At 50.6% G+C, this 114,988-nt stretch overlaps 2 protein-coding genes and 1 long non-coding RNA gene across 10 annotated transcripts; 1 reads left to right on the forward strand and 2 right to left on the reverse strand.

Annotated features, from left to right (window-relative positions):
* Positions 1-30,391: 30,391 nt before the first annotated feature.
* On the reverse strand, positions 30,392-34,869 carry LOC147354276 (uncharacterized). Its single transcript, XM_086349400.1, has 4 exons — positions 34,854-34,869; positions 33,202-33,606; positions 31,483-31,561; positions 30,392-31,086 (listed from the first exon to the last, which is right to left on the reverse strand). Exons 1-4 carry the CDS (start codon positions 34,867-34,869, stop codon positions 30,747-30,749), a joined length of 840 nt encoding a protein of 279 aa, XP_086205526.1. The 3' UTR covers positions 30,392-30,746.
* On the forward strand, positions 33,406-112,178 carry MYH14 (myosin heavy chain 14). 8 transcript variants are annotated; one of them, XM_086353739.1, is made up of 42 exons: positions 33,406-33,499; positions 38,659-39,069; positions 44,334-44,490; positions 45,999-46,026; positions 46,155-46,257; positions 46,950-46,973; positions 48,816-48,908; positions 49,297-49,360; positions 52,829-52,927; positions 53,862-54,002; positions 64,836-64,931; positions 67,089-67,207; positions 68,406-68,558; positions 68,856-69,029; positions 69,377-69,550; positions 71,166-71,280; positions 75,078-75,265; positions 77,791-77,912; positions 80,014-80,083; positions 80,224-80,384; positions 81,580-81,688; positions 82,753-82,884; positions 83,722-83,928; positions 85,342-85,479; positions 87,582-87,705; positions 88,329-88,500; positions 90,329-90,541; positions 91,110-91,254; positions 92,593-92,799; positions 94,636-94,740; positions 94,836-94,988; positions 96,145-96,393; positions 100,177-100,389; positions 100,958-101,170; positions 102,299-102,460; positions 103,408-103,536; positions 104,120-104,208; positions 104,302-104,425; positions 107,230-107,438; positions 109,247-109,355; positions 111,036-111,208; positions 111,383-112,178. In XM_086353739.1, exons 2-42 carry the CDS (start codon positions 38,662-38,664, stop codon positions 111,540-111,542), a joined length of 6,024 nt encoding a protein of 2,007 aa, XP_086209865.1. In that variant the 5' UTR covers positions 33,406-33,499; positions 38,659-38,661; the 3' UTR covers positions 111,543-112,178. The 8 variants fall into 8 exon arrangements, with proteins under 8 accessions (XP_086209865.1, XP_086209867.1, XP_086209866.1 ...); XM_086353740.1 differs by lacking the exon at positions 46,950-46,973 and adding an exon at positions 34,898-35,103 and having other exon boundaries at positions 33,473-33,499; XM_086353738.1 differs by lacking the exon at positions 33,406-33,499 and adding an exon at positions 34,970-35,103.
* On the reverse strand, positions 70,399-77,809 carry LOC147354278 (uncharacterized). The gene is made up of 2 exons (XR_015146393.1): positions 77,674-77,809; positions 70,399-70,878 (listed from the first exon to the last, which is right to left on the reverse strand). It is a non-coding gene; the product is annotated as an uncharacterized LOC147354278 (long non-coding RNA).
* Positions 112,179-114,988: the final 2,810 nt, after the last annotated feature.

The following is a 114,988-nucleotide window of genomic DNA, read 5'->3' on the forward strand; positions in this document are numbered from 1 at the left end:
TAACAACCCAGTGCTGTTTATATAAATGTAAAATGCATGTGTCCTAAGCAAAAATACACAATGCGTAAGAACACCTGCAAAGAAAAGAACCGCAATAAACATGATGAAATAGTGACTCTGGCTGGGAAGGAAAAGAGAGCAGGTGGTGAGGACAAACTGGAGTAAATGAATAAGAAATAAATAAAACACTGGCTTTTGTGTGAACCAGGCAGTTAAGGGTCCTTCTGGGGTCAGACTGCCCGTTTTAATTAATTAGTTAAAATTAAGCTCTGCCACTTAATCATTGGGAGCCCTCCATGAAATTAGGTAATTCTCTCTGTGCCTCAACTGCCTCATCCATAAAATGGGATAACAAGAGTCCTGAAGTTATAGGGTTCTCCCAAGAATGAAAAACATAAAATATGAGAAAGCTGAATGTCGAAGAATTGATGCCTTTGAATTGTGCTGGAGAAGACTCTTCAGAGTCCCTTGGACTGCAAGGAGATCAAACCAGTCCATCCTAAAGGAAATCAACCCTGAATATTCATTGGAAGGACTGATGAGGAAACTGAAGCTCCAATACTCTGACCACCTGATGTGAAGAGCAGACTCATTGAAAAAGACCCTGATGTTGGGAAAGATTGAAGGCAAAAGGAGAAGGAGGTGACAGAGGACGAGATGGTTAGAGAGCTTCACTGACTCAATGGACATGAATTTGAGCAAACTCGGGGAGATAGTGGAGGACAGAGGAGCCTGGCAGGCTACAGTTCATGGGGTCCAAAGAATCGGACACAACTTAGCAACTGAGCTACAACAATATAGAGAGTTTACAATAGTACATCGCAAGTGCTATCTAACAGCTAGTAGTTTTTATACGTTTTAGGAACTGAAGATTATTTACTTAATCTTATACACCTGAAGTTATTAGAAATGGAAAGGAAAGGGAGGCCTTTTGAGCTGGGGCAGGGGAGAGAGTTGTGAGAGAGAGAAAACAAGATTTGCATGTGAGCATGGAGACTTCTGAGTATGGCAGGGGTGAAGGGGCATGTAAGATGCTTGTATTAGTTAGAGTGGGCTGGATTATGCTTCCGTAACAAATAGGCTGAATATCTCAGTGGCTTAAAACCACAAACTTATTTTTTTGTGATGCCATTTTGGTTGGCTGGTCAGAACTCTGGCAGAGGGGAAAAAAGAAGAGAACCCACAGTTCTTAAATGCTTTCACTGTCAAATGACACCTGCTTGTTGGCCAAATGAGTCACAAGGCCACATCACACTTTACCAGAGTGAGGAAGAATGATCTTTCAGGGGTCCAGAAGGATTGAGGGTTGGGATATGTGTGAGCAGCTTGAATGATCGGCTTGAAACCTTCTTTAAACTTAGGGACCTGAGAGCTGAGAAAACTTACCCTGAAAGTCGAGGGCTGGCTTAGAGAGAAGACAAGCCTGTCAGAAAAGTTCTCTCATGCCATTATGGTGGGGTAGTGTAATAGTCACCTACCGCTGTGTAACAAAGTACCCCCCAGAAGGAGAGGATGGGACGAACTGAGAGAGTAGCACGGAAATGCGGGGAGCTGCCCGTGAGAACGGGGTCCTTTGTCCGAAGGACACAGCTCTGGGAGCTGCCTCAGTCCTTGAGGGTTTGCTTGCAAACATAGCTCTCTGTCCCGCCACCCCAGAGATTAGGCGCTTATTTACTGCAGGCACCTGGAGTTCTGTGCAAACTTCTCACGCACAGAGAAATGTTATCTGGTGTAAGAAATAATAACAGGGAGCCATTCCCATGTTCTCAAGATTTCTTGTGACTGTTTGTAAGATGTATAGGCTAACCAAGAAAAAATGTCAACTGTTTTGTCTCTCTCACGCTTTTCTGTATAAATATGAGATGTTGAATAAAGTTGGTGTCAGACTGCGTCCCTTCGTGGTGACGTGTCTGAACCTCTCGACCCCATCTTTGTAGTCTCTTGCTTTAGTTTCTTTCTTAGCCCCGCCGTGCACATTCTCGGGACCTGATCGACTTTGCCGGCTGGCTCCGGCACGGAAACATACGTTACCATGTACAAAATAGCCAATGGGAAGTTGCTACATGTCACCGGGAGCTCAGCCTAGTGCTCTGTGACAACCTGGAGGGCTGGGATGGGGTGAGGGGTGGAAGGGAGGTTCAAGAGGAAAGGGACACTTGTGTGCTTATAGAACCAACACGACATTGTAAAACAATTATCTTCCAATTTAAAAAAAGTACCCCCCAAACACACTGCCTGAAAACAACAATAAATGCTTGTTATCTCACAGTTTCTATGGGTCAGGTGTTAGGAGGTGGATAGTTCTGTCACTGGGTCTTGTGACGTTCAGCCTGGGCTGCAGTCATCCGAAGGCCCGACTGGGGCTGGAGAGTCTGCTTCCAGAATGGCTCACTGGCAAGCTGGCACTGGCTCTTGGCAGAAAGTGTTGTGTCCTTGCTGTGTGGGTCTCTCCACAGGCTTGTCAAGGGTCCACAATGTATAGCAGCTGGCTTTCCCCAGAGTGAACATTCCAAAAAAAAGCCAGGAGGAAGCAGCCATGTCTTTCGTGACCTCGTCTCTGAAGGCACACACCATGGCTTCTAGCATATTCTATCTGTTAGAAGCAAGCCAGTGAGTCTGGCTCACATTCAAAGGAAGGGGAATTAGTCTCCACCTTTTGAAGGGAGGAGGGTCAAAGAATGTGTGAGTATGTTCTAAAACCACCTCTGGCAGCCATATGGTGAAATGGGTGTGTGTCTGGACATCAGAAGTTGCCGTAAACTTCTATAGGCTCAGGGGCACAAGGGAAATGGGGGTCGAAACTGCTGGTTGTTTAGTCGCTAAGTCGTGTCCGACTCTTTTGCAACCCCATGGACTGTAGCCCTCCAGGCTCCTCTGTCTGTGGGATTTTCCAGGCAAGAATACTGGAGTGGGTTGCCACGTCCTTCTCCAGGGGATTTTCCTGAACTAGGGATCAAACCAGTGTCTCCTGCATTGGCAGGTGGATTCTTTACTACTGAGCCACTAGGGAAGCCTGCTAGTTGCCACCAAAATCTGATTTCCCCTTGAGCATGTGTTTAATTCAAGTCATCCTCATGACAATCACTCGGTCACAGAACAACACCTTACGGTTACTGAGTCCTTGCTAAGCATCAGGCACAGTCCTAAGTGCTTTACATTTAATCTCAACACCGACTGGATCAGGCAGGTACAGTTTGACCTCCATTGACAAGCAGGGAAACTTCGGAGTGGAGAGGCTAAGTAAACTCTTCTAAGGAGGCACAGCTAATAATAAAAAGAGTGGGAGGGCTGGGATTTGAACCCAGGCAGTCGGGTTCCAGCATCCAGGCTCTGGAACACTGTATGATAAAGAAAAGACGTTATGCTCCACGCACCCATTGTGATCGTAAAAAGCGGTGCCCGCTGCTCCATTATTTTCAGAGGATTTACTGTGCTCTCTGAACCTTGTAAAGTAATTGACATGAAACGGTGTATTGCCTGAATGAAGGCATGATTTAGTACGTTTAACGGTCGTGCCACTTTTAAAAAAAATCTCCATGGGATAGTGGTGGAAACTCAGGATTAGCAGGGTCAAGCCACTTGCGCTGGGTCGAGTAAATAGAGACAGAAGCAGGTTGGGGACCGGCAGCCAAGGACGCGGTCCCGGCCATGAGCCGCTCCCCTGGGCAACACCAGTGGCCCGGTTTGGCGTTGGCGCGAGGCAGGCGGGAAAGAATGCCAGGGAAAGGATCTGGCTTTGAGCCGGGGAGGCCGGGGGTGGGGAGGGGAGGAGGAATGAGAGATGGCCGTGCCAGCGCCCGGGGTGGGGGTGGGGCAGGGAGCTGTTTTCCCACCGTCTGTAGCCCGTGCCCCGCCCCCACGCCCCAGTCCACACCGTGCGGTGGCAGAAAACAGTGGCCTGTTCCCACTGCCGTGGGAGGAGAAATTGGGACAAGCCCTTTGGAAGACAGTTTGGCAGGATCCGGGAGGGCTGGCAGTCTGCACGTCCCCTCCTCGGCGTGTGCCGGTGAGAAATGGGTGCACGCGGCCGCCAAGGAGGCAGGGATGCCCCCAGCCCCCATTCTCTGTAAGGATCCCCAAACCAGCCCAATGTCTATCAACAAGAGACTCACTGGATAAACCCGCTGTGTTCTTTTGTGGATTAGTAAAAATGCATTCCTTTTCCCATTTTAAACCAATCAGGGCTTTCCTTCCCTTTTCAGTAACTGGGTGTTAAAAGGGGTTTCCCAGGTGGCCTCCTGGTAAAGAACCCGCCTGCCAATGCAGGAGAAGCAGGTTCGATCCCTTGGTGGGGAAGATCCCCTGAAGGCAGGCATAGCAACAAGCTCCAGTATTCCTGTCTGGAGAATCCCATGGACAGAGGAGCCTGGCCAGCTACAGTCTACATGGGTGGCAAAGAGTCTGACGCGACTGAAGCGACTTAGCAGGTACCCAGGTATAATAAACAAGTGTTGCAGCTTTATGGTTTTTGAAAATATTTTTTTGGTTTTTAATGAAAATTTTTAATTTTTATAATTTTTTCACTGACATTGTCTTTTAAATATTTAAAATATTTTTAAACTATGAACCTTGCTAACATCTCTGTGTTGCCCCATTGCCAACTCTGTATTTGGACTGTTACTGACCCTCCTCCTCACAAGCCCCACGTGGACCTACACTTTGCCTAATGATGTTCATTTGGGCCTCTGGTGTCAACCCCCTGCTGCTGCTGCCAGCAAAGCTCCCTACCACTTCTTCATTAGCAAGAATACAAGGTTGGACCTTTCAACCGTTAGAACACAATTTTTTTAATTGGCAGGTGCAGAAATGTGGGGTCTTTTTACATTGAGTTTTTGCTAATGCTCCGATGGTAAAGAATCGCCTGCAATGAAGGAGACCTGGGTTCGATCCATGGGTGGGGAAGATTCCCTGGAGGAGGGCATGGCAACCCACTCTAGTATTCTTGTTGGGAGAATTCCTTGGAGGAGGAGCCATCGAGTCAGTGATGCCATCCAGCTATCTCATCCTCTGTTGTCCCTTCTCCTCCTGCCCCCAAACCCTCCCAGCATCAGAGTCTTTTCCAATGAGTCAACTCTTCGCATGAGGTAGCCAAAGTACTGGAGTTTCAGCTTTAGCATCATTCCTTCCAAAGAACACCCAGGACTGATCTCCTTCAGAATGGACTGGTTGAATCTCCTAGCAGTCCAAGGGACTCTCAAGAGTCTTCTCCAACACCACAGTTCAAAAGCATCAATTCTTCGGTGCTCAGCCTTCTTCACAGTCCAACTCTCACATCCATACATGACCACAGGAAAAACCATAGCCTTGACTAGACGGACCCTTCTTGGCAAAGTAACGTCTCTGCTTTTGAATATGCTATCTAGGTTGGTCATAACTTTCCTTCCAAGGAGTAAGCGTCTTTTAATTTCATGGCTGCAGTCACCATCTGCAGTGATTTTGGAGCACACAGTAGACTGGTCCAAATAGGAAAAGGAGTACATCAAGGCTGTATATTGTCACCCTGCTTATTTAACTTGTATACAGAGTACATCATGAGAAACGTTGTGCAATGCGGGAGACCTGGGTTCAATTCCTGGGTTGGGAAGATCCCCTGGAGAAGGGAATGGCTACCCACTCTAGTACTCTGGCCTGGAGAATTCCATGGACTGTATAGTCCAAAACTGAATTACTTTGCAGTACAGTAGACAGTGGGCTTACCTGGTGGCTCATATGGTAAAGAATCCACCTGCAATGCAGGAAAGCTAGGTTTGACTCCTGGGTCAGGAAGATTCCCTGGAGAAGGGAATGGTTACCCACTCTAGTATTCATGCCTGGAGAATTCCATGGACAGAGGAGCTTTATTTATTATTTGTAAATCAACTATGCTTCAGTTAAAAAATAAAAATAAATAATGCACAATGCCGTTTGCTGAATTAATAGTACACACACACACACACACACGCACACCCTGACCTGTGCCTGGGTGTTACCCCGAGGCAGAGCTAGCGCCTGTCACCTGGGGCATCTCCTGGGGCACTTCTCCCCCGGTTCAGTGACTCTCACACCCATGGGGTGGGGCACCCTCACACCCACAAACTCCAGGCTCCAAATACTGTCACACCCTCCAGCCAGCTTCCTCTCAGCTCTGTCACCCATCCTGGGCTGCGGGGCGGCTACCCTGTTTCTGTTCAGACTTTGGCTCCGAGGCTGCTCCTGGGGCCAGGGCAGCCCACACCCTCCCCAGGTCCCTCCTCTTCTTCAAGCTTGGCCCCTCACTCTGTTTTTCTCTCTTTTTTGTCTTTCCCTCTCTCTGGGTCTCTGTCCTTCATCTCTGGATCTCCATCTTCCCATGGCTCTCCTTTCTCTCGGTTTACTTTTTCTTTTCCTTCCTTCCTTCCTGCCCCATCCTTTCCTCTCTGTTCGGGGAGCCGCATAATCGGTGTTCGACCTTGGGCAGGAGCCTTTGCCTCTCTCCGCCTTAATTTCCCATCTGTACTGTGGCACTCACAGGGCTGCTTTGAAGCTGAAAGGAGTTGCCACATATCCTCAGGGCACCTGGTATACAGCTGGGGCTCAATCAAGACCACAACCAACATTGGTGACTCTACCCCTGGCCCTGGGCTAAGATTACAGACATGATGACTCATTTACCCCTCACAGCATCCCGGTGAAGGAGGTAAGGCATTGCCCCCAGTTTTCAGATAAAGAGACTTGGGTTTACAGGTTAGACTTGCCCAAGAATCAAACAAGTAAGTAATGGGATCAGAAATTGAACTCAGATCACCTGGCCCTGGCCCCACCTCTCACCCTGAGCTATGAGGCTTCTATAGTGTTAACTTATGTTTATTAATAAATATCAGAATTTCTGAGGTCCTGCTGACTTTTGAGTCTGGATGATTCTTCTGTGGGAGCCGTCCCATGCACCGTAAGATATTTAGCCTCATCTCTGGCTTCTGCCCTTGAGATGCAATTTGTTGTTTTTCAGTTACTAAGTTGTGTCTGATTCTCTGCAATCCCATGAATGGCAGCATGTCAGGCTTCCCTAGCCTTCACTATCTCCCAGAGTTTGCTCAAACTCATGACAATTGATTCTGTGATGTCACTCAACCATCTCCTCCTCTGTCGTCCCCTTCTCCTCCTGCCCTCAATCTTTCCCAGCATCAGAGTCTTTTCCAATGTGTCAGCTCTTTGAATTAGGTGGCCAAAGTATTGGAGCTTCAGCTTCAGCACCAGTCCTTCCAATGAATGTACAGGGTTGATTTCCTTTAGGATTGATTGGTTTGATCTCCCTGATGCTCAAGGGACTCTCAAAAGTCTCCTCCAGCACCACAGTTTGAAAGCATCATTTCTTCGGCACTCAGCCTTCTTTATGGTCCAACTCTCACAGCTGTACGTGACTCCTGGATGCAAGTGCCACCCCCATAAACATGAGCTGGAAGCAGCAGGAGAGGTGTCCCATTGATCCATTCAGAAATTCTGATTGGCAAGACTCAGCCTCTGTCCTCTCCCCTAGCCCCCTCCCTGGCCTCCCTGCCCCAGTCTCACCATCTAGCCCGTTCCAGGGCCGCAGAGTTAATCCAGTCCCGCCTTTGCTCTCTGCCCTCCCATGGCTCCCCAGTGCCCCCAGGATGGAGCCCAGCCCTTCATTGGAGACACCCGGCATCTCCTGCCCTCTACTGTGTAGATTCAAGCGCTCAAGAATAGCTAGACTCACACTTCCAGACCCTTGTCTGGGCAGGTCCCTCTGCGCAGAATGTCTGCCCCATTCTTTCCTTCCCCACTTTGCCCAGTGGACTCAACTCCACGCCCAAGACACAACCTGGCATGTGTCCTTTGACCAGGGACTCCAATCTTTGAATTCAGCCTTCAGATAACACTCACGCATGAGCTTGAAGAACTAAGCATGTGAATATTCACCATAGCCCTATGCATCCTAGCAGATTAGAGGGGAAATGCCCTAAACGTTCATCAGGAGGGGACTGCCAGGAAAACCTCAGGAGGAGACTGTAAAATAAACAAAGTTTATAGATGCCCACAATTGCAGATGGAAACTTCTTCAAGATATGTTATTAAGGGGAAAACCAAGGTGCAAAATCAAGTGGACTCTGTGCTCTGCCCTTTCCTCATCTGCTGTGTGAGCTTGGGAAAATCACCTCACCTGTCTGAACCCCCATTTCCTTGTCTATAAAATGGGATATCCATCATAAAGACTGAGGTGAAGATTACTAACAAATCGTGAGAAGGGAACCACGCATATACATATTAAATGTGAGTTTTTAAGGCAGAAGTTGGCAAATTTTTTCTGTAAAGGGTCAGTTAGTAAACATTTTTTGCTTTGCTGGCTATATGGTCTTTGTTGCAATGACTCAATACTGTTGTTATTGGGCAGAAGCACAGATAATGCATCAAAGAATAGACGAGACTGTGTTCCAGTAAAACTTTATTTAACATAACAGACAGCTGGCCCATGGGTCATAGTTGAAATCTGTTTTAGCATTGAAGAAGAGGTAACTTTATTTTAAAAGGTTTTCTATGCCCCTCCAACCGCCAAACTCATTTCCCTCAGGTTTTATCAGACTGCATTATGATATCAGTTTCTCTTTCCCTTTAGGGGTCCAGCCCTCCCCACGCCCAGACCTTGAACTCTCTAATCACGAGCCTTATCTGAGCTCTGTGGGTCTCCAGAACCCAGCCTACACCCCTGTCCTAGGAGCACAGCAGAAATATTGGTTGAATTCATTCTTTCATACATTGATTCACAGAGACAACACACGCAGGCACTGTTCTAGACACTGAGGCTATAACAGTGACCAACACAGACTCAAACCCCTGGAGCTTATGTTCCGAAGGGAGAGACAGACCATAAAGCAAATGAACACTTTAAATGTGTAACTTTAAGAATCTGCCTTCCAGATTCAGGAATAAAGAGAGAAATTTTGAACAACTGCTGCTGCTGCTGCTAAGTCGCTTCAGTCGTGTCCGACTCTGTGCGACCCCATAGACCGCAGCCCACCAGGCTCCCCTGTCCCTGAGATTCTCCAGGCAAGAACACTGGAGTGGGTTGCCATTTCCTTCTCCAATGCATGAAAGTGAAAAGTGAAAGTGAAGTCGATCGGTCGTGTCCGACTCTTAGCGACCCCATGGACTGCAGCCTACCAGGCTCCTCCATCCATGGGATTTTCCAGGCAAGAGTACTGGAGTGGGGTGCCATTGCCTTCTCCGTTTGAACAACTAGAATATTCTGAATTTTGTGATAGTTTGAACACTGGAAATGAGAAAACATTAGGACTTGGGATTGTCAGGTTTCTGACTTGAATGACAGAGAACATGATGATGTCATCAAGAGAATTAGAAGGGAAGTGGACTTGGCAGTGGGGAGGAGAGGACTTTGAGGTATATTTGGGACATGTAGATTGAAATGTCTACCAGCTAGTTGGACCTAAGTGCGGTGGTTAGGGGAGGGCTGAGGACTAGCAACACTGATTTGGGAGTTACAGGCAATAATTAAAAATCTTTTTTAAAGTATAAATTTGGTATCATATTTAAGCCTTCACTATCATTTATCTGTACGCTTAAAGCACAATTCACTATATTCTCAATTTCCATTTTATTTTTGCCATTACCTGTCATTTCATTTGTATCTATTCTTGTTGGTCTTATTTTCTTGGCATAATACACTGGGATTTTACCTCTTGAAAAGAAAAAAAAAAAATCTGCCTTCCAGTGCAAGGGATGCAATTTCTTTCCCTGGTTGGGGAATTAAGATCCCAGATACATACTGTGGGGCACCTGAGCCGATGCACTACAGCTAGAGAAGCCCGTGTCCTGCAATGAACACCCAGTGCAGTCAAAATAAAACCAACCAGCCAAACAAAAACATGTAAACTGTTAGATGGTCTTATGCACCAAGGAGAAGTAAATAAAGTGGAAAAGAGAATGAGACCAAAGGGGGCTGCTGATAATTTCCATCATTTTGCCAGAGGAGGCCTCAGTGATGAAGGAGACATCTAGATGGAAATGAGGAAGTGAGGCAGGAGGGTATTCCAGGGGACGGCTTTCTGGGCAGCGGGCACAGCATGTGCAAAGGCCCTGGGGTGGGAACATGCTTGGGGTTTTCAATGAACAGCTAAGAAATCAGTGTGACAACAGCTGAGTGTGTGCAGGAAAGAGTGGAAGATCCGAAACAGGGTGAGAGGGGAGATGGGGTGGGTCACGCATGCCTTATAGACCTTATGGTGAGCACTTTGCCTTTCCTCTGAGTGAGGTAGGAGCCAGGGGCGGTGTTTTGGCTGGCTCAGGCTGCCATAAAAAAATACCACAGGCTGGGTGGCTCACACAACAGGAATTTATTTCTCACAGTCTGGAGGCTGCAAAGTCCAAGATCAAGGTGTCAGCAGATACTTTCCCCAGTAGGAGCTGTTTTCCCGGCATGCAGATGACAGTTTCTCCCTCTCTCCTACAGCAGAGAGAACTTGAGCTCTGGTTTCTCTTCCTGTTCTTATGGGGATAACAATCCCATCCTGGGGGCTTCAGCCTCATGACCTTAGCTAAACCCAATTACCTCCAAAGACCCCACCTCCTAATATTGTCACACTGTGGGTTAAGGCTTCAACAGAAGCTTTAAAAATATCTTTATTTATTTATTTAACTGTGGCAGGTCTGAGTTGTAGCAGCTTGGACCTCGTTCCCTGATCAGGGATTGAACCTGGGCCCCCTGCCTTGGGAGCAGGGAGTCTAAGTCACTGGACCACCAGGGAAGTCCCAACAGATGCATTTGGGAGGGACACAAGCATTCAGTCCATTCTGGGAGAATTTTGAGCAGGGTGTTTGAAGTTTTAACGGGATCCTTCTGGCTTCCAGGGAGGGAATAGGCTGTGGATGGAAGCAGGGAGCCCATTGAGGAGGCGATAGATGAGTCTGGAGGGATATATAGGATGAGTGATGAATGAATGTGTAAAAGATTGAGTAAATACAGGAATGGAGTAAGCAGGAAGTGTGCTTGTCTTTTGAAGATAAGAATAGAGGGTTAGAATCCTGCCTGTATGGTCTTAATCAAGGAACATCAGCCTCTTGGGTACTGGCAGGCAAGGGGAAGAGAATTGGGTAAATGTAAAACCTGTTTATAATGACCTGAGCCTGGAACATAACTCTGTTTTGCCTATAAACTTGAATTACCTCTTTTTCAGTTTGGGTTTATACCAACTGTTCCAGGGGTGTGGCTGGTACGTGTACTGAGAGATTTTGCACCGTCCTGGGAACATTAGCAAGAGTTGACTGCCCTTTGGGGGAAAAAAAAATCCCACATCTAATAGTAAAGCATCTCCTGGTTTTTGACTTCATACTTGTCCCCTCGTCAGGCTGGGTTGGTAACTGTTGCTTTCATGTTGACTGTTATGCATACAAGCCCTGGCAGCTTCTTTATGTAGCCTGGCAATGTGTTAACTCCTCTGGGGGTGGAGGTGTTCAAGTGCAGATTCTAAATTACTTTTTTTTCCCCTGAATGCAGATTTTGATCAAGGTTTGGGGTGGAGCCTGAAGTTCTACATTTCTAAAAGGCTCCTTAAAAAAAAAAAAAACTTTACTTTCTAAATTTAAAATTTGTTTTTGGTTGTGCTGGGTCTTAGTGGCACCCAGGAACTTCCATCTTTTTTTGTAGAATGTGGGATCTAGTTCTGGGACCTGGGATTGAATCTGAGCCCCTTGGATTGGGAACGCAGAGTCCTAGCCACTGGACTCCCAGGGAAGTCCCTGATTCTACATTTCTAACAAGCTTCTCAGATTAGCTATGCTGCTGACCTGCTGCTCCGTGAATTGCCCAGGGGTTTCTCAACCCCGACACTCCTGACATTTGGGGCTGACTTCCTATGTACTGTAGGATGTTGAGTTCCATCCCTGGGCTCCACCTACCCCTCCTCCCCAGTCATGACCACTGTCTTAGTCTGTCTTTAACAAAATGCCATAGACAGGTAGCTTATAAGCAATAGACGCTTATTCTCACAATTCTGGAGGCTGAAAGTTGAGGACCAGGGTACCAGCCTGGTTGAGTGAGGGTCACAGGCTTCTCATTGTATCTAAACGTGCTTGTAGGGGTGGGCCCCCCTTTTCTTAAGTTTTACTTTTAAAAATATTTCTTTTTATTTATTTGGCTGCACCAGGTCTTCGTTGCGGCAGGCGAGATGGTCAGTCTTTGTTGTGGCATGCCCCCTGCATTTGGAGTTCAACTTCTTAGCCACTGGACCACCAGAGAAGTCCCTTGAGGCCCCTTTTATAAGGAGACTAATCCCAGTAGTGAGGGCTCCATCTTCATGACTTAATCACCGCTCTAAGGTCCCACCTCCTGATACCATCACCTTGGTATGAGGATTCCAACAGATGAATCTCTAAGGGACATAAACATTCAGACCTTAGCAACAATCAAATGCTCTCCAGACATTGTCATGCTTCCCCTGAGTGACACAATTGCTCCCCGCGGAGAATCACTGATCTAATTAGAAAAAGATTAGAAAAAGTTTGACAACCCCTGCTAGAATGTTTCTTAGGAGCCCGATTGTAATACCCCCCCCCCCACTGGAAACTACACAAATATCCATTCACAGTTGGATGAATAAACAGTGTTGTCTTCCTACAATGGAATGTCATCCAGTGGGGGCTGACAAGCTTTTTCTGTTAAGGACCAGATAGTAAATATTTTCAGCTTTCCATCTCTGCCTCAGCCACTGTGCCATGTGAGTGGCTATGGACAATAGTAGATGAATGGGTGTGGCTGTGTTCCAATAAAACTTTATTTAAACAAACAGGCAACAGACTGGGTCTGGCCTCCAAGCTGTAGTTAGTTTGCCAACACCCACCATACAACAATGAGAATGAGCAATCCGCAACAGTGACTTCCCTGGTGGTCCAGTGGTTAAGATAAGCCCGGAATGCAGGGGACACGAATTTGATCTCTGGTCAGCAAACTAGGATCCCACATGCCACAGAGCAACTAAATGGGAGAGATGGCTATCCCTGAGCCCCCATTCCACAGCTAGAGATCCGTGCACCACAGTGAAAGATCCCACCTGATGTGAGGAAGATCGCCAGTGCCAATGCTGCCAAATAAATAAATACAGACATACAAAAAAATCCACAATATAGAACCTGGATTATTGTCATTGTTGTTCCGTCACTCAGCCGTGTCTTACTCTTTTCAACCCCATGGAGTACAGCACGAAGGCTTCCCTGTCCTTCACTATCTCCCAGAGCTTGCTCAGACTCATGTCCGTTGAGTCGATGATGCCATCCAGCCATCTCATCCTCTATCGTCCCCATCTCTTCCTGCCTTCAATCTTTTCCAGAATCAGAATCTTTTCCAATGAATTGGCTCTTTGCAGCAGGTGGACAAAGTACTGGAGCTTCAGATTCAGCATCAGTCCTTCCAATGAATATTCAGGGTTGATTTCCTTTAGGATGTACTAGATTGATCCCTTTGCTGTCCAGAGTCTTCTCCAGCACCACAATTTGAAAGCCTCAATTCTTTGGCACTCAACCTGCTTTATGGTCCAACCCTTAGAACTTGGATACATTAAGTTAAATGAAAGAACAGGCTGTCCTATTGCATTTATATGAAATTCAAGAACAAGAACTGAAAGAAAAGAGAGCAAAAGAATAAAAAGAAGAACAGGAAGAACTAGTCTATGGCTTTAGAAGGGAGGACAAAGGTGAGCCTTGGGGGAAGGAAGACAAGGAGGGCTTTGGGAGGGGGTGTCCTGCTTTTTTAATCTGGCTTCCTGGATACACTGGTTCAGTTCAGTTCAGTTCAGTTCAGTCGCTCAGTCGTGTCCGACTCTTTGCGACCCCATGAATCGCAGCACGCCAGGCCTCCCTGTCCAAGGATGCACTGGCTTTGTGATAATTCATTGAGCTGTTCACCTATGGTGTGAGCCCTTCTTTTGTGTGCCTGTTAGTCTAAATAAAGCTGGTAGGGGCGTTGGCTGGACTATAGCAGCTGGCCCCCTGACCTCTCGCTGGAATCAGGATCTGAGGATTTTGCAGCCTCACAGCTGTTGGGGCTTCTCACAACTGATGGGAGTGAATTCGACATGGTGGAAACATTCTCAGATTCTTACAGGAACCACACCCCCAATGAGTCTACTGCCTCTTAATCTCACTGGTTTCAAACCAGGAAATGAGCAGGGGAAAAAAAAAAAACCCAACAAATTAAACACATTCAAGATACCAAGGGGAATGTCATAAACACCAGGCGATGAAATTTATATGTTTCTCATAGGAGAACGCTGTCAACTCCTCTCCTTCAGGCTGTGACTTGAGTGGCCGAGAGACCTTCCCAGGCCGCTCTATCTGAGGGAGCAGCCCCTCACCCCACCACTTCCTGTCCCCCTTCTCTGTTTGTGATTTATCTTAGTGTGTGTGAGGGGCTAACATCAACATATTCCAAAAGGATATGTTGAAATCTTAGCCTCCAATAGCTCAGAACATGACCTTATTTGGAAATAGAGTCATTGCCCATATAATTAGTTAAAATGAGCCCATACCGGAGCAGGGTGGACCCCTAATCCAATGTGATTGGTGCCCTTATAAAAAGAACACCTTGTGAAGATACAGCACAGGGAGAATGCCATGTAACAACAGAAGTGGAGATTGGAGGGGGCGGCTGCAAGTTGAGGAAAGCTAAAGATTGCTGACAGCCACCAGCGGCTAGGAAGAGGCAAGGAAGAATTCTTTCCTACAGGTTTTAGAGGGAACACGTCCTTGCAGACACTTTGATCTCAGGCTTCTAGCCTTTAGAACCTTGAGACAGAAAATTTCTTTTGTTCTTAGCCATCCAGCTGCCCCACTCAGCGTGGGGCATCTTAGTTCCCTGGCCAGGGATCGAACCCATATCCCCTGCACTGGGAGTGCAGAGGCTTAACCACTGGACCGTCAGGGAAGTCCCCTGTGGTACTTTTTTAATGGCCACTCTAGGAAACAGATATAGTGTGTATCACCTTCTGGCTTATTTACCTTGTTTATTCTCATCCCACTGGGATGCAAAACCCATGAAATTAAGGATAGTGTGTCTTTCTTGTCCACTGCTGCAGCACCAGGGACTAACGCAGAGCTTGTCATTAATAGGTCCTCAATATATGTGTGTTGAATTAATTTATTATTCCTGAAAATGTACAAGCACTTTCTTTGTATTAATACGTCAGTGCCCTGTGTGGACAGAGAGTCTGGTCTTGGCATTGAAACTGCCCTCGGTGATCTCCCATCCTAAGGGGACAGTTACAGAATACAGACAAAAACAACTGGACAAATCTATACAAAATGGGTCGGAGGACTTCCCTGTAGGTCCAGGGGCTAAGACTCTGGGCTCCCGATGCAGGGCACCCAGGTTCCATCCCCGGTCAGGGAACTAGATCCCACATGCTGCAGCTAAGACCTTACTTACCAAAACTAAGACCCAGAAGAGCCAAACAGATAAATATTTAAACAGAAAAAAGGAAGTGGTTTTGGAGGACAAGGCTCTGAAGTCTTAGGAAATAGATTAGTGTGGGTTGGGCAATGAGGGAACATTTAAGGAGGAATCTGGGTTTGAGCTGAGCTTTGACAAGTTGAATTATGTCCCCAACCCTCCAAAGATGTTGGAGTCCTGATCTCCAAGGATCCTGGGAAGATTCTCACAGCCCTCACGAGGAACCAACCGAAGCTACACCTTGATTCTGAACTTCTACATTCCAAAACTGTGGGATGATACATCTGTTGTTTAAGGCACCCATTTTTGCAGAACTTGGTTATGACAGTCCTAGTAAACTACCAAGATGGGCAAAATCCAGATAAGTGGAAGAGAGAGGTTGGGCATTCAAGTTGAGGGAACAGACTCGGTAAAGGTAAGGAGGCAGGAACCCCCTGGGCGTACACAGAGGAGAAAGAGCAGGTTAGTTTGATGAGACTGTTCCAGGCTGTATTATAGGCTGCTTTATCTCTAGGACACTTAACCCAGGCATCTTAACCCTGCATCCCTAGGACACTTAACCTCCTTCTCAGTCCCAGGCAGACAGGATATTTGAGTTGGGTGTTGAAGGATGAATAGGAGTTCACCGAAGAGAGAGGGGGAGGGAATTCTGGGAAAGGGGGCAGTGCTTGTGCAGAGATGAAAACTGAAGGGCTGATGTATTGTTCTAGAAGCACTGGGAGCCCTGGGAGGACTGAGCAAGGGATGAATTCTGGGCGTAGAAAGACCTGGAACCATATGGGGGACAGGCCACAGGGGAAACCTGGAGGCCTGGAAGGAGGATAAGGTAAGGGTCTGAACTGAGGCTGTGGCCCTGGGGATGGAGAGATGGGCTTGGGCACAGACAGGGACAAGATGGTCCAGTTGTGGGGGGTAGGCAATGAGAGGCAGTGATGATGGTGTCCCTGTTAGCCAACCTAGATGACTGGATGTATGGAGAGGCCATTTACCAGGAGAGAAAGTAGAGGTATTAGAGGAGGTTTGGCAGGGAAGATAATGAGCCCTGTTTTAGGGTAAGTGCAAGGCACACCCATGAGAGAATTTCTTCCAGGATGACTGGCCCCAAGTAATGTGGAATTTAAAGAGTTAATTCCTCTGCTATTTGGAAAAGAAAGGGCTTGTTTAAAGGCTGGTATAGTCAAAGCCACGGTTTTTCCACATGGAAGCTATGGTTTTTCCATGTGAAGCTATGGTTTACCTAGTAGCTGTGGGCTTCCCTAGTAGCTCAGCTGGTAAAGAATCTGCCTGTGATGCAGGAGACCTGGGTTTGATTCCTGGGATGGGAAGATCCCCTGGAGAAGGAATAGGCTACCCACTCTAGTATTCTTGGGCTTCCCTGGTGGCTCAGCTAGTAAAGAATCCACCTGCAATGTGGGAGACCTGGGTCCGCTGCAATGTGGGAGACCTGGGTTTGATCCCTGGGTTGGGAAGATCCCCTGGAGAAGGGAATGGCTACCCATTCCAGGATTCTGGCCTGGAGAATTCATGGGGTCGAGCTATACAGTCCATGGGACCGCAAATAGTTGGATAAGACTGAGCAACTTTCACTTTTCACTTTCATGGTTTTTCCAGTAGTCATGTACAGATGTGAGAGCTGGATCATAAAGAGGGCTGAGCATTGAAGAACTGATGCTTCTCGAAGAGAAGACTCTTGAGACTCCCTTGGACAGCAAGGAGATGAAACCAGTCAATCCTAAAGGAAATCAACCCTGAATATTCATTGGAAAGACTGTTGCTGAAGCTGAAGTTCCAATACTTTGGCCACCCAATGGCAAGAGCAGACTCATTGGAAAAGAACCTGAGGCTGGGCAAGATTGAAGGCAGAAGGAGAGAGGGCGTAGCAGAGGAGGAGATGGTTGGATAACATCACCGGCTCAGTGGACATGAGTTTGAGCAGACTTAGGAAGCTAGTGAAGGACAGGGAAGCCTCGCAGTGCTGCAGCCCATGGGGTTGCAAAGAGTAGGACACGACTCAGTGACTGAACAACAACAAAAGTGTCTTTCTCTCTTTTCCTTTATGTCTCTGGGAATAAACACACATCAGATAACTTAGTCAAGAAAGTACCTGGCACTCAGTAAATACTCATTAGATGGTAATTGAGTGTGTATTTTTTTTAATGTAATGAATGCTTATAAAGTGCCAGACAATTATTATTATGGTTGGATTTTTTTCTCATTCTCACCTCTTCTTTATTTCTTCCTCTTCTCACCCTAGTGGGAAGGCAGTTGTCTGGCATAATAACACATTTGTGTAATCTTAAGAAAGGCAGTCAGTTCTGCAAGAGACAGGTTGATTTCCCTGGTAGATACTTCTAGAACTTTCTGGAAAGGGAACTGTTGCACGTCTGTGCTGCCAACACAGTAGCTATTGAGCATTTGAAATATGGCTAGCAGGACTATGGAACCAGATATCCAATCTTATTTAACTTTAATTCATTTCAACTTAGAATTATGTGACTAGTGGCAACCATGATGGTTAATATTAACATGACTGACAGTGATAAATGTGGATGAAGAGGTGGAGCGGCATGAACACCCATTTATTGCTGGAAGGAAGGTAAATGGTAGGCAGAGTAATATCCCCTAAAGATGTCCATGTCCTAATCCCCAGAACCTGTGACTATTACCTTGTGTGACAAAAGAGACTCGGCAGATATGGTTAGATTCAGGATCTTGAGTTGGGCGGATTCTTCTGGATTTGACATGGAGCAGAACCCCTACGATCCCTGCCCACTGCCCCTCACTCACCTCCCCAGCCCCATGTCTTGTGCCTGCCTTTTGTCTCTGGAAAGCTTTAGTCAAAGAATAAGTTTAATGAGAGAAATAAGAAATGCAGAAGCAAAGGAAAACAGTCAAAGGAGACTAAATAGTAATAATGTAGTCATTAAGCATAGTCAAGGGTCTTTAGTTCTTCCTCAAGGGCTATGGGCTTCCTTGGTACCTCAGTGGTAAAGAAACTGCCTGCAATGCGGGTTTTTTTATAGGCAATTTTTTTTATAGGAGCAATAGGAAGCTAGTACAGTCACCTCCGGAAAAGGTGTGGCATTTTCTTAGACATTAAATTCACATCTACTCTGTGACCAAGAAATTCCACTCTAGAGAAATAAAAACTTGTATCCATGGAAAAGACCAGTAGAAGAATATTGACAGCAGCTTTATTCATAATAACCCAAAACTGTAAATATGTGTCCATCCATAAGGGAAGGGATGAGCAAATGGGTATATGCATACAGTTCAGTTCAGTTCAGTTCAATGCAGTCGCTCAGTCATGTCCAACTCTGCAACCCCACGAATCACAGCACGCCAGGCCTCCCTGTCCATCACCATCTCCTGGAGTTCACTCAAACTCACGTCCATCGAGTCGGTGATGCCATCCAGCCATCTCATCCTCTGTCATCCCCTTTTCCTCCTGCCCCTAATCCCTCCCAGCATCAGAGTCTTTTCCAATGAGTCAACTCTTCGCATGAGGTGGCCAAAGTACTGGAGTTTCAGCTTTAGCATCATTCCTTCCAAAGAACACCCAGGACTGATCTCCTTTAGGATGGACTGGTTGGATCTCCTTGCAGTCCAAGGGACTCTCAAGAGTCTTCTCCAACACCACAGTTCAAAAGTGTCAGTTCTTTGGTGCTCAGCTTTCTTCACAGTCCAACTCTCACATCCATACATGACCACTGGAAAAACCATAGCCTTGACTAGATGGACTTTTGTTGGCCAAGTAATGTCTCTGCTTTTCAATATGCTGTCTAGGTTGGTCATAACTTTCCTTCCAAGGAGCAAGCGTCTTTTAATTTCATGGCTGCAGCCACCATCTGCAGTGATTTTGGAGCCCCCCCAAAATAAAAATCTGACACTGTTTCCACTGTTTCCCCATCTATTTGCCATGAAGTGATGGGACCAGATGCCATGATCTTAGTTTTCTGAATGTTGAGCTTTAACCCAACCTTTTCACTCTCCTCTTTCACTTTCATCAAGAGGCTTTTTAGTTCCTCTTCACTTTCGGCCATAAGGGTGGTGTCATCTGCATATCTGAGGTTATTGATATTTCTCCCGGCAATCTTGATTCCAGCTTATGCTTTACCAAACAGTGGTAAAAAGGAAGCAACTACAGGGACCTCCCTGGTGGCCCAGTGGTTAGGGATCTGCCTTGCAATACAGGGGACCTGAGTCCGATTCCTGGTCAGGGAACTGAGATCCCACACGCTGCATTGCAACTAAGCTCTGATGCCACACAGAAAGTTCCCACATGATGCAATGATGCCAAATAAATAATAAAAATAATTTTTTAAAAAAAGGAAGAGACTACCCATTCATACAACATCATGGATGAATATCAAAAGCTTGATGTGGAGTGAAGGCAAGCAGATACAAAATAACACCTACTGTAGGTTTCTGTTTATAAAAAGGTCTAGAACAGATAAAACTTAATCTAAGGTGATAAAAATCAGAACAGTAGTTGCCTGGGGTGGGGTGGAGACAGGGATTGACTGGGAGGGAACATGAGGTGACTTTCTGGGGCATGCCATCGTTCTCTGTATTTTTATAGTTGGGTGTGTATTTGTCAAAACGCATTGAATGGTGTTCTTAGGACTTGGGCATTTTGCTGTATATAAAGAAATTTGCTCATAGAAAGATCCACTGAAGAAACAGCAAACTCCTGCTGATCATGTGTGTGATGAAGTGTGTAGGATGAACTGGACTGATTATTTAAGTGAGTGGACAGACGACAATGTTTCTCAACTTCAGCGCCATTAGCATTTGGGGCCAGACGATGAGGGGCCAGTCCTGTGGGTTTCAGTATACTAATGAGAGTCTCTCCCACACACACAGGTTGTGACAATCAAAAAATGCTTCCAGAGGTGGCCAAATGTCTTCCCTGGGGGCAAATTTGTTCCTGGTTCAGAACCACTGAGAAAGAAGGAAGGAAGTGTAATAAAGCAAATACAGTAAAAGGGTAACATCTATAGGATCTAATTAGTGTTACTGTGTGTTCATCGCATACTTTTCCCCCAATGTTTCCATATGCTTGATATGTTTCACAAGCATAGAGAACAATGCATGTGCCCTACCATCCGGCAGTACCATTTATTAGAATCCACCCCAAAATAGTCGGACACCACTTAGCGATTAAACAACAACAGAGAGAAACAACTGGTCCTTGTTCACAGAAAGGCACCTATTAGGACCTCCGCGTTCTCCCCACTTCCTTGTTTATAATAGTGAAACACTGGAAACAGTCTCAGGCGGTCTATTAATCTAAATGACCATCCACCCCTATCAACTGGGGATTGTCTAAAATAAACTGTGGTGCGTTTATGCTATGGAATTCTGTGCTGCCTTTTTTTTTTTTTTAATGAGAAAGACATGAATGTACTAACACAAAGAAATCTTGAGGCTATATAGTCGACTGAGTGCGGCACTGCTTGTAGATCCGGACAAGGGGACTGCGGGAGTGATGGATCTGCCCTGTATCCTGATCTTGGTGGTGGCTGCACAGCTGTCAGCCTTTGTCCAAACCCACAGGACTGCACACTAGAAAGAATGAATTCTACCTCAGAAACTTGTGCACATACTGATGCTGTGTGTGTGCTGTGTGCTCAGTCATGTCCAGCTCTTTGCGACCATGAACTGTAGCCCACCAAGCTCCCCTGTCCATGAGATTCTCCAGGCAAGAATACCAGAGTGGGTTGCCATTTCCTTCTCCGGGGGATCTTCCCCACCCAGGAATCGAACCTGGGGCCTCTGGCATTGTGAAAAGTGGAAGTGAAAGTCGTTCAGTCGTGTCTGACTCTTTGCAGCCCCATGGACTATAGGAGTGGGTAACCTTTCCCTCCTCCAGGGGATCTTCCCAACCCAGGGATCCAACCCAGGTCTCCCATATTGCAGGCGGATTCTTTACAAGCTGAGTCACAAGGGAAGCCCAAGAATACTGGAATGGGTAGCCTATCCCTTCTCCAGGGGATCTTCCCAACCGGGAATCAAACTGGGGTCTCCTGCATCACAGGTGGATTCTTTACCGACTGAGAGCTATGAGGGAAGCCTGCACTGTAGGCAGATTCTTTACTGTCTAAGCCACCAGGAAAGCTCATATTGATGATGTGATTATCTGTTCGTCTACAAATTATACCTCCATGAACCCAACGTGACTATTCTGAGAAAGAGTCTGTAGGCTTTATCAGATGCTGAAGGGATTCATGACAAAGGCAAGGATCATCCGGAGTGGAAAGGTGAGTTCACATGGGTGAATTGTGGGCATTGTCTGAATCACCTGTCACAGTGAGAATGAAAGAAGGGAAAGGAAGGGCGTTCCAAGGAGAGGTCCTTGCATGGGCTCAGGCTGGGGCTCAGAGCTGGGTCTCAGGCCAGGTGCGCCCAGGAGGATGGAACGCAGGGATGATCCAGGGGAGTGGGGAGGAGAGGAGGCAGGTAGAAACCAGATAGGGACTCTTGCCATATATGGTTTCTACCTTGTCACCAGGCTATTATCATGTACAGCCTGCTGTATATTCGTTAATGATACACCTGCCTTATCTGCCCTCCCAGCCTGCACTTCATTCAGGTGGGAAGACAGTCCTGGAGGCCGGAGGGACACCGGCCACTATGTCGGGCTCTGAGGAACCCAAGGGGAGCCAACCCTGGTCCCCGCCCTTGAGGAGTTCTCTGCCCAGTGGGGGAGAGCGACAGGTGAGTGCCCCTACCTGGGGAAGAGGCTATACTGAAAGGACCCCAGGCACTGGCAGAGCTCCCTGCTAGAAATCATGGAAGACTTCCTTAAGGGAGAGGCCTTTCCCAATGTCCTGAGGCCAATCTCAATCCAAATATTGATACTAATAATATGATAACAGCCCCCAACCTTGATGTTTGAAATGTGCCAAATTCACTGTGCCAAGCACAGGACAGGAATCAGTTAATTTAACCTCCCAACAACTCTATAAGATAGTGACCATTACCATTATCCCCCTTCTACAGATGAGGAAAACTGAGGCACAAAATTGGTTCCCCACTTCCAAATGCCCCTACTTTGGCTGGGGAGACATGGACAGAGTCTCAGTCTAGTGAACCTGGGTTCTAATGGGGGTAAGAGGTGGGAACCAAGGGGCAGAGGAGTGGAGGGTTTGGGGAGACCCCAACCCCGAGAAGAGATGACCTCCTGAGATGGAGGATGGAGTTAAATGCAGAGAATTGCATCATAATTTCAGTCCTGGTCTCTCTCTCATTTCTCTAGACCCTATTTTGCTTTCATTTTTTCTTTTTCTCTCTAATTCTTTGGCTCACTCCTGTCTCCTCCTCAGTATCCTTTTAACAAAGCCAACAGATTTAACATCCATGCATCCTTTAGGTATAAGCGCTTGCACACTGGGCAGCCTGACTTGGTATAACTCTATCTTCTAAATTGATATGGAAGAGAAATTATATCTTTTAAATGGTGCTATAGACCCGGTTTTGGGTCTCACTCTTTTCACTCGATATGTTCTTAGGATCTCTCCCTCTTTCCATATGTAACTCTGATTTATTGCTTCTTGAACACCGTGAGGCAATCCACTCCCTTTTACCTGCCCATTCCCAAAGGAACAGACGCCGTGGCTATCTGTTCTGACAGCCACCCACTGTCCTGTCTGTCCTGACTCCCACCCACCTCGCTGCCTTGGGCATCTTTGGATATATCCTCTTATGTCACTGTGCATGCTTTCCTGTGGGTACCTACTTAGAAACAGGGTTGCTACACAGAGGATAAGCACCTAGCTGATGTCACAAAATTCTGTCCAGTCATCTAAGGTGGATCTGGAGGTCCTAGAAGCATTTCAAGCTGGGCAGAGAAGGGTGGGCAAGGGAGCAGCCAGTGCACAGGACTGGGAAAGTCCACAGCGTGTCCAGGGGTCAGGAAACTATAGGGGAACACCTCCCCTACAGGGAGATACTCCCACAGAACAGCCGGGGAATAAATACTTGACCGGATTGGTTTCTTTTTCATTTTCTTTCCTAAAAAGGAAACTAGTATTTTTGTGGATGTCAGTTTGACAACTTCTATGAAAATCTTAACTGCATTATACTCTTTGACCCAGCAGTATCTCTACATGTTCATAAGGAAGGAGGAAGAATGGCGTTCGCTGGGTTTTCTTTTGTAAGGATGAAACCTGGAAAGTCACTGAAAGCTCCACCAGTTGGAGAGAAGTCAAAGGAATTAGACTGTGACTGTGGAATACTGCTGCTGCTGCTAAATTGCTTCAGTCGTGTCCGACTCTGTGTGACCCCATAGACGGCAGCCCACCAGGCTCCCCCGTCCCTGGGATTCTCCAGGCAAGAACACTGGAGTGGGGTTGCCATTGCCTTCTCCAATGTAGGAAAGTGAAAAGTGAAAGTGAAGTCGCTGAGTCTTGTCTGACTCTTAGCGACCCCATGGACTGTGGCCCACCAGGCTCCTCCATCCATGGGATTTTCCAGGCAAGAGTACTGGAGTGGGGTGCCATTGCCTTCTCTGTGTGGAATACTATGCAGGTGCAAAAAAGATTAAGGTGAAATGTAGGAGCATCAGGTCTCCCAAGACATATTATAAGCTAGAAAAATAAGTCACAGTTCAATATATCAAGTATAATTCAATTGCCTGAACATAAGAAATTAGTGGGAATATTTCCTTAAATACTTGTTTCTATGTATTCATTAGAGGTTGGCAAAATTTTTCTGTAAAGTCTCAAAGAGTAAATATTTTCGGCTTTGAACATCACACCATCTCTATCATAATTCAGCTCTGCCCTTGTAGTGTGAAAGTAGTCATAGATGATACATAAACCAATGTGTGCCAATAAAACTTTATTTACAGACACAGGCTGTAGACCCCCGATGTAAATAAATAGCACATGTTTTTAGAAGATTCCTCACCAAGATATTATCATGGGTATGTACAAAAGGGGAAGTGAGAAGGAAGGTGTTGGTCAAAGGAAATATTACCCTCTTATTTGAATTTTTTCCACCTTGTGTAATGAAAAATTTGAATTTGAAAGGGAAGAAATGCTTTAAAAGTAGCTTGGTGACCTTTCCTCCCCCCGGATTATAAGGTAATGGTCGTCGTTTTGCAAAATAGCAGCAGCCTGTAAAAATAACCAGGAACTAAAAGTTCCCCATCATCCACCAGCTTGAACAGAATTTCTTTTTTATTTATTTATTTTGGTTTTGGTTGCCAGGGTCTTGGTTGCTGGGCACTGGTTATCTCTAGTTGTGGTGGGCAGGGGCTATTCTTTGTCACAGTGCTCAGGCTTCTCTTGTTGAGGGGCACAGGCTCTAGGGCATGCAGGCTTCGGGAGCTGCAGCACCTCAGCTCAGTAGTTGCAGTCTCGGGCTCTAGAGCGCTGGCTCAGTTATTGCAGTGCATGGGCTTAGCTGCCTGGAGACATACAGAATCTTCCTGGACCAGGGATTGAACCTGTGTCTCCCGCACTTGCAGATGGATTCTTATCCACTGTACTGCCAGGGAAGGCCAAGCAGAATTTCTTAAAGGATTTATTTCATTCATGCCATAGATATTTATGGAGCACTGAGTAGGTACAAGGAACTGTTCTATTTGCTGGGAGAGAGTTTTGAATAAAGCACAGCCCCCATCCTCTATATGGCTGAATATTCTGTGATCAAGGAGAGACAGACAGGAAATACCAAGCACGGTAAATAAGTAAATGACATAATATGCTGGACAGTTCAAAGCGCTACAGGAAAACAGACAGGAGAACAAGCGACTGGGGTCGGGGTGCCTGGGGGCCGGTTGCGATGGTAGAGATTGGTCAGAGAAGGCCTCATTGCCGAGGTGACGTTTGAGCAAAGACCTGAGTGAACAAAGGGAGAGAGTCATGGTGCTATCTGGGAGAGAGCTTTCCAGGCAGAGGGAGCAACCCATGCAAAGGCCCTGAGGTGGGAGCACGAGTGTGTTCAAGGAATGGTGGGCAGGGTGGTACGGATGGAGTGGGTGATGGGGAAAGGGTGGGGGGTGAGACAGCAGGTCAGATCCAGAAGGGCTTGGGGCCCCAGTGAGGACTTTGCTTTTATTCTGAGTGAGATGGGAACCATAGGAAGACTTTGAGCAGAGGGATGTGAGCTGACTGAGGGTAATGGGCTGAGAGAGGCAACGAGCAGAAGCAGGGGGACCAGAGAGAAGGTGACTGCCATGGTCCAAGCAGGAGATCATGGTGGATGTGACCTGAGTGGTCACAGTGGGGTTGGGGCAACATGGGATCAGATCCTGGAGACTTTTTGAAAGTCAAGTTGACAATATGTGGGTTGGATGTTGGAGGTAAGGAGCAAATAGGAATCAAGGATGATGCCAGGCTCTTTGACCCAGGTATGACCAAGAACCACGTGCCACGAGATCACCTGGGAACTTATAGAAATGCAGGTGCCTGGGGCCCACTCAGGTCTACTTAACCAGCACCTCTAGGGTAGGGTGCAGGAACCCACTTTTTGAGTTAGTTCCTCGAGTGAAGGCTGGGGACTGCAGACCCCAAGGTAACCATGATGGCCCCTCTGGGGGTTCACTCAGGGACAGGACATCGGCTGGCTGAGCGGGTTCCCAGATTGGAGTCCTGCCCTGTCACTTCCTAGCTGTGCAGGCTGGGGTGACATCTCCCAGCCACAGATTTCTTCATCTGTGAGAGGGGACTGTGACAGCACCTGCCTCCTAGAGCTGATGTATGATTTGAGTGAGTTCCTGTGTATAAAATATTTAAACTGGTGTTGGCACACACGAGCTCCCAATAAAGGGCAGCTATAATTAGCACCCTCTTCCAAAGATGATAAAGACCAGGCGAAGAGCCAAACTGATCACCAAGAAGTCATGGTTTCCTGCAGACTCCAGTGAACCTGGCCCTGTGTCAACGAATACAGGGACAAGGTGCTAAGTTAGACCCTCTTCTCATCTTTCAGAGACCTCCGTCTGGTGGGCAAGGAAATGCCGGGCTCAAACAGGCAGGACCCAGGGAGGTCAGAGTATGTTAGAGGAGGGGCAGGGCTATGGGAGCCCAGAGTAGGAGCACGAACTGACAGTGATCTGACAGTGATGGGAAAAGAAGTATTCTAGGCAGATACAGTGCCCAGCAGGACAATGCTGTGGACATTTGTAAAGGTGGAGGTGCCAAGAATGTTCCAGCAAGTTCAAGGCTTAAAAGGAGCATGGCAGAATGGCTAAATGCGTAGACTCTGGAGTCAGACTGCCTGGGTTCAATTTCCAGCTCTGTCACTTTCTGGCTGTGTAATCTGGGACAAGTTGCTTTACCTCTCTGAGCCTACTACCCAAGCCTGTTGCTGCATAATGGAAAAAAAAAATTAGTGACTCAAAACAACACATATTTATTATTTTACAGTTTCAATGGGTCAGGAACCTCATAATATTACATAGTAAACTTTTTGTGGAGAATACACATCAGATATTACTGGGGGGTACATCTGGTTAGGGAAATGAGGTGGAGGATGCCTGTCTGTAAGCTATTCACAGACAGATTATTCCAGTCCAGTGTGATCAGAGCATCAACAGGAGAGCGAGCAAACTCCTGTGGGGCATAGAGTGGAGTGAGACCAGGAAGCCCTCAACACACTCTGAGCACAGAGCGGGCCTTGAGAAGTTGATCTGGAGTTTCCTGGGTGAAGAGATAGAGGGGCGTAACGAGTAGGAGGCACAGCATGTGCAAAGGTATGGAGGCATGAAAGATCATTTATCCATCCGTCCATCCATCCTTGCCTCCATTTGTCCAGCTTTTCCTCCATTTATGCAGTAAGTGATTATTCCAACCATCTATCCACTTATTCATTGTGTATACTCTTCATCCATCCATCCATCCATCCATCTGTTCAGTCATCTATGCCCGCATTCATCCACTTATTCCAGCAGTTACACATCCACTCATTCATGTATTTATTCATCAGTATCCAAAGTCAACGCAGCAGACCCTGGTTTGATTTCTGGGTCAGGAAGATCTGCTGGAGAAGGGATAGGCTACCCAGTCCTGTATTCTTGGGCTTCCCTGGTGGCTCAGCTGGTAAAGAATCCGCCTGCAATGTGGGAGATCTGGGTTCAATCCCTGGGTTGGGAAGATCCCCTGGAGAAGGGAAAGGCTACCCATTCCAGTATTCTGGCCTGGAGAATTCTACGGACTGTATAGCCCATGGGATCACAAAGAGTCGGACTTGACTGAATGACTCACTCATCTCAGAGATCCAAAGTCATATGATCTTTTCACTCCAAATGTCACCTCCTCAGGGAGCCTTCCCTGACTCTCTTTCTGAAGAACCCCCCAAGACCTTCCCTCTTTGACCCTCCACTTTGTACTTTTTCTTTGTAGCACTTACCCCAACTTGTCACTGTGCTCTCTAATTATATGTCTGTTTGTTTGGTGTCTGTGTCCACCACCAGAACACATTCATTCATTCGGCAAGTATTTGTTGAGGATTGACTGAGTGCCAGGCTCTGTTGTAGGCACTGGGAAGACAGACAAAAATCCTCACCTGTGCAGAGCTGATGTTATAATGGGAGGCATTGGACAATAGGTAATAAGTGTACTAAGTAAATTACTGGCAAGTTGGAGAATGCTGAGTGCTGTGGACTTCCCAGGCGGCACTAGTGGTAAAGAACCTGCCTGCTAATGCAGGAGATGTAAGAGACAAGGGTTTGATCCCTGGATCGGGAAGATCCCCTGGAAGAGGGCATGGCAACCCACTCCACTATTCTTGCCTGGAGAATCCCATGGACAAAGAAGCCTGATGGGGTGACAAAGAGTCGGACATGACTGAAGCGACTTAGCCTGCACCCATGAGTGCTGTGGTCAAAGAAAACACAGAACCAGTGAGAGGTATTAGTGATTCAGAGGAGAGGTTGCTCAGATAAGTCGTCGTGGAGGAAGTGGGTCTCTGAGCAAAGACTGAAAGGAGATGAGGGAGCCAAGTGGTTTTCTAAGGGAATTGCATTCCAGGACAGAGAGAATGATGTGTACAGAAGTCCTAAGGCAGGGCTGAGCTTGGTGTGTTGGCGATTCATTGAGGAGGCCAGCGTGGCTGGAGCAAAGTAATCAAGGGGAAGAGGGAGGAAGCTGTGAGTAGAGAGGGGACAAGGGGGGCCAGATGGGGTAGGACCTTGCTTTAACTTTGAGACTGGAGCCAGGGGTGGACGCTGAGCAGAGGAGGGACAAGATCTAACTTAGGTGTGAACTGGTTCCCTCTGCCTGCCATGTAGGAGTAGATCGATGTGAGCTCTCTAAGGGCTGGAACTACATCTTTGTCCCTTCTGTCTCCTTGGCTTCTGGTACAAGGGTCTGCAAACTATGGCCCACAGGCTAAATCCTCGGATTTTCTGTTTGTATAAATAAAGTTTTATTGAAACAAACCCACACCCATTTGTTTACATATTATCTATGGCTGCTTTCCTGCTAAATAGAATAGTTACAGCAGAGACCATCTGGCTCTCAAACCTGAAAATATTTACTGTTTTGCCTTTTACAGAAAAACTGTGCTGACCCCTGGTCAGGAACAAGGCCTGGCACATAGTAGGCACTCAGTAAATATTTGTTGTCACATAACTGAGCCGGTCTCTCATCTGTGACCCACACGAGGCTGCCAGCTTGCTCTTGTCTCAGAGCCAGTTCCAGTCACATGTGGGAAAACAACAGCCCAGGGACCAAAAATAAAATACTGGAACCATTCACATCTCTGCCACGGAGGAACTGCTCAGGCAGGAATATAGTCAGGACCCACAGAGAAACTCAGCATACTCTTCGTCCTTTTATTTTTCTTCGTTAAGACTCGGGGCTCCTTTACCCCTGCCAGGTGTGGAAACTGCTCCCCCCATTTTTTTCTCACTTAAAAAAATCCCCCAAACCCTCTTCCATAGAGAAGCCCCCCCTCCCTGACTTTCCTGTCTCCTCTCCTGTCAACTCCAACATTTTGTTTTTGTACATGACTTAGGTCCCAGCTGTTTTTTTTTTTTTTTTCCCATGCTTCCGATGCCCATTACTCAGATTCTGCATAATGAGGCAGTTATGAGTTAAGAATAATGGGACTGTGCCAGCTGGCAGAATATCTCTGGGAACTGAGAAAGCTCCCACACTCCAATTTCCTTTTCTTCTTACACACATCGATCACAGTATTCTATCTGTCCTCACTTTCCAAGTTTCTCCTTTACTGCAGTTTGTCCTGTACCCTCAGGATCCACAGAGCAATCAGAGCCAGTCCCTGAGAGCTGGGAACTCACAGTTTAATGGAGACAATCCCAGTGCTGGGGGTGAAGAGATGGATGCACGCTGGGATGCATCCACCCACCATCCATGGTGGGGATGACTTGACTGTCAAGGGAATGAGTTTGAAGTTTTATGCTGAGGACCCTCTCTGGCAGACTTGGATGGAGGCCAGTTGGAGGGCTCTGAGGGAGCAGGGTGCCTCCTTCTGACCTGGTGTACATTCTGGTGATTTCACATAGGTATCTACACCCTAGACACTGGGGCCAGATTGCTTGGGTTCAAATCCAGAGGCTCTCATGCTTTCTAACTATGTAGTCTTGGGTAGGTTTCCCTCAGTGTCCTTACTGTAAAATGGGTATGACTAATACCTACCACTTAGAGTTATTGGGAGGATCATGGGATTAATACATACAAAGAACCTGGAACTGTGCCTGGCACACAATTGTTGTTGTTTAGTCGCTAAGTCGTGTCCCATACTTTCATGAACCCATGAACTATATATAGCCCACCAGGCTCCTCTCTCCATGGGCTCCTCTGTCCATGGGATTTCCCAGGCAAGAATACTGGAGTGGGTTGCCATTTCCTTCTCCAGGAGATCTTCCCAAGCCCTGGATCGAACCCACATCTCCTACACTGAAGGCAGATTCTTTACCGCTGAGCCACCAGGGAAGCCCACCCGGCGCAGAGTAGGCACTCAGTAAATATCAGCAACTATTAAAAGTGCTTAGCAACAGGCATCCTATTATCATTTAGTGATGTTATCAATTATCCTATAGATTGAGCAGAAAGAACGACATCTTCAGTTTAGACCCTGGGTGGGAATGATGACATCACCAGTTACCAGGTAGAAAATAGTTAGAATGTACTCGCCAGAGGTTTCATTCCCACTTGAATTTCTGTTGTGTCCCAGTCCACACTCTTCTCTGGGGCACATGGGATTATCACCTATTTGCGTCTCAGTTTTCTATCAATCAAACGCAGATAATAAAAGTATCAGTCTCCTAGGATTGTTGAGAGAATCCAATGAGTTAGATACAGACAAAGGCCACAGTGTCCCGCGCACAGCTGGCACTCAATCAACAGCAGCTCCCGTTAGCCTCATAGCAAGAGGACTCCACGGTGGACACGCTGGCTAGGGTAACAGGTGCTCTCCTCTGTCTCTGGGAGTCTTGGCTAAGAGCACAGACCCACTGCAGTCTGAGCCCAGATCTGCCTTCAAAGGCAGCCAGGAGACCATGGGCACGTTGCAGGCCTGAAAGTGGGAATAATGACAGTGCCAGCTTACAGGACTGGCACGAGGAGGCATCAACATGATGACGACCATGCTCCCAGCACTCAGCCTTCGTACACGTGAACCGTATAATCACTGAGGATGTCCTTGCAAAGGTCCTCCCCTCCTTGGAACCGTTTGCCCACCTGCAAAGAAATGGGCAGCGACTGTGGCAATCTCAAAGCTTCTTGCCTATAAGGACTCACCTTTGCTATCGCTGAGTGTAGGTGTTGGGAGATGGATGCTCCCACCCGTGTCTGCCCTCAGCCCAGCTCCAGCTCTTTCCTTCTGTCTCCTCACTCCCCATCTCTTAACTGTCAACTTTCCCCTTTCTCTGGCTTCTTTCCCTTGTTCTAGACTTTTTCTTTCTCTCTTGTTTCTCTCCTGCATGCTATCAGAAGACTGTTTGTAGAGCAATAAATAGTGATAGCAATCATAATTTGTGTATTTAATCTTTCCCCCATACTAGGACAGCTCTTTGCATATATTAACTCATTTAATTCACACAAAGACTTGTTACTGTTGGTTCAACAAACACTTACGGAGTGCCTCCTGTGTGCCAGACCCTGAGAATCCAGCTCGGAGCAAAAGAAAGATCCTCGCCCTCGTGGGACTCACGTTCTAGTGGAGAGACAGAAGCTAAAAAGGTAAACAAACAAACAAAAAACACCTCTTCTAGTGCTATGGGGGAAAAAAGCCAAGGAAGTCAAAGGAAGAAAGTGAAATGTTTTCTATAGGATGGTTGGGAAAGGCCTTCTGGAGGAGGTGTGTGCTTCCCTGGTGACTCAGATGGTAAAGAATTCTCCTGCAATGCAGGAGCCACGTGTTCCATCTCTGGGTCGGGAAGATCCCTTGGCAAAAGGAATGGCAACCCACTCCAGTATTCTTGCCTGGAGAATCCCATAGGCAGAGGAACCTGGTGGGCTACAGTCCATGGGGTTGCAAAGAGTCAGACACGACTGAGCAACTATCACTTACACTTTTCTGGAGGAGGTGACATTGGATCTGACCTGATGATGTGAGGTGGGGCAGCCATGCAAAATCTGTGGGAAGAAACAGCCAGTGCAAAGGCCCTGAGGCAGAACCATGCCTCGGGAGTGTTTGAGGAGTTGAGGAACAGCCGGAAAGCCTGTATCACTGGAGCTGAATGAAGGAGAGTTGATCTCACACAGGGGCCCCCTGGGACCACATCATGCAGGGTCTTGTGGGTCACAATGAGGACTTTGGTTTTTACTCTGACAAGGAGCCATGAAAGGTTCTGAGATGAGGAGGGGTGCAGTCTGGACAAAGTTTGACAGGATCCCATTGGCAATAGGCTGTAGGGGGAGGGGTGGTGAAGGTGGGGGCAGAGGGGCCATCCTCTCCATTTGACGGACGCAGAAATAATGTCAAAATGTCAAAAAAAAAAGGCCAGCAACAGGTTCAAGCCCCCACAGCTGTTGAGCAGTGGAGACAGGTTGGCAGGCTGTCTGGGACTTGAGTCCTGTGTAGTCCAGCCTCCCCTCCCCCTTCTCAAGCCTAGCTGCTCACCCTTCCTGAAGTCTCAGTGTACACCTGTAAAATTGGGACACAGGTCAGAGACCAGTGGTGCACGGCTCACCAGCAACATGCTAGCTCCAGAAGTGGGCACCACCTCAGGGTTCAGAGGAGCCTTCACTTTGTGACCTTGGGAAGGTGCCTACCTCTCTCCTGAGCCTCTGTTTTCCCATCTATAATTTGGGAAGCATTAACCAACGTCTGGGTGTAGCCTGGTGGTTAAAAGCGCAAGTTCTAGCGTCAGATTTGGCAGGATCCGAGTCCTTGGTCTGCCGCTTGCCAGCTCTATGACTTCCAGCAGTTAGACATCCTCTTTCTAAGCTTCGGTTTACCTCATCTGGAAGATGAAGATCTTAACAGCACTAATTCCAAGGGGGTAGTTGTAAGGATTAAATGAGATCATGCAGGTAAAGCGCTTAGCACAGCTCCTGGCATACATCAGGCACTCAATAAATGATCATTATTATTATTACTGACAGTAATGCCCACACCTCTGGGTGGGTGAGAGCCTGGAGAGTGCCTGGTGGTACGCGGTCGGCGTTTGACAAAAGTGAATTCTCTCGCCCTTCTCTCATGCCTGCCGGCTCCCGGGGGACCCAGGCATTCCGGCCTCCGGCCGCCCCCCCAACGCCGACCCTTACAAAGGCCCTCATTCATGTCTGGTGCACAAAGCGGCTCATTCACCCTGGTCCCTTGGGCTTCCCGCCCCTGGCCGCCCCTTGTACCTCGCCATTGGTCGGACCCCCTGCCTGTCAGGCTTCGGGTCTTGCCTGCTGCCGTGCCGCCTAGCTCCACGCTCCAGAGCCGTTCTTTTCCCACGGCTGGCACACTCCGGCAACTTCTGATTGGCCCCTCCCGCCAGCCGCTCCTCTTGATTGGCGGGTGCGCACCCTGTGGGCGAGTCCATAGCTTGTCGCAGCAGGCGGCGATTGGCCCCTGTTGCGCTTGTGTGGGCGGGGCTTTCTTGGCTGACCCGCCCCTCCTTCTCCCCAGGCCGAAGCCTCGGGACGGCCCTGGAAGCCGGTGAGTGCCCGGGGCCCGCTGCCCGCCTGAGGCGGCGGGGAGTGGAACTGGGTCCCGGGAGGCTGGAGCTCCGAGGTTGCGGTCGGGGCTCCGGAGGCCGGCGCGAACTGCGGGGAAGGGGCGGTGACGTGGACACTCACCTTGCGCTCAGCCGGACGGCAGCTGGGGGCCTGGGGACGGGGTGGGGCGGGGCGTCTCCACTCGCCCCCACAACTCGAGTTCCTCCTCTAGGAGAGGCCGGGTTGGGGTCCTCGCTGGAGGCCCCAGGCCTGTTTCGCAGATGGGGAAACTGAGGCTCGCTTTGGGACATTGGGCGCTTTAATACTGAGTCATTGCCTTCAATTCCCCGCACTCGATGACTGTGTCTCTGTCTTCACGTGTAAAAATTGCGGACCGGAGACAGGGATCATCGTGACTGGCAGAGCAGAGGGGTGGGGAAAGACATCTTTGAGCCCCCGCGATGTACTTGGGCACTTTTATTTTTATAACTAAATAATTAACTTTATATTAACCCGAGATGGGTTATATTGCACCCATTTAACAGAGAAAGAAAAACAGGCCGCACAGAGGCGGTGACTGCAGGGCGACAGGGCCGAGAATAACACTTCGAAGACTGACTGTGTGCTGGGTTCCTTAACGTTTTTAATCCAACAGAAGTCCGCTAAGGAAGGCTGTAGTTCCTAAGAAGTAAATGGGGAAGGAGGTTGAGAGTTACCACTTGGGAAGAGGAAATAGAAATCTTTGAGGACCTACTACGCATTCCACCCAAATCCCCTCTTTAGAAAATGGCCTGGGCTTGAACCCCAGCCCTCCTTCTTACTGGCTGTGTGACCTTGAGCCGGTTACTTACTTCACGTCTCCATGCCTCAGTTTCTCCAGGGAAATGGAGATGCTGATTGTCCTTATCTCACTGGTTTTGAGATCATTCTATGAGTTTGGTCAACTGTTCTAAAAGCCGGAAAACCCTCGGCCCATAGTAGGTGCACTTAGTTACCATTATTTAGTCCTCAGTTCAGAGAACTGAAGCTCCAGACTCTAGAAAATCATGTTCTCGTCTTCTTCGGTATGTCTCGAGCTCCCTGTGAATTGTACGGCCCCGTTTCCAGGGTTGAGGAAACTAAAGTTCTGCGAGATTAAATGATGTCTCCGGGCATTACTTGTTTAAACGCTGGGCTGGGCACTTTCTCCCACATGGGTTTATTCATTTCATTGGCCTCCATTCGCGAAGAGGAAAGCCAAAGCCCAGAAAGCTTGAGCGGGATTCGAACCTCCAGAGTCCTCAGCCGTCTCCGCTGCGGGTCCTTGACCTTTGCTCGCCCAAAGGAGGAGGGGCCCTGGCGCCGCCTCCGCCCACCTGGCAACAGGCTCATCCCCGCCTCTCCCCATCCCCCTGTCTAGGGCCTTGCAACCCCGGGATCCGCCCCCTTCCCCAGCCGGGCAGGTGCTAGGTGACATCAGAGCCGGGCTCCCTCCCGGTGACGCGACGTGGCCCCGCCCCGCGCTGGACCGCGGAGGTAGCCGCACCTGGGAGCTCTGAAGAGGCCGGGGGATTCCTGGGCCCCCTCCCCAGCTTCCCGCTTCCTGTACCAGCCGGCGCCCTCCAGGTAGCCCCCAGGGTCCGCGGGGTGAGGCACTTGGGTCTTAGGGAGATGGGGGTTGCGCGCTGGGATTCCGGGATGTGAGGAGGGGGCCCCGGGGCCGGGAACCCCAGGTCTGATTAAGGACGGCTCTGGGAGGCTGGGCTCATGGGTCTCGAGGGAGGAAGGCGCTGGGACCAGGACTCCCCTGAGAGCTGGAATGTGTACATCTTGAGGGAAGAGGGGGCTGGGAGCCTGGACTCCTGGGTCTGAGGGAGGAGGGGTTGAGTGCCCAGATTTCTGAGTCTGGAGGCAGAGAGGACCCTTGGATCCTAGCACTAGACTGAGGTCAGAGGGCTGGATGCCAAGGACCCCAACCCCTGCCCCAGGGGCGGATCCCTGGCTCCTTCCTTTCCAGCCAGCAGTCCCTGCCCCTCCCAGGCAGGTGCTTTCACCTGCACTGGTGACAGAAATGAGTCCTGGCAGAGGTGTTCCTGCTGGTTAAGGAGGGCAGGGCTGCCAGAGGGCCAGGCCACCCCATCAGAGCTGTTCTCAGCTCTCAGAAGTTGGTCCCAGGCGTCTTCACCTCTAGCCTCTTCGCCTCTAGCCTCTTTGCCTCTAGCCTCTTTACCTCTAGCCTCTTCGCCTCTAGCCTCTTCGCCTCTAGCGGGCTGCAGTGAGGTAAGGGGGCTGGAATTCACAGGTCCAAGGGAGGAGAGGTCTGAGGGTTCCTGAAAATGTAGGCTGCCGGGGGCCCAGACTCCTGAGTCTGGAGGAGGAGGGGCTGGGGGCCTGGACTCCTGGGTCCAAGGGAGGAGGGACCTGGGGCTCAGACTCTTGGCTCTAGTGAAGGGAGGCACAGGGCTGGGTGATTGCAAAAAACTCCCAAACCCTTCCTGGTCAAAGGCCGTGAGCTGGAGAGGAAGTGGGTGGGGTGAGGGTAAGGGTAAAGTCCCAGGGATGGGACTTGGCTCTGAAGGGATGAGGGCCACTTAGGAGGCCTGGTCAGTCTGGGCGACCTGGGGCCTGGGACGTGGAGAGAGATATGGCATTGGATGGCGGGAGACGCCCGCTGTTTGAATGCAGGGGCCTTGGGTTTGAGGCCAGAGAGCAGCAGGACCAAATGTCATAGGGTGAGGGTGAGGGCCTGGGGCCGCTGGTGGTGGGGAGAGTGCCTGGGGGTAAGAAGGGCGTGTGCCTGGAGCTGAGTGTCCAGGTAAGGGAAAGACAAGGGCCTGCTGGGATCAGATCCAGAGATGTCCAAGAAGAGCTGGGTGTTTGGAGGGACATCTCCAGAGATATGTTGGAGGTGGGGGCTGGGGGTCCTGGAGGGCAGAGGCAGAAGCACCAAGGTGGGGGAGACAGAGCACTGGGGGGTCCTGTGACTGCTGTGTGGGCAGCGATGTGGCCATCTGAGGCCGTGGGAGACAACAGAGTCCAGCTTCTTCAGGGGCAGGGCACGGTGAGGGACAGGGGGCATAGTTTTCCTCAAGGGTGCTTAAACTACTCTGGGATTGCCAAGCTCTGTTCCCTGCTGGTCTGCAGCCCCTTTAAGGGCAGGAAGGGGGTCCAGCACAGGCTGGCTCAGATCTCAAAGCTCATCTTGGGTTGTGACTGTTTGAGACGTGTCTGAGACCCCAGATCAGGTGCTCCTCGAAGCAGGGCCTCGTCTGACTCATATCTGGATCCCCAGACTCACTCTGGGCAGAGCTCAGAACTTAAGAAAACTTCAGGGAATGTTGAGTGAATGCAGAAGTTAATGAATGGGGCCAGCCCATGGTAAAGAGAAGGATTTCAGGTTGCAGGGAAGAAAGCCACTGCTAACCAAGTGATGAAATTCAGGTCTGTTCTGGAGTAACCTAGAGGTGGTCAGGGAACCTGAGTTACAGAAATCAGGTTGTCACTGTTCTAGGGCTTACATCTATGAGGTCAAGGTCCGCAACGTGACCCAGTCTGACCCCCTTTGTCCGTAATCTTTCCTTACCTACCACCCGTTCTCCCTGGATCACCTGGCTCCAGCTACACTGGCAGCTCATAGTGCCACATAGACATAGAGGCACATGCCTGCCCCAGGGCCTTTGTACAGGCTGTTCTCCCAGCCTGAAATGCTTTTTTGTCTGACATTCCCATGGCCTGTTCCCTTCATCTCCCTCAGGTCTTTATTCAGATGCCACATCAGAGAGGCTTTCCTTGGCCACCCCAATTAAAACTTCAATGGCCCTCAACCCTAACAGTCCCTGTTCTCTGCTTCATTCTCCCCCTTGGCATGTATCATCATTTAACATACGGTATAATTTACTTATTTATCTTTGAATCTGTCTCCTGGGATTAGAGCAGCACTAACTCACAGAAACACAATGCAAGCCAAATGTGTAATTTAAATTTTTCTAGCCACATTAAAAATAAAGATATAAAAAGGAACAAGTGACGTAAGTGCTGATGATGTATTTTTTTAATCCAATATGTTACCAAATGTAAGAAACACGAATGAGCTTTTTGTTGTGCTGTCTTTGAAACTGGGTGTGTGTCTTATGGTCAGAACCCATCTCAGTGTGGATTCTCCATTTCAACTCTCCAGTAGCCTCACATGGCCATGGCTCCTATGATAGCCAGATCAGGGCTAGAATGTAAACACCTTAGGAAGGCAGGAATCTTTTTCTGGCTTGTTCTTTGCTATATGGCTGACACCTTGAACAGTAGCATAGACTGGCTTATTAAAGAATTATTTTTAGAAAATGTATTTTATTGAAATATAGTTGATCTACAATGTTGTGTTAATTTCTTCTGTATAGCAAAGTGATTCAGTTATACATATATATTCTTTTCCATTATGGTTTATCACTGTACATTGAATAGAGTTCCCTGGGCTCAACAGTAGGACCTTGCTGTTTATCCATTCTATCTCTAATAGTTGGCATCTGCTAATCCCAAACTTCCAGTCCTTGTCTCCCTCATCCCCCACTCCTTGGCCCGAGCAAGTCTATTCTCTATGTCTGTAGGTCTGTTTCTCATTCCTAGATAAGTATATTTGTTACATATTTTAGATTCCACATGTAAGTTGTATCATATGGTATTTGTCTTCCTCTGACAATTCATTTAATATGATAACCCCTAGGTCCATTCATGTTGCTGCAAACAGCATTACTTCATTCTGTTGTTTGAATGGCTGAGTAGCATTCCATTGTATATATGTGCCACATCTTTATCCATTCATCTGTCAATGGACATTCAAGGTTGTTATTCAAGAATTATTGAATTGGGAATTCGCTGGCGGTTTAGTGCTTAGGACTCCCAGCTTTCAGTGCCAGTGGCCCCTGTTCAGTCCCTGGTGGGGAAATTGAGATCCCAGAAGCCTGGTGGTCCAGCCACACACACACACACACACACACACACACACACACACGAATTATTGAATGAGTGGATAGAGAGGTGGATGGTAGAATGGGTAAAAAAAGGTCTGTGAACCCGTTTTGCAGAAGTGTAAATTGAGGTTTGGTGGGGAAGGCAGTGGCGACTGTCAGGGGAATCTGGGGTGGGGATGGAAACCCTCCTTGACCCCGGTGCTCTGCTCTCTCCCTGCAGACCATGGCAGCAGTGACCGTGTCGGTGCCCGGGCGGAAGGCACCCCCCAGGCCGGGCCCGGTGCCCGAGGCCGCCCAGCCGTTCCTGTTCGCACCTCGCGGGCCGGGCGTGGGCAGCGGGCCCGGGGGCTCGGGCACGTCCCCGCAGGTGGAGTGGACGGCACGGCGCCTGGTGTGGGTGCCGTCGGAGCTACACGGCTTCGAGGCGGCGGCACTGCGGCACGAGGGCGACGAGGAGGCTGAGGTGGAGCTGGCGGAGAGCGGCCGGCGGCTGCGGCTGCCGCGCGACCAGATCCAGCGCATGAACCCGCCCAAGTTCAGCAAGGCCGAGGACATGGCCGAGCTGACCTGCCTCAACGAGGCCTCCGTGCTGCACAACCTCCGCGAGCGCTACTACTCCGGCCTCATCTACGTGAGTGGCCTCCTTCCCCGGGAGGGCCTTGCCTGGGGGGTGGGGCGGCTGGGTGTCAGCACCCCAGCTGGAACCGACGTGAGGCTGTTTCTAATTCTCCCCTCAGGTCGGATAACAGTGCCCACCCTTAGTTGCCAAGTGATAAATTATTGGATTACCAGGACTGCCTCAGACCCCATTGCAGGCGTCTCATATTATACAGTGCTGCTGCGGCTAAGTCGCTTCAGTCGTGTCCGACTCTGTGCGACCCCATAGACCGCAGCCCACCAGCTCCCCCGTCCCTGAGATTCTCCAGGCAAGAACACTGGAGTGGGTTGCCCTTTCCTTCTCCAATGCATGAAAGTGAAAAGTGAAAAGGAAGTCGCTCAGTCATGTCCAACTCTTTGCGACACCATGGACTGCAGCCTACCAGGCTCCTCTGTCCATGGGATTTTCTAGGCAAAAGTACTGGAGTAGGGTGGATGCTCCTTTATTGGGCTTCCCCTGTGGCTCAGTGGTAAAGAATCCGCCTGCAATGCAGGAGCCCCAGAAGAAGCGGGTTCAATCCCTGGGTAGGGAAGTCTCCCTGGAGAAGGAAATGACAACCCACTCCAGTGTTTTTGCCTGGAGAATCCCAGGGGCGGGGGAGCCTGGTGGGCTGCCGTCTATGGGGTCACACAGAGTCGGACACGACTGAATCGACTTAGCAGCAGCAGCAGCAGGATTAAGACAGGACCGGTCATAGTGGAGAAGGCAATGGCAACCCACTCCAGTACTCTTGCCTGGAAAATCCTATGGACGGAGGAGCCTGGTGGGCTTCAGTCCATGGGGTCGCTAAGAGTTGGACACGACTGAGCGACTTCACTTTCACTTTTCACTTTCGTGCATTGGAGAAGGAAATGGCAACCCACTCCAGTGTTCTTGCCTGGAGAATCCCAGGGACGGGGGAGCCTGGTGGGCTGCCGTCCACGGGGTCGCACAGGGTCGGACACGACTGAAGCGACTTAGCAGCAGCAGCAGGTCACAGTGAGATTGACTGTGCCCTAGTCACTGTTAACCTTTCAATGTCTCACGTTGTTTAATCTTAACAGCAAGCAGGTGGAGTAGGGCAGTGGTTCTTAGCTCTGCCTTCTCGTTATAGTCAGCTGGGGAATTTTTACAAAATGCCAGCACTGGAGCCCTGCCCCACCCCATTTGAATCAGACTCTCTGGGGGGTGTGACATGGACACTGGCATTTTTAATAAGCTTCCAGGGTGGTTCTAATGGGCAGCCAGAGTGTCGTTCAGAGCAAACAGGATTAGAGATGTTGACAAGGAATGTCGACAATAATAATGAGAAATAATGATCATGGGTGGCTAGCAAATATTTATCGAGCACTTAATGATGTGCCAAGTACTGTTCTAAGTGCTGCGTGTGGGTTATCAGCTCACTTCTGGCCTGGGGACTTGTCCTTATCGCCTGATGTTTCAGGAATGTTAAGTGACTTGGGTCCCAGGTCACATGGACGTGAAGGATTTGAACCCAGGCAGCTGGCTGCAGAGTCACGCTCTGAATACCAGCTTAGAGGGCTGGAGTCTCACTGCCTTGCTCATTGAAACTGGCCCGTCAAGAATAGATGCAAAATATCTCCCTAAGACCCTAAAAGGAAAAGTGCTGGTTTTATGTGTTATAAAAACTGCAAAACTTTCATGAAAGTAATAAAAGAATACGTCACTAAATGATGAGATGTATCAAAAAAATAAAAATAAAAATAAATAACCTGGCCTCAATGTCCACCCCGTTAAGGGTCATAAGCACAAGATAAGGGTATTTTTATGAATTCTGACTCCTGTTTGGGGGAGAGACTGAGGCCGTGAGAGGGGCCAGTGGCTTGCTCAGGGCCCCTCAGCTTTTGGTGGCAGAGGTGGGATTTGACCTCAGGATTATCTGGCCCTGGATTGAGGTGACACCTTCTGCAGCCTATGTTGGGCCCTTAGGATTCCTCACTTGCCTTTGTGAGCCATGGGAGCTCTGTGAGCCTCTGTCCAGGCCACTGCCCTGGACCTCATCAAAGTCAAGGGATCAGAGAGGCACCCAAAACCCTGAGCCACCCCTTTCCTGTTAGTAAACACTCTGAACCCTCACAGCAATGTTGTAGGGTATCTCCTATCATCCCCATTCTGTCGGTGGGGACACTTAGCCTCAGAGAGGGGCCAAGACTTAGGCCACGCCCCACCAGCTACCAACCAGCTTAACCAGTATTTGAACCTAGGCCTTCTGACTCTAGACCCCCCATTCTATCCACAGCAGTGGGAAGATTGTTGGGAAAGTTCAGGGGGGAAAATGGTGAGGCCTGAGTGAAGGCTGTGTGTGGTCTGAGAGTCAGAGAATTGGGACCTGACAAATGAAAGTGAGATGGAAGTTTCCGGAAGCCCAGACAGGAAGGAAATTCGGCCTTAACACTAATCATTAGTACTCAAGGAGTGCCTGCTTTCTCCGTGAGGTGCTATTCTAAACTTCATTTCAGTATGATCTTGTTGACCCCCTCACCACATAAGGCTGTGAGATAGGGGTTATCACCTCCTTTGCCCACGGCTTGGACAAGAAAAGACATTGGCCCAGGAGTAGTTAACAGCTAATGTATTAGGCGTGCATAGGGACTTCCCTGTGGTCTAGTGGTTAAGACTCCACACTTCCACTGCAGGGGGTGCGGGTTTGAGCCCTGTCCAGGGAACTAAGATCCTGCATGCTTTGAGATGTGACATAATTGAGTAAATAAATAAAAAATAAGCACACACAGGGTTCCAGGGCTCACGCTCAGCTCGGTACTCGCAACATGAACTTGTGGGTAGCTCCCTGAAGCCCTCTGTAGAAGCACTGTTCCCATGTCTGTGTGATGAAAAGGGGACCCGGGAAAGTTAAGGAGTGTGCTCAAGCCACCCAGCTAGAAGATTTGATTCAAGCTCCACCTGGCTTCTCCTTGGGCTGTGCTTAGTAAATACTAACTGGCCAAAGGGAAAGACAGTGCCTTCCAGTGGAAAGGGAGAGGAGGGGTGTCCGGGATTCCAGAAACCAGATCCTGTTGCTCATAGGCTATTTGGCCTGATGTGGTCCCTTCCCTGAGATGCCCAGGGCAGAAGGGGACCCCATCTGCTGGACGCTGGCTGTGCCCTCTGCTCCGGGAGGCACCTGAAGATGCTTGGCATCATGTCACTCTCAGAATCCTTCTAGATGGTGGAGGTTCAGAGCTCCATTTCTCCAGAGCTGAAAACTTGGGCTTGGAGAGGGCAAACACCTGGAGTCCAGTCACACAGGCTAGATACGTGGGATGACACAGCATCCAAGTCTGAGTCTTAGCTCCCGGGTGGGCTGGGAACCTGAGTGTGTCTCAGCGCCACGACTGGAGCGCCTTTTATCGCCCCGCCTTGGGCTGTCTGGTTTTTATTCACTGTCTTCCTTAATCCCTACTGCCTCGGTAATGAGCTGGGGAGGGTTTCTCAGGGAGGAAACCGAGACTGAGGGGAGAGTCACTGGGCTGCGGAGGGGCGGTGGCAGCGGGGAGTTGGACCTGGCGGGTCCGCCTTCAGAGTCCTGCCCCAGGCCCTTCCAGCCAGGCTTCTGCAGCTGTGCGCTGGCCACTCAGGTGGCCCCGGCCCTCTCTAGGCGCGCCGGCCTCAGCCCCTTTCCCCCTGGCCTTGGCAGCCAGCTCAGGTTCCCTCTAGGGCGTTGCCCTGGCTATAAGGTATGGCTGGCAGGAGGGGGCTGGGACGGGGATGGGGTGCAGGAGGTGGGCTCCTCAGCCAGCCAGAAGTGGGGGCCAGGGCGCCAGCAGCCATGAGATACCCTCCCTGGGAATGTGGTCTGGCTGCCCCGCCCTTTGAGAGCTCTGGGGAGCTGCTGGCAGGGCGGGCAGACACCCAGCAAACCGGTTGTTCTGCTCCGGGCTGGCCACCCACTCTCCCATCCTTAAAAGCTTGGCACCGGGCAGCCTGCGGTGGCCACACCCTCACTCTGCTTGAGAAGCTCAAGTTGTCTGGGAGCTTAAAGCAGTTCTGCTGTCAATCGACAAGTAAATAGCTGGTCATTTAACTCGCTAAGTAGCTAACTAGCTGCCTAAGTAGCTAGTTGGTTTCATAGTTAACTAGCTGAGACCCTGGGGCTTCCCCAGTGGCTCAGTGGTAAAGAATCTGCCTGCCAGTGCAGGAGATATGGATTCGATCCCTGGGTCCAGAAGATCCCCTGGAGAAGGAAATGGCAACCCACTCCAGTATTCTTGCCTGGGAAATCCCATGGACAGAGGAGCCTGGCAATCCATGAGGTCGCAAAGAGTCGGACATGACTGAGCAACTAAACAGCAGCTGAGCCCCTAAGCAACTCTCTGGCTTTATTAGCTAGCTTGACCCAGCTAAGTTAACTAGTTAGCTCTCTGGATTGTGTTAGCTAGGTGGTCAGCTAGTTCTCTAGCCGGTCTAACTGCCTTGATCCCTCCTGTCTCTCGTCTACCTGAGGCTCCATTAGAGCTGGAACAGTGCTTAAATGATTACCAGGTCCTGAACTCAGGCCCAAAGGCTGTGTGGACAAATTCAGGGCATCCATGCAAAAAAAAAAAAAAAACTTGGATGCCAAAAAAAAAAATTACGTCTTTATTTTCATGCATCTCAAACCTGAAATTTAGCATGTCCTCCAGTAAGAGGGAACCACCAAAACTGTCATGTACGCAGGTCCTGTGAGTCTGTTATCAACAGAAACCGCAGACATGTTCCCGTCAAGTTTCAGCGGCTGCAGATACAGGAAGCACTCTTCCAGAAATATTCTGTGTGTATTCAAGCAGATTCAGAAAAGTGTTCTTCTTGCAAAGTTCTTACCTTGTTTCTTATGTTGTTTTGGAGATAGTTCTCTGTCTGTAGAGGCCAGAAACCTCATAGGAATTCATTGCATGACCATGCATCCAGATTGTTTCCGGTCCTTCGTTATTTTAAAAGAATGATGCTACAGATGAACTTGCACTTGGTCCTTTCATGGTGTGAGTCCAAGCAGTGACAGGGCTACAAAGCCTCCATTCTCTCCCCTTGTGAATCCTCATTCATACAGCACCTTTGTGCAGTTTGGAAAGCTTCTTTTCAACCATCAGCCTGAAACCATAACAAATGCTTAAATCTACATTGTCATTGTGCGAATGGCAGTCCCTTTGCCGGATGTCATTGTGCAGTGCACAACCTGCCCAGCTGTACATGGCAACTCCGTGCTGCCCCGGGGTCACAGGCAGGTAGCTAGCTGAGGCCCTCTCCCTTCTTGCCCATTGCAGACGTACTCCGGCCTTTTCTGTGTGGTCATCAACCCATACAAGCAGCTGCCCATCTACACGGAGGCCATCGTGGAGATGTACCGGGGCAAGAAGCGCCACGAAGTGCCGCCCCACGTGTACGCAGTGACCGAGGGAGCCTACCGAAGCATGCTCCAGGGTGAGTGTGGGGTAGGGGCTGCTGGAGGTGCCTCTTCAATGGGGACTGGGCTGGGGGTCAGGATTAGATGTCAGCTCAAGGATTTCAGACTCTGCAAGGCTTCTTTGTGGGGCAGGAGGGAACACAAATGGAGGGCCGAGTGGGCAAGGCTCTGAGTTCCACCAGACAGGTCCCTTTTCATCTGTCTCCTTGTTTACCCCTCCCTGCAACAAGCATCACTTGGAAGCTCATTGGTTCCAGGCTTCTATAAAAATTCCTCTTGAAACAGTGTCTCTTAAGAGCTTTCATTCATTCAACATTTATGTTGCTGACACGATCTACGTTGTTGTGAGTGAATGCCACCCCTTAGAGAATGGGCAGCATGGGCTCGCTGTGTACAACTGGGCAGGTTGTGCGTTGTATAAGGATGTCCATCAGAGGGGTGCCATTTACTCCATGACAATTGATTACTCGGGGCAAAATTCCATAATTCCATGTGGTACATGTAATACACTCATTATCTATTTATTGTAGGTCATCTATTTTAATAAATACTTGTATGTATTAAAAAACATATTAAACATTTTAAAGTTTGTATCTTTCTATCATGACATTAATAGTAGGCAGCATATAAGCTGTATTTTCAAAGCAGTGGTTCCCAGAGTGTAGTCCTCTCATCATCAGCCTCAGCATCACTTAGGAACTTGTTTGAAATGTCAACTCAGCCTTTACTCTTGACCTGCAGAGTCAGAAAGCCTAGGGAGAGCCATGAACCTTGCCACTTCCCACTGTCCTTGGTGTCTAACACTTAGTAGCTGGTCTGTGTGCATTTATTGAAGGGATGGCTCAGATGGTAAAGAATCTGGCTGCAATGAGGGAGACCCAGGTTCAATCCCTGGGTCAGAAAGACCCCCTGGAGGAGGGCATGGCAACCTACTCCAGTATTCTTGCTTGGAGAATTGCATGGATAGAGGAGCCTGGGGGGGCTATAGTCCATGGAGTCACAAAGAGTTGGACACGGCTGAATGACTAACAGCAACTTGTCAGACCCAGGATGAGCGGAGGAGGAGATAGTAGGGACCGCGCTGTGCTCTCTGCCCTCAGGGCAGACGACCCCCAGTGGGCCATCAGTCACCATCACTACATTCTGTGGCCTGTTTGCTATTACAGGCTGAGCCTGGGGTCTAGGATCTCACTCTCACATCTTTGAATGTCATCATTCAGCCCGAGGCAGCACATAGTAGGGGCTCAAATTGAAGTTTGTTGAATGAATTACATTCTGTTTGGTTGGAGTTTGTTGTCTTCATTTTACAGGTTAGGACACACTGAGGCTCAGGGAGGGACAGCTGCTTTCCCAGACCCATACAGCCAAAAGAGGCTGAGTCAGGATCAGGTATTAGAATCTAGGAAGATCATATGTCAAAAACCCAGCTTTTCCTTAGCCCTTGGGAAGGATTTTGAAAATAGGGTGGCCAGCATCTCGCTGGAAAAACCCTCCCAGGTGACCCATCCCCCTCTGTCCCCTACAGATCGTGAGGACCAGTCCATTCTCTGCACGTGAGTAATCCTGAAGGACTTCCTGGAGGAAGTGGGATCCCAGCTGGGCATGGCTCTGCTTGGAATGGACGGGGCTTACCTGGTGACTTGGGCTGACCCTTTTTGCTTCCTTTTGTGCCCCCCCTTAGTGGGGAGTCCGGGGCCGGGAAGACAGAAAACACCAAGAAAGTCATCCAGTACCTTGCCCACGTGGCATCATCACCAAAGGGCCGTAAGGAGCCTGGTGTCCCGGTAAGTGACCTGCCTTGGGACGTACTCTGGAGCCTGCCACCAGATGCTCCCTCCCTCTCAGGCTCTGCTTCCCCTCCTAAGTAACTCCCCGCCTCTCCCATGGAAGAACACAGTCACAGGCCTTCTCCTGGCTGCCCCTGCCCCACCCCCACCCCCGAATCCCTACTATGTGCCTGATATATATAGTGCTGGGAGCCAAGGCAGGATGGACATAAAAATTGCAACAGCCAGTCCTTCGCCTCATTGACCCTTGGAACAGTGCCTCTGGCACACAGTAGGAGCTTACATCCCAGAGCACCCACTATGTGTCTGGCCTGTTTAGGTTCCTGCAGTGCCCAGGTTTGCTTTGTAAGTGAGCGTTTATATATAGCCCTAGTCCTTTGACTTATATTACTGTAACGCCCCAGTGAGGTGGGTGTGGTTTAAAGATGGGAAAGCAAAGTCACACCTGGGGTGGGTCAGCTGTCCAAGGTTACACGCCCAGGAAGGGCTAGCCCAGATTCAAACCCCAGGTGATGGGGCCGCCGCCCGCTCCCCACCCCCAGGCACCCCGCTCCACAGGCCAGTTTCCCCAGCCCCTTGTCTCTCTATCCCACCCCCTGCCCCCTCCCCCAACCTCGTTCACCTGTGTGTCTGTCCATGTTCCATGTGCCGTGTCCTGGTCCGTGTCTCGTGTCCTGTGACTTCCTCAGGCCTCCGCCAGCACCGTGTCTTATGTGAGTAGCAGGGAATCACCTCGAGTCCTGCCACCCCTAATACCACCCGGGTCACCCCAACCCACAGTCTTCCTGGCAGACAGGTCCCAAGGCACTGACGGTCACCCCTGCCTGGAGGCCACATTGTCACTTTTGATGGCCCTACTATGTGCACAGCAGGCGCCACACTGTCATTTCATGCAACCCTACAGTGGGCACATACCCAGGGCCCCCCACTGTTGCTTATGGCAGCCCAACTGTGTAGTGAAGGACAGGGAAGCCTGGCGTGCTGCAGTTCATGGGGTTGCAGAGTCAGACACAACTTAGCGATTGAACAACTGTGTGCACACAGCCAGGGCCATTTCGTGTGGTCCTGTTGTGCATGTGCAGACCCTACCACATAGCTGTGTATATTAGCCCTACTGTATCTGTGCAGAGCGGCCACAGATCCCAGGGGGAAGCAACCCAGAGCCTATAACTACCATTTATTGTTGATCTGCTAAATGAATGTAGGCAGAGCCCACAGACACCACGCTTTCACACAGCCCAGGGACCCACAGTGCCATTCATGGTAGGCAGGCCTACTCTGTGCCCCCAGCTCAGGCTGGTGTCTGAGGGCTCACAGGGCATTTAAAGAAATAGTCGGGATCTTTGAGAACCTGGTTAGGAAAGAGGAGAAGAGGGTTGTCATGTATTGAGCACCTACTGTGTTCCTGGCTCTGACACCCAAGTGGCTGTAGGGAAGCTCAGAATAAGATCTCTAGCCATGGGGGCCCGAGGAGGGATAAATTGGCAGTAGGTGATTAACAGATGCATACTACCATGTATAAAATAAATAAACAACAGGGATTTACTATATACCCAGGAAACAGTTGAATTTCCCTGGAGTCTCAGACAGTAAAGAATCTGCCTGCAATGTGGGAGATCCGGCTTCAATCCCTGGTTCAGAAAGATCCCCTGAGGAAATGGCAACCCACTCCAGTATTCTTGCCTGGAGAGTTCCATGGACAGAGGAGCCTTGCCAGCTGCAGTCCACAGGGTTGCAGAGTTGGACACAACTGCACAACTAGCACTTTCATAGGAAACAGTAGTCAATATTTTGTAAGTTTTAAGGGAAAAGAATCAGAAAAAAAGAATATATATATATCCAAATCACATTGCTGTACGCTTGAAACTAACTCAATATTGCAAATCAACTATACTTCAATTTTTTAAAACTGCTGTCTTAAAAAAAAAAAAGTCCCCACTCAAGGATTAGCCTGACTGGGGAAGGAAACTACCATTTCTTGAATGTGTACTCTGTGTCAAACAGTTTGAGGAACTCTACATAGATGGTATAGATTTTTCTTTAGGTCCACAGGGGATACATGAGTATGCATTCACTGCAACAACAACAACAAACAAACCAGGCAAAATGAAATTCCTCTTTCCTTCTCTCAGTCCTCTTTCCTTGGAGTGGCTTACTCTGTTGATATTTTGGTATGTATCCTTGCAGACCTTTCTCTAAACGTCTACAAACATGTATCTATATGTATAGATATGGGAGTCTTGTTCTGTGGTGTTTTCTCGGTTCATTTTTTTTTTATTATTAATAGGATCACATTGTAGGTGTTGTCCTGAGACTTGCTTTTTTGGTTTTGTTTCCGCTGGACAATGGATCTTAGAGAAGTTTCCTCATTCACTTCACAACAGACTGAAGGGCAAGCCCAGATCCGGGAAAGCTGGCACACGCCCAGATAGACACACAAAGGCCCCTCACACACAGACACTCAGCCAGACCCCCCACCCCAGCGGGGCCAGTGCCCTCACCACCCCCCCCCCCCCGACCCCGCCACTGACAAGTCATCCCCCGACGCCCTGCAGGGTGAGCTGGAGCGGCAGCTTCTTCAGGCTAACCCGGTCCTGGAGGCCTTTGGCAACGCCAAGACGGTGAAGAATGACAACTCCTCCCGCTTCGTGAGTGCTGGGGGAGGGCAGGGCCTGGGCTCCAGTTAATGAACCTGGAACTGGGAGCGAAGAAAGGTTGGGGGGAGACAGGACGTGTGGGTCCGTGAGGGGGGAGGTACCTGGGATCCATGGCTCCTGGGCCTGAAGGATGAAGGGGAACTGGGGACCTGGGTCCTAAGGGAAGAAGTCAGAGGTGCGTGGACCTTGAATTCTCCCCGGGAGGCGCCGCTCCCCACCGCATCCCGGCCCCAGCTGGAACCTCATGATCGGAAGGGGTTCAGATTGGAGGGAGACAGTCAAGAGACAGGCTGACTCTCGGAGGGGTGAGTGTGGGTTGGGGGTGCTCCCCAGGCCCGCAGGACCCTCGGCTAAGCCCCTCCACCCGCCTCCCTTGCAGGGCAAATTCATCCGCATCAACTTCGACGTTGCCGGGTATATCGTGGGCGCCAACATCGAGACCTGTATCCTCTCACTGTCCAGAGGGGGCGCCCGGGGGCGGGGAAGAGCGGTAGCGGCCATAGAGGGCGGCCCTCGGGGTCTCACCGCGTATAGGAAACAGGGGTCCACACTCGCCCGGAACCCTGGCTCCCTGGTGCCCACCCTGTGCCTCCGTTTCCCGCTCTGCCGAAGGAGAGGGACGCTAGAACCTCAGGAAGGGGCAGGCGCAGCGTCTCCACGTTGCGGGGAGGATGGCGGGGCCTCTCGTAGCCTTTAAGAGAACGCCCTCCCAACCTCGCCACGGGGCGGAGGGTACGGGAGCACAGAGAAACGATGCAGCGAAAGCGGAAGGCGTGTGGGGGCCAGAGCCCTAGCCCCGTGGAGTCACGTGGGACGTGCTTAATCCCAAGGTGTTACAACACGTGTGATGAGTGCATCAGAGACTCCGCACTGGAAGTTTTTATTGGGGGCTGGTCACATAGGCACCGCCTGCCCAGCGCGTACCCAAATTTCAGAGTCCGGGAAGGAAAACAGATGTTCAGCAGAAAGCATTTGGTTTACACAGTTGAGGTGCAGGGAGCCCGTGTTATCAGCCTCCTGAAGTTCAGATTCCCAGACACCAGCCAAAGACAGGCCTCGCAAGCCTGCTGACTCCCGCCAAGCTGTGTCCAACTTTCCCCACCGGTGGCAAAAACGCTCCCTAGAACTCTCATGGACGGAGGAGCCTGGTAGGCTGCAGTCCATGGGGTCACTAAGGGTCGGACATGACTGAGCGACTTCACTTTCACTTTTCACTATCATGCATTGGAGAAGGAAATAGCAACCCACTCCAGTGTTCTTGCCTGGAGAATCCCAGGGATGGGGAAGCCTGGTGGGCTACCGTCTATGGGGTCGCACAGAGTCGGACACAGACTGAAGCGATTTAGCAGCAGCAGCAGCAGAAATTTACAAGACAGAACCCAGAAGGCCCAGGAGTGCAAAACTTAAGAGAACAAGGGAAAACATCACACTGACCCTGGGTTCGAATCCTGGCTTTGAGGCTGGGGGCCCTTAAGCCTGTGATTTGACCTCTCTGGGCCTCAGTTTCCCCATCTGAGAAGGGGGGAAATCATAAAAGCTACCCTTGAAGGGTCTGAAGGACAATGTGAGGTACATTCTTAGCACAGCTCCTCCCTGATGGTCCAGAGGTTAGGACTCCCATGTTCCCCATGCAGAGGCCCCGGATTCGATCCCTGGTCAGTGGAACTAGATCCTGCGTGCTGCAACTAAGACCAGGTGCAGCCAAATATATATATATATATATATATATATATATATATATATATATATATATATATATTAAGTTTATTTTTAAAAAGGAAGACTGAACTACCTGAGACTTCCCTGGTGGGTGGTCCAGGTTAGGACTTGGTGCTTTCACTGTCAAGGGCTTGGGTTCAATCCCTGGTCTGGGAATTAAAATCCCACAAGCCGCTGCAAGGATGGGCCAAAAGAAAAAAAAAAAGAATGAGCTATTATTATTAGAAATGAATGATGAAGTTAGCACTGTCCTTATAATGTTAATATGTTAATATTGTTGGTTAATAATTATGAATTGTAATGTGGACATATTAATAACAAATCGTATTTCCATCCCTGGGGTGTCAGCTCACTATCCCATACCTGCTTCCTCTCCCTGTCATCCAGGGAGAGATTGAGAAGCAGTGCGTTGGCAAAGAGTTTCTCCTAAGAGGGCTTGTGTGTGTGCGCTCAGTCGTGTCTGACTCTTTGTGACCCCATGGACTGTAGTCCACCAGGCTCGTCTGTCCCTGGCATTTCCCAGGCAAGAATACTGGAGTGGCTTGCCATTTCCTTCTCCAGGGGATCTTCCCAACCCAGGGATCAAACCCAAGTCTCTTGCATCTCCTGCATTGGCAGGCAGATTCATTACCACTAGATATTTAGGGAGTAAGGAAGCAGGGACCTCCCTGTCAAGCCCTGGGCCCCATAGACTCTACTGCTGCCTGGTAAGCACTTCCTTGGGCTCAAGGCCTCGTGACCCCTGCAGCCACCAGCCCCTATCCCCACAGTTCCTGCGGCCCATCACCCCACTTCATGGTGCTTCCTGCTCACACAGCTTCTTAAAGCCCAGGGCTCTCTCTGCCCCACCCCCTCCTCCATCCTGCCACCCTGAGCCTCCGTGGACCCCAGGGTTCCAGCAACCTCTCCTGTTCACCTGTGTCTTCCCTGTCAGCTTCCGAATGCTAACTTTCTCCTGCCCACACTCCCCATCCCGTTGGGGCTGCTCCCACTGGGCACAGTTCTCCTGCTCGGCTGTCTCTGCCTCAGGGCCAATGACCAGGCTGTGGACTGATGCTCTCACCCCCAAACAGATGGATTGATCCCTTTCACACCAGCATCCCTCATGACCAACATTTCTGGAGGGTTGACCTTGTGTCTGGGGCCACCCTGAGAACTCTCTGTCTGTTAATTCAGTCCCTCATATCTGTAACCCTGTGAGGCAGATGCTATTTTTTTTTAAGGCTTTTTTTTTTTTAATGTGGACCATGTTTTTTTTAATATCCTTATTTAATTAGTTACAACACTGCTTCCGTTTTATGTTTTGGTTTTTTGGCTGCGAATGTGGGGATCTTGGTTCCCAGATCAGGGATTGAATCTTCACCCCCTTGTAAGACTTGGAAGGCCAAGTGTTAACCATTGGACTGCCATGTCCAACTCTCTGCCACCCCATGGACTACAGCCCGCCAGGCTCCTCTGTCCATGGGATTTCCCAGGCAAGAGTACTGAGTTGCCACTTCGTCCTCCAGGGGATCTTCCTGACCCAGGAACTGAACCTGTGTCTCCTGTGTCTCCTGCATTGGCAGGCAGATTCTTTGCCACTGGGCCACCTGGGAAGTATCATGTGCCTGGTGGTCCATGAGCATAGGACACAGATGGCTACACCAAGTATCAATTGTTTTATTTTCCTTTAAGGCGTCTTGCCAATTTTTAGTGTGTAAACCAGCCATCTGGCTTTCCCAGAAGGGAGAAGCTGAGAACCCCAGTACGGGGAAACTGAGGCTGGGAGGGTCATGATGACAGGAGGTTTTTTTTTTTTTGGCCATGCCACATGGCATGTGGGATCTTAGTTCCCTTACCAGGGATCAAACCTGCATCCTTTGCATTGGAAGTGCAGAGTCTTAACCATTGGACCGCCAGGGAAGTCCTCATGGGAAGTATTCTTATCCATGGTAAACGACAAACTAAGCACCTGCTCAGGTGTTAGCTACATAATAACTCATTTACCCTCACGGCACCTCAGGGACTCATGGATGGGTGTTAGTATGAGGCTCCTTGCACAGGTGAAGAAACTGAGGCACGAGGCTAAAGTGACACGTCCACAGTTACTGGTCCAGTTAGGTTGCCCACCAGGTCTGTGAGTGCCTCTACTGTTCCATGAGAGAGCAGGAGGGGGTTCCCTCCTCTGCGGCACCTTGACTCGGCCCGCCCAGACCTGCTGGAGAAGTCGCGGGCCATCCGCCAGGCTAAGGACGAGTGTAGCTTCCACATCTTCTACCAGCTGCTGGGAGGCGCCGGGGAGCAGCTCAAGGGTCAGTGTCGGGGGACTGGCTCTGGGGGACTGGGCGAGAGTTGCATGTGGACCCCCTGGGGAGGAGGACGTGGGAGGCGCTAACCTTTGTCCAGCACCTGCTCTATGTTAGGCTCCTGCTGGGTGGCGGCTTCTCTCGCCTCTCGGATCCCGCTGCCTCTCGACTTCCACCGCCCCCAGACTCTGCTCTCCTTTGGCTCCTGCTGTCTCCTGGGTCTTGCTCACGCCAGCTCCGCGGGGACATGGCTCCTGCCCACCCTCTCCTGAACCTCCAAGGGGCTCTGCTTCCTCCAGCCGCGTGTTGTGACGACTCCAGCTTTGCCACCGTGTGGTTCCTGACGATTGTGGTTTGCGTGGCTTCTGAGCCCCTGCCTCCTGTCTCCTGCCTGAGACCCCTTCTGTCTCCTGCTCTGCGCCCCTCCAGCCCTCTGGCTGCGGAAACGCCCCAGGCTCTCTCTTCTATGGCGGCCCTGCTGCCCTGCGGCTCCCTCGCATTCTGGCTCCTTCCACCCTGTAGCTTGGGTCGCCTTTTGATCCCTCCGCACCCAGCCTCCCGCTCCCGGTGGCTTCCGAACCCACACACGCTCTGCCGCCCAAGCCCTGCTGTCCCGTGGCTTCTGCTAACTCGGGCACCCGCAGCCCTGTTGCTTCTGCCGGTGGGTGCCTCTCACCTGTTCTGGGCAGTTCTGCGTCTTGAGAATCACTATGAAAGGAGGGAAGAGGAAAGGTCTGAGATGTGCTAAGTACCCACTTCACAGGCCAGCCCTTCCCACCAAACCTGTGAAGAAAGGATCTCGACTCATTTGACAGAGGAAGAGCCCGAGGTCCCTAGTGGGGCAGAGATGCACGTCCTCGGGTGGCCATTTAGGAAGCCAGGACACGAGTCTGACGCTACGGCTCATTCTTGACCTTGGCCCCTGCCGTTACCCCTACAGCTGACCTGCTCCTGGAGCCCTTCTCCCACTACCGCTTCCTGACCAACGGGCCGTCTTCCTCTCCGGGCCAGGAGCGCGAGCTCTTCCAGGAGACGCTGGAGTCCCTGCGGGTCCTGGGATTCACCCATGAGGAGATCACCTGTGAGTGAGCCCAGACCCTGCCTGGTAAAGGGTGGGGCTGTGGGCTGCATGGGAAGGAGGGGCACCTGGCCGTTCATGGCTCGGTTTGAAAACTGCAACAGGGAACAGAGAAGGGAGGGACCTTTAAATAGGGGATCAGGAAGGACATGGTGAGATGGTGATGATTGCACGGAGGTCTGGAGAGCTCACATGTGAATGTTGGTGCTATCAGGGAAGGATGGACCAGGCGGCGGAGGGGAGGGACAGTATGCAAAGGCCCTGAGGCAGGAAAGGCATGGTGTGTTTGAGGCATTGAAACTTCTCGAGGGACTTCCCTGGTGGTCCACTGGTTAAGACTCCATGCTTCCACCGCAGGGGCACAGGTTTGAGCCGTGGTCAGGGAACTAAGATCCTGCACACTGCTCAGTATGGCCAAAAAAAAAAAAAAAAAAGAAACTCGTCTAATTCTCGAATGGCCTCAATTAGTCAGTGACCCAGGTGGTTGGGGAGATGAAGCCGCAGAGGCAGTTGGGGCGGGGGACTTTTTTCTGAGGGCACTAGGGAGCCATGGGAGGGCTGGGAACCGCAGAGGAGCAGCTCTGGGTTGTGTGAAGGCTAGAGGAGGCTGAAATGAGGGTACAGGGAAGACCCTGACTGTGGCCCCGAGTCTGCCCTGGAGCACTGGGCTCATCAGCCCGTGCTCTGCTGCTTTGCCCCACCCCTTTCTCACCCAACAGTACGTTCTGACAACAGTTCATTTGCAGTACTGTTTTCATTTGCCAGGGCTGCCATCATAGAGTACTGTACAAGTGCCTTGCTGGTGTGCTAAGTCGCTCAGTCGTGTCCCACTCTTTGAGACCCCATGGACTGTAGCCCTCCAGGCTCCTCTGTCCATGGGATTCTCCAGGCAAGAATACTGGAGTGGATTGCTATGCCCTCCTCCAGGGGATCTTCCTGACCCAGGGATCGAACCTGGGTCTCTTACTTCTCCTGCATTGGCAGGCGGGTTCTTTGCCACTAACACCATCTGGGAAGCCTAAATGAGTGCTTTAAACACGTGAAATCAATCATCTCCCTGTTCTGGAGGCGGAAAGTCTGAGATCAGGGTGTCAGCGGGGTTGGTTGGTCCTAGAAGATTCTGCTTCCTTTCTCTCCCTTGGATTCTGGTGGTTTCCTGACAGCTTGGCTTCCCCTGGCTGGTAGAAGCATCACCTGATCTCTGCCTTCAGCTTCACGGGGCACACCTCCCTGCCTGCACGTCTGTCTGCAGACTCCCCTTTTTATAGGATGCCCATCATTTTGGATTAGGGGTCACTGCACTCCAGTGTAATCCTGTCTTCACTTAAATAATTGCAGCTGCCATGACCCAATACCCAAATCAGGTCACATTCTGTGAGGTCCCAGGCGTTAGGACTTTAATATATTTTTGGAGGGAGTAGAGGGACACGGAGAAGGCAATGGCACCCCACTCCAGTACTTTTGCCTGGAAAATCCCGTGGACGGAGGGGCCTGGTGGGCTGCAGTCCATGGGGTGGCTAGAGTCGGACACGACTGAGCGACTTCACTTTCACTTTTCACTTTCATGCATTGGAGAAGGAAATGGCAACCCACTCCAGTGTTCTTGCCTGGAGAATCCCAGGGACGGGGAAGCCTGGTGGGCTGCCGTCTATGGGGTCGCACAGAGTCAGACACGACTGAAGCGACTTAGCAGCAGCAGCAGAGGGATAGGGTTCAACCCATGACACATACATAGAGGGCAAATCTTAGTCGTTTTTGTGGCTGCCTGGCATTTCATTATTTGGATGAACTGTGATTTCTTTCACCAGTCCAGTAGAGAAAGACCCTGATTTCCAGGACTGAGCAGGGGCCGGACTGGGTCTCATTCTCCTCTGGTCTCCGGCGCTGCAGGAGGCCCCGGGAGCTATTGTTGGCTCCAGGGCCAGTGGGGAGGGCTGGAGGCCCAGTGCCAGCTTGGCTGTCCACCCAGGCTGCAAACAGGCCGGGCTTCCTCGGGCATATTGACACAGGGTCCCAGGCCTCCTCGCTCTATTTCCCAACTGCAGGTTGCGTAACTGCCCCGCCTGTGTGTCTCCGCTCTCCTCCCTGAGCAGCTGACAAATTTCTGGAGGGAAGTGACGGTGGGGGCCTGGGCCCTGCAGGTCCCTCCTGGCCTCTGGACACAGGTCACCTCAAGTAAACCTCCTGCAGTGTGGTGGGCACGGACAGCAGCCCCGATTTTTGCAAACCTGAGACAAAAATTTTGCAGCACCGACTTCGTGTGTAATGACATAATCTGAATATGATCAAAGGTCATGGTGTGAAAACCGAGTCTCCCCCAGCCCCCCTGAGCCCTAGTTTGCCCACTGTTAAGCTTCCTGCATCTCCTGCCAGAAATATCTTAGACATGAAAGAAAAGACACACATTATTCTCCAGTTCCAGGACTGAGGTTCAGGCATGTGTGTGTGTTCAGTCGTGTCTGATTCTTTTCGACCCCATGGACTGTAACGCACCAGGCTCCTCTGTCTGTGGGATCTCCCAGGCAAGAATACTGGAGTGGGTAGCCATTTCCTCCTCCAGGGGATCATCCCGACCCAGGGATCGAATCCACGACTCCTGCAGTACTCTTTCACTGTATTGATGAACTGTGACTCTTGGAACATGTCTGCCCCTTGCAGACGCACTCTTAAGGTGAATGCATCCCATTGCTGTTGGGATGAAACATACCCCCAAAAGGGGGCCAAAACTATTCTTTTTATGATTAAAAAAATTTATTTTTGGCTGTGCTGGGTCTTCACTGCTACTTGGGTCTAGTGAGCCCAGTTGTGGCGAGGCTGGGGGCGGCTGCTCTCCAGTTACAGTGCATGGGCTTCTCACTGCGGTGGCCTCTCGATGCACAGCAGGGGCTCTCGGGTTTGGGCTCAGTAGTTGTGACGCCCAGACTTAGTTGCCCCGTGGTATGTGGGTATGGAGAAGGCAATGGCACCCCACTCCAGTACTCTTGCCTGGAAAATCCCATGGATGGAGGAGCCTGGTGGGCTGCCGTCTATGGGGTCACACAGAGTCGGACACGACTGAAGCGACTTAGCATGTGGGTATCTTCCGGGACCTGGGATCAAACCTGTGTCCCCTGAATTGACAGATGGATTCTTAACCACTGGGCCACCAGGGAAGTCCCAAGAACATCCTTAGAAGTAGGTCTCTGTGCTCACAGGTGAACAGAACTGCAGCATCAGTTCTTAGCAACGAAATTCTGAGTCCAAGGAGAAGTGCCATTTTAAAATTTTACCCAGCTTAGCAGGACATTTAACGACTGTTTGAAATATCATTCATATACCAAAACATTCACCTATTTAAAGTGTATGAGTCAGTGGCTTTTAGCTTCACAGAGTTGTGCAGCCATCACCAAAATCAATTTAGAACATTTTCAGTGACCCAAGAAGATAACGTGGGCCCCTTTGCAGTCTTCCTGCCAGTTTCTACCACTAACCCCTGAAGGTCATGAATCCCCAGGCACCAACAATTACCTGCTCATGGCTTCTTGGTCTTCAGCTCTAATCTCCATCCCGTCACCGCCATTTTTCTTCCCCTGTTTTTTGTTTTTTTTTTTTTTTGGTGGTTCCCCGCGGCATGTGGGATCTTATCTCCTCGACCAGGGATGGAACCCGCGGCCCCTGCATTGGAAGCCGAGATTCTAACCACTGGACCGCTAGGGAAATAGCCGCTGTTTTTAGAATCCTGCTGAATCGACCTCGCCGCCGCCCATAAGGGGGCGCTAGTTTCCAAACCCTGCCTCTGTTGCACCTGTTCCCGGCGTGGATGCCGGCAGCCGGTGTTGTCACCTTTTTCGCTTCTGCTGGTGTGGCAGGTGGCTGGGGTCTCATAACAGTGTGATTTTGTATCTCCCTTCCAAGGAGTGGGGTCAGGCGGTTTTATTTTTTTCTCTAGACTCCTTTGGACAAAAGAGGAGACAGACACACATAACCCTGGCAGTCCAGTGGTTAGGACTCGTAGGTTTGGGATGGCCCTGGGTTCTATCTCTAATCTGGCAACTAAGATCCTACAAGCCTCACAATTCGGCCAAAAGACAAAAATGAAAAAGGAGACAGGTCCAGGGAAGTGGGGTGTCCGTCCTAGTCAGTACATTTGACCAGGAGGTGGTGGAACCCAGTTTGACTCCAAAGCCAGCCCCTGATCCGCTCCCAGAGAGGCAGATGTGTGCCTCTGGGTCACCCTCGGGAGGCCCAGGGCAGAGAGCACTGGAGGCCGGTGGAGGGAAGCCCTCCACCCCACCCCCGACTTCCCGTCCACACTGGCGCCGTCAGTGCCACCGGGGAGGTTGCGCAGGGAGCCTGGCACGCAGAGAGGCGGGCTCGCGCTCACGTGAGGCCGTCAGAGCATCGCCAGCCCCACGCCCCTACCCTCGCAGGTCGGGGCTTGCTTGCGGTCGGCTGGGCTGAAGTCACCAGGGAGCGCTGACTGCCAACCCCTCAGGCGTCAGGTTCACCAGGTATTCTGCACCTACGCAGGTTGCTAAGCCAACCGTGAAAGGCCATTTAAAGGCCACCAGGGGAACTCGAGTCTGAGTCGGGCCTGACGTTAAGGATGAATGATCATTCAGTTGATGGTTGGCCTTGTCCGTCAGGAGATGTCTTCATGTATTTATCTTTTGGGAGGTGTCTCTCTGCTCCCCGCCCCGCAAAACCTCCCAGTGTTTCCGGGATTCTTGGCTGTCCCCATCTAGCCAGCCCCCTGATCCCAGCCCCACCCCGCCCACTGTGCTGCAGGGGGAGGGGATGGAACCCGAGGTCCAGGAGGCCATCGGCTTGCCCAAGATCACACAGCCAGAGAACACCTCCACTCGTTAACCCTTTGTCGTGTATTCATTCATTCTTCATTTATTGGACACCTGATGGAATCTGCGGGCCGGATCTCTGCAGGCACTGGGGGAAAGGAAGCGTGGCCAAAACAGAACAAGCCTCTGCCCCCTGGAGCGCTGAGACCCGGGGAGCATCAAACGACACAAATAGATTAAAGCTGATCCAGTGGAAGAGTGACCCCTGGAAGGTGCATGGTGCGGTGACTGTGGCGGCCACCCTTATTGCAGAAAGTGAAGAGGAACTAAAAAGCCTCTTGATGAAAGTGAAAGAGGAGAGTGAAAAAGTTGGCTTAAAGCTCAACATTTAGAAAACGAAGATCATGGCATCTGGTCCCATCACTTCATGGGAAATAGATGGGGAAACAGTGGAAACAGTGTCAGACTTTATTTTTGGGGGCTCCAAAATCACTGCAGATGGTGACTGCAGCCCTGAAATTAAAAGACGCTTACTCCTTGGAAGAAAAGTTATGACCAACCTAGATAGTATATTGAAAAGCAGAGACATTACTTTGCCAACAAAAGTCCGTCTAGTCAAGGCTATGGTTTTTCCAGTGGTCATGTATGGATGTGAGAGTTGGACTGTGAAGAAAGCTGAGGGCCGAAGAATTGACACTTTTGAACTGTGGTGTTGGAGAAGACTCTTGAGAGTCCCTTGGACTGCAAGGAGATCCAACCAGTCCATCCTAAAGGAGATCAGCCCTGGGTGTTCTTTGGAAGGAATGATGCTAAAGCTGAAACTCCAGTACTTTAGCCACCTCATGAGAAGAGTTGACTCATTGGAAAAGACTCTGATGCTGGGAGGGATTGGGGGCAGGAGGAAAAGGGGACGACAGAGGATGAGACGGCTGGATGGCATCACTGACTCGATAGACATGAGTTTGAGTGAACTCCAGGAGTTGGTGATGGACAGGGTGGCCTGGCGTGCTGCGATTCATGGGGTTGCAGAGAGTCGGACACGACTGAGTGACTGAACTGAACTGAACTGAGATGGTACTACTCAGAGAAGGTGATGGCACCCCACTCCAGTACTGTTGCCTGGAAATCCCATGGATGGAGGAGCCTGGTGGGCTGCAGTCCATGGGGTCACGAAGAGTTGGACACAACTGAGTGACTTTACTTTCACTTTTCACTTTCATGCATTGGAGAAGGAAATGGCAACCCACTCCAGTGTTCTTGCCTGGAGGATCCCAGGGACGGGGGAGCCTGGTGGGCTGCCTTCTATGGGGTTGCACAGAGTCGGACACGACTGAAGCGACTTAGCAGCAGCAGCAGCCAATGGTACTACTGGGCTTCCCTGATAGCTCAGCTCGTAAAGAATCTGCCTGCAATGCGGGAGATCTGGGTTCGATCCCTGGGTTGGGAAGATCCCCTGGAGAAGGGAACAGCTACCCACTCCAGTATCCTAGCCTGGAGAATTCCATGGACTATATGGGCCTGGAAGGCCTGTAGGGTGAGGGAAGTCCCAGGGCAAAAGCCTGGGGGCAAGAGAGTGTTGCATGTCGAGAGCGTGGTTGGTTTGGCTGGTTGGAGTGAGGGGACCCTGGGCTGGAGCGGGTGGGAGGATTGGGGACAGGGTGTACCAAGGATCCTGACAACGGACTAGATTGAATCCCAGAGGTAGTGATGATTGTGGAGGGGATTCTTGCCCCCTAAAGTGGCAAGCTGAAGTTCATTCACGAACACATTGATGGAGGGCTTAGAAGCAGTTAGAAGATGAATAAGGAACCGATAGACAAGGAGTTATGATCTCGGTGGAAAAATGAATATTTGTTGCACACCCCGGCGTGTCCCACAAACTCTACCAAAGCCTTTTTCCTTTTTTCTTTGAGGGCTAGAATTCACATCCCAGTAAAATTCACCATTGTCAAGTACACAGCTCAGCATTTGTATTAATACTATATTCCCAAGGCTGTGTGATCATCAGTGCAATCTCACTGCCTAATTCCAGAAACTGAGTCTTTTCTCAGCAGTGATTTTTTTTCCAGACTAGGTCTTACATTTGAAAGGGTATGAAATTAAAAAAAAAAAATTAAAGGTATGTGATCGTTCCAGTGTCCTGGGCTCCCAGGAGGCCACCTCAGTTAGCAGTTTCTTGTGTGTCCTCCAGAGCAAGGCTTCTTGAAGCTGTCAAGCCAGTGACCACCACCCTCTCCACTTCCGTTTTCAGAGATTTTAAAGAATATTTATTTATTTGGCCTCACCGGGTCTTACTTGTGGCATGTGGGGTCTAGGTCCCCAGCTAGAAATCTAGGTCCCCAACTAGAAATCAGTCTTAGCCACTGGACCACCAAGGAAGTCCCTTAGGGATTTTTTTAAACCCTCTTTATTTTGAATAATTTCAGGTTTACAGAAAAGTAGTGGAGAGTCCACAAAAACGTTGCATGCCTTCTCCCAGACTTCTCAAGTGTCACCACCTTGCTACGTCTACTTTATGCTCGTCTGTCTTTCTAATTACTTGTTCTGAGTCGTTTGAGAGTAAGGGTGTTGCCCAGGGCCCCCTTCACCCCTCGTGTTAGTTCCTGATGGCCGCTGACACAAATGACCACAAATGTCGTAGCTCATAATAACACGTTTACTCCCTGACCAGAAGTACTTCCCTCCCCTGGTCAGAAGTTGAAAATCAATCTTACTGGTTAAAATCAAGGTGTCAGCAGAGCCGGTCCCTTCTGGAGGCTCTGGGGAGATTTGTTTTCTTGTCTTTCTCAGCTTCCAGAGGCCACCCACATGCCTTAGCTTGTGGCCCCTTCTTCCATCTTCAAAATGCGTTGCTCTAGGGAATTCCCTGGCAGTCTAGTGGTTAGGACTTAGTGCTTTCACTTTTGGGGCCCAGGCTCCATCCCTGGTCGAGGAACTAAGATATCTCAAGCTGTCTGGCAGGGCCAAAAAAGAGAAAACAGAAACAAAGAACATCACTCTAACCGCTGCTCACGTGGCCTGCCCCATTGGCCTCCCTCTTAGAAGGACCTTCCCGTTACATTTAGGACCCACCTGGATAATGCAAGACTAATCTCCTGTCTTGAGACCCTCAGTTTCATCATGTCGGTTAAGTCTGTTTCTCCCTTCAAGGTAACATTCGTGGGATTCAGGCCGTGGACATTTGGGGCAGGGACATTATTCATCTCACCACCCCCTGAATCTGTCAGTGCATACTGCCCAAGAACATTCTCTGACACAAACGCAGCAGTGTCATCATTAGGAAATTAACATTGGCAGTATGGGTACTGTTTATCTAATCCACAGACCTTATGCCAATTTCCCCAGTAATGTCTTTTATAGCAAAAAAAAAAAAAAAAAAAGTTACGCACACACACACTTCCCCAGTCCAAGATCACACACGTTGCATCTAGCTGTCACACTTTACTCTTCATCCATCTGGAACTGGTCCTGAATTTTTCTCTATCTTTTGCGACCTTGACACTTTGGGAGATTAAAGGCTAGTTGTTTCCTCAGTGTGGGAGCACTTTCTCTTGATTAGATTCGGGTTACGTGTTTTTGGCACGGGTCTCCCAGAAGAGTTCCCTGCCCTCTCCACCTCCCACCACGCTTTTCTCCTAAGTAAACGTTGTGCAGGAGCTTATGTAGCACAGACGCCAAAAAGTGAGCTTGGCGCCGAAGCACCCAGCTTGGGAAAGTTTCTGCAAGTGACACCCTGTATGATCAGCACCTGAAGTCCCCGCAAGCTCCTTCCGGTCACCAGAAACCCCTGTAACCTGGCATCTAACAGCATGGAGTTATTTTGTTGTTGCTGTTCAGTTGCTCAGTCATGTCCGACTCTTTGTGACTCCATGACTTTGTTCAAACTCATGTCCATTGAGTCAGCGATGCCATCCAATCCTCTGTCGCCCCCTTCTCCTCTTGCCCTCTTGAATTTGGAACAGATTATTCTGCCTGCTCTTGAATTTGGAGCAAGCAGACCCACAGACTCTGTGCACTTTCCTTTTTAAAAATTATTTATTTGGCTGCATTAGGTCTTAGTTGAAGCACTTGGGATCTTTGAGTCATGTGGATCTTTCATTATGCCGCCTGGATTCTGTAGTTGTGGTGCAAGAGCTCAGTTGCTTGGCAGCATATGGACCGTAGTTCCCCAACCAGGGGTTGAACCCAGACCGCTTGCATTGGAAGCACCAGTATCAACCACTGGATCACTAGGGAGGTCCTGACCAAATCTAGATCAAGTTCTGAACAAAACAAAAGACCATAGTGACTACCCTCTTGGAAAATGCACTGGGTATTAAAACCAAACACCAAACACTTTCGTGTGTATATGTAAAGCAGCTCGGATTAGTCTCAGAGCATTTGAAACCATTATTCATAGACACGAATGTCCACTGGGACGTTTCGAAATCACTCAGGATGTGGATATCTCTTTGTGAACAGACAGGCTTCTGCGTCACGTCTGGTGCCCACCCGCGCAGCCTCTGTGATGTCCAGAAACACCCCAATATGTTGCTGGGGTGGCGCCCATCCCTGTGCCAACCAACCCCTGCACGTTCCCATGATGTCCTCTAGGGGGCAGCATTGCCCACTTATGGCGAGATGTCTAAGCCCTTTGGTGCGTGCGTGCTAAGTCGCTTCAGTCGTGTCCGACTCTTGGCGACCCCGTGGACAGTAGCCAGCCAGGCTCCTCTTCACAGACATGCAAATACAATCCATCTTTTACAGTGTCCGAGTTGGAGAAATCAGCTACACACGGCAGTTATTTGTAACCCCCAAGCCAACAGTCCTGGTGTTTGTGTGGTCCTTGGGGTCATTCATAGAGGAGTGAAAGTTTTGAGCTGCCCAGGGTGCACCCAACCGAGGTCCCGGGGGCTGCATTCCGCTTTCTTGTTCTAGCTCATACTGCAAACCAGTATCCTTTCTGCAACCTACTGAGTGCCACGTTTTTCACTTTGGGGATGCTTTTGGTTGGCGATTTCACTGTTTGAAATGCTCCCCCAAGCATAGTGCTTAATGCCATCCGGTGTCGCTAGGAGCAAAAAGACTGTGATGCTGGGTACAGAGAAAATAGGTGTGTAAGAAAAGCTTCCTTCAGGTTCCAGTTATAGTGAATGTTGGTTGTGAGTTCAATGTGATCAATGCTATATATATTAGATAAGGTGTCTTTAACATTTTTGTTATTGAAATATAGTTGATTCACAATGTTGTGTTAATTTCTGCTGTACACCAGAGTGACGTATACATATATATATGTGTGTGTATATATATATAGTTTTTTATATATAAATCTTATATACATAACTTTATAAAATGGACTAGTGTGCATAGCCCGCCAGGCTCCTCTGTCGATGGGATTCTCCAGGCAAGAACACTGGAGTGGGTTGCCATGCCCTCCTCCAGAGGATATTCCTGACCTAGGGATTGAACCTGTGTCTCCTGTGGTTCCTGCATTACAGGTGGATTCTTTACCGCTGGGCCACCAGGGAAGCCCAAAACAGATATGAGCAGACACCAAATGGCAATAAAGCAAACCTCGTATATAAAATCTCCTGGAGAAGGGAATGGCAACCCATCCCAGCATTCTTGTCTGGAGAATCCCATGGACAGAGGAGCCTGGCGGGCTATAGTCGATAGGGTCACAAAGACTCGGACACGACTGAAGCGACTTAGCATGGACGCACGTCTGTAAAATACAGAATTCATTTATCCATTCAGGTATTTTAAGACCTGCCTGGAGTCAGGTGGAGGTGTAATTTGACATAAGGTTTTAAGCTAGATTTATTTTTAAAATTTTACTTTTGTAATTGAGGAATTGAAGTATAGCTGATGTATTATGTGTTAGTTTCAGATGTACAGCACAGTGATTCAGTTATATGTGTATATATCCTTTTTCAGATGTTTTTCCATGATAGGTTATTACAAGAGACTGAGTATAGTCCCTGGGCTATGCGGCACGTCCTCGTTGTCTCTGCTGGGTTTCTGAGGGGCTAGTTCACACCCTCTGCCACGTGTCGTGACCTCTCTCTCTGCTGCCCCTTAGCCATGCTGCGGATGGTCTCGGCCGTTCTCCAGTTTGGCAACATCGTCCTAAAGAGAGAACGGAACACCGACCAAGCCTCCATGCCCGACAACACAGGTACCGCCACTGGCCTGCTACCCACCCTCATACAGGGCTGCCTCCCCCCAGGCCCGCCCTGATTTCCTGCCCTTGGCTGAATCTTTACTGAAAAACACCTTCCACTCTTTACTTGATTATACAGAGTGTGAGCTCTGCTGAGAACGTGAACAACACCAGTGTGCCAAAGAGGGGGTGGGCAGGGTCCTCCATCATCTCAGCCCCTCCCAGAGAATCACCATTAGCGCTGGGCATGTCTCCTCCTGGCCTCTGTGCTTTGCTTTTTTTTGCCTTTCAAAAGCAGAAGTATAGTTGATATTCCTTTTTTTATCAAAATGAAAATAGCTCTGCTTCTTTATTATAAAATAATACAATCTGGATGGGGAAGAAACTCTGGCAAGACAGCGAAGGATAAAGGCAGGAAAATTACCCATAATTACTGCTCACATTTTGGGGCAGCTCTCTCTGGGCTTTGTTCTATGTCTATATCAATGTGGAGATAATTATCACAGAAATGGAATCGTGCTTGACACCCCCTTCCCCTTGGGATGGGAAGAGCTTGCTGTCCTGATTATGAAACCCTATGGGCTCATTTTCAAAAGCTGTGCGACACAGAGCATATGAAGGAATGGGCATCCCTCTTTCTCTCTTTTTTTTTTTTCGTGGTGGTGGGATGTATACCAATATCAGTACGGAGCCATGCAGTATTCAGGATCTTAATTCTGAACCAGGGATCAAACCTGCGCCCCTTGCAGTGGACGCTCAGAGTCCTAACCACTGGGCCACTAGGGGAATCCGGAAGGAGCATCTCTGATAGTGTCATTGATCTGAGCTATTCCTGTGACATCTGGTGGGTTCACACACCCAGCAGGTGTGTGGTATGAACTCATTCATTCATTTGGTTTACATATTGGGGTCAACAAAGACTTTTAAAATGGTCCACATTAAAAAAAAAAAAAAAAAAAACCTTAGAAAAAGTTCCCATGGAGGGCTTAGAACCCTGATAGGCCATCCTGTTACTGGCAGTGTGGTACTCCGTGCTGGGTTTGGGTTTTTGTGTTTTTTTTTTTTTTCCATTTAAAGATATTCTTGGATAAGGCAGAATCACTGCAGATGAATTAGAAATTGCAATTGCAGAGAGAGAGACAGATTTAAATCTTCATCACCTCTCAGAAATAACCACTGCTGAAAAACTTCTCCTAGGTGTATTTCCTTTTTGCTGGTGCTGAGTATTTGTAGTAGCTAACTTCCCATGACGCAAATGATAGAAGCTTCGAAACACTTCTTAACGATCATTTTAATTCAGAGGCGAAAGAAGAAACATAACTGCCCGCACAGTCCTGCCTCCATCTTCTGCCAAAAGAGCCGTTGACATTTTGGCAATTATTTTTCCTACAGAAGTAAGGAAGATCAATGAATTTTTAAAGATTTCTTTTGGGTTTGGCCACCTCAATGGATTCTTATTCCAAGAGCTGTCCCCCCAACATCTTATTGAGACACTTTCCAACGTACAGAAAAGTTCAAGGAATTTTATACCAAACACTCAGATCCACCACCAAGATTCTGCCATTGACATTTTACCACATTTGCTTCATCGATTATCTTTCCATCCTCTGTTCACTTGTCTTTTTTTCCTGGCACATTTCAAAGTTGCAGATACTGATAAAGACCCTTCAGCATGGGTATCATTTACTGGCGTCCAACATTTGTTTACAATTTTTTCTTGAACTTGAAGTGAAACATACATATCATGAAATGTACATGGCTTAAGTGTACCACGTAACAATTTATAATTATTGTTTACTTATTAAATAATTATTTATAATAATAATACTTAGTGGCTGCAGAACACTCGTTCAAATGGATGGACCCTGACTCTCTAACCAATCCCCAACCATTGGGCATTCTGGTTGCTTCCTGGTTTTCTCTATTGTAAATAACACCGTGATGGACACCCTCTTAGTCCAGCCTTTACTCACCTCCAGGTTTATTTCTGCCAACTTGGGGTCCCAGGAGGAGAATTGTTAGGCCAGAAAACACACACTTTTAGGATCCCTAATGCTTCTAGCAGGAAAGGCTGGGGTCCCACCAACAGCTGGGGAGGTCGCACCCTCTCCCCCACTCCTCGCTGTCCCCACCTCCCAGTGCTGACCCCATCTTGGTGCCTCTCGCCCTCAGCTGCACAGAAGCTCTGCCGCCTCCTGGGCCTGGGGGTGACGGATTTCTCCCGCGCCCTGCTCACCCCCCGCATCAAAGTTGGCCGGGACTACGTCCAGAAAGCACAGACCAAGGAACAGGTGGGCGAGGCTGGGGGCAGTGGGTACAGGGAGAGTCCTGGATCTTTAAGCAGTTTATGCCTGTTCTTTCTCACTCACTCAGCAAACTTTGGCTGAATATCTGTTCAATTACCAACTCTGGTCTAGGTGTTAGCATAAAGGCAGTCGTGGAAACAAGGACCATGCCTTCAGGGAGCTCAAGGTAGTAAGGAATCAGATAATAGAAGAAACATGGAGGCTTTCTATGCAGAGAGGGGTTGGGGTGGTCAAGAAAGCCTTCTCAGAGGAGGTGACATTTGAATTGAGGCTTGGATGGTGTAAGACAAAGGGAATAGCATGTGTAAAGGCCCTGAAGGTGGAACAAGCTTGGTGAGTTGGGAACATTAAAGAGATCAGTGAGGCTAGAGAGTTGGGGAGAGGGTGATAGAAGCTGCAGCCAGAGAGGTTGGAAGGAGACAGATTATCCAAGGTCTTAAGGGCTACAGTAAGGAGGTGAGTTTTCTTCAAAGTGCTTTAGGAGGCCAGTGAGGATGTAAGCCAGGGACCAATTTGATTCAGTTTGTCTTTTATAAAAATTCCCTTGTCTGCTATGTGGAGAATTGGCTCCAGGGGGCACCGGTGCAAGCAGAGAGACAGGAGGAAGCCACTGTCACAGTCTAGGGAAGCGATGATAGCAGCACGCACACAGGTGGTTCGGGGCAGGGGGAGAGGTGAACACGGACCAGCTATTTTCAGAATCCAATTCTGGGCTACAGCCTCCGCCTGACCCTCAAGTGCACTTGAGGTGCTGGCACAGTGGGGTACAGGAGACTGAGTGTCACACTGATCCAGGTTCTACTCTCAGTGAAAGAGCGGATGAAGAATCTGTGGCACAGAGAGGTTTATTCGCATGCCTCAGGTCACACAGCCTTTAAGTGGCAGAGCTAGGATTCCAACCTTGGTGTTAGGCCCCAGACCCCACTCTCTTCCCTGTTTTACAGTGGAAATTGGTTCAAGTGTTGGGTGGAGGATTCATGAACTAATGAGCCCCCAAGCACCTCATACAGGGCCCGGCACACAGTAGGCCTTCAGTAATGGTCCGCCAGCGTTAATGTCATAACTCTTGATGACCCGCGACAGGGCGGTGTCTGCACCCAAAGTCCCTCCGCCAGCCCCCAGGGCTCAGGACCGGGGCCGCTGACGGGCAGGCCGGGTCCTCACTGTGCACCCCGCCCTGCAGGCTGACTTTGCGCTGGAGGCTCTGGCCAAGGCCACCTACGAGCGCCTCTTCCGCTGGCTAGTTCTGCGTCTCAACAGAGCCTTGGACCGCAGCCCCCGGCAGGGCGCCTCCTTCCTGGGCATCCTGGACATCGCGGGCTTTGAGATCTTCCAGGTCTGCTCTTTGTGTCTGGTGGGGGCTGGGAGGGCTCCACCACGCTGGCCTGGCTCTCCTTCTCTGGGTCTCTGTCCCCCTCTCCCGGGTCCCCATCCCCCTCTCTCTGGTCCCTGTCCCCTTCTCTCTCTGGTCTGTGACCCCCTCTCTCTGATCTCTGTGCCCCTCTCTTGGGCCTCTGTCCCCTCTCCGGGTCCTTGCCCCCTCTCCCTGGGTCCCCATCCCCTCTTCCTGGATCTTTATCCACCCTCTCTGGGTCCCCGCCCCTCTCTCTCATGCGTCCCTCCCCCACTGCAGCTGAACTCCTTCGAGCAGCTCTGTATCAATTACACCAATGAGAAGCTGCAGCAGCTATTCAACCACACTATGTTCGTGCTGGAGCAAGAGGAGTACCAGCGCGAGGGCATCCCCTGGACCTTCCTCGACTTTGGCCTCGACCTGCAGCCCTGCATCGACCTCATCGAGCGGCCGGTGAGCGCACGGCCCCTCCCGCCCCACCCCTCCACTCACCCACATCTCCTCTGCCTTCCATGTCAACTTGGTCCAGCCCCACCCCCTCTCCGGGCCTCGGGCTTCTCCATCAGTTAAATGGGGAAAACGGTCTAGATCTGTGTGACCCCTAGATGATTGGAACCCAGAATGTGCCTACAAGCAGCCGGGCTCCAATCAAGGGCTGATTGACAGCTAGAACGGTGATAATTGTTCTCCTGTTTGCTAGTAGGTCCCAAGAGGCACAAAAGCTAAAAATTAGCAGCAACCTAAGTGTCCAGTTTTGGGGGATCTGACTTAACGCTTCTCCCTGCTCTGTCAATGGTCAGGCCAACCCCCCTGGACTCCTGGCTCTGCTGGATGAGGAGTGCTGGTTCCCAAAAGCCACGGACAAGTCCTTTGTGGAGAAGGTAGCCCAGGAGCAGGGTGGTCACCCCAAATTCCAGAGGCCAAGGCACCTTCGGGATCAGGCCGACTTCAGTGTCCTGCATTATGCGGGCAAGGTAGGGAACAGGGAGTGGTGGGGCAGCCTTGAGGCATGTGGGTGGGAGTGAGGATGAAGGGAGGATGCAAGGGGAAAAGTCACAGCCAGGCCAGGGGCCAGGAGTGAGGACTCTGATGAAGTCAGCAAAGCCTTCCTCAAGGCAGGGATATTTGCAGTAGGTTTTGAGGGATGAATAGGAGTTCACCAGGTGGAGAATTAGATGCGTTTTATTCATTCATTGGAGAAGGAAATGACAACCCACTCCAGTATTCTTGCCTGGAAAAGTCCATGGACAGAGAAATCTGGTAGTCTACAGTCCATGGGGTCACGAAGAGTCAGACATGACTGAGCGACTTCACTTTCCTTTCCTTATTCATTCATTTGGCCAACGTATGCCTTTTGTGTGCTCAGCCCTGTGCTGAGCAAAGCTGGGGACCCACGTCAGACATGATTCTGTCCTCAAAATTCCTTATCTGGGAGGGAGACTAATACAGACCATTGGGATAAAAGGCTGATGGTGCCTTAACGGAGGCAGCTACAGAGAGTATCAAAGTCCAGAGGAGGAAAGCCAAGGAAGGTCTCGCAGAGGAGACTGATGCTTGATCGAGCTCTAAATCAAAGGTCAGGGACTTCCCTGGTGGTCCAGTGGCTAAGACCCTGCATTCCCAATTCAGGGAGCCGGGGTTTGTTCCCTGGTCGGGGAACTAGATCCCACATGCCACAACTAAGAGCCGGTGCAGCCAAATAAATAACTAAAGGATCAGCAAGCATTTTCTGCCACTACTTTCAGCTTTGTGGAGCAGTCTCTGGCACAACTACTCAGTTCTGCCATCAAAGCACAGAAGAAGCCACAAGTTCACACGTAAATGAAGGCTGTATTCCAATAAAACTTTATTCACAAAAGGAGGTGGCAGGCTGAATTTGGCCTGTGGACAGGGGCTGTCTGGCAACCCCTCGTCTAAATGATGAGTAACACTTAGCGGTGAAGGACGTGTGGAGAGGGGCGGTCTTCAGGCTGTGGGAACCACATACCCCAGGGCTGAGTGGCAGGAGACCCGTGTGTCCTGTCCGAGAACTCAGCTGTTTCCCACACACTTTCTAAGATTGCCCGCGTGCCCAGTGCTGTGCTGGACTCTGACTCAGACTCAGACCCTGGCCTCTGGGAGCCACGCCGGAGGGTGGGGCAGGAGGGCACAGGCAGGGACTCATGGTGGTCCAAGATTGTGACTCCCTGGGGAAGGAGCCGGCCCTGTGAAAACCCGCGGGGGGCGAGTCACAGGAGGCGGGAACGGCAGGCGTCAAGAACCTGAGGTGGAAAGGCGCTTGCACGTTTGAGGAAGAGTGTGGCTGAAAAAATAAGGAAAGAAGTGATGATACTGGGTGAGGTCATGGAGGCGGGGGCAGAGTTCTCCCAAGGGAAAGGCAGAAAGGGAAGAGCCAGGGGCGGGTGGGTGAAGTTCAGGAGAGGGACACAAGGTGGCGCCAGCGCGCTCGTGAGCCGTGAGCACGCCCTCCGCCCCCCACCCCACCCCCACGCCAACTGGGGGTTTTCAGAGCTTCTGGGAGGCTCCTTGGGAAATCTGAAGAGCCTCAGTCCACTTCCGCACCACGCTCCTCTGCCCGATCTCATTCAGGTCGACTACAAGGCCAACGAGTGGCTGATGAAAAACATGGACCCTCTGAATGACAACGTCGCAACCCTGCTCCACCAGAGCACAGACCGGCTGACGGCAGAGATCTGGAAAGACGGTGAGGACGCGCTTCCCCCGGCCCTGTCCCCGGAGCTCTGTGCCTCCCTTCATTGTTTCTGAACCTGACTTGTCCGCTCAGATACGGACCTGGTATCAGGACCGACAGCCTCACAATAGTGTTTCCAGTTAGTGACTGAGGGATCGATATTTCAAACCAGCTTCGCACCAAGTGATAAAACACTCCAGCTTAATCAGAAATGAAACAAGGATGCCCCCTGACAACACTGCTGTGAAATACTGTTTTGGTGATAGTAGTTTATGCAATCAGACCAGCAAAATAAACGAGCATATGAATAGTCAAAAGGAAGCTATGAAGTTAATTGTAGATGTCATATGCTACCCCCCCCCCAAAAAAAGATCAAGAGATTTGACTGAAAAAGAATGAATAACAAGAGAACTCAGATGAGTGATGTTTTACATGTTAGTCAACTTTCAGACTTTGCTTTCCCTTCAGGGATTCAGGGAAGAAGGAAGGAGCAGAAACCAAGAGAGAGTTTTGGTTTCCCGCTCCAACAAGACCCATGTGAGTTTGGCCATCAGTCTTTTCAGATGGACACTCCTAGGAGGCAGATAGAAAAGCTGTGTCCATGCTTGTCTCCTATCCTTAGAGGAAGTTTGAGAGATGATTTATAAAACTAGCAAAACCTGCCTCTCCGTTTTCCCTGATTCCAGGTTTCCAGAATCTGTCAATTGTTTTAATCTTGTATGGAAGTAGAAATGTCCACCCATGCAATTACACAAGAAAACAAAATAATCAAGAACAGTCGTTCCAAAACAAACTCAGAGCTAAATGGCATAGGGCATCTTGATACAGTGAGCTGATTTTAGACAGTATCTCATGCCGTTTATACAAGAAGGTTTGAAAAGCAGTGTTTGAGTTTCAGTAACAGAACCAGAAGGACTTCCCAGGTGGTGCTAGTGGTAAAGAACCCACCTGCCGATGCAGGAGACATAAAGACACAGGTTTGATATCTGGGTCGGGAAGATCCCCTGGAGGAGGAAATGGCAACCCACTCCAGTACTCTTGCCTGGAGAGTCCCATGGACAGAGGAGCCAGGCGGGCTACAGTCCACGGGGTCGCAAAGAGTCAGACACAACTGAGAGACTTAGCATGCACACACGTGCAACAGAACCAGGTTCTGCTGAGAAACATCTCCTTCAGACTGAAAATCTCCCCTCTCAACCTCCTTAAAATTCATGCCCTATTCGTGGCCACGTAATGTTCCCCCTAACCCCTCACATGCTCTACCCCACGTATGCTTGGCTCTCATAGGCTTCAAAAGAGAAAGTAGAAGTGGCAAAGCCTCTCGAGTGTCCTAGTCTGAAACCCAGCACAGTATTGTCTCCTCCACAGTTCTCCCAAACAAAGCACATCCTAAGACTAGCCCAGATTCAAGGAGCTGCCAGTCCCAGAGTGGGATGGGGAACTGGGCCATTTCTGAATCAGTCTTCACTACAGCTGCCCTGAGTCCAGAGTCGGCTTTGCTTTCTGGCATCCTGACAGCCCAGCATTGGGTACCCAGCATCCTTGGCAGCTGAGGGAAAGAGACCAGTGAGACCTGCTCTCTTCAGAGAGGCAAACGCAACAAGCTGGGTGGGGACCTTGAGTTAGTCCTGAGCTTCCTGGCAGCCAGGGCAAAAAGGGGATACCTAATAAAAACAGATACAGACCCAACCTCTAGGCAAAAAGGTTTTCTTCCCCCCACCCCCGCAACCCTGGGCATTAAATTCTCAGAGGACATTTATCCTTTCAGCCAACGTTGGTGCCATCACTAGTCAACATAAATGTGAATAGGACAGTCTCCCTGGCTTAAAAGTTCATGGTCCAGTGGTTAAGACTCTGCCCTTCCAATGCAGGGGGCTGAAGTTCGATTCCTGATCAGGGAACTAATGCTACATGCCGCACAGTGTGACCAAAAGAAAAAAAAAAATTTATGGCTAAGGTCAGGTTTCCGCTCCTGCTTTGCTGTGCGCTGTTGACTGATAACCCTCTCTTCTTTTTCTTTCCTGCCGCCTTCTCTGTCCTCTCATGCCACTCCCCTTGCATCTCCCACCCCATCTCCCTGACTCTCCCCCATCTGTCCTCACCGCCCCCCCAGAACACGGGGGCTTGCAGCAGTTCTCTTTCCTTGGCTCCTTCCCACCGTCGCCCCCAGGATCTTCAGGGAGGCACAGCTCTGCCATTTCTCCATCAGGGGGTGGGTGTTGCTGTGCATCAACGGGTGAGATTTCCTGCACGAGGAGGGTGGGCCCTTTGGACCGGGAACCTGTTTTGAATGTCTATCCCTTTTCCTCTCCATCCAGAGATCTCCCCCTCGTCTTTCCCCCCCTCTTGTCAGCTCTCTCAGCAGTTTCCAGATTCTTTGTAGCAGCACAAGGCCTTCTTCGAACTAAACCACATGTAAAAATACAAACAATTATGACAGTATTAAGCTCATTCGGGGTTTTTTGTAATATTGTACAAAAACCCGGACGAATCTTTTGGCCACCCCTCTATTGGCTGGCATTAACCGAGCATATAGTATGTGCTATGCGCTGCGCGGAGCCCTTTTACTATTATTAACACATGGAATCCTCCAGACACCCAATCAGGTGTTAGAGCTCCTATCCTGTTATAGATGAGGACGTGGAAGCCCAGAGAGGTTAAGTCACCTGTCTGAGGTTATGCAGCCAGTAAGGGACCGAGCTGGGATTCGAACCCAGAGCCTCCCCTCTCATCTGTCCTGATGATAACTAGGAGCATGGCGGCGGGGGCGGGGAGACTTAGTCCTGGGGAGGGAAAATGTCATATCTGAACCCTCACTGCTCACCCAGCTCTGCTTTCCGAGAGAATTATCTATTGATTCCATAACCCTCACAACTGGGGATTGCAGGCCATCAGATTCTGCCCCAGCTGCAGGTCCTGGAACTGCACGTGATTTAATACATTGAATTTGTGACAAAGGAGAGGCTATTGCTCTCTAGCTGAAGTGACAGCATCAAATCATAAAACAAAATTACAGAACCTTCCTGGTGGCCCCGTGGCGAGGGTGCCATGCTTCCAGTTCAAGGTCCCTGGGTTCAATCTCTGCTCAGGAAACTAGATCCCACGTGTGACAAATAAGACCCAGCCAGCCAAATAAATAAATAAATATGTATTTTTAAAAGACAAAGTTACCATCAGGCCCTTCTGGGAAAATGGTGACTGTGGAGGTAGTTGGTATTATTTGTTTTTTCTTTTCTTTTTTAAAATTTCTTTTTTATTTTTGGCCTTATTTTAAATATTACCTTATTTCAAATATCATAATAAAGCCACATTTCACTGCATTTTTAACATGAGACTGTTTTAAGTTCCTAAAAATGCACCTGTGGTTATCACCCTTTTCTTTCTCTGTGCCTCAGTTTCCTCATCTGTCAAATGGGGGTGACTCTTATAGGCTTATAAATAAGCCAATGTATGTCAAGTGCTTTGAGCAGAACCGGGCAGAGAATTGGTGCGAAGGAAGCATTTGGTATCATCATCATCATTTGCTGATAAGGAAAATGGAGAAGAAGGGTCAGGGTTTGAGAGGATTCACACCACTTTGGTTCAGATCCTGGATCTTCAGATCCTAAGTTGTGTGGCCTTGGGCACAGTTGTCCAGCTTTCTGAGCCTCAGTTTGCTCGTCAGCCCAATGGGCTGATAATGCCTGCCTTGCTGGGCTATGAGAGATGGCTCATATACAAAGTATCAGGTCTTATAAATAATGAGATCCTTGACTTCGGCCAACTCAGTCCCCTAAAACTGACCCCTGACCTTATGCTTTCTCCCACAGTGGAGGGCATCGTGGGGCTGGAGCAAGTGAGCAGCCTTGGGGATGGCCCGCCTGGTGGCCGCCCGCGCCGGGGCATGTTCCGGACAGTGGGACAACTCTACAAGGAGTCCCTGAGCCGCCTCATGGCCACACTCAGCAACACCAACCCCAGCTTCGTCCGCTGCATCATCCCCAACCATGAGAAGAGGGTGAGCGACCTGGCCTGGGGAGGGAAGGTGGCTCTGGGGGGGAGGAAAAGTCCAAGTCACTGAATTTAGTTGGAGCTATGTCTGGTCCCAGGCTCACTTCTGGCTGTCTGTCTGTGTGACCTTGAGTACGTTGCTTTCCCTCCCAGGCTCATGGCCTTGTCAGGAAAATTCATTCATTCATGGGGCTTACATTTTATCGAGCACCTACTAAGTGCCAGGTGGTAGGGATACAGTGAAATCAAGGAGGGCTCCCTGGAGGAGGTGAGGTCTGAGCTTGGAAGGATAAGTGGTATTTCAAGCTGCTTGTGCAAAAACCCAGTAGTTGGTTGGAGTATGAAATGTGCAAGGGATAGAAAAAAGGCAGCTGGAGCTGGGGAGGTGTAGGGAGACCATGCCTGGCCTCCAGGCCATCAGTAAGTTTTCTAGTTGGGAAAATCAGAGAACAGACCCTGTAGAGAAGGGTCAACATAAGAGAAGATGAAACTACAGAATTAGGTGCTTGGGGCTTGTACTGTCCTCAGGAAGTAGGAGCTGCAGTTATTGGGGAGGTGGCTCTGTGTGTGTGTTTCCCTTCTCTGTAAATACTGTGTGTATGTTAGTCGCTCTGTTGTTTCTAACTCTTTGCGACCCTGTGGACTATAGCCCGCCCGGCTCCTCTGTCCATGGGATTCTCCAGGCAAGAATTCTGCGGTGGGTTGCCGTTTCCTACTCCAGGGGATCTTCCCAACCCAGGGGTCAGACCCACATCTCTTGCATTTCCTGCATTGGCAAGTGGGTTCTTTACCGCTGTGCCACGTGGGAAGCCCCTCTGAAGTTGGAAAGTGGCTTAACAATCAGTGACCTGTCAGGGTGTAACTGGCAGGAGTTTTTCTTTCTTGGTGGTATATAAAATAACAATGTGTTTTAGAATTGAGGGTGCCTTATATTTGATGAAATATGGTATACGTGGACTCAGCCACGTCTCCATAGAGCTCTGGTCCTTTTACGTGGAAAATGGTGCTTAGAGTTTAAGATGTGGGTGTTCGGTGTGCTCAATGGTATCAAGCTGTCACTCCAGGGAGATTCCAGCATGTAGATGAGGTTGAGAACAACTGATCTAGAAGTCCATAAAAAAACTGGTTATTGTGTTGATTACTCTGGGAGCCTGGGCAAGGCAAGAGTTGTCTTTTAGAATGCATAGTTTTCGTAGTGTTTAGATTTTTACCAAGTGCCAGGTAGTAGGGGTACAGTGAAACCAGGGAGGGCTCCCTGGAGGAGGTGAACACTTCCTGGGTTTCCTTGGTGGCTCAGTGGTAAAGAATCTGCCTGCCAATGCAGGAGATGAGGGTTCCATCCCTGAGTTGGGAAGATCCCCTGGAGAAGGAAATAGCAACCCACTCCAGTATTCTTGCTGGGAAATCCCATGGACAGAGGAGCCTGGGGGGCTATAGTCCATAGGGTCACAATGGAGTCGGACTCGGCTTGGCAACTAAACAACAGCAAAAATATTTATATATTTATTTGGCTGCACTGGGTCTTAGTGACAGCATATGGGATCTAGTTCTGCCACCAGTGATCGGACTATGCCCCGCTGCATTGGGAGCCCAGAGTCTCAGCCACTGGAGCAACAAGAAAGTCCTTGAAAGTTAACTGCCCAAAATAATAATGTATGTGCTTTGTTCACCTTCCTAGACTATGCTATGCAAATTCAGCCTTCCTGCGCGCCTTCCCCTCTACTCTGTTCTTTGCCACGCAACGCTGTTAATCATTTACTTTTGACGTTTATCAATGATGTCTTGCGGAGAAGGAAATGGCAACCCACTCCAGTATTCTTGCCTAGAGAATCTCATGGACATAGGAGCCTGGTGGGCTGCTGTCCATAGGGTCGCACAGAGTTGGACATGACTGAAGCGACTTAGCATGCATGCATGCATTGGAGAAGGAAATGGCAACCCACTCCAGTATTCTTGCCTGGAGAATCTCAGGGACAGAGGAGCCTGGCGGGCTGCCGTCTATGGGGTCACACAGAGTCAGACACGACTGAAGCGACTTAGCAGCAGCAGCAGCAGCAGTGACGTCTTGACCTCACTGTCAGTCTCTTGCAGTGGACAGTGAGCTTCCCCGGGGGCAGGCATTTCTGCCTGGCGTATAGTAGGTGCTCAGTAAATTATAGGCTGGTGGTTCAGTTGCTAAGTCATGTCCGACTCTTGTGACCCCATGGACTGTATGTAGCCTGCCAGGCTGAGTCCATGGGGTTCTCTAGGCAAGAATACTGGAATGGGTTGCCATTTCCTTCTCCAGGGGATCTTCCCGACCCAAGGAGCAAAGCCGCGTCTGTTACATCTACCTGTACTGGCAGGCGGGTTCTTTACCACTAGGGCCACCTGGGAAGCCCAAACTTATAGGTTGAACCAGATGAAATTGCCTACCGTTTTCCACCTGCCCAAACTGCCATCCACCTGCGTTCCCCTGCCGGCTGTCGGCCGGTGCGTGGCGCCCCCGTGTGGTGGCCGCTGACCTCGCGTGTCTGTCACTGCTCTCCGCAGGCGGGGAAGCTGGACCCCCGGCTGGTGCTGGACCAGCTGCGCTGTAACGGCGTTCTGGAGGGCATCCGCATCTGTCGCCAGGGCTTTCCCAACCGCATCCTCTTCCAGGAGTTCCGGCAGCGGTGAGCGGCATGGGTGGGGTGGGGCCAGGTTTGGAAGCCGCCGCATCTACATTCAAAGCTCCCCTCTCCCGCGCCGCTGCTTCTGGGCTGGGCGGGGGTGTGGCCTCGGCGCGAGGGGAGGGGCGGGGCCTCTGGGCGAGTTCCTTTGGTTGCTGAGTCTCAGCTTACTCTGTGTTGTGGGAGAGCAACGTCGCCTTCAACGTCCCCTTCAGTGGGCTCCCCAAGAGAAAGGGCATAGAGCATTACGTTGCAATCGGTTATCGCAACAAGCGTTTCTTATAAAAATGCAGTCGAGCAAGAGAACAGAAAATATCAACATATAAGATCCCTAGTGATTGAGAAAGTCTGATACACACATTTCTCAATCACCAATAAAAACTATGGCACTTTAATATTTGATATTAATATGTATATGATATTTATGTGCATGTATATATACGGTAAATATTAAAACAAAAGTTATGCTTCACACAAGCTGTATGTAGCAGAATCATTCACTGAGAATGAGAGCCCCATATACAATTTAAAATTTTCCTATTAGCCATATTTTTAAAAGTAAAAAGAAACAGGGGTAATTAATGATAACAAGAGAGTTTATGTAACCCAATACAGCCAAGATATTAGATCATTTTAACATGTAATCTGGAGAAGGAAATGGCAACCCACTCCTGTATTCTTGCCTGGTAAATTCCATGGACAGAGGAGCCTGGCAGGCTACAGCCCGTGGGGTCACAGGAGTTGGACACGACTGAGCACCCACGCAACATGTAGTCAATATAAAAATTTAGTAGTGAGACATTGTGCATTATTTTGTTTCTTACTGAATCTTTGAAGTTCAGTGTATGTCTTCCATCCATAGCACATCTCAGCTTGGACACAAAATTTCCAGTGGTCAAAGAGAAATATACTCCTATTAAGACAATGAAATTGTGTTGAAAAGAAAAATATTTTGCACTGCTTCAGTTTTCAAATTGAAGTTTCATTTAATTAAAATGAAATGCAATTACAAATCCTGGTCTCCAGTTGCCCCAGCCATCTTTCCAGGGCTCTTTGTAGTTGCATGTGGCCAATAGCGTTACATTGGACAGCTCAGGTCTTCAATTGCCTACTCAAAGTGTGGTCCCTGGATCAGCAGCATCAGTATCACCCAGCAGCTTATTAGATATGCATATTTTTGGGCCCCTCCCCAGACTTACTGGATTAGGATCTGCATCTTAACAAGATCCTTGGTGACTGAGAAACTCTGATACACGCAGATACACACACACACATTTCCCAATCACCAGTTTAAAAATATGGCATATTAATATATGACATTAATATATCATGCATATGATATATATGTGTGTGTGTATGTTATATATATCATATCCATATTTTTAATGAAATGTCATGATCCAGGGAGCGGGCATAGAAGGAGAAAGGCGCTGAGGATGGACACGTATGTGTTTAATGAAATGTACTTTTCAAATTCGGATTTGCACAGAGAAATGTAAAAGAAACATCTGTAAGGCACTTAACTCAGGACCTGACACGTAATAAGTTCAAAAACATCAGCCCCCATTTGTTATTCTCACACTTCCCAGACGCACCTTTTTTTACATCTCAATGACCTATGCACGCATGCGTGCTAAGTCACTTCAGTTGCATCCAACTCTTTGCAACCCCAGTGGACTGTAGCCCACAGGCTCCTCTGTCCATGGGATTCTGCAGGCAGGCATAATGGAGTGGGTTGCCATGCCCTCCTCCAGGGGATCTTCCCAAACCAGGGATCACAACCGTATCTCTTAGTCTCCTGCATTGGCAGAGGAGTTCTTTACCACGAGCGCCACCTGGGAAGCCCCAATTACTTATGGTGTTGGTGTAATTAAACACTTGTAATCAGCAAGTGCTGTGTCCCAGGAGGAGAGCTTTTATTGATGACATTGCTCCTGGTGGTGATAACGATGCTCTCAGCCTGGTGAGCGACCCTCGGTGATATTTGAATATTTCTTTCTGTTACTGTTCCTATTGTTATTTGTCCCTCTGAGCCCAGTGCCTGGCCATGGTGACAGTTTGCTGTTACTCTTCACCCTACCCTACCCCTCTCCCCCCATTGCAGGTATGAGATCCTGACGCCCAATGCCATCCCCAAGGGCTTTATGGATGGGAAGCAGGCCTGTGAGAAGATGGTGAGTGAGAGGTGGAGTGCAAGTGTGTGTGTGTGTGTGTGTGTGTATGTATGTATGGTCTCAAGGGGTGGAGAAGGTTGAGCTGGAAACCTCCCCACTCCTCGCCCCTCCTCCTCACAACCCCTCCCTGAACCCCACAGATCCAGGCCCTAGAATTGGACCCCAACCTCTACCGCGTGGGACAAAGCAAGATCTTCTTCCGGGCAGGCGTTCTGGCCCAGCTAGAGGAAGAGCGGGACCTGAAGGTCACAGATATCATTGTGTCCTTCCAGGCAGCTGCCCGGGGATACCTGGCTCGCAAGTAGGGCTCCACACTATCTCTTGGGGTCATATTGGCCAAGACTGGTTCAGGGAGGGTTGATCAGATGTCCCCAGAGGCGATGCAGGAAGAGGTTGACCAGCTGGGTCCAGATGGCAGGGCCTCTGAGATGGTAGAAGGGCTGAGATACAAAAGGATGGAGCTACTAGATGCCCAGGCTTCTTGGTTCTACAGTCCCTGAGGCTCCTGAGTGATGCTAGGACCACAGAGAAGAGTTCAGTTCAGCCATAGGGCGACCAACCATCACAGTTTGCCTGGGACTGGAAGTTTCCTGGGATGCGTGATCTTCGTGCTAAAACAGAGGAAGCCCCAGGCAAACCGGGTTGAGGTGGTCACCCTAGTGGCCAGTACCTCGAGGGACTCCAATCTGGAGGAGGAGACATACACCAGCACAAAGGGTCACAGTCCAGGGTGAGATGTGCTTCAGTGGGGGTCGTACAGCTGCAGCGAGAGGCCCTGCAGACCAAGTAGATGAAAGACCACGGGAAAGGTGTTCCAGGCAGGAGTGACAGCCTGCCAAGGCCTGGTGATGTGAGAGCCTGGCACATTTCAGGAAGGCAGCGAGTTTTCAGGAAAGTCCCCTTCTCCCTGGGAACTGGCCCAGAGGAAGGATCAGAGAATAAAGGACTCCCCAAACACCAGGCTGAGAGGCAGGGACTGTGACCAGGGGCAGTGGGAGTGGCAGAGGGCCGAGTCAGCTGTGGGCGTAGAAAGACCTCTCTGGAAGCATGTCAGGGATGGGTTGGAGGCTGGGAAGGAAGCTGGGGTGTCTGGTGGGGTAAAAATGAGATCTGAACTGAAGCTGAGGCAGGGGCAGAGTCAAGGGCAGAAAGACTGATGAACTGCCCACACAAGATTTACCGACAATAGAACAATGCTCGCACACGGCTGGTGCGGCTAAGTTGCTTGTCATGTCTGACGCTTGTGACCCCATGGAATGTAACCCACCAGGCTCCTCTGTCCATGGGATTCTCCAGGCAAGAATACTGGAGTAGGTTGGAATCTTCCCAGCCCAGAGATGAAACTCAAGCCTCTTTCATCTCCTGTGTTAGCAGATGGGTTTTTTACCACTAGTGCCACCTGGGAAGCCCAGTAGGCATTTAATAATGGTTGCTAAGGGGACAGGGCCTGGAGGGGCCGTGTGTCCCTTCTCCCACCTGCCTGTCTCCCCACCCAGGGCCTTCCAGAAGCGGCAGCAGCAGCAGAGCGCCCTGAGGGTGATGCAGCGGAACTGTGCGGCTTACCTCAAGCTGAGACACTGGCAGTGGTGGCGGCTCTTCATCAAGGTGAGGGCACCTGGAGGGGTGACCCCAGTGGCAAGGAGACAGGTCCTTGTGGCCAGGTCTGCTTGGGCAAGTGACTTCCTGGGTTTGGGCCTCAGTTTTCTACATCTGTAAAATGGGACCAATCAGCCCAACACTTGTTCCTTGGGATTCTTCAGTTAACAAGTGACAGAAAATCCGACTCAAACCAGCATGGATAGTAGATTCGGGATAGCTTTAGGTGCAGCTGGGTCTAGGGTTGAGTTGGGTGTCCCTAAGATCCCCTAGAATTCAGGGATTCACTGGAAGGACTCACAGAACTTAGAAAAGCTGTTCCACTCGTGGTTACAGTTTATTACAGTGAAAGGATGGACATTAAAGTCAAGAAAGGTAAAAGGCGCACGGGGCATAGTCCAGACTTCCATTTGGGTTCTTCAGGTGTGGGTGGGGCTGGCCTGTTTCTCCAGCCAGAATCACTCAGTGTAAAGTGCGTCTTTCACCATGGACTTGGATGAAGAACTTTGAGGCACACTGTGAGTGGCCAGTGGCTGCTGTAGGCAAAGCGATCCTGTAGCAAAATGGGACACTTTTAGTGCTGCTTGTCATGTACCCTGGACTGTTCTAGACTCTTGGTAAATATGACGTCATTCATGCATTCCGAAAACCCTGTGAAATACGGGCTGCTAGTATTCCCAATTTTGTTTGTTTTTTGGCCCCAGCGAGGGACATGTAGGATCTTAGTTCCCGGACCAGGGATCCAACCTACGCCCCCTTCATTGAAAGCACAGTCTTTTTCTTCTTCTTTTTTTAAATCTGTGGCCAAACCAGCAGGCATGTGGAATCTTAGTTCCCTGACCAGGGCATCGAACCTGTGCCCTCTGCATTGGAAGGCTGAGTCTTAACCACTGGACCGCTCGGGAAGCCCCTCTCATCCCACTTTTCTAGATGAGGTGACACAGCCAGTAGTGGAGGAGCTGGCATGGGAACCCAGGAATGGGACTCTCCTCAGAGCGTGAGCTGTTAGCTTCCGAGCCCAGTGGCCTCCCACGGTGGGAGCCAGCCATCCACACCCCCTCCTGTCCCCACAGGTGAAGCCGCTGCTGCAGGTAACGCGGCAGGATGAGGTGCTGCAGGCGCGGGCTCAGGAACTACAGAAAGTGCAGGAGCTGCAGCAGCAGAGTGCCCGCGAGGTGGGCGAGCTCCAGGGTCGGGTGGCGCAGGTAAGGGGCGGGGCCATCGCGCGGGGGCGGGGCCAGTGGGTGGGACCGGTGGTGGTGGGCGGGGCTTCCGACGGAGCCCGCTGCAGGAATAGATTGCCGGCCGAGTTTCACTCGGGCGGAATGGGGGCGGAAACTGTGGTGTGGTGAGCAGTGAGATGCAGGGAGCAGGGTCCTGGGGATGTGGCCAAGGTATCTGGTGGGAGTGGGGCTGGTGCTGCTGAGACAAGATGCTCGGTAGCTGGTCCAGCACGGGGGCAGGGCAGGAGCCCAGTTTCGTGGCGGGGCCACCCTCCGCAGGCGGTGGACCTTCCACTGTTGCCAGCATTTCTGGTATCTTAAAATAACGCCGAGACAAAGCCCTTCTCGTTCATTTTTTCTGTTTGCTTTTTCGGAGTTATTTCCTTTGGTTGAATTTCTAGGCGTGGGAGTAGTAAATGCAATGTGAGCTGACAGAAAGTCCTCCAGAGGCCATTTCTCTGGAGGATGGACTGGAGATGGAGAAGCTGGAGGCTGGGAGGCCGAGAAGAGTCCACTGGGAGAGGATGAAACCTGAGCCTGTTAGGGTTATAGGGGCAGAGTGGGGCGGCAGGGGATGGAGGGGGACTGACGGACTATAGGGAAGTGAGGGAGAGGGCGGAACCCAGCTGGCTGACTCGGTGACTGGGGCTCATCCTGAGATGACGGGCAGGTTGGGGGACTGTCTTCCATCCCTCCCTCCTGCCCCCCAGGCCCCCAGGCCAGACTAGATCAGGGAGCAGGAGACCCTGATGCTCTGCAGAGGGCCATCCTGGGAGCACTGCCTAGCAGCCGCTGACCTCCCCTCCACCCCCTCCCCAGCTGGAAGAGGAGCGTGCCCGCCTGGCAGAGCAGCTGCGCGCAGAGGCAGAGCTGTGTGCTGAGGCTGAGGAGACCCGGGGCCGGCTGGCAGCCCGGAAGCAGGAGCTTGAGCTGGTGGTGTCCGAGCTGGAGGCCCGCGTGGGCGAGGAGGAGGAGTGCAGTCGCCAGCTGCAAACCGAGAAGAAGAGGCTGCAGCAACACATACAGGTCTGCCCACCCACCCCCTACCTGCGCCCCGAGGCCACCTCCCCCCACCCCTTCTGTTGACCCCGCCCACCTCTGCTTCAGCAAGCCCTGCCTCTTAAAAACAAGTCTCAGTTCAAAGTGGCTTAAGCAAAGAGACTACTTTTGTTTGTTCTTTTCAAATAATGGGAGACTCTAGACTCTGTAAGCTTCAGGCATGGCTGGATCCAGGTGCTCAAGCAGTCGCCTCAGTACTCTGCCTCTCTCCATCTTCTGGCTCCATTTGCCTCTGTGCTGCTGCATTCTGAGGCTGGCTGTCCTCCCTTGGTTCCCCTTCAAAATCCACAGATGTGTTCTACACTTGAGGCACATCTCAATTCAGATGCTAAATTCTCACTGGCAGGACTTCATCGGCATTTGTGCTCCATAACTTCTTCAGTGGAAACACGTAGATTCATATCCCCAACTTGGTCCAAACATACTTCACAGTTTCCCAATAATTAATTGAGTGACTGGTTTTCAGTTTAAGAGAAGTTGAGATAAATTGAAAATTCAGCTCCTCAGTCAGACTGGTCACATTTTGAGAACTCAGTAGCATTTTAATCATTGCCTCTTGACCCCATTGGAGAGGGAGAGCCCTGCCCTGCAGTTATGGAGATGGCCTAACACACCACACCTGATCCTGGACAGATGTGCTAGAAAGCAAGTTACTGGTCACAAATACTCACAGCCTGAGGAAGGCAGACACCGTGACACAGAGAGTCACAGTGGGGTTGCACTCAGGAATGCAGTGAACCAGCTGCTGCTATGGGAGGCAGGCTTAGTAGTAACAAGAGAACGAGGTGACCCCACTTTCCTGCAGGAAGATGTGATTGGTTTGTTTATTTAATTAATTAATTTATTTTTTGGCTGCACCACATGGCATGCATGATCTTAGTTCTCTGGCCAGGGACCCCACCCCCATGCCTCTGAACTCATGCCTTCAGCATTGGAAGTGAGGAGTCCTAACCATTGGACCACCAGGGAAGTCCCAATTACTTTGTTTAAATAATTCCAAGGACTACCAGGTAATTGAAGTGCACTAGACAAGGATAAGCAGATACCCTGTCTTGTCCCCAGGATATAATATCTGTATCCTGTAGAGATATTGTGTATAGATATCTATACAGACAGTGTAGACAGTGTATAGATATTGTATGCTGGGCACCAGGTTCAATGTCTCCAACAGTGCCTGGCCCCCCTGCCAGGCACTCAGTCAATGTTTATTGAGCCAATGAATGAAAGTAATAGTTGGGTCCTTCCCAGCCCTGCCCAGAGTGTGGACCTGTTTGAGCCACAAGCCCCGGGGGTCTGTGAGCCATCCCCACCACCCCTGTCCGTCCCATCACACCCCAGTCCCCACCCCTGGGTCCTCACCCCACCTCCTCCACATTCCAGGAGCTGGAGACTCACCTCGAGGCTGAGGAAGGGGCCCGGCAGAAGCTGCAGCTGGAGAAGGTGACGACGGAGGCAAAGCTGAAAAAACTGGGGGAAGATCTGTTACTCTTGGAAGATCAGAACGCCAAGCTGAGCAAGGTCGGTGGCCGGTGAGCCCCCAAGCGTGGAGGGTGTGGGCCCACTGGTGGGCTGGGTCCCTCTCTGCATCGCCCACCCCCAGCATGCCCACCTCTAGGAGTCTTTGGATTCTCCATCTTGGCTGTGTCTCCCTTGAACTTTTCCCATCTCCTAGCCTCTCTGTCACAGCTTCACTCCAGCCAGTGTTTACTGAGCAGCTATTATGAGTCATTCTTTATCTCTGTGTCATCAGACACCCCAAAGCCTCATTGCTAAAAGCAACCCCCATTTCATTACATCCCATTGCTCTGTGGGTCCACTGGGCTATGGTCCCCTTAAAGAGTTGCCATGACATGATGGCAGGGGCTGGAAGGTGGTATCTGGGTGCTCCTTCATGCGGCCTCTCTGCTTACAGGAGAGCCTGGGTTTCTCATCTGGCAGCTCAGGACTCCCAGAAAATGAAGCAGAAGCAACCAGGCCTCTTAAAGGCTTAAGCCTGGAACTGACATCACTTTCTCTGAATTCTATGCATCAGGCGTTGGCAAAGGTTTTCTCTAAAAGGCCGAATAGTAAACATTCAGGGCTCAGCAGGCTGCTCTGTTTCTGTGCCAACCACTCAAATCTGCTGTTGTAATGTGAAAGCAGCCACAGATGGCCTGTGATCAAATGGGCGTGGCTATGTCTCAATAAAACTTTATTTATAAATGCAAGCAGTGGGCCAGGTTTGGCCTGCAGGCTGTGATTTGCCGACCACTGAGATTAAAGCCGGAGAAGGCAATGGCACCCCACTCCAGTACTCTTGCCTGGAAATCCCATGGATGGAGGAGCCTGGTAGGCTGCAGTCCATGGGGTCACGAAGAGTCGGACACAACTGAGTGACTTCACTTTCACTTTATACTTTCGTGCATTGGAGAAGGAAATGGCAACCCACTCCAGTGTTCTTGCCTGGAGAATCCCAGGGACAGGGGAGCCTGGTGGGCTGCCATCTATGGGGTCGCACAGAGTCGGACACAACTGAAGCGACTTAGCAGCAGCAGCAGCAGCAGAGCTTAAAGCAGACTCAGTCTAGATTCAAGGGGTGGAGAACTGGACTCTGTCCATGGCTGGGCATGTGGTGAAGAGTCTGCCACCATCTTTAACCTGCTCAGGGTTAAACCCCTGGGCTAGGCACAGGGGATATGGCATTTAACTAACTAGAAAAACATTTCTGTCCTCACAAAGGCATGGGCAAGGGGGAAGCTAGCTGAGTCACCCCAGGAAATCAACATAATCATACACTGTGAACGAATTATAAACTGTCAGAAAAGAATAGAAAACTGTGGAAGGGGATGGCCTGACCTGCACTAGGTGTGGTCAGGACAGGCTTCCCGGAGGCAGTGTTGCCTGAGTTGAGAGCTCAACGATGCACAGGAGTCTTCTGGAACATTCCTTGGATGCAGTGGCTCTTCTCTCCTACTCTGTTCTATGTCTTCCTTTTTAAGGTAGTGCCAACCCACTGCCTAGACTTCCAAAACCACTCACAGTATGAAAAACGCTGCTCAAAAAATACATAAATAATGAAAATAAGTAAAAAATAATAAAAAGACAGAAAAGAAAAAAGTGCTGGTCCAGGCCAGTGCTTCTCAAACTCCCATGTGCCCAAGACTCACAGGGAGAACTTGTCAGAGTGCAGATTCTGACTCGGCAGGTCTGGAGGGGGGGGGACCCTGAGATTCCATTCCTAACAAGCTCCTATTTGGTGCTGATGACGCTGGTCCGTGAATCAGACCTGGAGTAGTGATGAGGCTCCAGTGCTCACCCGTGCATGCAGCTGAAGTGCAAGGATGTTCACTGCAGTGTTGTTTATAATAGCAGGTGATGCAAATCAACGTGAGCATCCATCCGAGGGCCGTCGGGTTAATGAATGGGGGGTATCCTTCCAATAGTGGGAGTCTATGCAGTTAAGTCTGATGGGAGTGTGATGGGTTCATAGACACTAGGGACACTAGGGAATGGGAAAGGAGGGAAGGGGTGGGAGCAGGAAGGGTCAGGGGAGGAAGGAGGTGAGCAGAAACACAGATGGGAATGACAGCCAAGATGAGCACGAGCCCCTGACTCCCACCCCCACCTCCCACTGTGCTCAGGAGCGGAAGCTGCTGGAGGAGCGGCTGTCCGAGTTCTCATCCCAGGCAGCCGAGGAGGAGGAGAAAGTCAAGAGCCTCAATAAGCTTCGACTCAAATATGAGGCCACCATTGCAGACATGGAGGGTGAGCTCCCGCCCCCCAGGGGGGCCTATGCACACTCCAGCAGGGGCGAGGGTGGGGTCGGGGGACAGCCCTCATGTGCTGTGGGGCCTCAGTGGTCACATCTGCTAAATGGGGGCAGGAAAGAAGGCTGGGGACAGGTTGTGTGTCCTCCTTCCCAATCCAGTTCTCTTCCTATCTCCTTGGTATCTTGGGTGACTCTAGCTGATGGCTCCACTAACTGTTTCAGACACATTTTTTTTTTCTGGCTCTGTCCCTTGCTGAGGACTCAGAAGCAGAAACAGAAGAGAGGGAGCACAGGAGGAGGCTGCGGGGCGGGGGGAGGGGGGGGAGGGGGGGCAGGGAGAAGAAGACAGGGCAGAGCGAGCCGGCCGGCCGGCAGGGGCCGGCGGGGGCGTGGGGGCGGTGGGGGAGAGGACGGCCTCTGGGGTCTGCTGCGGATCGGGACCAGTGGGCTATCCCAGGGGTGGGGAAGCTGGGAAAGATGGGGAGGGGTGGAAAAAGAGGCTGAGCTCAGCCTGACGCCCTGAAAGTGCGTGCGATGACTGGGGCGAGGGGGCTGGGGGTCTCCCTGGGGGTGTGGGTCTGGCTCCCTCATGCGTGGACCACACTCCTCCTGCCTGCAGACCGCCTCCGGAAGGAGGAGAAGAGCCGCCAGGAACTGGAGAAGCTGAAGCGGCGGCTGGACGTGGAGGGCTCGGAGCTGCAGGAGCAGATGGCGGAACAGCAGCAGCGGGCAGAAGAGCTGCGCGCCCAGCTGGGCCGCAAGGAGGAGGAGCTGCAGGCCGCCTTGGCCAGGTGCGGGGTGGGCCGGCGGGGCGCGCGGCACGAGGGCGCCGCCTAGCGGCGATGGAGACGCCCGGCTGAGACCCGCTAACCCACAGAGATTCAGTGTACCCTTCTGTAAGATGGACATAGCCAGAGTTCCAAGCCCTCCTGGTTAAGGGAAAACTGAAAGCGGGCCCTGCGTGTCTAGTAACTTAACAGTTTCTTGCACTGAGGCCAGAAAATGCTTTTTTCTTCCTCTCCCCCCTCCCCCTTCCTCTCCCCAGCCTCTCAAAGCTGAACAACTCAGAATCTGCTGTGATTGGATAAGTGATCTGGCCGTCTTAGGAATCATAATCATCATAATGCCAGCCATTCACAATTATTGAGCGCTTACTGTATGCCAGATATGGCGCTCACTGTTTTAGATGCTTTTCACCCTTGCGACCTTAGGCGCCCTTGTGTATGGATGCAGCTGGAATTCAGAGCAGCTACAATGTTGGGGAAATGTGGATTGCAGAATCGATGGGACACGGGTTGGTGGAGGGGAGTTAAGAACTGTGCACCCTCCAGCCTGACTTCTGAGTTCAAATCCCAATTCCTCCCCTTTCTGGCCTCATGACCTTACCCGAATAACATCACCTCTCAAGTCTTAGTTTCTCCATCTGGAAAATGGGGGTGATTATAGAAGCTCTCCCAGGGTTAGTGTAATAGTCGCTTAGTCGTGTTGGACTCTTTGTGACCCTATGGACTGTAGCCCACCAGCCTCCTCTGTCCAATGGATTTCCCAGGTAAGAATACTGGAGTGGGTTGACATTTCCTTCTCCAGGGAAATCTTCCCAACCCAAGGATTGAAACTGAGTCTCCTGTGTTGCAGGCAAATTCTTTACCATCTGAGCCACCAGGGAAGCCCAGGGTTAGTGTGGGGGTTAAATAAGAAGGCGCTGAGGACATGCTTCGCACAACCTAGGGCCTCAATTGATGCTGTGGTGTGTCTGTTCCTACTTTCCATTATCACTGTTATTTTTTTCCCTTTTGCGTTGAGGTGAAATTCACATAGCAAAATTAACCATTTTAAAGCATACCACTGAGGGGTGTTTGGTACATTCACAATGCTGTGCAATCACTACCATCACCTCAATAAAAATCCTATTAAAAAATCCCTCCCCATCTCTCCCTCCCCTTAGCCCTCGGCAACCACCAGTGTGCTTCCTGTCCGCCTAGATTTGCTGATTCTTGCTACTTCTCCTAAGTGGAGTTGTGTAACACATAGCCTTTGGCACTTATGTATTACTGTTTCCATCACCACCCTCCTGGCAGTCCTGTGACGTGGGCGGTCATGCTCTCTCACAAACTGGGAGCCTGCAGTTCAGAGAGGCTGTCACTTGCCAGGGCAGGTGGCCAAGCAGAGGACACAAACTGTGATCGGCATATTTCCCTGAGCTGTTTAATCTGCAGTCCACACTGCCCCTTCATCCGGCTCCTCTTTGCAACAGCTTGATCCTAGAAGGGTTATGAGGAGGAGTTCAGGGGTCAGCCACCCACTGACCAAGTGACCAGGGCAAGTACTTTCCCACCCTGCGCCCCAGTTTCCTGCGTGGGCATGAACATCACATGGGATGATAAGGCAGAGGGCTCTCAAGTGGAGGGAACTTAGTAAGCATCCTCGTGATACCAGTGGTGTCATCCCCATTTTACAGCTAGGGAAGTTGAGGCTCTGAGTCCTAGAGGCACGTGTCCAAGGACAGAGCTGGGATTCGAATCTGGAACTGGCCATGTCTAGTCCCTCCACGCCCCCAGAAATCATCCCCACCCCCTGCCTGTCCTTGTACTAACCCCCTTGATCCTTGTCTACCCCCAGGGCAGAGGAAGAGGGTGGAGTCCGGGCCCAGCTACTCAAATCCCTGAGGGAGGCGCAGGCTGGGCTGGCCGAAGCCCAGGAGGACCTGGAGGCTGAGCGCGTGGCCAGGGCCAAGGCGGAGAAGCAGCGCCGGGACCTGGGCGAGGAGCTGGAGGCACTGCGGGGCGAGCTGGAGGACACGTTGGACTCCACCAATGCACAGCAGGAGCTCCGGTGAGGCTGGGCGGCCGGCAGCTGGCACCGGTTGGGGACCTGTGGAACCAGGTTGGGAGGAGAGGAAAAGGACATGGGTCCAAACTCTCCATCTGCACAGATATTGAGTCATTCACCAACTGTTTTCTGGGCACTGGCTCTGGACCAAGCTGGGGACATAAATGGATCAGACTCAGGCATTGTCCTCTGGAACTCCCAGTCTGGGAGTAAGCAGATTCAGGCAAAGACAGACCTGGTCCAGAGCTAAGTGAGCTTTAATGGAGTAGGACAGGCCATCGTGGATGATCAGAGAAGACCCCTGTATCACGCTATGGGAGGGAGTCCAAAAAGACTTCTTGAGAAGGGGGCATTTTGAATAGGGTTTTGACAGATGCATAGGAGCTCACTCTTAAAGCCACACTCCTCCTGCAGCATCACCACCCATACTCCTCGGGGAATATAGAACGAAGTCCCCATCCTTGAAGGGAAAGAATAAGAAGAGGCACAACCGGCTGTCGGGGGCTGCCCTAAAGTCCCAGTCTTCCTCTATTCTGAAATTCTATTCCCTGTCCCCCTTCCCCAATAAAAGGTCCAAGAGAGAACAGGAGGTGACGGAGTTGAAGAAGGCTCTGGAGGAGGAAACGCGCATTCATGAGGTGGCAGTGCAGGAGCTGCGGCAGCGCCATGGCCAGGCCCTGGGAGAGCTGGCGGAGCAGCTGGAGCAAGCCCGGAGGGTGGGTTGGGACGGGGCTGGGGTTTCTGGGGAGCCATGGGGAGGCAAAGTGGGATGCTGGGTGGAGAAGGTATGTCTGGCTGGTCCTAGGCCAGCCCCTTCTCTTCTCAGGTATTCATGTCTCTGATCCATCTTTTTTAAAAAAATAATTTACTTATTATTGGCTGTGCTGGGTCTCGCTGCTGCTCGGGCTTTTCTGTAGTTGTGGTGAACGGGGGCTGCTCTCTAGTTGCAGTGCTCGGGCTTCTCATTGCAGTGGTTTCTCTTGCCGCAGAGCAAGGCTCTAGAGCTTTTGGGGTTCAGTGGTTGTGGCTCCCAGGCCCTAGAGCACAGGCTCGATAGTTGTGGCCCCGGGGCTGAGTTGCTCTGCAGGCATGTGGGATCTTTCTGGACCGGGGATCGAACCCATGTCTCCTGCATTGGCAGGTGGATTCTTTACCACTGAGCCACCAGGGAAGCCCACCGATCCATCTTTCATTCAGCGAACGTTCGTTGAATATGTGCTATGTTCCTGGTGTGATATTGAGGGCCCCAAATATGAACCAGACAATCAGTACACACTTCTATTGTGGAGATGATGTTTTAGCAGGAGAGGCAGAGTGTAAACGATCTAAACAGATTCACAGTATATATCAGGGTTATAAGGGCTATGGGAAAATGATGAACAAAAAGCGGGGTCAGAATGCCAATAGTGGGGCGAGGGGGGCATTTTGTGATTTGAAATAGAGAAGGCCATGGAGAGATTCTACGAAAAGGTGACCTCTGAGTGAAAAGCTGAAGGAAAGGGCTTCCCAAGAGGCTCAGTGGTAAAGAATCTGCCTGCCAATGCAGGTGACATGGTTTTGATCCCTGGGCGGGGAAGATCTCACATGCCTTGGGATAACTAAGCCCTTGCATCACAACTGTTAAGCCTGTGCTCTAGAGCCCAGGAGCCAAAACTACTGAAGCTTGCATGCCCTAGAGCCCATGCTCCGCAACAAGAGAAACCACGGCCATGTGAAGCCCATACATGGCAACTAGAGAGCAGCCCCTGCTCACCACAGCCGGAGAAAGCCCCCTCGAAGAAACAAAGACCCATCATGGCCAAAAATAAATAAATAAGGTCATAATAAAAAAAAAATTAAGGAAGCGAAGGGTGACCCCATCTTGGCATCCTGGGAAACATGTTCTGGGCAGAGGGAACAGTCAGTGCAAAGGCCCTGGGGCAGGAGTGTGCCTGGGTCTTTAAGGAATGGTGAGGGGTTCCAGAGGAAATAGTGCAAGGGACATGGGGCATGCATGTGCCTGGCCTGGTAGAGAAAGGGAGTCATAAATCTCTGCCGTCTCTCTCCCACCTCAGAGCAAAGGCACATGGGAGAAGACCCGCTTGACTCTGGAGGCTGAAGTGTCTGAGCTGCGGACGGAGCTCAGCAACCTGCAGACCGCGCGGCAGGAGGGTGAGCAGCGGAGGCGTCGCCTGGAGTCACAGCTGCAGGAGGTGCAGGGCCGCGTGGGCGACGGGGAGCGGGCCCGAGCAGAGGCTGCAGAGAAGCTGCAGCGAGCCCAGGTGAGTGGGGCGGCCAGCTCAGCGGTGGTGTCTGCTGTGTGACTTTGGGTGAGATGCCTGCCCTCTCTGGGCTTCGGTTTGGTCCACATCAACCCTGCCGTCCCTGCCAACTTCTTCAGCATTATCACATATTAACAGCTAGTATCGGGTGAGTGGTTGCTTTATACCAAACATCCTGTGTATTTTTACTAAAGCCTCCTGACCTTCCTCTGAAGGAAGTGCTAATATTGTTCCCATTTTACACACAGAGAAACTGAGGCCCGGGGACGTGAAGCTGGTTGTCTAAGGTCCCTCAGAGCCAAAGCGTGAATCCAGGCATGACTAACCTTGCGGCTCTTAACCCTGCCGCAGTGCCCACGTTTCACCCTCTTATCTTCTGGCCATAAATAATCCATGGTCTGATTAGAAAAACCCAGGGTGAACATTTAAACCTGTAGGTAGAAAATGTCATACTGTAATTGTTAGGAGAGATGTGGGCTTTTTATTTTAATTGTATTATGTTTTTAAACTAAATGACCAATACCTGTTTATTGCTGAGAACACGAGGCCAGGAGCTGCATCCAGGATCATTGTGGTGGTGATTTGGGTGCCAGGAGAACAGCTTTATTGAAATATAACTCACATACTGTATAACTCACCCATTTAAAATCAAACCAGTCCATCCTAAAGGAAATCAACCCTGAATATTCATTGGAAGGACTGATGCTGAAGCTGAAGCTTCAACACTTTGGCCACCTGATATGAAGAGCCGAGTCTTAGAAAAGACCCTGAGGCTGGGAAAGATTGAGGGCAGGAGGAGAAGTGGGTGACAGAGGATGATACTGTTAGATAGCATCACTGATTTAATGGCCATGAGTTTGAACAAACTCCAGGAGATAGTGAAGGATAAGGAAGCTTGGTGTGCTACAGTCCATGGGGTTGCAAAGAGTTGGACACCACTGAGCAACTGAACAACGAGTTTTAGTATATTCATAGAGTTGTACATTTATCACCATAATCTAATTTTAGGACATTTTCATCACCCTAGAAAGAAATCCCGTACGAGAGTTAGGGTTAAGGTCCTCCAATCTCACCCCCTGCCCTAGCAATTACTAATCTACTTTCTGTCTCTTTAGATTTCCTATTCTGGACACTTCATAGAAATGGAATCATACAATATGTGTCTTGTGTCTGACTTCACTCACTTAGCATAGTGTTGTCAAGGCTCATCCATGTTGTAGCATCCATCTGTACTTCATTATTTTTATGGCTGAATAATATTCCATTGTCTAGAGAGACCACATTTTGTTTATCCAGTCATCCGTGGATGGACGTTTGGGTTGTTTCCACCTTCTGGCAGTTGTGAATGCTGCTTCTGTGAACACCCCTGTACAGGTTTTTGCATGGACTTGTTTTCATTTCTCCTGGGTACAGACCCAGGAGCGGAATTGCTGGGCCCTGTGGAAACTCTGGTTTAACATCCTTGGTGGCTCAGATGGTAAAGAGTCTGCCTGCAATGCAGGAGACCAGGGTTCGATCCCTGGGTCGGGAAGATCCCCTGGAGAAGGGAATGGCAAACCATTCCAGTGTTCTTGCCTGGAGAATCCCATGGACAGAGGAGCCTGGTGGGCTACGGTGCATGGGGTCACAAAGGGTGAGACAGGACTGAACGACTAACACTTTCACTTTCACATGGAAACTCTGCATTTAACCATTTTAAGGAGCTGCTAGACTGATTATCGCGGCAGCTGCACCCTTCTACATCCCCACCAGCAGTGGGTAGTGGGGATCTGAGGCAGGTACACAGGGGGGTCAGCTGGCAGGAAGCTGCCATTATAAGATGCCCCTTCCCCACAGTCTGAACTCGAGAATGTGTCTGGAGCCCTGAGCGAGGCCGAGTCCAAAGCCATCAGGCTGAGCAAGGAGCTGACCAGCATGGAGGCCCAGCTCCACGATGCCCAGGTGACCCCAGCTCCCATCTCACCACCCGCTCCCCAACCCAGACCACCCCCAACTCTCCTGCCCACACTGAACATCGTCCTCTCATCCACCTGCAGGAGCTGCTGCAGGAGGAGACCAGAGCGAAGCTGGCCCTGGGGTCCCGGGCACGAGCCCTGGAGGCGGAGGCAGCCGGGCTGCGGGAGCAGCTGGACGAGGAAGCGGCCGCCAGGGAGCGAGCGGGCCGCGAGCTGCAGGCCGCCCAGGCCCAGGTGAACAGCCCTGCAGGGAGATCCCCCACCCGGCTCCTGCTGGGTTCCGTGGCTCACGGGGTGACCCCACAGGCCAGCACGTCACAAGCCAGGCCAATGCAAGCCAGACTCCCCTCCTGTCTGTCCCCGCAGCCCCAGCCCTGCACAAACTTCATCCTCTGTCACCTGTATCCTCTCAGCCTCCCTTCAAACCTCCCTGCCTCTAGTCTATCCCCTTCTGGCTCATCCTTCACATGGTCTTTGTAAAGCCGGAGCTGATGCTGCCTTTTCCTTGCTCACACACCTCCCAGGGCTCCCCAACTACCCACCCTGGACAAAATCCATGCCTCTCACCAGGTTGTCAGAGATCCTGCATTCTCTGGGCCTTCTTTCATCGTTAGCTATATTCATCTCTCATCTCTCTTTCCTCACTTCATGTAGGAAAACGCTTTTCATTTATTAGGACTTAGCATCCGCCTCTCCTGTTCTAAGAAATTACTCACCACCCTTCTCTGAGCTCCCTTAACCCTTCTTTCTCCTTTGTCCCCACTCCAGTCACCCTGACTGGCTAGAACTGTCATTGCCCATGAGTCCCCCGACCAGACTGAAAGCTCCTTGAAGGTGGGACCCCATCAGAGTTAGATCTGGGTCCCCAGCCTAAGCCAACATAGTGCCTGATGTATGGGATGCCTTGAGAAATGCCTGTTGAATGAATGATGAATGTATGCCTGTGAATATCGTTCTTTAACTGGAAAACTCCTATGCATACTTCAAGATCCATCACAAATGCTCCGTCCTCCAGGAAGTCTTGAATGTTCTCAATAGATTTTTGAGCCCGTCTGGTGGACTCCTGTGGCTTCCCTATTTCTACCTTAGCCTCTATCACCCTGGTTGTGACACTCAGTCTCCCCCATCAGACTAGGGGTTCCCCAGGGCAGAACCCAGGTCTGATTCATCTTCTGGGTCCTGTGGGAACCATTTTAACGTCCTGGAGGAGCTGGGGCTCTGAGAACTCACAACCTTATCCCTACTCTTCAGGCAGAAGTGCCCAACGGAGTGAATCATTTCCCTCTTGGGCCTCAGTCTCCTCATCTGGGAAATGGGGCCCCACTAACTCACACCCGGGTTGCCGACATGGGTGCCACCCTCCCTCTCTTTCCTCCACCCCCAACCCCAGCTGTCAGAGTGGCGGCGGCGCCAGGAAGAGGAGGCAGGGGCCCTGGAGGCAGGGGAGGAGGCTAGGCGCCGGGCGGCCCGAGAGGCTGAGGCCCTGAACCAGCGCCTGGCAGAAAAGGCGGAAGTGGTGGAGCGGCTGGAGCGGGGCCGCCGGCGGCTGCAGCAGGAGCTGGACGATGCCACAGTGGACCTGGAGCAGCAGCGACAGCTTGTGAGCGCACTGGAGAAGAAGCAGCGCAAGTTCGACCAGGTGAGGCACCTTGGGTTAGCCACCTGGGGAACTGGGATGCTCACCCACGCTGCCCGTCACGGTCACCGTGAGCGATCAGTAACAGGTGATGTCACAGCTCAGCTGTGAACCTGCGAGGACCTTCGGGCAAGATGCCTCTTCCCTCTGAGCCCCTGTAGGATAGAACGCCCATCGATCCTGGCTTATGTCTCCTGGCCCCAAATAATTACTGCTGGTACCCAGTGTTACTCCCAAAGGCGTCCTGCAGATACACCAGAGGGTGTACTTAGGAAGGCGAAATGAAATAACACGTCTTGCTTCTCCTGCTGACTCACTGTGGACCTCAGGCAAACTGCTTGTCCCATTTCAGCCTCAGTTTGCCCGTCTAGAAAATGGGGATAAGGGGATACCCTGGCAGTCCAGTGATGAGGACTCCGTGCTCTCAGTACTGTTGCTGTCATTCGGTCACTAAGTCGCGTCCGATTCTTTGCGACCCTGTGAACTGCATCGCTCCAGTTTGATTCCTGGTTGGGGAACTAAGATCCCACAGGCTATGCGGTACAGCCAAAAAAAAAGAAGAAAAAAGAAAAAATTGAAAGTGGGGATAATACTAAGCATCTGACAATGTAAGAATGGAATAAAATTCTCAGAACCCCAGAGCGTTAAGATCAGGCAACCCTGAGTTGGGGCCCTTTCTGGCTGTGTGGCTTGGGCAAATTGCACAGTCTCTCTGCCTCATTTTCTTCATCTGGAAAATGGGAGAGTCCTTATTTTTGCCTTCATTTTTGAAAGAAATTTTCACTGGCTGTTGAATTCCAGGTTTTATTCTTTCCACACTGGGAAGAGATCATTCCATGTTCTGGGGCCTCCACTGTTTCAGATTTAAAGTTAACAATCATCTAAATCATGGTTTCCCTGTAGGTAATGTGATGTGGTTTTCTAGCTGGTTCAGACTTTTTCCTCTTTATCTTTGCTTTTTATCAGTTTGACTATGATATCCAGCTGTGGGGTTTTGTGTTTATTCTACTTCAGTTTGCCAAGCTTCCAACAGCTTTGGGTTAGTGTTCTTAATCAGATGTGGAAATCTTCAGCCATTATTTTTTCAAATATTTTTCTGCCCCATTCTCTATTTCTCCCCTCCTCTTCTCAAACTCCAAATACATGTATGTTCGATTGCTTAATACTATTCCATAGATCATTGAAAAAATTCTAAAAGAATTAATTTGTGTTTTATATATATATAGACATGGTTAAGCAGGAGATGGCAAGAGTGAACAATGACATTATAGGAATCAGTGAGCTAAAATGGAGAGGAATGGGTGAATTTAATTCAGATGATCATTATATCTACTATTGTGGGCAAGAATCCCTCAGAAGAAATGGAGTAGCCCTCATAGTCAACAAAAGAGTCTGAAATGCAGTACTTGGATGTGACCTTAAAAACGACCCAATGATCTCAGCTCATTTCCAAGGCAAACCATTCAACATCATAGTAATCCAAGTCTGTGCCCTAACCACTGGATGCCAAAGAAGCTGAAATTGACCAGTTCTATGAAGACCTATCGGAGAAGGCAGTGGCACCCCACTCCAGTACTCTTGCCTGGAAAAGCCCATGGACGGAGGAGCCTGGTAGGCTGCAGTCCATGGGGTCGTGAAGAGTCAGACACGACTGAGCGACTTCACTTTGACTTTTCACTTTCATGCATTGGAGAAGGAAATGGCAAGCCACTCCAGTGTTCTTGCCTGGAGAATCCCAGGAACGGGGAGCCTGGTGGGCTGCCGTCTCTGGGGTCGCACAGAGTCGGACATGACTGAAGCGACTTAGCAGCAGCAGCAGCAGCATGAAGACCTATAAGGCCACCTAGAACTAACAACAACAACAACAAAAAGATGTCCTTTTCATCATAGGGGATTGGGATGCAAAAGTAGGAAGTTAAGAGATACCTGGAGTAACAGGCAAGTTTGGCCTCGGAGTACAAAATAAAGCAGGGCAGAGGCTAACAGAGTTTTGCCAAGAGAACAAACTGGTCACAGCAAACACCCTCTTCCAACAACACAAGAGGTGACTCATCGGAAAAGACCCAGATGCTGAGAAAGATTGAGGGCAGGAGAAGAAGGGGACAATAGAGGATGAGATGGTTGGATACCATCACCAACTCAATGGATATGAGTTTGAGCAAACTCCAGGAGATGATGAAGGACAGGGAAGCCTGGCATGCTGCCATCCATGGTGTCGCAGAGTCGACACAACTTAGCCACTGAACAGCAACAAATATACATATAAATATATATATTTGCATGTCTTGTAAGTTTTATTGTTCATCAATTGCTATGTCATAAAAAAACAGTGAAGGTTTGAAGTACATTTTAAATTTTATGTATTTTTTTTCCTACTATGACTACAAGAGGAAGAAAGAAAACCCTTTCCTCTCTTGGGTATATAAAGCGAGGGGCTGATCAGTTTGATCCATTTAAGGTTTTTCCTTTTTTTGGCTCAAAATTTCCTTTCATTTAATTTTTTATAAAACTTGAAGTGTAGTTGATTTACACTGTTGCATTAGTTTCAGTTGTACAGCAAAGTGACTCATACATTTATACATGATACATATATTCTTTCTCAGATTCTTTTACTTATAAGTTACTAGAAGACATTGAGTAGAGTTTCCTGTGCTTTACAGCAGGTCCTTGTTAATTATCTGTTTTATATATAGTAGTGTATAACGGCAACCCACTCCAATATTCTTGCCTGGAGAATCCCAGGGACGGGGGAGCCTGGTGGGCCACCGTCTATGGGGTCGCACAGAGTCGGACACGACTGAAGCGACTTAGCAGCAGCAGCAGCAGCAGCAGTGTATATCTGTTAATCCCAGATTCCAAATCTATCCATCCCCCCTTTCCCCTTTGGTAACCACAAGTTGGTTAGTTTGTTTTCTGTATCTGTGAGTCTGTTTCTGTTTTGTAAATAAATTCATTTAATTACATCATTTTTTTTAAAAGATTCCACCTAGAAGTGATATCATATGATGTTTGTCCTTCTCTGTCTGGTTTATTTCACTTACTGTGATAATCTCTAGGTCCATCCATGTTGCTGTAAATGCCATTATTTCATTCTTTTTCATGGCTGAGTAATATTCCATTGTATATATAGGCCACATCTTCTTTATCCATTCCTTCATCCATGGAGATTTAGGTTGCTTCCATGTCTTGGCTATTGTAAGTAGTGCTGCAGTGAACACTGGGGTGTAGGTATCTTTTCGAATTAAAGTTTTCTCCAGCTCTCTGCCCAGGAGTGGGGTTGCTCCATCATGTGGACCTCCCAGGTGGCACAAGTGCTAAGAACCTGCCTGCCAAAGCAGGAGGCACTGAAGACTCGGGTTCCATCCCAGGGCCGAGAGGATCCCCTAGAGCAGGGCATGGCGACCCACTCCAGTATTCTTGCCTGGAGAATCCCATGGACAGAGGAGCCTGGCGGGCTACAGTCCATGGGGTCACAAAGAGTCCGACAGGGCTGAAGCGACTGAGCACTCTGGCACATGGTAACTCTATTTTTAGTTTTTAAAGGTACCTCCTCACTATTCTGCAGAGCGGCTGCACCAATTTACATTCCCATCAACAGAGGGATCCATTGAAGAGCGAGCTGGTCTGGGACCCAGTGGAAACTTTAATCCCTATACCTCCCTCTTGTGTCTCTGCCTCTGTCTGTCTGTCTGTCTCTCCGTCCTTGGCCCCTCTCTCTTCCCCATTCCCTTGTACACTCCTTTTAGCTAACCTGTGTCCCCCACCCCATCTCCCTCACCCCGGAAGCTCCTGGCGGAGGAGAAGGCGGCAGTCCTGCGGGCGGTGGAGGAGCGGGAGCGGGCGGAGGCCGAGGGCCGCGAGCGCGAGGCCCGGACGCTGTCACTGACCCGGGCCCTGGAGGAGGAGCAGGAGGCGCGCGAGGAGCTCGAGCGGCAGAACCGCGCGCTGCGGGCCGAGCTGGAGGCGTTGCTGAGCAGCAAGGACGACGTCGGCAAGAGCGTGAGCGACCCCGGGTCCCCGGGACACACAGACACACACATGCACACACACACGTGGGCGACCACGCGCCCCACCCCCACCCCGTGACGCTGGGGCACACAGGCACACGTGTGTGCTCTCCCACACGGAGGGCAAAGGGAACCGGCGTCGGAGAGTCCCCGTGTTCACGCACACACCCGGGAAGTGAGGAAAGCCAGGCATCAACAGGCAACGATTCATGGGCCCAGCACACGGGGAGATCTTCCAGCAAACATATGTGCACACACTAAGCACGAGAGCTTCTTGGAAAACATCCATGTGCAGGTGCGTGTTCATGAAATGTGAGCGGACTCTCCCGTCAAACACACTTGCTCACGTGTACACACTGAGCACGAGAGCCTCTCACAGCGTGTGTAGGTAACTCGGGACAAGAAGGAGCTAGGATGGACATGTCACCTCGCTGCCTCCCCCTCGTCTATCAAAGCTCCCCTCCCCTCTAGCCTAGCATAGATCTCCAGGCCTGACCTCCCGCCTCCTCGGTGGTCCAGGTGCCCAGGGTTCACTCTCGTTCTGCTTCCCACCCTCCCAGGTGCATGAGCTGGAGCGAGCCCGCCGGGTGGCTGAACAGGCAGCGAACGATCTGCGAACGCAGGTGACGGAGCTGGAGGACGAGCTGACGGCAGCCGAGGATGCCAAGCTGCGCCTGGAGGTGACCGTGCAGGCCCTGAAGGCGCAACACGAGCGGGACCTGCAGGGCCGAGATGAGGCGGGCGAGGAGAGGCGGCGGCAGCTGGCCAAGCAGGTATGGGCAGGGCGCCGCCCAGCTCAGTGTGCCCGGAAGTCTCACCACCCACCTGCTACTGTGGGTTTCTACCCAAGTCCCACCTACTAGCCAGCCATCCTCCTGTTCCCCAACCCGCTCACCCACCATGACCCAAGAACCCACACGCACAAGGACCCATTCGGACACCCTCCATCCACTAACCGGTCCACCCAACCACCATCCCATCTACTGAGCCAGCTGCCTAGCCGCCCGTACACAGCCTCCCTACCAACCAAGACTTCTACACAACCAACTCTGCATCCCACTTCTCCATCCACCCAATACCCGCTCCAATCAACCTCCTCTCTCCAGCCCAACCACCCCAGTATCTACCCACCTCCTCTGTACCCCCAACCAACCCATATACCCATTTACCTGCTCATTGACCAGCTTGTCTTCACCCCACTTCATCCATGACCTTCCTTCCTTTTTCATTTATTTCTTCACCTGCTTCTTCATTCACTCCATATTTCTCTCTCTGCACATTTATTCATTCATTCTTCATTCAGTGGAGGAATTTCCTATGGTCTGCAGCGGGCAAGGCTTTTCACTCAGTGATGTGTGCTGAGCGTGGGAGGGGCAGGTCAGCCCTGAATATCAGAAAGAGCCCTCTGGGGCCATGTGGTCAGCAGACTGGAGCAGAGGAGACTGGAGCTGGGAAGCCTAGAGCAAGTGATGAAGAGATGATCCAAGGCCAGGATGGGGAGCAGTATCTGAGCTTTTCTTTTTAAATCTACTTTGGCCCCACTGATCCAGCCATGAGTTCATGCACGATTTTGTCCTGAGGGCACCAGGGAGCCAACCACAGGAGGGCCATGAGCAGTGTCAGCTGTGATTGTAGAAGGACCTTTCTAGAGCCTTCAGGAATGGGCTGGAGAGGAGTGATGGGAGCAAAGAGGAGGTTGGGGCAAGAGGGAGGGGTAAAGCTTGCCAGGGCTGTGGGGTTGGAGAGGATGATTGGGTTTGTGGCAGAGAGAGGCAAGGGGCAGGAGTGGGGCTGGAGACCTGGGCAGGGGCTGGAGGGTAGACCTCTACGCCACTGGCATGTAGGGGGAGCCTGGGCTTCCTGTCCCCTGAGCCCGCCCCTCCCGACCTCCCCTCTCCCAGTTGAGGGACGCAGAGGTGGAGCGCGATGAGGAACGCAAGCAGCGTGCTCTGGCCGTGGCCGCCCGCAAGAAGCTGGAGGCCGAGCTGGAGGAGCTGAAGGCTCAGACCACAGCGGCCGGGCAGGGCAAGGAGGAGGCAGTGAAGCAGCTTCGCAAGATGCAGGTAAGGGGTGGGGCTTAAGCCGCGGAAAGGGGAGGCCCCGCCCTCGCTCCGGCTCCCAAACCAGCTCGGACCCCGCCCTTTCGATCCCAGGAGCAGCACCCACGTTAGACAACAGCTCTATCCATGCCCCAAAGGCTCATTTGGTTCTTTTTATATTTTTTAGTTCCTTTATTTAAATTGCTTAATCTTTGGGACTTCTTTGCGGCCCAGTGATGAAAACTCTGCGCTTTCACTGTAGAAGGCACAGGATTGATCCCTGGTCAGGGAACTAAAATCCCACATGCCGCTGGATTGGGACATAAATAAATAGTTGCCAGGTAGCAAAGTGGCCGAAAGTGTAAACGCCAGGGTCAGGCAGCCTAGGTTAAGATCGTGACTGTGCCACTCACCACCCTGAGTGCACTGCTGAACCTCTCTGTGCCTCAGTTTCTCCATCTGTAAACTGGGTAGGAAAATAGTCCCCACCAACTGGAGTTGTGAGGATTAAAGTTTTCAGTATGTGTACAGAGTAGCGACTGGCCCAAGGTAAGTGATCGGTGTTTTCCATCACTTTTTTGTGGCCAAGCTGCTTGACTTGAGGATGTTTGTTCCCCCACCAGGGATCGAACCCGCGCCCCCTGCAGTGGAAGCGCTGGAGTCTTAATTGCTGAACCGCCATGGAAGTCCCTCCCAACTCTATTATTACTCCAGAGTCCACATATTACCCCCACTTTACGCTTGCTTTAATTTTGATGTGCTTCTTTTTTTAAAGAAGTGAGACTCAGAGACGGGGAGAGAGCTAGCCCATGGTCACACAGCCATTGGCTGGGAGCGGGGTGCAGAAGCCCAAGTCCTCAGGACTCTGCTTTTTCACGGGGAGCCCCCACAGGGCTGACTGCGAGGGTAGCGGGGCTGGGGGCAGTCCCTGTGACCTGGCTGGGCCCACTCACTCGCTCCGTTCCGCCCAGGCCCAGATGAAGGAGCTGTGGCGCGAGGTGGAGGAGACGCGCAGTTCGCGAGAGGAGATCTTTGCTCAGAACCGGGAAAGTGAGAAGCGCCTCAAGGGGCTAGAGGCGGAAGTGCTGCGGCTGCAGGAGGTGATGCCGGGGTGGGCGGGGCTCAGGAGGGTGGGGTCGCGGGTGGGCGGGGCCAGGGATGTCTTGGAGCCCCGCTAGGGTCCTGAACCGGAAAGCCACAGGGTCGGTGTGAGGATGGGCTAGAGTAGGGAGATTGGGGGAAGGGGGGCTGGAGAGGGACGATGACGCCTGAGCCTGGACGCAGAAGAGGGAACAAACAGAGAGCGTAAAGGAGCAGGATGGACAGGGCTTTGGGTGGTAAGGGGGCAGAGGAGGGGAGGAGAGGGGGTCTGGCCTGATGACTGAGGGAAACTGGAGGAGGAACTGGTCTGAAAAGAGATGCTGGGCTCAGTGAGGAGGCCATGAGGGTGAGGGATCCTGGCAGGCGGGCAGCAAGAAGTGGACATGGATCACGGGCTACGGAGATGGATTTAGGAGACATCTGCCTATAGACTGAAGCTCATTCCAAGGTTATCCAGGGGCAGCATGTTCAAGTGCAGTGAAAAAAAGATCAACAGACTTGAGGCATGAGGGGTAGGGAGGCCAGTGTTCAGCCAGCCTCCCATCACCGCAGCTGACCACCTGCCTATTTTGCTCGTTGCAGGAACTGGCTGCCTCTGACCGTGCCCGGCGGCAGGCCCAGCAGGAGAGGGATGAGATGGCAGATGAGGTGGCCAACGGCAGCCTTAGCAAGTGAGTGGCCCATGGTAATGTGGGGCAGGGCGCCCTCTTCTGGCCATCCTGCCCTCTCACCTCCCCTGACCTTGCCCTGCCTGTTCTCCCTAGAGCTGCCATTCTGGATGAGAAACGTCAGCTGGAAGGGCGCCTGGGGCAAATGGAAGAGGAGCTGGAGGAGGAGCAAAGCAATGCAGAGCTGCTCAATGACCGCTACCGAAAGCTGCTCCTGCAGGTGAGCACAGCTGGGTCACCCCTGCCAGCCTTGAGGCCCCACTGACCTGGGACCATAACACCCTCAATCCTTTTTCAATTCACGTAGGAAAAGGGAATATTTGAGTTGGGTTTTGAAGGTTGAATAGGAGTTCTCTAGGTGGGGGTGGAATAGATGCATTCATTCTGTTGTATTTCTGAGGTTTCTCGAAGGCTGGATCCAGGGAGCATGATGCTGGTAATATGGGTCCAAGGCCTCTTCCAAGGCCTCTCTCTTCTCCTGGCTTATAAGTGGTGACTTATAGGTGGCCATCATCTCATCCTGCAGTCACTGGGCTTGACTTTCTGTGCATGTGGGGGGAGCTATCTGATATCTCCTTATAAGGGCACTAATGCCATCATCGGGACCCCACCCTCTTATCCTCATCTAGTCCTAATTACCTCCCAAAGGCCCCATTTCCAGATACACACTGGGGGTTAGGACTTCATATGAATTTGTGGGGCAACAAACATTCAGCCCATAATACACCAGTTCCCCAGGAAGCTAGCCTGGTGATCTCAAAAGCATTTAGAAGTCAACATGGAAAGTGTCCCAACTGGCCCCAAATGGAGCAGCTTGAGCTTCAACCAGGCTCATAATTACAACTGATTTAAATCCATCAAATCTGTTTAAACCCTCAAGTACACAATGACATTTTTAAAAAATACTAATTAGTCACTGTATTAGTTGCCTGAGGCTGCTGCAACCAATTGCCACAAACTGGGTGGCTTAAAAAGACAGTAACTTATTCTCTCACAGTTCTGGAGGTTAGAGGTCCAAAATCAAGGTGTCATCAGGTTCGTTCTTTCTGAGGGAACATCTCTTCCAGGCTGTCTTCTGGTTGCTTGTCAGCAACCCTTGGCTTGTAGATCCATCAGCCTGGTCTCTGCCTCTGCCTCGCGTGACCTTCCCTATGTCTTCTTTGTGTGTCTGTGCCTCCTTCCCTTCTTGAAAAGACACCAGTTGTATTGGATTTAGTGCGAGGCTGTTCAGTTGCTAAGTCATGTCTGACTCTGTGACACCATGGACTTGAACCCACCAGCCTCCTCTGTCTGTGGGATTCTCCAGGCAAGAATACTGGAGTGGGTTGCCATTTCCATCTCCAGGGGATCTTCCTGACCCAGGGTTCAAACCTGCATCTCCTGCATTGGCAAGTGGGTTCTTTACCACTGAGTGAAGAGGGAAGCCCATTGGATTTAGGGCCCACCCCAATCCAGTATGGGCTTCCCAGGTGGCTCAGTGGTAAAGAACCCACTTGCCAATGCAGGAGACGCAGTAGACTCCTGGTGGACTGTAGTCCATGGGGTCACAAAGAGTCGGACACAACTGAGCAACTAACACACTTCAGAAAGGATGGAGGAGGAAACTGTAGATTAAAAGAGACTTAAAAATCATGTACAAAAAAAATTTAATGGGCAGCATTCAACTATAGAATCTAGAGATGCATCTTTGAATAATAAAACTCAAAAGGAAAAAAACAAACAAACCAAGGAAGTGATCACCCTAGGAGTCAGGAGGAGGGGGGAATTCCCTGGTGGTCCAGTGGTTAAAACTCTGCACTCCCAATGTGCAGAGGCTCAGATCGAACTCCTGGTTGGGAAAATAAGATCCCACAAGTTGCACAGCACATCCAAAAAAAGAAAAATGTTAGGATGACATGTTGTTTGGGGTGAAAGGAAGAGGTTGTTAGTAGAGTGGATGCATGAAGTTCTATTTTTTGACCTGGGCAGGGGTGACAATGATGTTTGCTTTTTATTAACCTATACTGGAGTGGGTTGTCATTCCCTTGCCCAAGGGATCTTCCCAACCCAGGGATCAAACCTGGGTCTCCTGCATTGCAGCAGATTCTATACCATCTGAGCCACCAGGGAAGCCCAACCTATTAAGCCATATAGTTGATCTGTTTTTTACTTTTCCTGTCTCACGGTTTTATTTTCCAATAAAAGGTTAAAAAAAAATAGCATATGCTAATCACCACGTCGGTCTCTTCCTGTGAGGGTGAAATGAAGTAAAGTATGAATCAGACTGCATCTGACTCATTTCCGTGTCCCCAGCATAGGACCTCACTCAGAGTACGAGATGAATAAATAAACAGGCACTATTATTAGGGGTGTGGTTACACATTAGCAATATAGTAGCTCCTGTTAATTGAGCTGGCATTTCTCAAAACGATCCTGCATATCATTCTATCAAAACCACCTAAGGTGCTTGTTGAAAATGTGGATTCATGGGCCTCATTCCAGACTTGCTGAATGAGAATCTCTGGAGGGTGGGATACTGTGGTCCATTTTTTTTTCTTTTTTTTCCACAAGCTCTCTGGATGAGCCTGGTGCAAACAAAAATGTGATAACCCTTGGAATAGGCTCATTCACAGTCAAAGATAGAATCGACAGCATTTAAACAAGCCTGTGATAGTCTTCTGGACTTGTTTATATATTGGGCTGAGTTGTACAGCATGTGGAACCTCAATTACGCAATCAGGGATCTAACCCAAGCCCCTTGCATTAGAAGCTCAGAGTCCTAACCACTGGACCACCACTCTCCTCTTGTGGTCTTATTAAAATAGCAAAAACCTATACAAAAGGTTAAAACCCAGAGTTGGCACTGCTGTTGGCTGATAAGCCAATCAAGGAAAAGTACATTTATTGAGTGTTTATTATGTGCCAGGCTCTATGCTATGCACTTAACAAGCATCAGCTCACTTAGTTCTGGGAGGTTCTGGCATTTACCTCCCACCTTCCCTCTGAGACTCCACCATGACAGTCCTGCCTTCCCCACTGCTACAGGTAGAATCACTGACCACAGAACTGTCAGCTGAGCGCAGTTTCTCAGCTAAGGCAGAGAGCGGGCGGCAGCAGCTGGAGCGGCAGGTCCAGGAGCTCCGGGAACGCCTGGGTGAGGAAGACGCTGGGGCCCGAGCCCGCCAGAAGATGATCATCGCTGCCCTTGAGTCTAAGTTGGCCCAGGCTGAGGAGCAGCTGGAGCAGGAGAGTAGGTAAGTGGGAAGAGAGGGCACAGCTGGAGGGCAACCCTCACATTCTAAGCAATTGAGGCACAGGGGAGCTGTGTTACAAGCACCTGGTTTAGAAACATCCAAAAGGCATCATAATATTAATGGTTGATGGTTTCCTGTATCATTTAGGATGCTCTATGCTGCAAGTAATTGCATTCCCACTATATAATTTAAACAGTAACGTAGCAGTTAGCTATAGCTGCATAACAAGTGTTAGTCACTCAGTCATGTCCAACTCTTTGCAGCCCCATGAACTGTATCCCATCAGGCTTCTCTGCCCATGGAATTCTCCAAGCAAGAATACTGGAGTGGGCTGCCATTTCCTTTTCTAGGGGATCTTCCCGACCCAGGGATCAAACCTTGGTCTCCTGCATTGCAGGAGATTCTCTACCATCCGAGCCACAAAGGAAGCCCCATATGCAGGGAAGCTGCCTAACAAACCACTTTAAAATTTCAGTGACTTAAAACAGCAATCATTTATTATTGTTCATGAGTGTTTGGAATGGTTGGTAGGTTCTGCTGATCTGGATTTGGTCAGCCTCACTCACGCATCTTTGCTCAGCTGAAAGTCAGCTAGATGGATTTGCTGATCTTGGCTGGGCTCTCACATGTCTACAGCCTTGCCTGGAACAACTCGGCTAACTTGTCTCTGCTCTAGGCTGACCCAGGCTTGTTCATATGACAGAGTAAAGGTTCCAAGAGAGAAAGTTTCTTAGGGCCTAGACTTGGAACTGGTACAGTCACTTCTGCCGTATCCTGTCACTAAAGCAAGCCATGTGGCCAGCTCAGATATAAGAGAATATCCAGTCATGGTTGCCAAGCACCACCCATTGCTAGAGGCCCCATCATATGGACTTCACCCTAGTATGATGGTCCATGCAGGAGAGAATGGATGAGCATCAGAATAGGGAAATTCAGGAGACAGTAGGTAAGGATGGTGCCAGGTGTCTGACCTGCAGATCTAGGTGGATCATGGGGAACTGGGAGGAGGAGCAGGTTTGGGAGAAGGCATTGAGCCCAGTGCAGGGTGTACAGGGTCTAGTGGGCAGCTGAGGCTTGGGGCTGAGCCAGGCTAGAGCTCAGGAGACAGATTTAGTGGACACCAGGCTGTTGATGGTTGTAGAAACCTGGGGCACAGTTGAGCGTGTCCAAAGAAAAGTGTGTGAGTGAGAAAGGAAGATAGCAGAGATGGTTAAGGATGGAGTTTTGGGCTCCCAGAGTGTTCTACAAACACAAAGAGCTTGAAAAGGAAATTGAGAGAAGAGAGGGAGAAAGAAGGGAGGTCAGGTGAGAGATGATAGGTCCTGAACCCCTGGGGGCTGGGGCTGTGAGGCTAAGGAGGGGGCAGGGCAGAGTCCAGGGGGTAGTGGGACAAGGTTTGGGTACTGACAGGCCGGGGGTGGGGCAAAGGAGAGAAAATGGGTGAGGATGGTGCTTGGCGGTCTGATTTGGAGACTTGCAGTCAGTGGGTCAGTTCCCTGAGAGGAGGAAGACTGGGAGCGGGGTGGAGGATACAGTTGAACATAAGAGACCTAGTGGGGTGTGGAAAACTGGTGTAGACATGGAGACACTTTTAGGAACATCAAGCATCTTAGCTGAAGTTAAGGATTAGATGCCCTGGTGGTAGCCTGGTACCACCAGGCCTCAGTTGACTGTGGGAGCCAGTTGTAGGTGGGTGGGAAGGTGGGCAGAAGCCACTCCAAGAACAGGCAGCCGCTGGACGAGGCTTGGTGGGGGTAGAACCCTGGGTGAGCAACCCTTTTGATTCTCCCCTTCGTGTCTCTCCTCAGGGAGCGCATCCTCTCTGGCAAGCTAGTGCGGAGGGCTGAGAAGAGGCTTAAAGAGGTGGTGCTCCAGGTGGAGGAGGAGCGGAGGGTGGCTGACCAGCTCCGGGACCAGGTGAGCAGCTGACATCATAGAGAAGCAGTGGGAGTGGGGGGGACCACTGACCGAGAAGTAGCATGTGACATCTCTAGAGGTAGTGAGCTCCCATCACAAGAGGTAATGTGTGAGTGCTGGACTAAAACCGAGTGCAGACAAGGTCCTGGGCCTTGGTGCATCAGCGGAGAGCCTGAATCAGTGACTTTGTGATCCGTAAATTCTGGAATCTAGGAAAAGCCCTGGTGGGGAGCTGAGACAGCTAATGAGAGGGCAGAAGTTAAATCCTACCCAGAGGCTAGGCCACAGCTTAAATAATGAAGTGGTGTTTATTGAGAGCTTTCTTTAGCCAGTGCTAAAGACATAACATGTAGTAACACTTAAGTCTAATCAGAACTCATGAGGTAGGTACTATTATTTTCCCTCTTATTCATGTCAGCAAACTGAAGTAACTTGCTCACAATTATTTATTTAGTAAGAGATGGAGCCAGAGTTCAACCTTCAGCACTTTGGCTGCATATCTGTGCCCTTAATTATTTATTGATCAGTAAATGTGTCCCCCATACTGTGCTGCCTACTTAAAACAAACAAAGACAGCATGCTTGCATTCTCTCATCAGCTCCATTTCACAGGTGAGAAAATGGAAACTTTAGAAGGAGGTATAATTTGCCCCAAAGTCACACAGTTAATAAAGACAGTCTGGATCAGATCCTCCTAGACCCTCTTGCCAGCCTCCACCCCAGGCTCACATGTGATTGACTCTGTTTGCTGTGCCCTTAAAAGCTCAGCTGTGTTTTATTCGCCAATTATTTCACAAAACAATTGTTGAGCACCTGCTCAACCTGCGTGCCAGGCACTGTGCAAAGCATTGGAGATATGGCTGTGAACGACACCGAGAATGTCCCTGCCCTCATGAAGTTCACATTTTCAACACAGGAAGAGGAAGACACCACCATAAAACCTATAAACAAGCAAAGATAATTACAGATTGTGAAAGGGGTTATGAAGAAAAAAGATAATAAAGAGAGAGGGGAATACAGAGGACTGGAGAATCCTCCCTAGATTGGGAGGGAGGTGGTCTGGAAGACCTTTCTAAGGAAGTGACATTTGAATTGATACTGAAGGGTGAGAAAGAGCCAGGAAGACGGAATAGCAAGTGCAAGGACCCTGGGCTATGGAAACCAGCTCAGTGAGTCCCAAGCAAAGAAGCAGAGCAGAATAACTTGAGAGAAGAATGGGGTTGCGGGGTGGGGGGGGGGCGGGGGTTGAGTGATACATGAGGTTAGAGGAGTTGGCGGGAGGCAGGTTATGCGTGTCCTCTCCTTGGAGAGAGAGATGGCAGGGTCCGGGGGAGGGTCTCACTCCAGATGGCCTAATCCATGTGTTTATGGGAAGACGACCCTGCAAGGGCCTGGAACGCCAGGCTGAGGTGCTGGCTGGGACCTTGTCCCAGGGCACTGAAGAATCATGGGAGGACCTTGAGCAGGGCAGAGGCAGGATCAGATCTGAGCATAGAGAGACCCCTCTGAGGCCAAGTGGCGGGTGGTCTCGCGTTTGAGCCTGACCTGGAGGCTGGTGAGAGGATCTAGGAGAGCAGAACAAAAGTGTGAACAGAAGGATAGAGGAGGGATGGAGACGTGGGGAGCTCTGGGTGAGAGCCGCACCCAGAGACATGACCTGACTCCCCGGCTCCCGCAAAAGCTGGAGAAGGGCAACCTTCGAGTGAAGCAGCTGAAGCGGCAGCTGGAAGAGGCCGAGGAGGAGGCTTCCCGGGCCCAGGCGGTCCGCAGGAGACTGCAACACGAGCTGGAGGATGTCACAGAGGCCTCCGAGTCCATGAACCGGGAGCTGAACACGCTGAGGAACCGGCTCCGGTAAGGCCACCCGGTGCACGCGCAACCTCTCTGCGTAAACCCCCAGCTCCCCTGTCTTCGCTCTGTGCCCACCTCCCCATTTTATTCTGTTTCTCCGTATCCCCGCCGCCTCTCACTTTTCTCTCTCCCTTCCTCCGGTAATTGCCTCCTGGTCTCTCCTCCTCTCCCCGCCAGGCGCGGACCCCTCACCTTCACCACCCGCACGGTGCGCCAGGTCTTCAGGCTGGAGGAGGGCGTGGCGTCCGACGAGGAGGTGGCAGCGGAGGAGGCGGAGCCGGGGTCCGGGCCGCCGCCCCCAGAGCCCGAAGGGTCCGCTGCGGCCCCACCACAGTGACCCTACCCTGCCCCCAGCCGCCGCCGGGCCCTCCCTCCTTGGCGCCCCCCCACCCCCACCCCAGGTGCCTGTCCTGAGAACCGCCCTCTGGCTTCTTGCACTTTGGAAGTGCCGCCTTCCGGCATGACAGCACTTATCCAGCCCACTCCGGGGGTCCCGGGAGACTTATCCGTGAACCCCTAAACAGAGGAGCGGGCAAGCAGGGATCGCGGACTGGGGCGATCTCACTTGGGAGAAATTCGGGTGTGGTCGGCAAGCTGGGTTCCCATCCAGCTCCAAATCCTTCCTTCGGTTATGAATGATCTTTGTTGGGAAGGGAGTTTGGCTCTCCATGCCCCTTCCCCCCCCCCACCCCCTCTCATTTCCCTCTCCCTGTCTCGCCACTTAGCCACCGACCCCAGAACTTATGAGCAACAGCACCCTGGAGCACCTTATGAGCTCCAGGCGGCCCTCAGCCTTTGACCTTTGCAGAAGGGCAGGTTAAGGGGACCTCACACATCCCCCCCTCCCCTCAGGTTCCCTCCCGTTGCTCTTTGTGATCACAGTTCAGCTGGAGTTTCCCATGGGGGCTGGAGAAGGCCCCATACCCTCCCAGCCTTCAAACTGTGGCAGAAATAAACTCCAACCCCAACTGGACCCTGAGGGCTATGTGTGTTCCTCCAGGGGTAGGGAGACAGTACGGGCAAGGGGTCGTGATGTGTAAGGGGTAGTCAGTTGGTTCTAATTCAGCTGGTGGGTGTTGGTGTCGGGGACCTCCCGCTTACCCAGCATTTAATGTGGAAGAAATCATTCCCCTCTCATCCGGCCTCCCTCTGAGGTATCCCCTCCATTATACAGATGGGAAAACTGAGGCTCAGAGCTGGAGGGTCCCTGGCTCCACGCCTCCCAGTCAACGAGTGGTAGGAGGAGGAGCTGCACTCTAGCTGACCCTCAAGTCTTTGCAAAGCAACGACAGTAGTGACCGTTGAGCTGTTTGTTGGTTACTATTTACTGAACTGTGCTAAATTTGGGACATTAGTCTCAACCCGTAGATGTAGAGATTTCATTGTTTTCTAGTTTTTTCATGTTTTCTAGAGATTTCATTGCCAGTGTCTAGAACACTGCCTGGTGTAGTTAACCTTTTTGTATTTGTTGAATGACTAGATCACCCCCTCCTTTTTATATTGGTCAAATGAATAGAGCACCCCCTCCACTTTCTGAGTGGTAGAAACAAGCTTAGAGAGGTTGAGAGACTTGCCCAAGGACAAACAGCTACTGAGAAATAGAACCCAGTCTGGCATCAGAGTGGGTAACCCCTGAGCCCACACTGGGGACCCATGTCCATCCCTTTTCTGGAGACTAGAAACCCTCATCTATGAGCTCACATGACCTGGGTCATATGACTTTCCAATTAGGGCTATCAGTTCAGTTCAGTTGCTCAGTCGTATCCGACTGTTTGCAACCCCATGGACTGTAGCATGCCTCCCTGTCCATCACCAACTCCCGGAATTTACTCAAACTCCTGTCCATTGAATCTGTGATGCCATCCAACCATCTCTGCTGCTGCTGCTGCTAAGTCGCTTCAGTCGTGTCTGACTCTGTGCGACCCCATAGACGGCAGCCCATCAGGCTCCTCTGTCCCTGGGATTCTCCAGGCAAGAACACTGGAGTGGGTTGCCATTTCCTTCTCCATCCAACCATCTCATGGATCCCCATTTTTACCATCAGGGAAACTGAGGTAGATACTTGCTCCCTCCCAAATCACAAGGTGAAAGCCAGCGATGAGGGGCATGTCTGCACCCTCAAAGTGCATGCCCTTGCCATTTTAATATGACCCCTGCTCTTGAAGACCCAAGCCTTAGGTCTGCCCCCAAAGCCCCCTTCAGGAGACCTTCTCTGCAGACAAGGAGGATGAAACTTTTAAATGAAAAGGAAACTTTTATTTTGGTGGGGAGTGACAGGGTGGGTGGGAAGGGTGGGGCATGACACTTTTTCTTTGGGGAGTGGGGGTGACATGCGGCAGCTTCTGCAACGGGCGGTTCATGCACCCAGGGTGGGCGTGGGGGAGGCTTGGGGGAGGGGCCACGCCGACCCCTCCCTCCCTGCCCTGGGGGTGGGTTGAGAAGACCCGCCATTAGCACCAGAGTTGGACGATTTGCAGACCTCCCCTCCCCAGACTGACTCCGGACACCCTCCCCCATCCCTGAGAGCGCCCCCTTGCCACTCCCCCCCACCCCAAAGACAGGCCAGGCCCGCCCCGCCCACTTTTGAGTGAGAAACTTATTGCTGTGTGCGTGTTGGGGAGGAGCCGCCGTGTTCAGAAAGACCCCCGCCGTTCATTCCTCCCCAATCACCCCGCCCCCTGCCCCTTGTCGGTGCGTTCCCGGAGCGCAGGAGGGGCGCGACATGCGTGTGGGGAGCGCATCATGCAGCGCATGCGTGTAGTTGCAGGCACCCTGGCGGCCGGAGGGAAAAGGGGCGCGGGACTTGGAAATTGTCCCTTTAGCTCTCTCTCTCCCTCCCCGACTCCCACACTGTTGACTTGGGGGACAGGAAACGAGAATAACGTTTGTAGAGGTTTGTAATGATTGTGGTTATTTTCAAAAGCTGAACTAAAAAGCTGGGTACGTGTGGCAGATTGGCGAGCCGGAGGGGGGGGGAGGGCAGACGTTGGGAAGAAGTCCGTACCCTTTAGAAAAATCCTCACCCCCTTTCCCCGCACCTTTCGGCTTCCGTGAGGGTCAGGGGTATCTGGGGTTTTAAGAAGTTAAACCCTTTGGCAATATAATCAGTCTTCAACCCCATACCCTGGTGTCTGAAGCCTCTAGCCCTTTACCCCGCCCCACCCCGCTCCCACCAGAACCCGCCCCACCCCTCGCCCCTGGTTCGCCAGGGTTCAGGGTCCGAGGGCAGAATGGGGGGACTCAAAATGCCCCTTGCATAGGAATCGTTGCATCGAGAATCGTGCTCAGTGACGTCCCCCCAACCCTCGGGTAGGGGGTGTTCCTGAGGCCGGTGGGAGCAGAGGGAGGGAGGTTGCTAATTCCGTGGGCCCCCAACTCCAAAAAGGGGAGTCCCCTAAGGACTCTGGGACCGGTGTGGTCTCTGGGCATGGGGGAGGTAGCGCATCCTTGAGCCAGGATGGGATGTAAGAAATGATTTTCCACCCGCGAGCGTCGGGGGTTGAGGAACGTGGGGGAGGGGCTAGCTGGACCCCCAGCCCGGGTGGATATGTCAGTTTCCCAAGCTTCTGATATTCCAGCGTTCCTCCACTCGGGAACAGTCTCTACATTTTAAATGTAGACACCTCTAACCTAAATAAACGGTGTCCTGGCCAAGCAGCAGTATCTGGACTTACAGGCTTATATGCAAAATGCCAGGAAAGACAAAAAGTGTTTGTCCTTGTACTGCTTAAAACCTTAGCACATCGCCAGGGGTGCAAATATGACCCTCTGGGAAACATTGGC

The sequence above is a fragment of the Bos grunniens genome, chromosome 18, assembly GCF_055505025.1.
Source record: "Bos grunniens cultivar Pamir isolate PY7600 chromosome 18, Bosgru_T2T1.0, whole genome shotgun sequence".
Taxonomy (NCBI): Eukaryota; Metazoa; Chordata; class Mammalia; order Artiodactyla; family Bovidae; genus Bos; species Bos grunniens.

Coding starts and splice junctions, on each gene's coding strand:
- LOC147354276 (XM_086349400.1), bottom strand. Junction 31,562..33,201: donor GGGGTCCGACCAATGGCGAG/GTACAAGGGGCG, acceptor TCTCTCCACTAG/AACGTGAGTCCCACGAGGGC. Junction 31,087..31,482: donor TGGCACACAGGAGGCACTCC/GTAAGTGTTTGT, acceptor ATTTCTTTGCAG/GTGGGCAAACGGTTCCAAGG.
- MYH14 (XM_086353735.1), top strand. CDS start 36,132: ATGGCGGGAGACGCCCGCTGTTTGAATGCAGGGGCCTTGGGTTTGAGG. Junction 94,989..96,144: donor TGCAGGCCGCCCAGGCCCAG/GTGAACAGCCCT, acceptor CCCCAACCCCAG/CTGTCAGAGTGGCGGCGGCG. Junction 111,209..111,382: donor ACGCTGAGGAACCGGCTCCG/GTAAGGCCACCC, acceptor TCTCCCCGCCAG/GCGCGGACCCCTCACCTTCA.